This window comes from Myripristis murdjan, chromosome 24, assembly GCF_902150065.1.
Source record: "Myripristis murdjan chromosome 24, fMyrMur1.1, whole genome shotgun sequence".
Lineage (NCBI taxonomy): Eukaryota > Metazoa > Chordata > Actinopteri > Holocentriformes > Holocentridae > Myripristis > Myripristis murdjan.
Window position 1 is genome coordinate 1,166,153 of NC_044003.1, and position 121,352 is coordinate 1,287,504.

The 121,352-nt window shown below is 44.2% G+C and overlaps 2 protein-coding genes across 2 annotated transcripts; both read right to left on the reverse strand.

Moving 5' to 3' along the window:
* Positions 1–12,733: 12,733 nt before the first annotated feature.
* Positions 12,734–101,512, reverse strand: LOC115356448 (NACHT, LRR and PYD domains-containing protein 12-like; the record flags this gene model as incomplete). The annotated part of the gene is made up of 8 exons (XM_030047618.1): positions 12,734–13,215; positions 14,001–14,047; positions 42,076–42,249; positions 44,907–45,080; positions 62,833–63,006; positions 81,493–81,666; positions 81,769–83,539; positions 101,455–101,512. Coding segments are annotated over 8 exons (3,054 nt in total), but the record flags the coding sequence as incomplete, so codon positions are not given.
* On the reverse strand, positions 38,653–39,765 carry LOC115356460 (neoverrucotoxin subunit alpha-like; the record flags this gene model as incomplete). Its single annotated transcript, XM_030047634.1, has 1 exon — positions 38,653–39,765. A coding segment is annotated over one exon (426 nt), but the record flags the coding sequence as incomplete, so codon positions are not given.
* Positions 101,513–121,352: the final 19,840 nt, after the last annotated feature.

Sequence of the window (121,352 nt, forward strand, 5' to 3'; positions counted from 1 at the left end):
CTACATCGGTGCACTCGGTGCGGGGGGTGACGGCTGAAGTCTCAGTTCTTATGGATGCACTCGAAATGAATTATTGATTTAAGAATATTTGAAGCTAAAACTAAGTGAGCATTGTTGAGGAGAAAGAGTGGTGGAGGAGCTTATGAGGGGGACACAGGTCCCGGGTGAAACCTACACGTGCAGGTTCTGCCAGCAAATTCTGTAAAAGTGTGTTTACTGTGTTATTGTGTTTATGTATTTGTGAGAAGCACGGAAGGTGCTCTGGAACGGCTTGAGCAACATAGGTGTGACAATTCCGTTTTGGCTGATTGGGCATATCTGGCAGTGTGACTGGCCAGTCATCGTGCTTGGACAGGCTGTTGAGTGAAAAAAGGGGACGAATTGGGTCCCAGTGCATGTTAGAAAAGTTAAGCTGTCCAACCACAGAACAGAGCCGGAGATGCTCGAGCTGTGTGCTGTGGAAATAAGAGTTTTGTGAAGCGCTGTATTTATTGTGAAAGCTGGCGCCAGGGCCCCCTGGTTTGGGTGCGTACGATAACCGCAGGCTGAGGTCTACTATACGGGAGTGCACCGTGTGCCGCGCTGTAAATCGGTTGCCATGGTGAAGTCTTTTGGGCGGCATTACTCTTAAATGGGGAACCCCAACCCGACTGTACTCACTTAAATGATAAAATAATACGTGGAGGAGGGTCACACCTCATCCACTAGAATAATTAGTGAACCGAACCTATTGGAGGTTCGCAGTGGCCTCGTGCAAAAGCACTTGAGCTGCGACCTATAGGTTCCAAGTTCATCCGAATCAGTCAGATCCTCAGCCCTAGTTGGGGCGACCTTTACGGAACATAATTTAGAACAATATCTGTGTATAACTCATAGCTAAGAGTGAATCCAGACCTCTCTAAATTTCACAATTTCCAACTTTCAAAAGTTCAGGAGAGAAAATTTGAGGTCACAATTGGGAAAATTGGTGTGGCCAGCCAGTTTCTCCAATCACCAGTAAATGATTTAGTTAAAGATAAGATTAAGCTCCATAAAATCTCCTGAACAACTACGTGGGTCTAGGAAACCCCTGAGAATAAGGACCTAAAATAAAAAACAAAGAACAAATGCTGATATGATATTTTCTCCCTGGCTAAGGATAACTAACCAGACTGACTTGGACTGACAGTATGTGTGTGTGAATGAAGAGAAGTGAGTGCGTGTGGGAGAAAGGAAAAGTGTGAGTGGAGTGTGAGGGAGTGAAGCGCTGTATGAGAGTATTAAATTGTATGCTGCACAAAGTTTGATGGGTCCCGTTGATTCTTCACCAATTTAAGCAAAGTTGTCTGTGCGGACATACCGTGTCGTCACATATACTGTTGCAACTTTAAATTCTGAATATATTCCGTATAAACAAAACAACTGCTTGGGCCCATCTGATAAACCTGTGGTGTTTTTGCTTTGAGTAATAGAATCAAAATTGCCTCATCCCATGAATGTAAAGTTTTGTAATGCAAACCGTTTTGCTTGGTAAATTTGTAGTGTGTGATTATTCTGAAGAATGTGTAAGTATGTAAGAATGAGGGTGTGAGAGAAGCGTTGTATGGTTGAGAAGTGACAGTCTGAGGTAGACAAATAGGGTGTGGCTGCGACGCTAGGTTGTGGCGCAGATAGAAAATTGTTGTTGTGTAGGTAAAATTGCAAGTCGGATTTGAAAGGGTTAAAGTTGAGTGTGAGTAACTGAAAGAGGACCGCCTCTGGGCTCCTCCCGGTCAAGTGTGATTGGTGGGACTGACCAGTGGGAGTGAGAGAGGCGTGTTTGGATGTTGTAGTCCACTTAAACAATAGCTTTGGCAAGTCGCCTTTAAAGCACACAGACACAGCCCCCCCTCCCTTGTGCTCATTCTGAGCTCTGCACAGAGAAGTTGAATTTTTTTTTTTTTTACACCAGCTAAGTTTAAAGGTGCCCATAGTAAAGATGAGTATCGTGCCAACAGCCTTGATTGGGACTAGGCACCCAGAACTTTTAAAACAAAATTCTAAAATTTCTGAAAAATGGAAGAAGTGGACACGGGGAATGGCCTCTGCGTGGCCAAAAGATGGCACATTTGACGTGTCAGTGTGTGAGGATATGGAGAGGCGAATCAGAGATCACAAAATAAAAGACAAAAGCAAGAAAAGACAAGATAAAAGAGATTTGGAGCTAAATATTCTGAACATGTTTAAAGAAGAAGGGGAAAAATACAGGAAATTCCTGAAGGAAGGTCTAACTGAACTGAAAGAGAAGCAAAATAAATGCTACAAAAATGGTTAATTTCTCAAGTGATTTTGAATTAATATCACAAGCAGTGCTTGGTCAGGATGACCCAAGTGATAACTCAAGAAACTCAAGGAATCGTGATAATGCTCAGAGGAGTGCTAATAATGCTGCAAGCCCAGGCTCAGGGCCTGGCCTAAGTAACAACTCTAGAAATCAAGTAGACCCTCGGATGAGAAATGATAATATTAATGATAATGCAGAAAACCAAGAAAATTCTCAAACCAACAGAAATTATTCAGCAGGACTAAGCAAAACAGTGGGCCAAGCCCAGAATCAAACACCACCGGGAGAAAGGCCCGCAAAATACTGTAGCACTATAAGAAAACAACCAGGAGTGCTAGATTGTTATGCAAAACATAATGAGTGGTCGTCATACTGGTTGGAGCTAGACAATACAGGAATAGACTTACAAAGAGAAATAAATCGTACAGTTATTCAAGAACTAGAGGAAGAAATAGAAAGCCTGCAGAATAAGAGAAGTAGTCTAGAGGATGCACAGGCTGCCAGCAAGGTGATCAAATCCACCAGAAAACCAACAGAGGGACGACATGGGGGTCAAATATATGACTTCAGGCTAAAACCAAATTTAAATAAACCTGATCGATACACAGATGGGCAATATCCAATATTAATTAAAGGGGCTGAGGGGCATCAAGAGCCGTAGCAAACGCTCGACCTTGCTGGGCTGGTTAGCCGGTTGCCTGACATCCATGAGGGTGCAAACAAATGGATCAGAGCTTTTGAGGAGGAAACTGTGGGCAAATTGCTGGCCCTGGGGGACATTAAAGCCATATGGGCACAGTGTTGTGGGGTCCCTGCTATGGAAAACATACTAAAAGCAAACAACTATGAGTGGATGTCGAGCCCCAGAGCAGATGGAGTTCAATGCATATCGACCCACACTCTGGAGGGCACTGCGTGATGAAGACCCAACAAGATTAGATCCAAAAGTGTTACAGGGGGGCCACTTGCAGAGACTGAAAATGCCGCAGCCTACATAACACGTCAATTGAGAAGGTGGAAGCAAGAGACGCAGGAGGAAATGGACAAGAGTCCGGTGCTGACCACATTCTTTCGCAATACCATAGGGGAAGCACTGCCAGCTTGTGGTCGCTCAGGGGGGTGTTGGAATTATGGTGACCGTGGACATTTTGCTGATCGGTGCCCGCGACCTAGAGCCAATGGGGATGTTCAATACGGCCGCAGCTGGTCCCAGCGGGGTGGAGCGAGGGGCCCGGTAAACCCATGGGCAGAGCACAATTTTGGCTACTAGGACTGTCCAGAGAATCCTAGCGGGGACATAATCAATCAATTTATTAGGAAGAGATGAGTTGTGTGGAGTAAAAATAAAAACCTGGTGCTCTCCTTGGAAGTTTATATCGGTAAGGATGGCCTGGATTATCAGATGATGATGAGAAATCAAGCAGAAAAAGCCAAGGTATATTGGCTGGGGGACATCTCTACACCAGTACCGTAGGTGTTAGAGGAATGGGGAAATACATCCAGGCCCAGATCCCAAAAGCCTCTAAGTCATTGTTTGACTACCATTGTACAGTGTTCGATGATAAAACAAAAAGTGAGAAATTTGAAGAAGAATTTGACAAACTGACCAAAGGAATCAGGTGGCGCCTGTGACACTAGTGACCGTTCTGATCTCCGAAGTGCACAGTGTAGATCACTGTGCCAGGGGGGAGGTGTTAAAGAAAATAAAATAACAGGGATACTGGTCACCATACATACAAGCAATGGTAGACAAAGGGCCCTATCGTGTGCCACCCGCTATCCGCTGCCACGACCCGCTACCCGCAAATTGCGGATTTAGGAACTTCCGCTATCCCTAAACGGTATCTTGTGCCACCCGCTACCCGCTATCCGTTATGCCGACTGCATCATTTGCGCCTGGAGGTGCGTCGTGGGCGTGTTTCATGCGCTATCCCTAAAGTTGCTATCTTGCGCACACACTCTGGTGTGTGTCTGGTGTCACACACTGGTCAGGACCACCCGCTATCCGCTATCCCTTAAGTTTGGGCTGTTAGAAGAGCGCGTCCAGGCGGCTTCAATGCGCGCCCCGACGGAGCCTCGCCACACACACGGTCGGACTGATACCGGGACGCCGCCGGAATGGACTGAGTATATTACTCATATAGACTGTTTAGAGGAAAGACTGTTTTAATTGGACACTTACGCCAGCACGTTTTATTGTTTTATCATAAGCCAGCAGCTGTGCTATATTTTTATTTTTAATATTTTATTTGCCCAATCTACCTTGTCAATAAATTAGTTTACACATAGTTCCACCTCTGCCTCTTGTGTGTGTGTGGTGTGACCCGGGGATTTTACTCAATCAGTAACCTAATCAGAAATCAGTAACCTTGTGACATGTCCGCTTGGACACATGTGGCTCCACCTCCCGAATTAACTCGCCTATAATATAATATATAATATGTATATAAAGCCACCTTGCTTTAGCCTCAGTAGAACCGCTGAGAAAACCTCCCTCTCTCCATCACGGGTTTAGGATTTAGGATTTAGGATAGCGCAGCCTGCCCTTAAAGGCAATGGCACCTGGCACACTGATTGGTTTAACTGGAATAACACCCAAAACACGCCTATGCATAATGTAACGGGTAGCGCAAGTGTTTTACGGATAATGGGAGGTGCGAAAGATAGCAACTTTTGCGGGCGAACGCCTCTTGCGCAATGCTAAATCCCTAAATAACGGGTTTAGGGACTTCGTCTTGTATCAAACAAGATCACAAAGCAGGCTGCAAAATAATCATACCAGGCAGGGAAGAGGAGGAGGACAAGTTGCCCCCTGCTGGCCAGAAGAGAAATATTCATGTGTAAAAAGTGTCAGAGGCTGATATAATCTAATTTAAAGGTTTACGGTGTTCAGCAGAGCTCAATTTGGCTGTTTAGGTGAAAAACTGAATTAAAAAAAAATCTCAGAGTTTAGGAGATCCGGGCATCGAGTGCAAAGCCAATTAGAGAGAAAAAATGAAGCAAGATTAATAACAGATTAAAGCTGAGATTTTTTTTCTCTGGGCACTTCTTGTCCCTCATTGTTAGTTCCTCAATCAATAGAAAGAGGAGACAAAAAGCAGAACTTAAACTTCACAGATTCTGAGGAGTGCCAGGTTATGGAAAGTTCCAGATTATCCTTGATAGTGATTTAGCTCATAACTGCTGGTGGAAAAACGAGTCCTGACTGTGTGCAGCCAAATGTGAAAGGCAGCATTTTTCATGTGAACTTTGTGTTAAGCTTTTTACACAAATATTACAAATCAACACTTTAACCAGGTTATCTGTGGGGATTGTGCTCATTTCCCTTCCAATCTGGAATGATGAGGTCTCGTTTTAGAAATGTCTGTATTTACAGCAGAGGGTAGAAATACAAACATTTCCATTTTCCCATCATTCCTCCTTTCCATCCTGTTAAAGGAGTTGAAAGCCTCTTACTGCTCTGCAGACGCTCAGCCAGCTCCTCCTGCTTCATTCTCCTCAGGAAGTGCAGTGTGATCTGCAGAAAAGCCTCTCTGTTGCTCCACCTCTGCTCTTCCTCCTCACCGTCCAACACCTCCTCATCCTCCCTCTGCCTCTCTAAGCATTCTGGGTAATCTGGACTCAGAGACCTCTGGAGGTTTTTCAGCTCCTTCTTCACAAAGGTGACCATGTTCTCCTCCAGCAGCTGCAACAGAAACATAAAAGAATCAGACTTCCACATTAAAATCTGGACACAAAACACCAAATCAAATCCAGGTCAAAGAGGCTGAAAGATGTAAAGAGAGCAGCACGGAGACGATTCTGAGCAGAATGGTTGTTTTTCAGTTGGTATGTTGTTGGACATTTACACACCATAAATATGGAGGCCAGGTCTGTTTGATGCTGCTGGGCAGACTGAGCACTGGGAACCTCTGAGCTCTGCTGGTGGACTCTGTGGAGGACACACAAACACACACACACACACACACACACAGAAAACTCAGTCAACAAAGTCTGAAGGTTGGAATCAATTCTGTATCTCATGACTGTGAATCTGAAAACAGAAAAAAACATCTGTTTTATCATCAGTTTGAAATAATTACCCATAATCCACCGGGTGCTGTTTGTCTTCAAAGACAATAAGATGACGCATAGACCGTTCACTCTTCATGGACACACAGCTGGGCTCAGGGGAGTCTGCTCTCTGCTGCTGGATCCTGATAGAAACATCAGGAACACAGTGAAGGGATCTGAGTCCTCATTAAAAAATAACTGTAACTTTAATTTCTCAGTAAAGTTGAAATGCTAAGACAATAATGTCTTACTTATTTTTAGAGGCATATTTGTCTAAAACGTGTACAGAAAGTAAAGAGATTTTCCCAGAGATGAAAGATATAAAACTGTGAATTTTAATAACAGAAAAAACATCTGTTGTATCATCAGTTTGAAATAATTACCCATAATCCACAGAGTGCTGACTGTGTTTGAAGACAATAAGATGACGCATAGACCGATCACTCTTCATGGACACACAGCTGGGCTCAGGTTCAGGTTCAGGTTCAGGTTCAGGTTCAGGCCTTCAACACAACACACACAGAGCTTTTCCTATGAATAATGCTGCTGTGCTGATTTGCCTGCTGAGCTCTGAGATGGAGAACAGTCATGGACAGTCAGAGATCCTCGTCTTACCTCTGAGCTTTGGTCTGGCTGTCATGTTCTCCAGACAGAGTGGTTCTAGAGGCGGGGAACCTCCTCTTCCTCTTCCCAGCCGGTTCCATAGCAGAGCCAACACCTTGACACAAACACAGCGGCTGATTGATGACAACAAGCTTTCCATGACAGGATATATGATATTGATATTTAGATTCCTGGGTTTGCATTTGTGATAATTCTTTTGTCTGGGTGTAATTTAGGAATTATTTTTTAAATATATATTCTTTTAACTGCTTACTAATTTCGTGCTGCATTTCTCATCACCTTTTTTGTGTTTTTTAAAATCCTAATCCATTTGTTCAGGTTCCAAAGGGTTAAAACTGAAATAGCTCTTGGTGAATCAACTGCATATAAAAACAACTCCAGTCATGTTGATCCGAGCTGTCAGACTGGTTCTGTAACTCTGTGCATATTTCATGGATGAAGAGTTGAGATTACATTCTACCTGACTCTGACTTCTGTCACCAAGAAAAAACACATTTAAAACATTTGAGACAAAACTGATTTTCTCATCAATGTCAGACATCAGTGTTATGACACAATGAATATTTACACGTGGAAACACAGAAATCAGGTTTGGAAAGACTTCCCAGCTCCTTGTGGTCCCAGTCTGCTCTCCAGTCCTCCAGCTCTGAAACACAATGTAGGAGCCTGTTCATCAAACATCTCTAATGATCCCTGGTCGGCTCTTTACCTGCTGAGTCACATCCACATCAAATCCAAGAGACTTTCAGCTTCACCTGGAGAGGAAACCCAGAGAGAGAAGACGCTGCTGACTCTCCTGAGACAGTCGTGAGTGTGTGTGTGTGTGTGTGTGTGTGTGTGTGTGTGTGTGTGTGTGTGTGTGTCTGATCTGAGGGTGCAGTCACTTCCTCATACTGAGGCATCTGTCTGCAGCCTGCAGGCAGTTCAACACACACACCCCCAGCAGAAAAAGGAGACGCCCACCCCACTCAGGTAGGCAAGGTGATCTGAGGGTGCGGTGACTTCCTCATAAATTCATCAGGTGATATTAAACCAGTCTTGAGGCCACACACACACTAGTGTGGCACAGTTCCACCTGGTTCACGAGGCGAGTTCATTTAAAGCTTTGATTAAAAACAAAAAACATACAAATTGTTATGACCCCATCTCGGGGTAACCGGGGACACAACACCTTCCTCCACTCCCAAGCCGGGTAACACTAAATAGGATACAGTTGGCAAGTGAATCACACGTGTTTATTTTACAGTTGTGAGGTGAACTATGTACAGTTCCAGGAAATAAGGAGGATAGCTTTGGGGCGGACCTCGGCCAAAATAACAAACAAAACAACACTAACTCAGAGACGGGAGATAACCTACAAAAGAAAGAGAAAAGAACAGAGAACGTAACTAATCTCCCTGACTTCACAAAACCAGCACAGAAGGAAACCACAAAGAAAAATGGCAGCCCATCCCTAGTGTTACTTATCTCACGGTATGTTGAACAAGAACAATATCTAAAGCTCCCACACACACACACACACACACACACATACCACACAGTTGGCAGTCGGCAGTCGGGTTGGGAGTGGAGGAAGTGTTCCTCATTCCTCCTCCACTGGTTCCCTTTTATAATGCCGCCCGCTGGCTGGTCCAATCACAGCCATCACACAAATCACGACACCAACACACATACATTAGTCACAGCAATAGGACCATAGGAATCAAACACTGCCCTATCATGTTTAAATCCAAAGAAAAGGGTCAGTAAACAGAAACAATCAAATCAACACAGGAGAGCACATCTGCCAACACATTATCAACTCCCTTTTTGTGGCAGATTTGCAAGTTAAACCAGGGGATTGTGCTCAGTAAAAACCTGAACTGGCTGGGCACTAGAGCCTAGATGCACTTCAGAATGGTCGACCAGGAGCAGAAGAGCAAGGGCTTCCTTTTCAATGGTGCTGTAATTTTGTTTGTCAATTTTTTTGTGAGAAATAACAAACAGGATGATCTACGCCCTCTGCATCCTCCTGAAGCAGGACAGCACTGGCACCACAGCCACGAGCATCCACTTCCAACTTGAAAGGTCGCTGGAAATTTGGGGCAGACAACACTGGAGCGCTGCACAGCAAAGCTTTAGCAGCGTTAAAAGCACACTGACAAACTGGAGACCACACAAATTCTACTGTGGGGCTAGAAAGACTCGTGAGAGTAACCACCACATCTGAGAAATTTCAGCAAAATGCCCTGTAGTATCCACACATGCCTAAAAAACGGCGCAGTGCCCTTTTGGTACAAAGAACAGGCAAATCAATCACTGCCTGCACTTTTGCGCCTGTAGGACACACCTGACCTTGTCCGACCTGCTCGCCTAAATATGTAACAGTAGCTTTACCAAATTCACATTTTGCCAAGTTTAGCACGAGCAAAGCATCACTAAGATGCCTAAAAAAAAGAAAGTGTTTCCAAATGATCAGACCAAGTATCAGAGGAAGCCACAACATCTTCTAAAAAAGCCTCACAACTTTTTTTTTTTTACACCAAAAAGGACCTGGTGCTTTTAATGCTGAAATGTAGCAGGGGCGTTTCTTAAGCCAAAGGGCATCACAGTGTATTGCAAAAAGTGGTCCGGCGTAACAAAGGCAGAAATTTCTGATGCCCGCTTGATTAAGGGGACCTGCCAAATACCCTTTCAGTAAATCCAACGTTGTGACAAATTTTGCTGCACCCCCCCTGTCAACACAATCTTCCATTCTGGGAAGGGGAAATGAGTTGGGTTTATTGACAGAGCTGATTTTTCTGTAATCATTTCAAAAAGATGATGTGCTGTTTGGGAACGAGCAGGCAGGGGGAGCTCCAAGCACTCAAACTAGGCACAGCTAAGCCAAGCTCTAGGAGGAAGGAGACTTCCTAGTGCATCAGAGCTCTTCTGGCAGGAGTTACTCCATATGCATGCTGTTTAATTGGGGCGTGACCCTCGACATCTATGTCATGGTACAAAACAGATGTTTGACGAGGGTGATCTGAAAACAGCAACAGATGGTCAATCAGCTTAATAATATCATGGCTAGCAGGTTCAGAGAAGTGAGACAAGAAAGACTCTAAATCACTCAACATTTCATTTCTCAGACGAGCGGTTGGAGTGACACTACTTTTCTAAATGAGGCCATCCACCGCTAACTGATAGGGAGGCGGGGCCACAAACAGTGGCAACAGGTGCAGCAGGGACAGGTGGAGCGACATCTCCAGAGAGATAGTGTTTTAGCATGTTAATGTGACAAACACGTGATTTTCGTTTTCTGTTCTGTTGCACCACACAGTCAGTCTCAGAAAGCTCGCGTTCTACTACTTAGCTACCAGAAAAATGGGCTTGCAACCCAGAACCAGGAATTGGCAACAGAACCAAAGCCTTGTCACCTGGCTCAAACACTCTGTCAAACTGCCCCTTCATTGAGGACTGACTAGTGGCAAGAGGTCATGAAAAGAGCTTACATAATCTAGCACATTGTGTTAAACACGCTCAGCGTCTGATAGCCATTTATTTTTTAACAAGCATAAACGTAAAGGTCCGTGCACCGTATGACCAAAGACGACATCCACCAGGCTGAAACCAAGGGACTCCTGGGTTGATTCCCTCACGGCAAGCAGCAAGAGTGAGAGACCCTCATCCCACTCTTTGTCTGATTGGAGGCAGAACTTTGGGAGTATGGATTTTAGTGTTTGGTGGAATCGCACCTTGTGACTCTGGATGGTATGAACTGGATTACTGATGCTTTACTCTGAGCTCTGACATGACCTGCGCAAAACATTTTTAACATGAAGTTAGACCCCTGATCGGTCTGGACACATGTTGGCAGTCCGCAAGTAGAGAAAATTTTGACCAGAGCCTTCACAACAACTTTGGATTTAATGTGGCACGGCCTGTGGATAGTGCCTAGCAGCACACATTATTGTCACGATCATTTTCAAGACAAAATAGCTTAAGACTACTGATTTTGTAATTTTTTTTTAAATTTTCATTTAAAATCAAAATATATTTGTTGTTCCACAGGTGTAACACAGGTGTTAATACATGGTTATACACATGCAGGTCACACTAACATAGCAACTTAGAAAAGAGTCTTAATTGTTTGCCTTCCCTTGGGATATCTGCAGTAACTTGTAACTTTTAACTTGTACCTTACATTGCACTGCCAGCCAGAGTTTTCTCCAGTTTCAGAGCAGCGGGTTTGAAGTGGTCAGAAATGGCTCAGGGTTTCTCAGGGTAAGGTCAGGGCAAGGGGGCTGGGCCTGTTGGAAATGATCCGCCTGCTTCAGAGACATTTTCAGCTCTGCTTTAAACTGCTGCCTCTCCACCTGCAGCTCCATCTATCTCACAAAATGGAATGACAAGGAAACAGCGCCCTCCACTGGCTGAAAAGTGGCACTGTAACAAAAACACACTAACAGTTCACCAGACTGCTCAGACACATCGAGCTGCAGGCCTGGAGAAGCACTGCAGCTTCAGACCAGCAGTTTCAGACAGAGCTGGAAATGATTTACAGCTGGTCCAGATCCTTAACCCGACCTTCACCCCCCAGAAACATGCCGAGACTGAACCGTCTCTAAACAGTTTAAGAGCGTTGGTCGAGAGCTGTTGGTGTAAACCTGCACATGCTGAGACTGTGGGACTGAAACTGTTGGCCTCCACAGCATCGAGCAGCAGGTCTGGAGAAGCCCTGCACTTCTAGACCATTTCACACACACATGAATGCAGTTTACAGGGAGGCAAAGGGCGCATGTTCACCCTCATTTTTGCAAATGACTGTTATATCCTAAACACACACACACACACACACACACAGAAACAAGGCTTAATGCAGCGGGAGTGTGAAGGAGAAGGCACACAGAAATCGTAAAGAAAATCCCAAACACCGTCTCAAACTTGCAGCTTGAACTTTATTAAACAAGACGACGTTACAGTCTGCTCAGGATCTTCCTCAGGTATGAACAGCAGGTGACTGATATGTTCTTATACAGGGCACAGTCAGCTGCCAAAGAAATGCATTACATGTAGAAATATACAAAATCTACATCTCAAAATATTTCTCATGATCAAATTATAAACCCTCATGGAACAGAACCTGTGAAGTCGTCAAATATAAGCATCAAGAAAAAGAGGAAAATCACAGCTATTCTGGAGCCTGCAGGGCTGGCTGCTCGCTCCGTAGCACTGAGCGTTTGTTTGGAAGTTCATGACAGCTCAGAGAGCAACAATGATCATAAACAAGACAATCAGAAAATCCATGATGACTCCATGTAGTTAAAAGTACTTAGAAAGTTTGTTAGAAACACCCATTCACACAAGTCTTTAAGGTGTGTATCCAGTACGCTTCACCTCTTTTTAGAGGCAGTTCATGATTTTGGCCTCTAGGTGGCAGACTGACCTGTTCTATGTCAATGAAACCTAGACTAGAAATATGACTGGAGTCACTGAGGTGGACAGCTACTGGATCTTCCTGTCATTCCTACAGACGCTACTTTTGTGTTCACTGCTTCACTGTTTGAACTTTGTAGATGTTTCAGCGACATGTACCAGGCCACAAGGAGCAGCAGATAAATCACATGGTGGAGGCTCAGGTGATGCTGCTGCCAACAGGACATGATTTCCCTGCATGTGGGGTGTGTGTGTGTGTGTGTGTGTGTGTGTGTGTGTGTGTTTCTCCACACAGGAAGCGACTCTCACCCCTCAAAACTCACACAGAGACACTGAGGAATCAAACCAAACCCCAAACCCCGGGTACAGAGGCTCAGTGAAGGTGCTGTTGAACGTGTGGAGGTGGATCAGTGTGTCAGAGGAGACGCTGTAGAAGGACAGAGAGCCAGCAGGCCAGTCCAGATACACTGCCACTCTGTTAGAGGAGGAGGGGGCAGGAATGTCTTTCTGTCTGTTATTGTGTCTGGCAGTGAAACCACCATCATGGCAGGTCAGACTCCAGGACTTGTCATTCCTGCCAAGCCCACACTCATCACTGTTTCCTTTCCTGCTGATTCCTCTGTAAGTCACTCCCACATAAATCCATCCCTCCCACTCGATCTCCCAGTAACAGCGACCAGTCAGACCATCACTACACAGGATCTGATACCAGAGGTCAAACCTCTCTGGGTGATCAGGATATGGCTGCTCCTCTCTCACTCCTGTCACCTTCCTGTTGTCCTCAGACAGGAAGAGGTGTCTGTTTGTTGTGTTTGTGTCCACTTTGAGTTCACAGGAATCTGATGGAGAGAACAAGACACAACAGACCTGCTGTGGTTATTATCTGCTGATTTATTAGCAGGATCTGAATGAATGGACGTCACAAACTGCTGTGGAAATTCACTTTACACCTATTAGAGCCATCTACACTGAACTAAACTACATCTATACTTCATGTATTTCTATACAGTTACAGTCATGGATATGAAAGACATCAAATTAGAGAGAGAATTATTTTTCTATTAGTCTCATTTTGAAGTTACCTTGATTGTAACCTTTACTCATAAAATGTGTCGTGCATAATCTTAATTGCCTTAAATGAATGTTCTTCACTCATCGGTTCAAATTACAGCAAAAATTGTGATTGTCTGTCAGGTTTTTCTAATTTAGTGGAGAGAAGAAGCTGTTAAAGAGGGAAAACACCAGCTGCTGTGGTGATTCATTGTTACTGTTGTCATCAATGACTTTTCATTATCAAGCCTTTTATCTAATTCTTAGACCCGTTGTAAAAGGTTCTGAAAGTTTGCACAATTATAAAACTTTAGATTGTTTGGCGAACTTTTCCAAGAGTTTGGATCTCAGTTTGGACAGTTTTCTGGGTTGTGTTTTGAAAATACTACAGATGGGTTAATGATCAAGGGTTTAGGTGAGTGTGTTAACTGTTTATGGGTGTATTGGATCTTAGTTTACCTGATTCAACAGGTAAAAGCAGCTGAGAACAAGCAGCAGGAACTGCAGCTGCAGCATCTAAACAGCTGAATGTTTGCTGCTTTGTGTTCAGGAGTCAAACTAAATCCACACTTACACTTCCTCAGACCTGGTTTCAACCACTGCTCTCCACCATGGTCCACCCTGGAGGAAGAAACAGAGTCAGAGCAGCAGATTCTCTTTGAGGATGGAAACATGGGCAGTAAATAACCTTCCCTATGAAGGATTTAGCAGACCACGTCACTCATATCCACCATTAAACATGAAACAATATTCCTCAGGCCTCTATAAGACATTGGGCTCTAGTTTCGCAGTCTGGGCGAGGCGGGGGCCCAGCGCAGCAGTGCTTCACCAACTGGGTGTGGCTAGGTGGATTTTGCAAGTTTGGCACGCCGTGCACGGTGGCGCAAGTACTCTGCCGTCCCTCCTACTGGCGCAAGGGAGGAGAGAAGGCATGGAGTGGGTTTGACACACCGATTCACTTTAAACCAATCAAATGAGCTCCTGTCCTCGCCTTTAAAATGCGCTGCGCGAAGGTGTAATGAAAGTTTACACATTTGACATGGAGGTCTACTGCCGCAGGCGGAGCGTAGCCAGTGTAGTGGAAGTTTGACTGACAGGCGCGCAGTGCGGACACGTCACCAAAACCTCACAGGCAGGTTTCCGGAATGTCAGGCACATGAACAATGTAATAAATACCCACAAAAACCACTATTCAATGCTACTATCATAATCAGCACATACATTTATCTCCATATCAACTGTCTCGTCACAACTGATCGTTTGTGGTGATTGTGAGGTTAAGAGGTACCAGCTAGACATAGTCGGGCTCACCTCCACGCACAGCTTGGGCTCTGGAACCCAGCGCCTCGAGAGGGGCTGGACCCTCCACTACACTGGAGTTGCCCTCGGTGAGAGGCGGCGGGCAGGTGTGGGCTTACTCATAGCGCCTCAGCTTAGCCGCCATGTGTTGGGGTTCACCCCGGTGAACGAGAGGGTCGCCTCTCTGCGCCTTCGGGTTGGGGAGAGGACTCTCACTGTTGTTTGTGCTTACGGGCCAAATGGCAGTGTAGAGTACCCAGCCTTCTTGGAGTCCCTGGGAGGGGTACTGGACAGCGCTCCGACTGGGGACTCCATTGTTCTACTGGGGGACTTCAACGCCCACATGGGCAGTGACAGTGACACCTGGAGAGGGGTGATTAGGAGGAACGGCCTCCCCAATCTGAACCCGGGCTGAGCTGTCAACTGATCACCACCTAGTGGTGAGTTGGATCCGCTGGCGGAGGGGGAAGCTTGACAGGCCTGGCAGGCCCAAACGTACTGTGAGGGTCTGTTGGGAACGTCTGGCCGAACCCTCTGTTGGGGAGGTCTTCAACTCCCACGTCCGGGAGAGCTTCTCCCGGCTCCAAAGGGAGGCTGGGGACATTGAGTCTGAATGGACCGTGTTCTCGGCCTCCATTGTCGACGCAGTTGTTCGGAGCTGTGGCTGAAAGGTCTCTGGTGCCTGTCGTGGCGGCAATCCCAGAACCCGGTGGTGGACACCGGAAGTAAGGGATGCCGTCAAGCTGAAGAAGGAGTCCTACAGCTCCATGTTGGCCTGTGGGACTCCTGAGGCAGCTGACGGGTACCGGCAGGCCAGGCGTGCCACGGCTCGGGCAGTTGCAGAGGCAAAAACTCTGGGAAAAAAGCTGGGAGGAGTTCGGTGAGGCCATGGAGGACTATCGGTCGGCCTCGAAGAAATTCTGGCAAACTGTCGGGCACCTCAGGAGGAGGAAGCAGTACAATGCCGACACTGTTTACAGTGCTGATGGGGGGCTGTTGACCGCGACTGGGAATATTTTCGGGCGGTGGAAGGAATACTTTGAGGATCTCCTCAATCCCACCGTCACGTCTTCCGTTGAGGAAGCAGAGGCGGAGGACCCAGAGGTGGAATCGTCCATCACCCAAGCCGAGGTCACTAGGGTGGTTCGTAAGCTCCTCAGTGGCAGGGCAGCAGGGGTGGATGAGATCCACCCTGAGTATCTCATGTCTCTTGATGTTGTGGGGCTGTCTTGGCTGACACGCCTCTGCAACATCACGTGGCGGTTGGGGACAGTACTTCTGGAGTGGCAGTCCCTCTTTTTAAAAAGGGGGACTGGAGGGTGTGTTCCAACTACAGGGGGATCACACTTCTCAGCCTACCTGGGAAGGTCTACGCCAGGGTGCTGGAGAGGAGGATTCGGCCGATAGTCGAACCTCGGATTCAGGAGGAACAATGCGGTTTTCGTCCCGGCCGTGGAACACTGGACCAGCTCTATACCCTCCGGAGGGTGCTCGAGGGTTCATGGGAGTTTGCCCAACCAGTCCACATGTGTTTTGTGGATCTGGAGAAGGCATTCGACCATGTCCCCCGTGGTACCCTGTGGGGAGTGCTCGGGAGTATGGGGTCCGAGGCCCTTTGCTAAGGGCTGTTTGGTCCCTGTACGACCGGAGCAGGAGCTTGGTTCGCATTGCCGGCAATAAGTCAGACCTGTTCCCAGTGCATGTTGGACTCCGGCAGGGCTGCCCTTTATCACCGGTTCTGTTCATAATCTTTATGGACAGAATTTCTAGACGCAGCCAGGGGCCAGAGGGAGTCCTGTTCGGGAGTCACAGGTTTTCATCGCTGCTTTTTGCGGATGATGTTGTCCTGTTGGCTCCTTCGAAGCAGGACCTTCAGCAGGCGCTGGGGCGGTTTGCAGCCGAGTGTGAAGCGGTCGGGATGAGAATCAGCACCTCCAAGTCCGAGGCCATGGTTCTCGACCGGAAAAGGGTGGCATGCCCTCTCCGGGTTGGTGGAGAAGTCCTGCCTCAAGTGGAGTTCAAGTATCTCGGGGTCTTGTTCACGAGTGAGGGAAGGATGGAGCGTGAGATTGACAGGCGGATTGGTGCAGCCTCCGCAGTGATGCGGTCGGTGTACCGATCCTTCGTGGTGAAGAAGGAGCTGAGCCGAAAGGTGAAGCTCTCGATTTACCAGTCGATCTACATTCCTACCCTCACCTATGGTCATTAGCTTTGGGTAATGACTGAAAGGACAAGAAAGCGAATACAAGCAGCCGAAATGAGTTTCCTTCGCAGGGTGGCCGGGCGCTCCCTTAGCGATAGGGTGAGGAGCTCGGTCACTCGGGAGGAGCTCGGAGTAAAGCCGCTGCTCCTCCGCATCGAGAGGAACCAGTTGAGGTGGCTCGGGCATCTGTTCCGGATGCCCCCTGGATGCCTCCCTGGGGAGGTGTTCCAGGCATGCCCCACCAGGAGGAGGCCCCGGGGAAGACCCAGGACACGCTGGAGGGACTATGTCTCTCGGCTGGCCTGGGAATGCCTTGGTGTCCCGAGGAGCTGGTGGAAGTGTCTGGGGAGAGGGAAGTCTGGGCATCTCTGCTCAGACTGCTGCCCCCGCGACCCGGCCCCAGATAAGCGGCAGACGACGAAGACGAAGACGAAGACGAAGTGAGGTTTCGGTGACGTGTGCGCACTGCGCCCCGGTCAGCCAAACTTCCACTGCGCCAGCTCCACTCCACCTTGTGCTGAAAGTAGACCTGGTTTCAGATCGCGAGCTTTGAGCACAACTCGGTGAAGCCTTTTGGTACGAAACTGTCACTACGCCAAGCTGAATCTGTCGACATCTCCCCCTGCTCCCATCTCAGCGCACCTCGGTCTGCAAAACTACCAAACTGAGCGCGCCTCGGGTGGCGCTGCTGGAAACTGGCTCTGCACGGGGTTCGCCTCACTGCGCCATCCTGTGCTGCGCCGGGAAATTAGAGCCTATTGTGTGTGTCTCTCCATAGCTGAGAGCCTCCAGTCTCCAGGTTGGATCCTCCAGTCCAGCAGAGAGCAGCTTCACTCCTGAGTCTCCTGGATGATTGTAGCTCAGGTCCAGCTCTCTCAGATGGGAGGGGTTGGAGCTCAGAGCTGAGGCCAGAGAAGCACAGCCTTCCTGTGTGAGCAGACAGCCTGACAGCCTGCACACCATCACAAACACAATCAGTCCACCACATCATCTGCTTTGTGTTTTCACAAAAACCTACACAGGTTAGGATTCTGATCAGTGACATGAAGCCACATGTAAAGTGAGATTTAAACACTTAAACAATATGATATATTTTCCTTGGTGGTACAAGTGATCATAACTCAGCAGTGGGGGTTCAAGTGCTGTTGATCAATAGCAGTGGCTGCTGAGATTTAATCTCTGAAAAAAGCCAATCTGATTTACCAGTTCATTTTTTTGAACACTGAACAGATGATCCTGATATGGATCTTACATGGCTACACTTTGCAGATTCAGGATCATTGAGCTGAGACAAACTGCTTTGAGTGAATGGACCTTAGTGTGAAATGTGACAAATCAGTCAATCACTGTAAATGGACATTACCTGAGAGTCTCCAGTCTGCAGTGTGGACTCTCCAGTCCAGCAGAAAGCAGCTTCACTCCTGAATCCTGCAGCTGGTTGTCACTCAGGTCCAGCTCTCTCACACTAGAGGACTGGGAGCTGAGAACTGAGGCCAGAGCTGCACAGCTTCTCTCTGACAGATTACAGCAACTCAGCCTGAAGAGGAAATAAAGATGAAAACAGTGACTTTAAAATTATGTTTTCCTTGTGTAGAAAACATGTTATGTGTTAAATATATCCAGTTATCTATGAACCTACACAGATTTCTTGGAGGCTTTGACCAGTGGCAGCAGCCCAGAAGAGCCTCCTCTGAAGCAGAGTATTTCTTCTGGTTAAACACCTCCAGATCTTCTTCTAATGACAGTAAGATGAAGACCAGAGCTGACCACTGAGCAGGGGACAGTTTGACTGTGGAGAGACGTCCTGATCTCAGATACTGTTGGACCTCCTCCATTAGAGAATGGTCATTCAGCTCATGCAGACAGTGGAACAGGTTGATGCTTCTCTCTGGAGAGGGATTGTCCCTGATCTTCTCCTTGATGAACTGGACTGTTTCCTGATTGGTCTGTGAGCTACTTCCTGTCTGTGTCAGCAGGCCTCGTAGGAGAGTCTGATTGGTCTGAAGTGAAAGACCCAGGAGGAAGCGCAGGAACAAGTCCAGGTGTCCATTTGGACTCTGTAAGGCCTTGTCCACAGCACTCTGGTAGAGGTGTTTTAGTTGGGAGGTTGATTGTCCTTCTGACAGCAGATTGACTCCAGAGTTGATGAATGTCACAAAGACATGAACAGCAGCCAGAAACTCCAGAACGCTCAGATGGACGAAGCAGAAAACCTTGTCCTGGTACAGCCCACCCTCCTCTTTAAAGATCTGTGTGAACACTCCTGAGTACACTGAGGCTGCTCTGATATCAATGCCACACTCTGCCAGGTCTGCCTCATAGAAGATCAGGTTGCCTTTCTCCAGCTGCTCAAAAGCCAGTTTTCCCAGAGACAGGATCATCTCCCTGGTCTCTGGAGTCCAGAGTGGATCTGTCTCAGCTCTCCCATGATACTTGACGTTCTGCACTTTGGACTGAACCACCAGGAACTGGATGTACATCTCAGTCAGGGTCTTGGGCAGGTGTCCTCCATCACTGGTTTTCAACACGTCCTCCAGAACTGTAGCAGTGATCCAGCAGAAGACTGGGATGTGGCACATGATGTGGAGGCTTCGTGACGTCTTGATGTGGGAGATGATTCTGCTGGCCTGCTCCTCATCTCTGAATCTCTTCTTGAAGTATTCCTCCTTCTGTGGGTCAGTGAAGCCTCTCACCTCTGTCACCATGCCAACACACTCAGGAGGGATCTGATTGGCTGCTGCGGGTCGTGTGGTTATCCAGAGGCGAGCAGAGGGAAGCAGGTTCCCGTTGATGAGATTTGTCAGCAGAACATCCACTGAGGTGGACTCTGTAACATCAGTCAGGATCTGGTTGTTCTTGAAGTCCAGAGGAAGTCGACACTCATCCAGACCGTCAAAGATCAACACAACCTGGAACTGCTCAAATCTGCTGATTCCTGCTTCTTTGGTCTCAGTGAAGAAGTGATGAAGAAGTTCCACCAAGCTCAACTTTTTCCCTTTCAGCAGATTCAGCTCTCTGAAAGTCAATGGAAATGTGAAGTGGACATGCTGGTTGGCTTTGTGTTCAGCCCAGTCCAGAGTGAACTTCTGTGTTAAGACTGTTTTCCCAATGCCAGCCACTCCCTTTGTCATCACTGTTCTGATTGGTTGATCTCTTCCAGGTAAATGTTTAAAGATGTTTTTGCATTTGATTGGTGTTTCTGGTCTGACTGGTTTCCTGGATGCTGTTTCAATCTGTCTGACCTCATGTTCCTCATTGAGCTCTCCACTCTCTCCCTCTGTGATGTACAGCTCTGTGTAGATCTGATTCAGATGTGTTGGGTTTCCTGCTTTAGCAATCCCCTCAAACAAACACTCAAACTTCTTCTTCAGGTTAGATCTGAGTTCATGTTGGCACCCTGCGAGAGTTTCTGGATGAACAAACAAGAAACAACAACAGATGGATATTTTATTAAATGTGAAACATGTAAATGTTCCTTGGAAATGTATTTGTTGGCCCCTTTCAGCTGTCAGCCAAACAGTAGTATTCAAAAACAAAGAGCTGCACATCCTGATTAGGATCTGGGGAGAATAAAGTTCACAGTTTAACAAACAAACCAGCGCTGCCTCAGCCGGAGAGCTGCTGCTGCTGTCCTGGAGAATTCAGTGGGACGTGACGATAAAACAGGAGGAACTTTTCACCAGGCAAGCAGGAAGTGGAAAAGCCGCCCACTGAGAAAAATGCTACTGTGTAAAAAGTGTCAGAGGCTGATATAACTGAAGTGATGATTTATGATATTCAGCAGATCTTGACATGAAAAAGTGAATTGCAAGGCCAAACAGAGTGGAAAAATGCAACAAGACCACAAAAAGAGAATTCTTTGATTTTAAAAAGGTTTGCAGTGGCATTAATGGCATTGTGTTCATCAAAAATAATAATTCTCATTGTTTTGTTTTTCACTGCTAGATTTTGCGAGTGCAACTGAAGGTGGACATCAGGGTACAAACATTTAGCATTTTAGAACTGATGAATATGTCAGATAGAAAGCAGATATTCAGGAGGGGTTTATTCTAATCATTAAAACAGCTACTTACTAAAAATAAAAAGCTTATTTACTGCCTCGTGAAATTATGTATTAATTTAGACACAGATATGAAAGCCTACTTAGGATCACCGTAAGGATGATTTAACATAAAATCAACAATTGTTTTACAGATGTCTGTATTTACAGCAGAGGGTAGAAATGCAAACATTTCCATTTTCCCATCATTCCTCCTTTCCATCCTGTTAAAGGAGTTCAAAGCCTCTTACTGCTCTGCAGACGCTCAGCCAGCTCCTCCTGCTTCATTCTCCTCAGGAAGTGCAGTGTGATCTGCAGAAAAGCCTCTCTGCTGCTCCACCTCTGCTCTTCCTCCTCACCGTCCAACACCTCCTCATCCTCCCTCTGCCTCTCTAAGCATTCTGGGTAATCTGGCCTCAGAGACCTCTGGAGGTTTTTCAGCTCCTTCTTCACAAAGGTGACCATGTTCTCCTCCAGCAGCTGCAACAGAAAAATCAAAGAATCAGACTTCCACATTAAAATCTTGACAAAAAACACCAAATCAAATCCAGGTCAAAGAGGCTGAAAGATGTAAAGAGAGCAGCACGGAGACGATTCTGAGCAGAATGGTTGTTTTTCAGTTGGTATGTTGTTGTACATTTACACACCATAAATATGGAGGCCAGGTCTGTTAGATGCTGCTGGGCAGACTGAGCACTGGGAACCTCTGAGCTCTGCTGATGGACTCTGTAGAGGACACACACACACACGCACGCACGCACGCACGCACGAACGCGCGCACGCGTATCTCATGACTGTGAATCTGATAACAGAAAAACACCTGTTTTATCATTAGATTGAAATAATTACCCATAATCCACAGAGTGCTGTCCATCTTTGAAGTCAACAGATCGAGGCATAGACCAGTCACTCTTGATGGACACACAGCTGGGCTCAGGTTCAGGTCCAGGTCCAGGTTCAGGTTCAGGTTCAGGTTCAGTCCTTCAACACAACACACACAGAGCTTTTCCTGTGAATAATGCTGCTGTGCTGATTTGCCTGCTGAGCTCTGAGATGGAGAACAGTCATGGACAGTCAGAGATCCTCGTCTTACCTCTGAGCTTTGGTCTGGCTGTCATGTTCTCCAGACAGAGTGGTTCTAGAGGCGGGGAACCTCCTCTCTCTCTTCCCAGCCGGTTCCATAGCAGAGCCAACACCTTGACACAAACACAGCGGCTGATTGATGACAACAAGCTTTCCATGACAGGATGTGTGCTGTCTTCCTGTCAGCACCATGTCACATATACAGAGTGGACGTAACACTCAGAGCAGCCGCCCTTTACATCAAACCCACTGAGCAGCTTCATCTACAGAGGACTTTGAATCCTCTGGGACTCTTCACACATGGACTGACAACAACTGACATTAAGAAAAGTTTTATTTCATCATCTAAACAAAATTCACTTTGTTTTATTATTACTTTGCTAGGAGTAAATTGTCGTTTTCTTGTCATTTAATTTTACATGTGCATCCAATATCTATCTATCTATCTATCTATATATATTTATCTATATCTATATATATCTATATCGATATCTATATATATATCTATATATCTATATCTATCTATCTATATCTATCTATCTATTTATATATCTATATCTATCTATCTATCTATCTATCTATCTATATATATATATATATATCTGCTATATTCTGCTTATATATATATATATATATATATAGATAGATAGATAGATAGATAGATAGATAGATAGATATAGATAGATAGATAGATAGATAGATAGATCTATAGATATATAGATATAGATATAGATAGATAGATAGATAGATATATTGGTGTCTTATCATTTTTACTGATTTCCTGGCAATTATTTTTGTATATTTTTGTGTAATTTTTTTCAAATTAATTGTCAAAAATATGTTATATGTAATTGATTATGAATGAACTTTTTCTGCTTTTTTAAGATGCAAATGTTCAGGTCTCAGAGGGTTAGTATAGAAATGGTGATTGATAGTCGAGTAAAAAAAAAATAATAGAACAGATGAAACAACATTTGATCATGTTTTTCTCTGCTGGTGTAAATTTTTCCTGATGAAATGAGTTCAGATCACAACGTACCTGACTCTGACTTTGCTCACCACTAAAAAATACATTTTAAACATTTCAGATAAAGTTGATTTTGTCTTCAGTGTCAGACATCAATGTCGAAAATTATGACACAATGAATATTAAATTCTGGAAACACGGACATTATGCTTTGCTTCACTGCGTCAGTCCAGTGTGTGTGTGTGTGTGTGTGTGTGTGTGTGTGTGTAGGCTATACGGGTGATCTGAGGGTCACTTTGTCATGACTTCAGTCTCAAAGGATCAGGATTTAGAAGGAAAGCTGGATACATCACGCCCATTTGACCTGCGTGCCTCGGGCTAAGCTCGGCTAGTGAGGGCTGAGTCCTGACTCCTAACCTGCAGGTGTACAGGCTGCTTACAGGTTTGTGCTCGTTGCTCAATTTCCCTCTAATTTTCAAGCATTTTTTTTTGTAAACACGGCAGACATCTACACAAGTTTTTTGTGCTGTCAGATCAAAGGAAAATCATTTTTGTTTGTAAATTTGTAAAGTAGCCTACATCTTTTCCAGGAGTGGGAAACTTCCTCAGTCCTGCCCCAGCAGCAGAGGTGCCAGCACACTGTGCAGCGTGTGGCTGTACAAACCAGAGGAACACTGAAACCAGACAACTAGGAATCACCTTTCATAGATAAGAATAGTTTTTGGTTTTCTATTAAGTATTATCATAATTTAATTATATTGAGAGCTGCTGTTACTAGTTGGTTACTAGCTAAACAACGCTAGCCAGCTGCTAGGCTACCAAAGATCAGATCTGTAGTAGTAGGATCAGTGGTGGTAGTAGTATCAGTAGTAGTAGTAGTATCAGTAGTAGTAGTATTATCAGTGGTAGCAGTAGTAGTATTATCAGTGGTAGTAGTATTAGTTGCCTAGAAGTAAAGCCTAAATCATATAAATCCAGATTTCCATCTACGTTTTTATCCAAACTGATTTTATGACAAGCTTCTCTATTCCTCCAAGTGACTGACACTGTTAATTAAATTAATAATGTGAAAATGTTTTTTTGAAATAAAATAGCTGATTGCTTCCACCACTGTGTGTGCATTTATATATACAGAATGTAAGTAAATTATATATTTAAATGCTGTAAACTAATTTTATTTTTTAATATTTAGATAGATAGATAGATAGATAGATAGATAGATAGATAGATAGATAGATAGATAGATAGATAGATATCTGGGTAATAAGATTTTAGTTTGAAAGATTTGATTGTTAATATAATTAAGTATCAAGTATATTTTACTCTTATCTGGGTAAAAAGTAGCCTATTTTGTATAGATTTTTTGATTTTTTTACTTAATCAAAAATTCTGTATTATAACAACATGTCATGACGTTGATAACAAAAAAAAAAAAAACCTTGAAAAAAATGGTTGAGAAATAAGCGAGTTATTATTTATTTAAATTGTACAGGCATTGCCCACAATGGCAGGGATGCCCCCTTTGCAATGGCCGCCGCGTCAGCACGTCGCTCAGCGTGCTAAAACAGCGCGGTGACGCATCCAGCTTTCTTTCTATAGCCTATCTGTGGGGGAGATGGTAACCCTAGATTTGTGAAACTCTCACACATGCGCACTTGATTCAGCACAGCAACTCTTTACTCTGCTGTAATTTAAACGTTGATACTGACGGCATCGCGAGAGTTTGATGAGCAGTGGAAGTTTCGCAAATCCAGGGTTACCGTCTAAACAGGGGAGAGAGAGTGGGGGGCGCAGTGAGAGAGAGATGGTCGAGCGAGGTAGACAGTGAACAGAGAGAACGAAAGTACACAAAACAAGGCTCTGCTTTCACTTTCCATTCTGTTTACGGAGCAGGAGCGCCACCAAGTGGACATGAAGGGAACTTCTCTCAGTCCAGACAATATAAACCTGAACACCACGCCTCTCACCTGAGAGAAACAGATGGATTTCAAATCCATAGTTTGAAGATGCTTTCATGCCAGCGCCAATATTGTTTACAGTTTAAAAATATTTCTCATGACAAGAATCCCAGTCCGTTTGAATCTTAACGAGCAAGCTCCTAAATATGCTGCCCTCTCCCCATTTGCTGTTAACATATTCGACCCCCTTATAAATAGGCTATATTTGGTTGTTGTGAATATAAATACATGGAAGAAACAAAATTGAAAATTCTCAAACAAATGACCTGAAATATTTTTTAAGGAAGTGAAACGATAGGCCTACATATTTACAGTCTCTACATCTGTAAATAAAATTCAAACCATTCATTTTTTTTTTACCTTATATATGAGACAGTTTACAAAAATCAGACTCACAGATCATCATGTCGACCCTCTTCTGTTACCTGACTTAACTGCGTTTTTTTTTTATTTGCCGGCCTCCCAAGGTGCAAACAGTGATATTTACAAAAAGGTGGGGGAAAAAAAACAAGCAGAAGGGGGGAAAAAATATTTCTTACAAAATTCAGAAATGACACAAAAAGAGTTCTTCAATAACTCAACGACTTTTTCCCAAAGACACAAATTCCAGCACACAGTCTGGAAGGCTGACCAGATGTTACCCTCTCTGTAACCAAGACAAGACTGACTGACCCATCCAGGGCCGAAGCAGCCCCCTTTAAACCAGTTGCCCCTCCCACTAGGCTCGGTATACACATAAAAAACCCATAATCAGCATATTTTTAACCACAAACACATGTATAGCTTCCAAAACTCCAAATATAAATAGCACAAAAATATTGTGTATTTTCATAAGTGTTCCCCCTTTAACCATCACAAATTATTCACAACAAAACTAACTTTACAAATGGAAAACATAATAATGCAGGTCACATGATCATGAAACCGCGGGACAACAGACTATTTAACGGAGCAGTAGGTTACGCCTCTGTCTGGCCAACCAAACTCAGACAGCGGGAGACAGCCGGATGAATGCGCAACGCACTTCCACATGGTAAGTGATACTTGACGGTGTGAATGTATGCTTAAACAAAGGTAGAACTACCAAGTGTGCACCCTTGGCCGCGCTACAGAAACGGAGAAGGAAAGGGGGATGGCTATCGGATATTTTAATTACTTATCATCGGGGAAGATGTTGAAAGTGAGCACGGCTATGAATGGGAGTGTGTGTGTGCGTATGTGTGTGCGTATGTGTGCGCGCACTGCCCACAGTCAGTGACGGAGCCGCTCCGTCACAATCATATTACTCCTTTTGTTCTTTGTTCTTTTTTTAATAACAGTTATAATAATATTAATAACAATGTTTACAGACTCAAATGACGGTGCTGTTCTTTGAATCCTCTGGCGCTACGTGTTTTCACTGTCATCCAATAAAGAGACATTGCAAATCAATTTATTTAGGGATGCAATATATTGGTTGGAGAGCTTGCCGACTTCAGGTTTGATGTAAAATACCGGCCAGGAAAAACAAATGTGGACGCCGACACACTGTCCAGGTTGCCCTTAGACATCCACAGATATGATAGATCATGCACAGAGGAGTTGCCCAAAGATGCTGTTCAGGCAGCCTGGGGAGGCTGCAAAGATAGATAGATAGATAGATAGATAGATCCATCCATCCATCCATCTTCTACCGCTTATCCGGGACCGGGTCGCGGGGGCAGCAGTCTAAGCAGGGACGCCCAGACTTCCCTCTCCCCAGACACTTCCGCCAGCTCCTCGGGGGGAACCCCAAGGCGTTCCCAGGCCAGCCGAGAGACATAGTCCCTCCAGCGTGTCCTGGGTCTTCCCCGGGGCCTCCTCCCGGTGGGGCATGCCCGGAACACCTCCCCAGGGAGGCGTCCAGGGGGCATCCGAAACAGATGCCCGAGCCACCTCAACTGGTTCCTCTCGATGCGGAGGAGCAGCGGCTCTACTCCGAGCTCCTCCCGAGTGACTGAGCTCCTCACCCTATCTCTAAGGGAGCGCCCGGCCACCCTGCGAAGGAAACTCATTTCAGCCGCTTGTATCCGCGATCTTGTCCTTTCGGTCATTACCCAAAGCTCATGACCATAGGTGAGGGTAGGAACGTAGATTGACTGGTAAATTGAGAGCTTCGCCTTTCGGCTCAGCTCCTTCTTCACCACGACGGACCGGTACACCGACCGCATCACTGCGGAGGCTGCACCGATCCGCCTGTCAATCTCACGCTCCATCCTTCCCTCACTCGTGAACAAGACCCCGAGATACTTGAACTCCTCCACTTGAGGCAGGACTTCTCCACCAACCTGGAGAGGGCATGCCACCTTTTTCCGGTCGAGAACCATGGCCTCGGATTTAGAGGTGCTGATTCTCATCCCCGCCGCTTCACACTCGGCTGCGAACCGCCCCAGTGCCTGCTGAAGGTCCTGCATCGATGGGGCCAACAGGACAACATCATCTGCAAAAAGCAGCGATGAAATCCTGTGGCTCCCAAACAGGACTCCCTCCGGCCCCCGGCTGTGCCTAGAAATTCTGTCCATAAAGATTATGAACAGAACCGGTGATAAAGGACAGCCCTGCCGGAGTCCAACATGCACTGGGAACAGGTCCGACTTATCGCCGGCAATGCGAACCAAGCTCCTGCTCCGGTCGTACAGGGACCGAACAGCCCTTAGCAAAGGGCCTCGGACCCCATACTCCCGGAGCACCCCCCACAGGGCACCACGAGGGACACGGTCGAATGCCTTCTCCAGATCCACAAAACACATGTAGACTGGTTGGGCAAACTCCCACGAACCCTCGAGCACCCTCTGGAGGGTATAGAGCTGGTCCAGTGTTCCGCGGCCGGGACGAAAACCGCATTGTTCCTCCTGAATCCGAGGTTCGACTATCGGCCGAATCCTCCTCTCCAGCACCCTGGAGTAGACTTTCCCAGGTAGGCTGAGGAGTGTGATCCCCCTGTAGTTGGAACACACCCTCCGGTCCCCCTTCTTATAAAGAGGGACCACCACCCCGGTCTGCCACTCCAGAGGTACTGTCCCCAACCGCCACGCGATGTTGCAGAGGCGTGTCAGCCAAGACAGCCCCACAACATCCAGAGACTTGAGATACTCAGGGCGGATCTCATCCACCCCCGCCGCCCTGCCACTGAGGAGCTTACAAACCACCTCAGTGACCTCAGCTTGGGTGATGGACGAGTCTACCTCTGGGTCCTCAGCCTCTGCCTCCTTAACGGAGGACGTGACGATGGGATTGAGGAGGCCCTCGAAGTATTCCTTCCACCGCCCGACAATATCCCCAGTCGACGTCAGCAGGTCCCCACCTGCACTGTAAACAGTTTCGGCAGAGTACTGCTTCCCCCTCCTGAGGCGCCGGACGGTTTGCCAGAATTTCTTCGAGGCCGACCGATAATCCTCCTCCATGGCCTCCCCGAACTCCTCCCAGCTCCGAGTTTTTGCCTCTGCCACTGCCCGAGCTGCAGCACGCCTGGCCTGCCGGTACCCGTCAGCTGCCTCGGGAGTCCCACAGGCCAACATGGACCGGTAGGACCCCTTCTTCAGCTTGACGGCATCCCTTACTTCCGGTGTCCACCACCGGGTTCTGGGATTGCCGCCACGACAGGCACCAGAGACCTTGCGGCCACAGCTTCGAACAGCTGCATTGACAATGGAGGACGAGAACATGGTCCATTCGGACTCAATGTCCCCCGCCTCCCTCGGGAGCTGGGAGAAGCTCTCCCGGAGGTGGGAGTTGAAGACCCCTCTAACAGAGGGTTCAGCCAGGCGCTCCCAACAGACCCTCACAGTACGTTTGGGCCTGCCAGGTCTGTCCAGCTTCCCCCTCCGCCAGCGGATCCAACTCACCACCAGGTGGTGATCGGTTGACAGCTCAGCCCCTCTCTTCACCCGAGTGTCCAAGACATACGGCCGGAGATCAGATGAGACGACAACAAAGTCGATCATCGACCTCCGGCCTAGGGTGTCCTGGTGCCACGTGCACTTATGGACACCCCTATGCTCGAACATGGTGTTTGTTATGGACAAACTGTGACTAGCACAGAAGTCCAATAACAAAACACCACTCGGGTTCAGATCGGGGAGGCCGTTCCTCCCAATCACCCCACTCCAGGTATCACTGTCGTTGCCCACGTGAGCGTTGAAGTCCCCCAGTAGAACGATGGAGTCCCCAGTCGGAGCACTATCCAGTACCCCTCCCAGGGACCCCAAGAAGGCCGGATACTCTGCACTGCCATTCGGCCCGTAGGCACAGACAACAGTGAGAGCCCTCTCTCCAACCCGAAGGCGCAGAGAGGCGACCCTCTCGTTCACCGGGGTGAACCCCAACACATGGCGGCTGAGCTGGGGGGCTATAAGCAAGCCCACACCTGCCCGCCGCCTCTCACCGTGGGCGACTCCAGCGTAGTGGAGGGTCCAGCCCCTCTCGAGGAGCTGGGTTCCAGAGCCCGAGCTGTGCGTGGAGGTGAGCCCGACTATTTCTAGCCGGTACCTCTCAACCTCCTGCACAAGCTCAGGCAGATAGATAGATATAGTACTTTATTGATCCCAACCAGGGAAATTCTGGTGTTCCAGCAGCAACAGTAGAAACATACAATAAAGTTAACTAAAAAAGAATAAAGGCTAAAAATATACAATAGAGACTACAAAGACTAAAGACTCAAAAAATACAATAAGGGCTAACCTAAGGAAAGGAGATACGAGATGTGAAAATATACATATGGAGTGAGTATGACAATATACAGATGGCGCTGAAGTATATGCATGATTGTATAGATTGTATAGATAAGGAGAGTTAGTATGAAACCAGGAGACTAAGAACCAAGTGGCAGAACCTGAAACGCCCGGGACTGGGACAAGGAACTAACCGCCTTGATTCAGCCTCTTAAGGAATCCACTTCCCCTCCAGTCTGAAAAACAGTGTGAGTGTATATTAACTTAGGCTGTAATATACAGATAATAAATAATAAATAAACAGTTAAGGTGCTGAGTGATGGATAATAAATACACAGTTAAGGTGCTGGGTGATGTACAATAAGTACAAAAACAGTTAAGGTGCTGGTAATGCAGTGTTAAGAACAGAACTATACAGCAGACAGTTGCAAGTCTCTGTCTGACAGATGTGAGTTATTGTACAGTGTGATGGCTTGTGGCAGGAATGATTTCCTGTATCTGTCCCTTGGACAGCGGAGCTCTAACAGTCTGATGGAGAAGGAGCTCCGCTGTCTGTCCAGTGTGTGTGGTGGAGAGGGTGGTCAGGGTTATCCATGATGGTTAACAGTTTGTTCAGTGTCCTCCTCTCCACCACAGCCTCCAAAGTGTCCAGTTTGCAGCCGATCACGGAGCCAGCCCTCCTGATCAGTTTATTGAGTCTGTTGGTGTCGCTGGCTCCGATGCTGCTCCCCCAACAAACCACGGCGAAGAGGATTACGCTGGCCACAACAGACTGATAGAAGATCTCCAACATCTTGCTGCACACATTGAAGGATCTCAGCTTCCTCAGGAAGTAGAGTCTGCTCATCCCCTTCTTGTACGGTGTTGGATTTCCAGTCCAGTCTGTTGTTGATGTTGACGCCCAGGTACTTGTAGTCCTCCACCTCCTCCACATCCTCTCCCAGAATACACAGTGACTGTGAAGCCGTCCTCTTCTTCCTGAAGTCAATCACCATCTCTCTGGTCTTGTTGACATTCAGCCTCAGGTGATTGCGTCCAGCCCACTCCACAAAGTTATCCACCACTGCTCTGTACTCCCCTTCCCTTCCCTCACTTATACACCCAACAACAGCCGAGTCATCAGAAAATTTCTGCAGGTAGCATGACTCGGAGTTGTACTGAAAGTCTGTGGTGTATAAGGTGAAAAGGAAAGGGGGCAGTACAGTCCCCTGTGGAGCTCCTGTATCACTGACCACCGCGTCAGACAGAACACTGCCCAGACGAACAAACTGTGGCCTGCCTGTCAGGTAGTCAGTAATCCAGGAGACAATGGAGATGTCGACACCCATCACCCGCAGCTTCTCACTCAGCAGCAGTGGCTGGATGGTGTTGAAAGCACTGGAGAAATCAAAGAATGTGATTCTCACAGTGCTGCCACCACCATCCAGATGCATATGAGCTCGTTGCAGCAGGTAGATGACAGCGTCATCAACTCCCAAATGGGGCTGGTAGGCAAACTGTAGAGGGTCTAGCAGCTCCTTCACCTGCGGCCTCAGGTGGGCCAAGACCAGCCTCTCCAGCACCTTCATCAGATGAGATGTGAGGGCAACTGGTCGGTAGTCATTGAGGTCCGATGGAGTCGACTTTTTTGGGACAGGAACCAGGCAGGACGTCTTCCACAGCACCGGGACTCTCTCCTGACTCAGGCTCAGGTTGTAGAGGTGTTGGATGACAGAAGACAGCTGGTTGGCACAGGTCCTCAGGATCCTGGGGCTGATACCATCAGGTCCTGCGGCTTTCCTCTGGTGGAGTCTCTCCAGCTGTCTCCTAACCTGGCCCGTAGTCACAGTCATGCGGGTTAGGGTGCTGGTGTCTTCAGTGGAGGAGGAGGGGGGAGGTGTTGCACAGGAGTGCTCACCACAGGGGGGAGAGGGGGGAGGGGTGGATGCGGTGGGGGTGTGTGGGGGTCTGGATGTGTGAGGGAGACAGACGGCTGTGAGCTGAACCTGTTGAAGAAGACGTTCAGCTCGTTGGCTCTCTCCAGGCTGCCTGATGGTTGCCTTTGTCTCCCTTTACATCCGGTGATCTGTTTCATCCCAGTCCACACATCCCTCACATTGTTCTGCTGGAGTTTGGCCTCCAGCTTCCTCCTGTAGCTATCTTTGCACCCCCTCAATTTCTCCCTGAGTTCGTGCTGCACTCTCCTCAGTTCCTCTCTGTCACCAGACCTGAAAGCCCTCTTCTTCTTGTTGAGGAGTGCTTTCAGGTCGCTGGTGATCCATGGCTTGTTGTTGGGGTAGCAGCGTACAGTCCGGGTTGGTATGGTGGTGTTTTCACACAACCTGATGTATTCTGTGATGCAGTCTGTCATGTCATTGATGTCCTCCCCGTGTGGCTCACAGAGTACATCTCAGTCCATTATCTCAAAGCTGCTAAGGAAAGAGATGTGGCCGATGTTGCAGCATTGGACCTGTCAGTAAATAGTCCAGTTCCACCGCCACCAGAACTTCTCCCGACCATAAGCTGTGATGAGCTCATGAAAGCTCAGCGAGATGACCCCACAATCAGTCATGTCATCAGACTGAAAGAGACTACCAACATGCTGACTGATAATATGAGAAAAGGAGTCAGTGGTCTTACAAAGAAACTTTTGTACCAGTGGGGAAAGCTTCACTTCAAAGATGGCCTGCTGTACCGTAAAACCAGCCGGAACAGTCAACTTGTCCTCCCATACCAGTACCAAACCCTCGTGTTAAGACACCTTCACGATGACATACAAGGATACAAGGATACAAGGACGTTTATTTGTCATTATACAACAGGTTGAATAATGAAATTAAAGTGTGGTGCCCTCTTGATTGATTAAATGATTGTATAGAAAATAAAATTATTAAACATGGAGGAGTGCAGATGGTGCATTTAGTAGTCTCACAGCCTGAGGGAAGAAGCTGCTCTGTAGTCTGGTTGTACGGCAGCGAATACTTCTGTATCTTTTGCCTGATGGCAGCAGGGTGAACAGGCTGTGGCTGGGGTGGGTGTTGTCTTTTAGGATCCTTTTGGCTCTGCGCAGGCACCTCACCTCCCCGATATCACTGATGCTTGGTAGATGGGTGCCAATGATGTTTTGGGCAGTTTTAATCACTCGTTGCAGAGTCTTCCTGTCCTGGGCCGTGCACATCCCATGCCAGTTTGTGATGTTTCCAGTCAGGATGCTTTCAATCGCTCCTTTGTAGAAGCTGACAAGAACTTGGCGTGGGAATTTTGCTTTCTTAAGTTTCCTTAAGAAATACAGCCGTTTCTGGGCTTTTTTAACCAGGGCAGAGATATGTGAAGTCCATGTTAGGTTCTCTGTTATGTTGATTCCCAGGAACTTAAAACTGCTCACTTGCTCCACCTCAGCTCCATTAATGTAGACAGGGTTGTGTGTCTTTGCCTCTTTTTTTCTAAAATCAACTATCAGCTCTTTGGTTTTGCTGACGTTGAGCAGTAGGTTGTTTTCTGTGCACCATTCTGCAATGGTGCACGATATGAGAACTCATCATTGTTGGAAATCCGGCCGATGATGGTGGTGTCATCCGAGAACTTCACAATAGAGTTCTCTCCATGTCGGGGGTTGCAGTCGTGGGTGTACAGCGTGAACAGGAGGGGGCTGAGCACACAGCCCTGGGGGGCTCCGGTGTTGAGCACTAGAGTGGAGGAGGAGAGACTGCCAATCCGTGCTGCTTTTCTCCAGGTGAGTGAAGACTGAATGGAGAGCAGTGGATATGGCATCCTCTGTGGATCTGTTGGTTCTGAATGCAAACTGCTGAGGGTCCAGACTGGCAGGGATGTTGTTCTTTATGTGCTGGGGAACCAGTTTCTCAAAGCACGTCATCAGGATGGGGGTGAGTGCCACAGGGCGGTAGTCATTTAGATTAGACACTGCAGACTTTTTAGGCACAGGGATAATGGTGGCTGTCTTGAAGCAGGTGGGAACACTCTCCTGTGACAGTGATATGTTGAAGATGTCAGTAATGACATCTACTAGCTGGTTGGCACATGTTTTTAGTAAACGGCCAGGGATGTTGTCAGGCCCAGCAGCTTTACTCATATTCACTTTCAGCAGGACTTTCCTCACATCCACTGTGGATACTGACAGTGGCCGGTCCTCTGGAGGCGGAGTAGACTTTACAGCTGATTCCTTGTTGAGGAGGTCAAAGCGAGCATAGAATGTGTTTAGCTCGTCTGGTAACGTGGCCTCACACATGATGGGAGCGCTCCTGGTTTTGTAGCCTGTCACATTTTTGACCGCCTGCCACAAGTCTTTGCTGTTGTTGGTGTTGAGGTCTCTCTCCAGTCTCTGCTGATGCCTTCGCTTTGCCTCCTTGATGCCAGCTTTCAGTTTTGCTCTGGCAGTGTTGTAGGCCTCTTTGTCACCTGACTTGAAGGCAGCTTTTTTGGCTCTACATAGAGCTCTCACCTCTCCATTCATCCAGGCTTTCTCATTAGGGAATGATTTAACTGTCCTTGTTTTTACCACATCATCAGCACATTTGCTGATGTATGATGTCACTGATGATGCATATTCTTCAAGGTCAATATGGTTCTCATGGGTCATATGGGGACTGAAAGGGTCCTGGGCCTGGCGAGGGACCGTTTTTATTGGCCATATATGAAGCATGATGTTGAGGCTTATGTCACAAAGAAATGTCGCTGCATCAAGCAGAAAAAACCTAACTCACACATAAGGGCACCCATGGGAAGCATTACTACCAGCTCACCCCTAGAGCTTGTGTCAATCGATTACCTCCATTTAGAGGCCAGCAAAGGAGGCTTTGAGTATGTTCTTGTGGTGGTAGACCATTTTACTAGGTTTGCACAAGCCTATGCTACCAAAAACAAGTCCGGAAAGACTGCTGCAGAGAAACTTTTTGATGACTTCATTCCACGATTTGGCTTCCCATGGAAATTACATCACGACCAGGGGAGGGAATTTGAGAATGAGCTTTTCAGAACCTTACAACAGCTGAGTGGAGTGGGTCACTCCCGTACCACACCTTACCACCCCCAGGGAAATCCTGCAGAAAGGTTTAATCGAACCTTGCTTCAGATGCTGAGAACCCTGGAGGAGAAAGAAAAGGAAAGGTGGAGGGAACACCCCCCACAAGTCCTCCACGCCTATAACTGTACCAGGCACGAGGCGACGGGGTTTTCACCTTTTTATTTGATGTATGGCCGGCACCCACGTCTGCCTGTGGACATGATATTTGGTTTAAATGTTGATGGAGAAGCCACTTCTCCACGAGGCTATGCAGAAAAATGGGCCTCCAGAATGAAAGAAGCTTACAGACTTGCCTCTGAGAATAGTCAACAGTCAAGTTCTCGAGGAAAAAAAGTACGATGATCGCCACATGAAAGGTGTTGTTCTTGAACCAGGTGACCGTGTCTTGGTTCGTAACCTGGGTGAGAGAGGGGGCCCAGGCAAGTTGAAATCATACTGGGAAAACACAGTTCATATAGTGAAGGAGAGAATTGCTGATGGACCCGTGTATAAAGTGGCCCCAGAGGCAGGAGCGAACAGAGTCCGAACATTGCACCGTAATTTACTTCACTTGGTAAATGACTTACCAGTAGACTTGACCCAGCAGTCACAGATCTCGGAAGCTGGAAAGAAAAGAGACTTACACAGACACTTTCCTGATCCACCAATTGAACCAAAACTCAGACAAAGAACAAGGAGCAGACAGCCAAATACAAACAAACAAAGTGAATGGAGGCCGAGCAGTGATTCCTCAGAGGATGATGAACCACGGTACTGGCTTAGAATACCAGTCAGAAGGGTCCTTGAAGGCACAGACACACAGCCTCAAAGAAACTCTAATCGTGTGACAATGACTGAAAGGTATGAACAAACCCAACTCGGGACACCTGAAAGAGAAACCAGACAAAGTATACATGTGAGTGATCAAATGGGGAACATGCCCATTCTAGAGGATACAGAAAGACAATACAGAGCACATGAGGAGGAATGGCCAGAGGAAGAGCTGTTACCTGATAATCCGACTGCGGAAAGGGAGGAGGAACATGTGATGCAGCAGGAGAATAGACCAGTGGGACTGCAGATGCCCAGTTGGCAGCCTGATAATGAACAGGCCACTCAGCCACAAACTCGGAGGTCTACTCGTGAAAGAAGGCCTGCTCAAAAGCTCACATATGATTCTTTGGGCCAACCCTCATATCAACCCCAGGCCACCTGTGACACAGTGGTGGCCTCTACAAGACCGTCGATGCCATTCTGGGGAATGACAACTTACCCCATGCCCTGTCACCCACCTTTCACAACACCACCATACCAACTCCTACTTTACCCCACAACCATGTCATACACACCACTACCGTTGCTCTGTTAAAATTCACATACATCCACACACATAATTACCTTGGGTTCGTCTTTAAGTTTTGAGAAGACTTTGTAAGATTTAAAAGGTTAGAGGTATAGTGGATTTTTGGAAATGTCTGGAGCCATTTTTATTTTGTCAGGGAGCGTGTGACACACAAAATGTATGGTCACATTTGATGTTATTTAATGAATGCTTTTATTTTGGTAATTTTTGTAAGAAGTATTTGAATTTGAACCAAAGCAGTCATTTATTGTCTCTCTGTAAAAGTACAGTGTAAGTTTGTTTTGTATAATGCACTTTGAAACCTACAGCACCTCAGTGCTGCCAGCAGGGGGCAGTGCGTTCGTTGTTTTCCCTTTGGACTCTTATTCGCGGACTTGCGCTACTTCCTCATTCTGATGAGAGAAGCTGAACTGACAGAACGCAACGTTGCCTGTCCTCATTATTTCTCCCATTTACAGGTTTGTAAAGTTGCAAAACCAGTATAAATGCACATACATGTTGTTTAACATTCATATTATATGTTAGATTGATGCTGTGAGAGTAAATTCCGCATTTACATGTTATATGGGAAAGTGGAGAAACTATCGTTTCTGTAGTGTTGCGGTCGCCTAAAATGGCTACCTCTGTAACACTGAAGTCGCACCGCGACCAAGTTGAGACCAGTCTTATGTTTTTATTAGTGGCTCAAGGCTCCAGTACATTTCAGATTTTGTTTTAATATTGTTGTTTTGTGCAACAGCTTATTCCAAATATAGCCTCTGTTCCTGGTGTTTACAGTTGAATGCACGTGAACATTTCTTGTATTTTATTGGAGAAAAAGAGAAAAGCACTTTGCCAGTCTTCAGCTTATATTCTTACTAGACCAATGCCAGTTAATGCCACTTTTTGTTTTGTACTGTAAGTCATATGAAAACAAGGGGAAACATAAATGTCCAGTATTTTTACATTTCAGATGAATGCTTAACTTGTATTTTTGATAGTTGTGAATTACACTAAAACAATTCAGTTTGTGGACTGAGGGAGGATTTATTGGTACAATAGTGCTGTGAATTCAGTATAATTTTTATGGTGAATGGAAAATGTATGCTTTATGTCAAGGTGGAAAAAGACTGAAATGTGTAGGCATATTGTTTTATTTTTGTTATTTGTGGATCTTTAGGACAAAGAAAAGGACATTTAAATAAGAAACACAAAGAGAAAAGAAAGATATTTGGTTTAATGGGAAATAAATTCTGATGAGAGAAGCTGAACTGACAGAACGCAACGTTGCCTGTCCTCATTATTTCTCCCATTTACAGAAACTTTTATCTGCCTACGGGATCCAATGCCTGGACCTGTAACACTTACATGAATACATATTTACATGTAGATGTGTAGGCTACAGAGCAGCAATGTGTTTGTTCACTGTGATTGTATGTCTGTCAAATTCCTTGTATGTGCATTCATACATACTTGGTGAATAAAGCTGATTCTGATTCTGAACTGAATAAACAATAACCAGGATCCCCTGGTGCAGCCTGCGTTTCCCACATCCAGCTCACTCTTCCTCCTTCTCTCCCCCTATCCCCCCGGTCTTCTCCTGGTCTCTCTCTCTTTTTTTTAAATATTTTTTTTTCTTCTCTCATGTCCCTCCCTCCCCATGTCTGTCCCGTCCTGTGTGTATATGTATTCTACTTGCTGCCTTCTTGGCCAGGCCTTGCTCGTAAAAGAGATTTTTTATCTCAAGCAATTTTTGCCTGGTAAAATAAAGGTCTAAAAAAAATAATAATAATAACAACAACAATAACAACACTTATTTGTTAGCATATTACATGGACGCAGATTTGGATGTTGACGGTCTCTACCAATGTCAAGGAACTGATAAATATTCCCTGCCCACATATTTTATATTTCAGTCATCAGATCTGGTTGTTTCAGGGCTGTGAGCGGCTGCTGGGAACTCTAAGCAGACTGAGTTGCCAGGTTTGTGTGTTTTGTGCAAAAAGTGCGCTGTTCTTTAAAGAGACGGAGAGGGGAAGCGCAACAGAAGGGGGATAGCCGACATGATACCTGGCAACCGTCAGCCTGCGCTACGCAGCTGTTGCCTAGCAGCAGCGCTGACGTCAGCTTCTGTTCTGCAAGACGACGCGAGCGGCAGGAGATTTGAATTTAACGATTTAACAATATGGAGGCAGTAAAACTAGGAGTCTTTTACTTTAAATTCAGACCACTTGCTTTATTTAGGATTTGCAGAAGCCAACAGCTATAAGCTATAAGAATAGATAAAACTTTATTAATACAAAAACCCAAATTATTATTTTAGTAATCAACTATTCTGTCCCCCTCCACCCGATCCTCCTGGTCTTATTCATGACTTGTCTTAGGTTCGCTGAGAGCATTTACCTTATTTTGATACCAGACATTATCAGTTTTTGATAAGTCTTGCAGTTTGTTCTGGACATGAGCAGAGATTAACTATTTGTTTAGGGCGGCCCAAGACTTCTCTATTAACTACACAGAATAATGATTCATACTTAAACTTTTAACACCAAATCTGTATTTACATTCTTACTTATACACTCAGTGTCCACTTTCTCCAATCTAATGCAGTTCAGTGAAACAGCTCTGCCATAATTTTTGCCTTTTATAATGTTCAGTTTATGTTGACAGTGTGGAGGATGTCTACAATTAATTATTACTGAGGTTGTAGTTTGCAGAGATCTTGTACTGGACAACTTTATATTCAGAGGTGTTTCTCATTTTCTGTCCTCCGTATCAGTGCCTATGTTGGCGTCCTAGACTAAATTACTCCCTTGCGCCCTTCCATGCTCTTGGTGAGTTTCCTCCTGGGGCGTTGTCTCCCAGGCTGGACTTGGTGTTCTCTGGGTGTTTTCCTCTGTGGGCTTGTTTCTCCTGCTGGAGGTGATAACTCGGGAACTGGTGACATGTTGGTGTCGTATTCGATGAGCAGTTCTGGTTTTCCACTGCTTTCTGGATCCTCAGTGGTCGAATGGGGTTGTGGGGATTCTGTGTTTTCCTCGATGTTCTTGTGCTTTGGACTTTGAGGAACTCTCTCTGTCTTGTCTGGGCTGTAATGTGGCCTTCTCCAGTGCTGAGGCCTGTGTGTGTACTGGGGTCTATGTGTGCATTGTGGCCTGTGTGGCTGTCTCACTTCCTTTTTGGCTGCTTTTGTGGCCTCCTGAGTCTGTCACTCAGTCTATCATCGATGTCTGTTATTTCAGGTTTTTTGACCGTGTGGAGAGCTATCATTTCAAAGCAGATGTCTTTGATAAGCAGTGTGAGTGTTTCTCCACACAGGAGGCGACTTTCACTCCTCAAATGTCACACAGAGACACTGTGGAGCCATATTCCCAAATCCTGAACCCCGGGTACACAGGCTCAGTGAAGGTGGTGTTGAAGGTGTGGAGGTGGATCAGTGTGTCAGAGGAGATGCTGTAGAAGGACAGAGAGCCAGCAGGCCAGTCCAGATACACTGCCACTCTGTTGGAGGAGGGGGGGGCAGGTATGGCTGTATATTTGTTATTGTGCCACGCATAGAAACCACCATCATAGCAGGTCAGAGTCCACGACTTGTCATTGAATCCAAGAACAGAGTCATAATTGTCGCCTTTCCTGCCGACTCCTCTGTAAGTCACTCCCATATAAACCTTTCCCTCCCACTCAAACTCCCAGTAGCAGCGACCAGTCAGACCATCTCTACACAGGATCTGTTTCCAGGAGTCAAACCTCTCTGGGTGATCAGGATATGGCTGCTCCTCTCTCACTGCTGTCACCTTCCTGTTGTCATCAGACAGGACGAGGTTTCTGTTTGCTGTGATTATGTCCAGTTTGAGTTCACAGGAATCTGATGGAGAGAACAAGACACAACAGACCTGCTGTGGTTACTATCTGCTGATTTATTAACAGTTTGATTATTGATCTGTTAACACTTTGATGCTGACACATTGAGGGAAAATACCAGCTGCTGCAGTGCGTCATTGTTTTGTTTGTTTGACATGATAAAATAATTTTCTTCTCATTTGGTTTAGTACATTTCTCCAAACTGACATTTATGTTGTCAAACCATGAAGACAGCCGCTGAAGAAAATGTTTGAGTGTTACTGCTGTAATCAGTGAGTTTTTCCTAATCAAGACGTTTATTTCTGTCAGCCAGCTATTGTTAGATTATTTGTTAAAGTTTCTGTTAGTTTTGTAAAATTGTAAAAGTTTACACAATTATGTGAACTGTTCTGAGACAGAGGAGCTCAGTTGGGACAGTTGGGACAGAGATTTTTTCAGCAGTTTTATTGTGTTGAAACAATGATAATGTACAGATTATGTGTGTTCACTGTTTCAACAGTTTGGGACACTAGTTTGGAGAAATGTGTAACAAAGAGTTGGGAAAATGTGTAAATATTAAAAGAACAAAGACTGTTTTTGTGATGGAGCATCAAATATAATTTTGTTTGGTTCAACAGGTAAAAGCAGCGGAGAACAAGCAGCAGAAACCGCAGCAGCAGAATGCGAATATTATTGTTACTTGTTATTTCTTCCAGATCGTGATAGCATTTCATTGCTAATGTTGGCTAGCTGGTTGGAGTGCGAATACAAGCTAACATTAGCTAAGTTGTCAGGCAGTGATTCTGAAGTGGATTCCATCCACCAGCAGCTCCTGGCACCTGCCTCCCATACTTCACATGCACCTCAGCCTTTGGACTCCATCCATGTTGCATGTTCCCCCAGCACCATCACGAGTCCTTCACCCCTGTGGATGCTCCAGTGGTCACTGAGTTGGCCACCAAGGCCAAGTTATCCACCTGCTCTCTGGACCTCATGCCCACCGGACTTGTGAAGGCCTGCCTACCCACCCTCTGCCCGGTCATCATGAGCATTATCAACTCCTCACTCCTAACTGACACTGTACCTTGCAGTCTCAAAATCGCCTCAGTCACCCCTATCCTAAAAAAAACCTGGTTTGGACCCTGAGGACCTTGGCAACTACTGGACAATTTCTAACCTCTCCTTCCTAAGTAAGATCTTGGAAACCGTTGCAGTTGCCGCCCAAATTCAACAACACATGTCCAACTATAAGCTTTTTGAATCATTCCAGTCAGCTTATAGACCTCACCACAGCACGGAGACCGCTCTGTTGAAAATCACCAATGACCTCATTGCTGTTGAATCTGGCCACATCGGTATTGTTGTTCTCCTGGACCTCTCCGCTGTGTTTGACATGGTTTCTCACACTATCCGCCTGGACTGCCTCTCCACCTACATTGGACTCACTGACAGAGCCCTCTCCTGGTTTCAATCATATCTCTCCAACAGGCAACAGTTTGTCACCATCAGTGGTTCCACATCCTGCACAGCCCAGTTAACCACGGTGTGCCACAAGGTTCCATGCTTGGTCCATTACTTTTCACCATATGCATGCTTCCCCTTGGTCAGATCATCCGCCACCATGGTCTCAGCTTTCATTCCTATGTTGATGACACTCAGTTGTATCTCAGCACCACACCACCCAATCAGTTCCCTCCTCAGTCCCTAGTCAACTGCCTCAGAGAAATGAAGACCTGGATGACATCTAATCTCCTCAAACTTAACAGTTCAAAGACAGAGCTCTTGGTTGTGGCTCCCAAGGCGCAAGTCTGCAACCTGGGCATTATTCTGGACTTGACCCTCTCCTACAAATCACACATCAAATCAATCACTAAATCTGCCTTTTATGACCTCAACAATATCTCCAGACTCCGCCCCTCACTCTCTGATTCTTTGGCATGAACAGAAATATTTATTAATGTGCACTGTCCCTGTTAAATACAATGAAATAAAATCAACTAAATTGACACTTACACTTCCTCAGACCTGGTTTCAACCACTGCTCTGCACCATGGTCCACCCTGGAGGAAGAAACAGAGTCAGAGCAGCAGATTCTCTTTGAGGATGGAAACATGGGCAGTACATAACCTTCCCTATGAAGGATTTAGCAGACCACGTCACTCATATCCACCATTAAACATGAAACAATAGTCCTCAGGCCTCTGTAAGACATTGTGTGTGTCTCTCCATACCTGAGAGCCTCCAGTCTCCAGGTTGGATCCTGCAGTCCAGCAGAGAGCAGCTTCACTCCTGAGTCTCCTGGATGATTGTAGCTCAGGTCCAGCTCTCTCAGATGGGAGGGGTTGGAGCTCAGAGCTGAGGCCAGAGAAGCACAGCCTTCCTGTGTGAGCAGACAGCCTGACAGCCTGCACACCATCACAAACACAATCAGTCCACCACATCATCTGCTTTGTGTTTTCACAAAAACCTACACAGGTTACGAATCTGATCAGTGACATGAAGCTGCATGTAATGTGAGATTTAAACATTTAAACAATATGTAATATTTTCCTTGGTGGTCCAAATGATAATAACTCAGCAGTGGGGGTTCAAGTGCTGTTGATCAATAGCAGTGTCTGCTGAGATTTCAGCTCTGAAAATAGCCAATCTGATTTAACACTTCATTTTGTTTTGGAGAATTAGAGCAGACACCTTGGGAAAGATTTTCCTGTTTTCACCCAAACTAGGACATTTTTATTCTATTGGCAACATGAATGTTGTCACCACGTTTCATCAAGACGATCTAGCTGCAGACCTCCAGCGTCAGGCATCTTCCGGTGCAGGCTCCCGTCTCAGGCCAACCTCCAGCGTGAGGCCGGTTGGGACCGGAAGCGCGCACAATAAATTCCAAAATAAAGCCACCTCCAGTGTGAAGTCGTTTGGGACAGAAAATGCGCACAACAAACTTCAAAATAAAACCAAGTTATCGATTTTGTAAGATATTTTTATATATTTAATTAGTAAACTTTGATACGTGAAAGACATCAGTTTCTTAAATATATAGCACTTTTGATGTTGTCTACTTTTTATTCGTGGCATTTACCACAATTACACCAGTAACATCAAATTTTAGTCCTACAATGGGATAAACTCCAGGTGCACGTACAAGAAATTTCAAATAAACCTTTAAGTCCTTCTGAAGAGTAGTTACATGAAAACATCAGTCTATGCACATTTGTTCAGACTTAACAGCTCTTGTATAACATTTATTTAAGGTAGTTGCCTTATTTTTCAAATTTCTATTGTATTAAATGTCTTCAATGATATATTGTACACCTGAAGATCTTAAGAATATTGGCACCAATCAGATTTTCAATTATGCTTAAATATAAAATTGTCAGCATTTAGGGAGAGGAAAAGATAAAACTGCAGTCATTTTCTTGAAATACACTAACTCACCTGTGATCTTCACGGCATAATTAAAGTAAATAAATAAATATCTAATAACTATATATTTTATATACAAAATGAAAATATAATACAATTAAAGCAATAAGGAAAACAGATAAAAGGACACCAAATCACTCGCTTTTATTCAGCCTTTTATTAAACATTGTTAGCCTTAAATCCAATATGACAACCCATCCTTATTAGCCTACTCCTTCGTTTCACATTCAGTGTAGGTCATGTATCCTCTTTTGTCAGCAATCTCCTCACAAAAGACCCACATACGTTAATTTTTATGGAATTAAAATTTGAAATGGTCAAGGATTGCTTCTGTCTCCTGGTCATCGAGATGGCAACGTTCTTTTTCATCCCAAAGCCTTCTGTACTGCCTCACAACCTCTTCCAGTTCTTCCTCTCCCACACTGAGGACACAGGGAAACCTTGGCCAGGGAAACCTTTTTGCAGTGATGAAGTCCCTGGCCCCCACTTAGTCCTATGAAAAAGACAGAAAAAAAGTGTTAAATAAAAACTTGGGGGGGTGATTTGTGTTTGTTTTAAGAGCAGTTAACAGACCGGTTGAATTTGACCGGGAGCACTAAAGTAACGGGCAAGAGGTGAACACGACAGAGGGTTGAACAGCTTTGGGCTAATTGTGATATTAGATACTGCATGTGATGTTAACTCTGGAGAGTGAAAAGTGTTGTCTCAGTAACACCGCGGCACAAACACACCTCGTAAAACGTAGGCCATTACCTCGTTTGGACAGATAACACTACACAAATACAAACATCGTAACACTTATAGGATAATCCATCGACCCACTATTTGATTTATCAATGGCTAGATATAATGTACGACCAGGAGGGGGGTCCGCAAAACAGCGGAGAACTGACCCGGGACTTGTAGATGCTAAATGCAATTTAGCCTTCAAGTCAATAAAAGTCGTGTTTTGATCAACGTTAGGCTATGTCTCAAAAAAAAAAAAAAATTATTTCAAACAAATTGTCGCTACCGCCCAACTTCCGACCCTAAGTTAACATAGTTCACATATTTAATTGTAAACATGCAATAAACTATATGTAATGTATTGGGTAGTTTGAGTGCAGATGACCGCTAGTTCAACTGCAAACATAACTCGACTATTGTCATTTTTTGGACTTTCACTTACTGTCACAACTGTCGGTCGTACACGTAAATGTCGGAGTCTCCTTCTTCTTGGTGTTTGGCCAAAATGCCGGAGTCCCTCAGCAGGTGTGAAAAAAGTTTGTTATTTCCGGTTATTTGTGGTCTCACGCTGGAGGTTGGCCTGAGACGAGAGCCTGCACCGGAAGACGCCTCACGCTGGAGGTCTGCAGCTAGACCCCTCTCCGTTTCATGGTGATCCACCACAAAGCTTTGGAGATTTGCTGGTCTGTACCTAACTGCTGAGCGACCGACACGGTGACGTACAGGCCTCTGTTTCACAGCAGGGCAAGAAGGGATGAAGACAAAAACACTGAACAGATGATCCTGATATGGATCTTACATGGTTACACTTTGCAGATTCAGCATCACTGAGCTGAGACAAACTGCTTTGAGTGAATGGACCTTAGTGTGAAATGTGATGAATCAGTCAATCACTGTAAATGGACATTACCTGAGAGTCTCCAGTCTGCAGTGTGGACTCTCCAGTCCAGCAGAGAGCAGCTTCACTCCTGAATCCTGCAGCTGGTTGTCACTCAGGTCCAGGTCTCTCAGACTAGAGGACTGGGAGCTGAGAACTGAGGCCAGAGCTGCACAACTTCTCTCTGACAGATTACACACACTCAACCTGAGAAGGAAGTAAAGATAAAAACAATAATATTACACCTAGTTTTCTCTTTTTGAGATAATAATATGTTATGTGGTAAATATGTCCAGTTATTTATAAACTTACACAGATTTCTTGGAGGCTTTGACCAGTGGCAACAGCCTCAGAAGAGCCTCCTCTGAAGCAGAGTATTTCCTCAGGTCAAACACCTCCAGATCTTCATCTGATGACAGTAAGATGAAGACCAGAGCTGACCACTGAGCAGGGGACAGTTTGGCAGTGGAGAGACGTCCTGAACTCAGGTGCTGTTGGATCTCCTCCACTAGAGAATGGTCATTCAGCTCATTCAGACAGTGGAACAGGTTGATGCTTCTCTCTGGAGAGGGACTGTCCCTGATCTTCTCCTTGATGTACTGGACTGTTTCCTGATTGGTCTGTGAGCCACTTCCTGTCTGTGTCAGCAGGCCTCGTAGGAGAGTCTGATTGGTCGGCAGTGAAAGACCCAGGAGGAAGCGCAGGAACAAGTCCAGGTGTCCATTTGGACTCTGTAAGGCCTTGTCCACAGCACTCTGGTAGAGGTGTTTTAGTTGGGAGGTTGATTGTCCTTCTGACAGCAGATTGACTCCAGAGTTGATGAATGTCACAAAGACATGAACAGCAGCCAGAAACTCCTGAACGCTCAGATGGACGAAGCAGAAAACCTTGTCCTGGTACAGCCCACGCTCCTCTTTAAAGATCTGTGTGAAGACTCCTGAGTACACTGAGGCTGCTCTGATATCAATGCCACACTCTGCCAGGTCTGCTTCATAGAAGATCAGGTTGCCTTTCTCCAGCTGCTCAAAAGCCAGTTTTCCCAGAGACAGGATCATCTCCCTGGTCTCTGGAGTCCAGAGTGAATCTGTCTCAGCTCTCCCATGATACTTGACATTCTGCACTTTGGACTGAACCACCAGGAAGTGGATGTACATCTCAGTCAGGGTCTTGGGCAGGTCTCCTCCCTCACTGGTTTTCAACATGTCCTCCAGAACTGTAGCAGTGATCCAGCAGAAGACTGGGATGTGGCACATGATGTGGAGGCTTCGTGATGTCTTGATGTGGGAGATGATTCTGCTGGCCTGCTCCTCATCTCTGAATCTCTTCCTGAAGTATTCCTCCTTCTGTGGGTCAGTGAAGCCTCTCACCTCTGTCACCATGCCAACGCACTCAGGAAGGATCTGATTGGCTGCTGCGGGTCGTGTGGTTATCCAGAGGCGAGCAGAGGGAAGCAGGTTCCCCTTGATGAGGTTTGTCAGCAGAACGTCCAATGAGGTGGACTCTGTAACATCAGTCAGGATCTGGTTGTTGTTGAAGTCCAGAGGAAGTCGACACTCATCCAGACCGTCAAAGATCAACACAACCTGGAACTGCTCAAACCTGCTGATTCCTGCTTCTTTGGTCTCAGTGAAGAAGTGATGAAGAAGTTCCACCAAGCTCAACTTTTTCCCTCTCAGCAGATTCAGCTCTCTGAAAGTGAATGGAAATGTGAAGTGGACATGCTGGTTGGCTTTGTGTTCAGCCCAGTCCAGAGTGAACTTCTGTGTTAAGACTGTTTTCCCAATGCCAGCCACTCCCTTTGTCATCACTGTTCTGATTGGTTGATCTCTTCCAGGTAAAGGTTTAAAGATGTCTTCACATTTGATTGGTGTTTCTGGTCTGGCTGGTTTCCTGGATGCTGTTTCAATCCATCTGACCTCATGTTCCTCATTGAGCTCTCCACTCTCTCCCTCTGTGATGTACAGCTCTGTGTAGATCTGATTCAGAGGTGTTGGGTTTCCTGCTTTAATCCCTTCAAACAAACACTCAAACTTCTTCTTCAGGTTAGATCTGAGTTCACGTTGGCACCCTGCGAGAGTTTCTGAGTGGAAAAAAACAACAATGAAAACATAAACAAATGGATATTGTATTAAATGTAATGTGAGAATTTCCTGGTAAAAGTATCTATTGACATTTTTCAACTCTAAGAGTTTAGCAAAGGCTATTTCATTTTATCTGCAATCATTTCCATGACAACAGTTCAATGACATGGTTAAAGGATAACACTGGTATTTTTCAGTCTGGGCCCTATTTGCCCTATTTGTCGTCTGTATCAGATGCTGAAGGGACATGACAGAGCATCAGTATGAATGAGACTGGGGTGTGGGAAGAGGAGGAGGAAAATCTGCCCCCTGTTGGCTGGGAGAGAAATACTCATGTGTAAAAAGTGTCAGAGGCTGATATAATCTAATTGAAGGTTTATGGTGTTCAGCGGAGCTCAACTCGGCTGGTCCAAGTGAGAAAGTGAATTTAAAAAAATCTCAGCCTCTTACTGCTCTGCAGACGCTCAGCCAGCTCCTCCTGCTTCATTCTCCTCAGGAAGTGCAGTGTGATCTGCAGAAAAGCCTCTCTGCTGCTCCACCTCTGCTCTTCCTCCTCACCGTCCAACACCTCCTCATCCTCCCTCTGCCTCTCGAAGCATTCTGGGTAATCTGGACTCAGAGACCTGTGGAGGTTTTTCAGCTCCTTCTTCACAAAGGTGACCATGTTCTCCTCCAGCAGCTGCAACAGAAAAATAAAAGAATTAGACTTCCACATGAAAATCTGGACACAAAACACCAAATCAAATCCAGGTCAAAGAGGCTGAAAGATGTAAAGAGAGCAGCACGGAGACGATTCTGAGCAGAATGGTTGTTTTTCAGTTGGTATGTTGTTGGACATTTACACACCATAAATATGGAGGCCAGGTCTGTTTGATGCTGCTGGGCAGACTGAGCACTGGGAACCTCTGAGCTCTGCTGGTGGACTCTGTGGAGGACACACACACACACACACACACACACAGAGAGAGAGAGAGAGAAAAAAAACTCAGTCCACAGAGTCTGAAGGTTGGAACCAATTTTGTATCTCATGACTGTGAATCTGAAAACAGAAGAAAACATCAGTTTTATCATCAGTTTGAAATAATTACCCATAATCCACAGGGTGCTGTTCATCTTTGAAGTCAATAAGTTCATGTTTAGACCGTTCACTCCTCATGGACACACAGCTGGGCTCAGGGGAGTCTGCTCTCTGCTGCTGGATCCTGATAGAAACATCAGGAACACAGTGAAGGGATCTTCAGCGAGCGAGTCCTCATTAAAAAATAACTGTAATTTTACTTTCTCATTAAAGTTAAAATGCTAAGACAATAATGTCTTACTTATTTTCAGAGGCATATTTGTCTAAAACGTGTACAGAAAGTAAAGTGAAGAGATTTTACCAGAGATTAAAGGTTATAAAACTGTGAATTTTAATAACAGAAAAAACATCTGTTGTATTATCAGTTTGAAATAATTACCCATAATCCACAGAGTGCTGACTGTGTTTGAAGTCTTCACGACGATACATAGACCAGTCACTCTTCATGGACACACAGCTGGGCTTAGGTTCAGGTCCAGGTTCAGGTTCAGGTTCAGGTCCAGGTTCAGGCCTTCAACACAACACACACAGAGCTTTTCCTGTGAATAATGCTGCTGTGCTGATTTGCCTGCTGAGCTCTGAGATGGAGAACAGTCATGGACAGTCAGAGATCCTCGTCTTACCTCTGAGCTTTGGTCTGGCTGTCATGTTCTCCAGACAGAGTGGTTCTAGAGGCGGGGAACCTCCTCTTCCTCTTCCCAGCCGGTTCCATAGCAGAGCCAACACCTTGACACAAACACAGCGGCTGATTGATGACAACAAGCTTTCCATGACAGGATATACGATATTGATATTTAGATTCCTGGGTTTGCATTTGTGATAATTCTTTTGTCTGGGTGTAATTTAGGAATTATTTTTTAAATATATATTCTTTTAACTGCTTACTAATTTGGTGCTGTATTTCTCATCACCTTTTTTGTGTTTTTTAAAATCCTAATCCATTTGTTCAGGTTCCAAAGGGTTAAAACTGAAATAGCTCTTGGTGAATCAACTGCATATAAAACCAACTCCAGTAAAGTTGATCCGAGCTGTCAGACTGGTTCTGTAACTCTGTGCATATTTCATCGATTAAGAGTTGAGATTACAATCTACCTGACTCTGACTTCTGTCACCAAGAAAAAACACATTTAAAACATCTGAGACAAAACTGATTTTCTCATCAATGTCAGACATCAGTGTTATGACACAATGAATATTTACATCTGCTAACACAGAAATCAGGTTTGGAAAGACTTCCCAGCTCCTTGTGGTCCCAGTCTGCTCTCAGTCGTCCAGCTCTGAAACACAATGTAGGAGCCTGTTCATCAAACATCTCTAATGATCCCTGGTCGGCTCTTTACCTGCTGAGTCACATCCACATCAAATCCAAGAGACTTTCAGCTTCACCTGGAGAGGAAACCCAGAGAGAGAAGACGCTGCTGACTCTCCTGAGACAGTCCTGAGTCTGTGTGTGTGTGTGTGTGTGTGTGTGTGTGTGTGTGTGTCTGATCTGAGGGTGCAGTCACTTCCTCATACTGAGGCGTCTGTCTGCAGCCTGCAGGCAGTTCAACACACACACCCCCAGCAGAAAAAGGAGACGCCCACCCCACTCAGGTAGGCAAGGTGATCTGAGGATGCGGTGACTTCCTCATAAATTCATCAGGTGATATTAAACCAGTCTCGAGGCCACACACACACTAGTGTGGCACAGTTCCACCTGGTTCACGAGGCGAGTTCATTTAAAGCTTTGATTAAAAACAAAAAACATACAAATTGTTATGACCCCATCTCGGGGTAACTGGGGACACAACACCTTCCTCCACTCCCAAGCCAGGTAACACTAAATAGGATACAGTTGGCAAGTGAATCACACGTGTTTATTTTACAGTTGTGAGGTGAACTATGTACAGTTCCAGGAAATAAGGAGGATAGCTTTGGGGCGGACCTCGGCCAAAATAACAAACAAAACAACACTAACTCAGAGACGGGAGATAACCTACAAAAGAAAGAGAAAAGAACAGAGAACGTAACTAATCTCCCTGACTTCACAAAACCAGCACAGAAGGAAACCACAAAGAAAAATGGCAGCCCATCCCTACTGTTACTTATCTCACGGTATGTTGAACAAGAACAATATCTAAAGCTCCCACACACACACACACACACACACACATACCACACAGTCGGCAGTCGGCAGTCGGGTTGGGAGTGGAGGAAGTGTTCCTCATTCCTCCTCCACTGGTCCCCTTTTATAATGTCCGCCCGCTGGTCCAATCACAGCCATCACACAAATCACGACACCAACACACATACATTAGTCACAGCAATAGGACCATAGGAATCAAACACTGCCCTATCATGTTTAAATCCAAAGAAAAGGGTCAGTAAACAGAAACACTCCAAATCAACACAGGAGAGCACATCTGCCAACACATGATCAACTCCCTTTTTGTGGCAGATTTGTCAGTAAAAACCTGAACTGGCTGGGCACTAGAGCCTAGATGCACTTCAAAATGGTCGACCACGAGCAGAAGAGCAAGGGCTTCCTTTTCAATGGTGCTGTAATTCTGTTTGTCAATTTCTTTTGTGAGAAATAACAAACAGGATGATCTACACCCTGTGCATCCTCCTGAAGCAGGACAGCACTGGCACCACAGCCACGAGCATCCACTTCCAACTTGAAAGGTTGCTGGAAATTTGGGGCAGACAACACTGGAGCGCTGCACAGCAAAGCTTTAGCAGCGTTAAAAGCACACTGACAAACTGGAGACCACACAAATTCCACTGTGGGGCTAGAAAGACTCGTGAGAGGAGCCACCACATCTGAGAAATTTCATCAAAATGCCCTGTAGTATCCACACATGCCTAAAAAACGGCGCAGTGCCCTTTTGGTACGAGGAACAGGCAAATCAATCACTGCCTGCACTTTTGCGCCTGTAGGACACACCTGACCTTGTCCGACCTGCTCGCATAAATATGTGACAGAAGCTTTACCAAATTCACATTTTGTCAAGTTTAGCACGAGCAAAGCATCACTAAGATGCCTAAAAATCAGAAACAGTGTTTCTAAATGATCAGACCAAGTATCAGAGGAAGCCACAACATCTTCTAAAAAAGCCTCACAACTTTTTTTTTTAAACCAAAAAGGACCTGGTGCTTTTAATGCTGAAATGTAGCAGGGGCGTTTCTTAAGCCAAAGGGCATCACAGTGAATTGCAAAAAGTGGTCAGGCGTAACAAAGGCAGAAATTTCTGATGCCCGCTTGGTTAAGGGGACCTGCCAATACCCTTTCAGTAAATCCAACTTCGTGACAAATTTTGCTGCACCCACCCTGTCAACACAATCTTCCATTCTGGGAAGGGGAAATGAGTTGGGTTTATTGACAGAGCTGATTTTTCTGTAATCATTTCAAAAAGATGATGTTCTGTTTGAGAACAAGCAGGCAGGGGGAGCTCCAAGCACTCAAACTAGGCACAACTAAGCCAAGCTCTAGGAGGAAGGAGACTTCCTGCTGCGTCAGAGCTCTTCTGGCAGGAGTTACTCCATATGTGTGCTGTTTAATTGGGGCGTGACCCTCCACATCTATGTCATGGTACAAAACAGATGTTTGACGAGGGTGATCTGAAAACAGCAACAGATGGTCAATCAGCTTAATAATATCATGGCTAGCAGGTTCAGAGAAGTGAGACAAGAAAGACTCTAAATCACTCAACATTTCCGAATTTCTCAGATGAGCGGTTGGAGTGACATTGCTTTTCTAAATGAGGCCATCCACCGCTAACTGATAGGGAGGCGGGGCCACAAACAGTGGCAACAGGTGCAGCAGGGACAGGTGGAGCAACATCTCTGGAGAGATAATGTTTTAGCATGTTAATGTGACAAACACGTCATTTTTGGTTTCTGTTGGGAGTTTGCACCACACAGTCTGTCTCAGAAAGCTCGCGTTCTACTACTTAGCTACCAGAAAAATGGGCTTGTAACCCAGAACCAGGAATTGGCAACAGAACCAAAGCCTTGTCACCTGGCTCAAACACTCTGTCAAACTGCCACTTCATTGAGGACTGACTAGTGGCAAGAGGTCATGAAAAGAGCTTACATAATCTAGCACATTGTGTTAAACACACTCAGCGTCTGATAGCCATTTATTTTTTAACAAGCATAAATGTAAAGGTCTGTGCACCGTATGACCAAAGACGACATCCACCAGGCTGAAACCAAGGGACTCCTGGGTTGATTCCCTCACGGCAAACAGCAAGAGTGAGAGACCCTCATCCCACTCTTTGTCTGATTGGAGGCAGAACTTTGGGAGTATGGATTTTAGTGTTTGGTGGAATCGCTCTAAAGCACCTTGTGACTCTGGATGGTATGAACTGGATTTCTGATGCTTTACCCTGAGCTCTGACATGACCTGCAAAAACATTTTCGACATGAGGTTAGACCCCTGATCTGTCTGGACAAATTTTGGCAGTCCGGAAGTGGAGAACATTTTGACCAGAGCCTTCACAGCAACTTTGGATTTAATGTGGCACGGCCTGTGGATAGCACCTAGCAGCACACATTATTGTCAAGATCATTTTCAAGACAAAATAGCTTATTTCTTATTTCTTATTTATTTCTTATTTATTTATTTAGAAGTCAGGACAATGCACATTAATGAACATGTACCAATGTACATGTAAATATGCCAGATCGTAGCCCAAGGGCTAATTTCCATCTGCAGTCCTGTTGATGTTACACTACAACAAAACGTAAAAACATAGAGCGATACATTTCAAAAAAGAGTTAAAACAGCATAGACATATACATTACAAAATACACTGCTCACAAAAAGTTAGGGATATTCGGCTTTCGGGTGAAATTTCAGGATGAACCTAAAATGCATTATAACCTTTACAGGTGAACTTAATGTGACCTTCGGTAAACTTTTGAATGCACATGTCCAACTGTTCAGTGTTTCAGTACTTTTTGCACAAGTTGCTGTTCTCTAACAAGGAGCTTAACGGCAAAATTCACAACAGGTGTTTGATCCATGAATCGACCAATAAATTTCCTGGTTCAATTAGAATTGGTATTTAAACAGTCCTCCTCATCATGCTGTTCACATTTTGACATCATGAGACCAAGACGACACCTAACAATTGATCAGCAGCACCTCGCCATTGCGAGGCTTCAAACAGGATGTTCTCAGACGGAAGTGGCCACTGAGCTCAGAGTGTCACAGAGTGTCATCAGCAGGTTGCAACAGAGATACAGAGAGACTGGAAGAGTCACAGAAAGGCAGAGAAGTGGACGTCCTTTGGCCACATCCCACACTGATGACCGCTTCATTGTGAACAGTGCCCTGCGGAACCGGATGATGAATGCCACTCAACTCCAGGCACGTTTAAGGGAGGTGAGAGGCACCCAAGTGTCACGTCAGACCATTCGAAACCGTTTACATCAGCATGGTCTGCGTGCTAGACGACCTGCAAGGGTACCTGACCACACCACCAGGCACAGGTGTCATCGTCTTGCATGGGCCAGGGAGCATTTACGCTGGACGAGGGACCAGTGGGCCTCAGTGCTGTTCTCTGATGAAAGCCGATTCATGTTGAGCAGAAATGATGGCCGCCAACGATGTTGGAGACGTCAAGGAGAGCACTATGCATCAGCCACTGTTGTCACCAGATGAGCCTTTGGTGGTGGTGGTGTTACTGTGTGAGCAGGTGTGTCTGGTCAGTACAGAACTGCCCTACACTTTGTGACAAGCCCATGCTACCTGAATAACATCATTAATCCAGTCATTGTACCCCTGCATGAACAACACAGGCCTAATTTCATCTTCATGGACGACAATGCTCCAGCTCATCGAGGTCGCATCATTAGGGAATGGCTGCTGGAGACTGGGGTACCTCAGATGGAGTGGCCTGCACTTTCTCCAGACCTGAATCCCATAGAAAACCTATGGGATCAGCTGAGTCGCCGTGTAGAGGCTCGGAGCTCTGTACCCCAGAACCTCAATGTCCTGAGGGCCACCCTTCAAGAAGAGTGGGATGCCATGCCTCAGCAGACAATAACTCAACTTGTGAACAGCATGAGACGTCATTGTCAAGCTGTAATTGATGCTCAAGGGCACATGACAAGTTATTGAGACATTGACATTTTTTGTTGTGGTATATCCACCACTGTTGTTGGCTTTTTTTTCAAGAAATTGTTTGAGATGAGGAAATCACCAGTGCATGCTTCTACTTAAATGCCCTACTTTCATGATATAATATCACTGTAGCATGAACTTTTTACATTTTCCGTAAATTTCACCCGTAAGCCAAATATCCCTAACTTTTTGTGAGTAGTGTATGTGTTCAAACATAGAGCAGTACAGTAACAGCATGCGGTAGAAGTGTTAGAGGTGATTGCACATTTGGTTGGCTCTGAGCCACACCCTCAGGTAGCTCTTGAAGGTGGTCAGAGTGGGACACTCCTTTATGGATGAGGGTAATGTGTTCCAAATTGAAGTCCCTTTAGAAGACAGGGAATTCTGACTGAAAGAGGTTTTCCTGTAGGGAACCACACAGTCCCTGTTAGTAACTGCTCTGGTGGTCCTCGTCTGTCTAAATATAATAAACTCTTCAAGTGGAGGTGGCGCCAGGCCATGAAGCACTTTATATATTAAACATACAGAGGACAATTTGCAAAAATTAAGAAAACTCAGCAAATTATATTTCACTAAAATGTTGGAGTGATGATACAAAAAGGATTTTTTGTCTAGAATTTTGAGTGCTTTTTTGTACTAGAACCTGTCAAAGACCAGCTGATGATGCAGTAGCTTAGATCTGAATATATTATAGAGTGCAAAAACATCAGAGCAGCTGCTTCTGACAAGGAACCTCTGATTTGCTTAAAGTTACAAAGATGAAATTTAATTTTTTTAGACAACATTTTAACATGGTTTTTAAAGGAGAGGAGTCTATAATCACCCCTAGATATTTAAATTCATTAACAACTTCCAGCTCTGCTGCGCCCAAAAAAACACCTGAGCGAGAAAGCATGCTAGTGGCAGATTGCTTCGACAGGAATAAACAAACAGACTTTTTTGTATTCAAGATAAGACATGATCTAGTAAGCCATGTTTGTATGTGTTTAAGAGCTGTAGAGAGCACACATGCTGCCTCCTCAGGATTTTTTGCTTTAGTAAAGATGACCGCATCGTCAGCATAAAGCTGGACATCCACATTTAGGCAAAAATCAGGCAGATCATTAATATACAATGGAAATAATATGGGCCCCAAAATGGACCCTTGGGGGACCCCTACTGGACAACCCATAAAAGAGGAGCTGGTACCATCCACCACAGTGCATTGTTCTCTATGTGACAAGTATGAGTCAAACCATTTAATAGATTTGGAGGAAAAATTGAAACAAGACAGTTTAGATAAAAGTACCTTATGATTGACGGTGTTGAACGCTCTTTTTAGATCTAAAAAAAACAGCGCCAACACATCCATTAACATCTAGATAACACTTAATTTTCTCCATGAACATGGTCAATGCAGTCTCAGTGGAGTGATGCAGTGGTCGAAACCCAAACTGCATGGGATGTAAAGGAGTATGGCTGTTGCCAAGGAACTCATTGACTTGATTGGGACCCATTTTTCAATAATTTTGGAAGTAATAGATAAAATGCTGATAGGTCTATAATTAATCTATAATTATTCATGTCAGACTTGTCGCCAGCTTTAAATACTGGAGTGACTGAAGCCAATTTCCATGCCTTTGGAACAGTTGAATTTTTGATAGATAAATTTACCAAGTGCACGAGTGGGGGAGCTAAAGCCTCCTTATGTAATTTTAAGAAACTGGTGTCAAGCCCGTGGATATCCTTGGCTTTAGAGTTGTTCAGATTGCTAATGATCTCAATAACTTCTGATTTTGTAATTTCTTGAATATGAAATTTGGGCTCGATATTGTTAGATGAATTAGAGGCCTGCTGATCAAAACTTCGAAGGATGTGAACTGTTTCACCAAATCCTCTATTGATTTTATGAAAAAAGAATTAAATTCCTGAGCCAAGATACCAGGGTTTCTCACCAGCTGATTATCAATTTTTAATTCCAGACCTTTAGTTTCCTGTTTGGGTTGTTTCCCTGTTAATTTATTCATATTCTGCCATATTTTTTTGCTGTTACCTCTAGCGTTCTCAATAATTTGAATAAAAAAAATCAGCTTTGGCCTTACGTAATTCTGATGTCACTTTGTTTCTAGCTACTTTAAAGTTGAGTCTTTCTGTGTTAAGCCCAGACTTAATAGATTTTCTAAGCAGCTGATCCCCATGCTTCATCCTATATGCTTAAGACTACTGATTTTGTAACACTGCATGCTGTTACTGTACTGCTCTATGATTTTTATTTTCATTTGAAATCAAAATATATTTGTTGTTCCTCTTCCTAAGTCTTTAGTCGTGTGTGTTTTATGTGTGGGCTGGAGGTCTTACTGCTCTTACTGCCAATCTCCTTACTAAACTTAGTGAATTACTGACCCAGAACCTTGAACAAACCTCTTCTGCACAGAGCTGTGAGACTGTGAGTTGATATACTTTGAGAATCCCAGATTTTGACATTGCATGGTCAGGCACAGCTGAGATTGAGCCTAAGACCAGCAACACAGGTGTTAATACATGGTTATCCACATGCAGGTAACACTAACATAGCAACTTAGCAAAGAGTCTTAATTGTTTGCCTTCCCTTGGGGCATCTGCAGTAACTTGTAACTTTTAACTTGTACCTTACATTGCACTGCCAGCCAGAGTTTTCTCCAGTTTCAGAGCAGCGGGTTTGAAGTGGTCAGAAATGGCTCAGGGTTTCTCAGGGTAAGGTCAGGGCAAGGGGCCTGGGCCTGTTGGAAATGATCCGCCTGCTTCAGAGACATTTTCAGCTCTGCTTTAAACTGCTGCCTCTCCACCTGCAGCTCCATCTATCTCACAAAATGGAATGACAAGGAAACAGCGCCCTCCACTGGCTGAAAAGTGGCACTGTGACAAAAACACAGTAACAGTTCACCAGACTGCTCAGACACATTGAGCTGCAGGCCTGGAGAAGCACTGCAGCTTCAGACCAGCAGTTTCAGACAGAGCTGGAAATGATTTACAGCTGGTCCAGATCCTTAACCCGACCTTCACCCCCCAGAAACATGCCGAGACTGAACCGTCTCTAAACAGTTTAAGAGCGTTGGTCGAGAACTGTTGGTGTAAACCTGCAGATGCTGAGACTGTGGGACTGAAACTGTTGGCCTCCACAGCATCGAGCAGCAGGTCTGGAGAAGCCCTGCAATTCTAGACCATTTCACACACACATGAATGCAGTTTACAGGGGAGCAAAGGGGACATGTTCACCCTCATTTCTGCAAATGACTGTTAAATCCTAAACACACACGCACACACACACACATAAACAAGGCTGAATGCAGCGGGAGTGTCAAGGAGAAAGCACATAGAAATCGTAAAGAAAATCCCAAACACCGTCTCAAAGTTGCAGCTTGAACTTTATTAAACAAGACGACGTTACAGTCTGCTCAGGATCTACCTCAGGTGTGAACAACAGGTGACTGACATGTTCTTATACAGGGCACAGTCACCTGTCAAAGAAACAGATGACATGTAGAAAAACATAAAATCTACATTTCAGAATATTTCTCATGATTAAACTATAAACCCTCATAGAACAGAACCTGTCAAGTCGTCAGATATAAGCATCAAGAAAAACAGGAAAATCACGGCTATTCTGGAGCCTGCAGGGCTGGCTGCTCGCTCCATAGCACTGAGCGTTTGTTTGGAAGTTCATGACAGCTCAGAGAGCAACAATGATCATAAACAAGACAATCATGATGACTCCACGTAGTTAGAAGTAGTTAGAAAGATTGTTAGAAACACCATTCACACAAGTTTTTAAGGTGTGTATCCAGTACGCTTCACCTCTTTTTAGAGGCAGTTCATGACTTTGGCCTCTAGGTGGCAGACTGACCTGTTCTATGTCAATGAAACCTAGACTAGAAATATGACTGGAGTCACTGAGGTGGACAGCTACTGGATCTTCCTGTCATTCGTACAGACGCTACTTTTGTGTTCATTGCTTCACTGTTTGAACTTTGTAGATGTTTCAGCGACATGTACCAGGCCACAAGGAGCAGCAGATAAATCACATGGTGGAGGCTCAGGTGATGCTGCTGCCAGCAGGACACCATTTCCCTGCATGTGGTGTGTGTGTGTGTGTGTGTGTGTGTGTGTGTGTCTTTCTCCACACTGGACGTGACTCTCAGCCCTCAAATGTGACACAGAGACACTAAGGAGTCATATACCCAGAGCACAAACCCCAGGTACAGAGGCTCAGTGAAGGTGCTGCTGAAGGTGTGGAGGTGGATCAGTGTGTCAGAGGAGACGCTGTAGAAGGACAGAGAGCCAGCAGGCCAGTCCAGATACACTGCCATTCTTTTAGAGGAGGGGGGGACACGGATGTCTGTCTCTCTGTTATTGTGTCTGGCAGTGAAACCACCATCATAACAGGTTAAACTCCATGACTTGTCATTATATCCAAGAAAACAGTCATCTCTGTTTCCTCTCTTGCTGATTCCTCTGTAAGTCACTGCCATAGAAACACCTCCTTCCCACTCGACCTCCCAGTAGCAGCGACCAGTCAGACCATCTCTACACAGGATCTGTTTCCAGTAGTCAAATCTCTCCGGGTGATCAGGATATGGCTGCTCCTCTCTCACCCGTGTCACCTTCCTGTTGTCCTCAGACAGGACGAGTTCTCTGTGAGTTGTGTTTATGTCCAGTTTGAGTTCACAGGAATCTGATGGAGAGAACAAGACACAACAGACCTGCTGTGGTTAAGCATGAATATTAAAGGAATAAAAGTTGTTGTTGGTTGTTTTGTTTGGTTCAACAGGTAAAAGCAGCAGAAACTGCAGCTGCAGCATCTAAACAGCTGAATGTTTGCTGCTTTGTGTTCAGGAGTCAAACTAAATCCACACTTACACTTCCTCAGACCTGGTTTCAACCACTGCTCTCCACCATGGTCCACCCTGGAGGAAGAAACAGAGTCAGAGCAGCAGATTCTCTTTGATGATGGAAACATGGGCAGTAAATAACCTCGTTAGTGTGCATGTGCGACCGTACATGCAGCCTGTTGCACGTGCTCCTGCTCGTTTTCTAACTTTTTCCTATTTTTTAACTATCTTTTTAACTTACTTACTCGAGTACTTTGTTCCTACTACCCACTAAGCCGTTCCCTCTCTGAACATGCTGGTGGAGAGAGCTTTAGTCTTTTTACTGGCAGTGTGTATACTTTTTACACTCTGCCGGGCGCAGCAAACACGCGGCCACTTTTACACTAGAGAACAGCTGATCGCTATGAAGCCGGCCGGCATACCGACCAGATCGGCAGACATCCCCGAGGAGATCTGGAGAAGAACACACCGGGGTTGCAGAGGAAAGAAGAACCAGCGGAGAAGAGAAATGAGAAGGAGACAGCAGAGACTTATGGAGAATAAGAGGTACAAACCGAGTCTCCCCACTGTCACCATGGGCAACGTGAGATCGCTGGCTAACAAGATGGATGAGCTAACAGCACTAGCCAAGAGTCAGTTGGAGTACCGGGAGTGTAGTCTTATGTGCTTTACGGAGACATGGCTGCACCAGGACATCCCCGATGACAACGTCTCCATCAGTGGCTTCCAGACTGTCTGGGCAGACAGGGACTGCACCGGGAGCGGTAAGCGGAAAGGAGGTGGGCTTGCCGTTCTCGTAAACAACAAGTGGTGCAATCCTATGCACATCACTATTAAAGAGCGCATTTGTAGCCCGGATATTGAACTTCTTGCTGTTGGTCTCCGTCCATATTATCTGCCGCGGGAGTTTTCTCATGTTGTTATGGTGACTGTGTACATTCCTCCGTCCGCCAACCCGACCACGGCGTCATCCACTCCGCCATAGCCCGGTTACAGACTCAACACCCGAGTGCATTCATTGCCATCTCGGGTGACTTCAACCATGTCACCATGGACAAAACACTACATAGCTTCACACAGTTTGTGAACTGCCACACCAGGGAGGAGAAGACACTGGACCTGCTGTATCCCAATGTGAAGGATGCATACAGCTCCTCTCCCCTTCCCCCGCTGGGCAGGTCAGACCACAATCTAGTGCACCTCAGACCCTCTTATGTGCCTCTGGTGAAGAGCCAGCCTGCGACCACAAGGACAGTGAGGAGATGATCGGAGGAGGCTTATGAGACACTGCAGGGGTGTTTTGAGGTCACAGACTGGCAGGCACTCTGTGAGCCGAACGGAGAGGACATAGACGGGCTCACAGAGTGCATCACAGACTACATCAACTTTTGTGTTGACTCCGTTATCCCAGCAGAGACAATAAACTGTTACCCCAACAACAAGCCCTGGGTAACAAAGGACATCAAAGCCATCCTGAACGACAAGAAGAGGGCGTTCAGGGCTGGCAACAAAGAGGAGGTGAGAGACATCCAGAAACACCTGAAGTGCAAGATTAGAGAGGCTAAGGAGGAGTACAGGAGGAGGCTGGAGTGGAAACTCCAGCAGAATAACACCAGAGAGGTCTGGAGAGGGATGAGAACAATCACCGGCTTCAGGCCAGACGGAAATAAAGATACTGAAGGCAGCGTGGAATGGGCCAACAAACTCAATCTGTTCTTTAACAGATTTGATACAGCGATCCCTGCACCCCCCACGGACTCCACCATCAACACCTCCACCAGCACCTCTATTGTTTGGCCCCTGACGACAGCTACTCCTCTCTCTCCCCCTCCCCCTCCTGACTGCCTCTCATCTTCCTGTGAATGCCCTTCTCTCACCTCCACCCCCACCCATCCACCCCCATCTACAGTGTTCATCACAGCAGAGGATGTTAGAAGACAGCTGGGGAAACTTCACTCTGGCAAGGCTGCGGGCCCTGACGGTATCAGTCCCCGGGTGCTCAGAGCCTGCGCCCTCCAGCTCTGTGGAGTTCTCCAGCATATCTTCAACATGAGCCTGAGTCTACAGAGGGTCCCCGTGATGTGGAAGACGTCCTGCGTCATTCCCGTGCCGAAGACGCCGCGCCCCGGCAGCTCCAAAGACTACAGACCGGTGGTGCTGACCTCCCACATTATGAAGACCATGGAGAGACTCATCCTACAGCAGCTACGGCCTGTGGTCACACCACATCTGGAACCCCTCCAGTTTGCCTACCAGCCCCGACTAGGAGCTGAGGATGCCATCCTCTACCTGCTCAACCGCGTCTACACACACCTGGACAAGACGGGGGGCACTGTGAGAGTCATGTTTTTTGACTTCTCCAGTGCCTTCAACACCATCCGTCTGGCTGGTGGTGGACCTGAGGAGGACCAAGGTGCCAGTGACCCCTGTTTCCATCCAGGGGGTCAATGTGGCCATTGTTGAGGACTACAAGTACCTGGGGGTTCACATTGATAATAAACTGGACTGGAGGAAGAACACTGATGCCCTGTACAAGAAGGGCCAGAGCCGCCTCTTTTTTCTGAGGCGGCTGAGGTCCTTCAACATCTGTAGGACTATGCTCAGGATGTTTTATGAGTCTGTGGTAGCCAGTGCTATCCTCTATGCTGTGGTGTGCTGGGGCAGCAAGCTGAGGGTAGCGGACGCTAACAGACTCAACAGACTGATCCGCAAGGCCAGCGACATTGTGGGAGTGAAGATGAACTCTCTGACGGTGGTCTTAGAGAGGAGAATGCTTCACAAGGTGAAAGCCATCCTGGACAATGTGTCCAACCCGCTCCATGACGTGTTGGTCAGACACAGGAGTTCTTTCAGCACCAGACTGATCGCACCACGATGCACCACAGAGCGACACAGGAAATCATTCCTGCCTGTGGCCATCAAACTGTACAACTCCTCACTCTGAGTGTCAGACACTCTGAGTCAGTGGGCTGGCCCCATAAACGAACTCTTGTGCAAATTCCCTCTGTGCAATAATCCATATTCAATACCATACTTATGTGCAATAACCTGTGCAATAATCCATATTCAATACCATACTTGTGTGCAATAACCTGTGCAATAATCAATATTCTATACCATACTTATGTGCAATAACCTGTGCAATAACCCATATTCAATACCATACTTAGGTGCAATAACCTATAGTGCAATAACTCCTGTCCATGTTTGCACTTGTACATATATTTTTCTTTCTTTTTATTCTATATATATTTATATTTATAATTATATTTATATTTATATTTATATTCCTTTCTTTATTTTTCTTGACTAATTGCTCTTTTTACTTTACACTTTGAGTGGGAGTTGTTATTGCAACAAAAAGTAATTTCCCCCTGGGGATCAATAAAGTATTCTGATTCTGATTCTGATTCCCTATGAAGGATTTAGCAGACCACGTCACTCATATCCACCATTAAACATGAAACAATATTACTCAGCCCTCTGTAAGACATTGTGTGTGTCTCTCCATACGTGAGAGCCTCCAGTCTCCAGGTTGGATCCTCCAGTCCAGCAGAGAGCAGCTTCACTCCTGAGTCTCCTGGATGATTGTAGCTCAGGTCCAGCTCTCTCAGATGGGAGGGTTTGGAGCTCAGAGCTGAGGCCAGAGAAGCACAGCCTTCCTGTGTGAGCAGACAGTCTGACAGCCTGCACACCATCACAAACACAATCAGTCCACCACATCATCTGCTTTGGGTTTTCACAAAAACCTACAGAGCTTAGGAATCTGATCAGTGACATGAAGCTGCATGCAAATCAGGACTGAACTGGTCATGTGTTGAGCAGGTTGAGGAATCCTGACCTGAGAGCCTCCAGTCTGCAGTGTGGACTCTCCAGCCCAGCAGAGAGCAGCTTCACTCCTGAATCCTGCAGCTGGTTGTTACTCAGGTCCAGCTCTCTCAGACTAGAGGACTGGGAGCTGAGAACTGAGGCCAGAGCTGCACAGCTTCTCTCTGACAGATTACACACACTCAGCCTGAGGAAGACGTAAGGATGAACCCATTATTTACTAACTTATTCTTTTGTATACAAAACACCAGGTCATGTCTTAAATATATCCAGTTATGTATGAACCTACACAGATTTCTTGGAGGCTTTGACCAGTGGCAGCAGCCCCAGAAGAGCCTCCTCTGAATCAGAGTATTTCTTCAGGTCAAACACCTCCAGATCTTCTTCTGATGTCAGTAAGATGAAGACCAGAGCTGACCACTGAGCAGGGGACAGTTTGTCTGTGGAGAGACGTCCTGAACTCAGGTACTGTTGGATCTCCTCCACTAGAGAATGGTCATTCAGCTCATTCAAACAGTGGAACAGGTTGATGCTTCTCTCTGGAGAGGGATTGTCCCTGATCTTCTCCTTGATGAACTGGACTGTTTCCTGATTGGTCTGTGAGCTACTTCCTGTCTGTGTCAGCAGGCCTTGTAGGAGAGTCTGATTGGTCTGCAGTGAAAGACCCAGGAGGAAGCGCAGGAACAAGTCCAGGTGTCCATTTGGACTCTGTAAGGCCTTGTCCACAGCATTCTGGTAGAGGTGTTGTAGTTGGGAGGTTGATTGTCCTTCTGACAACAGATTGACTCCAGAGTTGATGAATGTCACAAAGACATGAACAGCAGCCAGAAACTCCTGAAGGCTCAGATGGACGAAGCAGAAAACCTTGTCCTGGTACAGCCCACGCTCCTCTTTGAAGATCTGTGTGAACACTCCTGAGTACACTGAGGCTGCTCTGATATCAATGCCACACTCTGCCAGGTCTGCTTCATAGAAGATCAGGTTGCCTTTCTCCAGCTCCTCAAAAGCCAGTTTTCCCAGAGACAGGATCATCTCCCTGCTCTCTGGAGTCCAGTGTGGATCTGTCTCAGCTCTCCCATGATACTTGACGTTCTGTACTTTGGACTGAACCACCAGGAAGTGGATGTACATCTCAGTCAGGGTCTTGGGCAGGTCTCCTCCCTCACTGGTTTTCAACACGTCCTCCAGAACTGTAGCAGTGATCCAGCAGAAGACTGGGATGTGGCACATGATGTGGAGGCTTCGTGACGTCTTGATGTGGGAGATGATTCTGCTGGCCTGCTTCTTATATAGGAATCTCTTTGTGAAGTATTCCTCCTTCTGTGGGTCAGTGAAGCCTCTCACCTCTGTCACCATACCAACGCACTCAGGAGGGATCTGATTGGCTGCTGCGGGTCGTGAGGTTATCCAGAGGCGAGCAGAGGGAAGCAGTTTCCCCTTGATGAGGTTTGTCAGCAGAACGTCCACTGAGGTGGACTCTGTAACATCAGTCAGGATCTGGTTGTTGTTGAAGTCCAGAGGAAGTCGACACTCATCCAGACCGTCAAAGATCAACACAACCTGGAACTGCTCAAACCTGCTGATTCCTGCTTCTTTGGTCTCAGTGAAGAAGTGATGAAGAAGTTCCACCAAGCTCAAGTTTTTCCCTCTCAGCAGATTCAACTCTCTGAAAGTGAATGGAAATGTGAAGTGGACATGCTGGTTGGCTTTGTGTTCAGCCCAGTCCAGAGTGAACTTCTGTGTTAAGACTGTTTTCCCAATGCCAGCCACTCCCTTTGTCATCACTGTTCTGATTGGTTGATCTCTTCCAGGTAAAGGTTTAAAGATGTCTTCACATTTGATTAGTGTTTCTGGTCTGGCTGGTTTCCTGGATGCTGTTTCAATCTGTCTGACCTCATGTTCCTCATTGAGCTCTCCACTCTCTCCCTCTGTGATGTACAGCTCTGTGTAGATCTGATTCAGAGGTGTTGGGTTTCCGGCTTTAGCAATCCCCTCAAACAAACACTCAAATTTCTTCTTCAGGTTAGATCTGAGTTCACGTTGGCACCCTGCAAGAGTTTCTGAATGAACAAACAACAAATAACATCAACACATGGATGGTACATTAAATGTGAGACTAGGCCTGTAGTCAACCAAAGAAAATCTTGGTCGACTAAAGTCCTGAAATTTCAACCAAAAGTCGACTAATCGCGGGGCGGCGGGAATACAAAAAAAACAAAAACAAAAAAAAGTTACTATTTTTATATTAATTCACTGGGCAGTAGCCTACCTGGTAGCCTTGTCCGCCTTAAGGAATTGTAAATAAACATAAACAACTAGTATTATTAAGCAGTATATTAAATCGTTTTTGACCTAATTATTTTGCACTGAATGACACACTGGAGTCGGTCGGCCCCAACAGCGTTGCATTACATCCATCTATGCAATATCATAGCCTGTGATTTCCCAAAATAGTGCTATGTCAAGCTACCGGCGCCGTAGGTGTGTGTGCCTGCAGTTATAAAACGATTATTAGACTAAAACTTTGAAATATGCCAATTCTGATGTGTTTATACTCCAAACTAGCGGAGCAACCTAACGCAGACATGTTAGCTCACCGTTTTTAGGTGATATGCCATGTTGGTCGTTGAGCTGTGATACGCAAACTGTTGTTTGCAAAGTTTGCATTCGACTTTTTTCCATCTATTTTGGTAAAATGCTGCCACACTGGTAGAGGACTAAATGCTCATTAAACGTTCTTAATTAAGCAAATATTCGGAAAACCATGCCTCATTTTTTCTTCAATTCAGAACATTCAGGCCTACCTGTCTGTCTTCTGAAAACACCCCATTAGCACTTAGTGCTTTACTCCTGACAAAATTAACGCAGCAAATAATCGACCAGTCAGATTTTGGTCGACCAAGAACGCATCGACCAATAAATCAACCAGTTGACTAACAGACTACAGCCCTATGTGAGACATTAATATTTCCTGTGTCTATTGCCTCATTCTTTAAATTATTTTTTTGTCATCTCTTCTTTATTTGATGGTCACAGTAGGGAGATAAAGGAAAGGCAGGGGAGATGACATGCAGCAAAGGGCCTGGGCTTGGATTCAAACACAGGATGCTGTGACCAGGACTCAGTCCTAACAAGTTATACCTGCTCCTATCAGGTGAGCTTCCTGGGATCCCTGTATTAGCCCTCTTGGACTGTAAGAACTTAGCAAACTGTAACGTGCTCTGAAAGCTGTTTGCCAGATTCTTGAATTGTTCCACGACATGGTTCCAGGTAAAGGTCCTGGAACCTGATTTGGTTCCTGCTCAGGAGGTGATAGTAAAACCTGAGTTCCTGGACCTTTTAGCAGAAACAAGTAGGCCTGTCCATCTTGATTGGTCCAAGTGTTGCCTTAACAACACTTATGTAAACATGAGCTGTCAGAGGACGACAACACAAAGCCGCCTACGGCAAAAAACAGACTGCAGGAACAAACAAAGAGCTGTACGTCCTGATCAGGATTTGAGGAGAAAAGGTTGACAGTTTTATAAACAACACAACGCTGCTTCAGCTGGAGAGCCACCACCACAGTGGCAGAACTACAACAGACAATCATTCTGTTATTTAGAAAATGGCTGACTGAAAAGAGAGCTCAAAGTGAAACTGAAACCAACCAGACTTGGTGGATGCATGAGACTTGCATGGAATCTGAACTGTCACTTTAAAGGAGTTGAAAGCCTCTTACTGCTCTGCAGACGCTCAGCCAGCTCCTCCTGCTTCATTCTCCTCAGGAAGTGCAGTGTGATCTGCAGAAAAGCCTCTCTGCTGCTCCACCTCTGCTCTTCCTCCTCACCGTCCAACACCTCCTCATCCTCCCTCTGCCTCTCTAAGCATTCTGGGTAATCTGGACTCAGAGACCTCTGGAGGTTTTTCAGCTCCTTCTTCACAAAGGTGACCATGTTCTCCTCCAGCAGCTGCAACAGAAACATAAAAGAATCAGACTTCCACATTAAAATCTGGACACAAAACACCAAATCAAATCCAGGTCAAAGAGGCTGAAAGATGTAAAGAGAGCAGCACGGAGACGATTCTGAGCAGAATGGTTGTTTTTCAGTTGGTATGTTGTTGTACATTTACACTAGTGCTGCAAAGGGGTGGAAAGTTGCTGATAAATTTCCCGGAAAGTTTCTGAAAATTCCCGTGGGAATTTTCTCTCTGAAACAACGGAAATCTTTTTTTTTCCAATTTTTCTGAAAATTCACACGAAAATTTGGCTTGGGAATTTTGGGAATTTTCATTTTTTTTTCTTGTCATCAATTTGAATGAGGTTTTTAAAAAGTTTCCATGGAAATTTAAGCTTGGGAATTTTGGAAATTTCCGTTTTTGTTGCCGTTAACTTACGGTGAATGGGGCAAAAATAAACAATAATCAATAAAATGACTGTCAGCATCAATATCACCACTTTTTTTAGTTGCTGAGGGGGACATACAGTGCTATGAAAAAGTATCCTGATTTCTTTCTTTCTTTTTTTTTTTTGGCATATTTGTCATACTTAAATGTTTCAGGTCATCAAACAAATTCTGATATTAGACAAAGATAACCCAAGTAAATATAAACTACAGTTTTTAAATGATGATATCATTTATTAAGGGAAAAAGGCTATCAAAACCTACCTGGCCCTATGTGAAAAAGTAATTGCCCCCCCTTGTTAAATCATGACTTAACTGTGATTGACCACATGTTTTTAGAAAGCTGAGTTCAATTTCACTAGCCACGCCCAGGCCTGATTACTGCCAGACCTGTTGAATCAAGAAATCACTTAAATAGAACCTGTCTGACCAAGTTAAGTAGGAAAAAAGATCTGAAAAAGCAACACATCATGCTGCGATCTAAAGAAATGGAAGATCAGATGAGAAACAAAGTAATTGACATCTATCAGTCTGGAATGGGTTACAAAGCCACTTCTAAGGCTTTTTGACTCCAGTGAACCACAGGGGTGAGCCTTTCCAGGAGTGGCTGGCCTACCAAAAATACGCCAAGAGGTTACAAAAGAAGCCAGAACAACATCTAAAGAACTGCAGGCCTCACTTGCCTCAGTGTAGGTGAGTGTCCATGATTCAAAAATAAGAACGAGACTGGGCAAAAATGGCAATGGAGAGTTCCAAGGTGAAAACCACTGCTGACCAAAAAGAACACAAAGGCTCATCTCACATTTGCCAAAAAACATCTTGATGATCCCCAAGACTTTTGGGAAAATATTCTGTGGACTGACGAGACAAAGGTTGAACTTTTTGGAAAGTGTGTGTCCCGTTACATCTGACATAAAACTGACACAGCATTTCATAAAAATAACATCATACCAACAGTCAAACATGGTGGTGGTAGTGTGATGGTCTGGGGCTGCTTTGCTGCTTCAGGACCTGGACGACTTGCCATAATTGATGGAACCATGAATTCTGCTCTCTACCAGAAAATCCTGAAGGACAATGTCTGACCATCAGATCATGACCTCAAACTCAAGCGCACTCGGGTTATGCAGCAGGACAATGATCCAAAACACACCAGCAAGTCCACCTCTGAATGGCTTAAAAAACAAAAAACAAAATGAAGGTTTTGGAGTGGCCTAGTCAAAGTCCAGACTTAAATCCAATTGAGATGCTGTGGCATGACCTTAGACAGGCCTTTCATGCTCCAAAACCCTCCAGTTTGGCTGAATTAAAACATTTCTGTAAAGAGGAGTGGGCCAAAATTCCTCCACAGCGATGTAAAAGACTCATTGCCAGTTATGAAAATTCCCGAAAATTCCCTGGAAATTCATTATAGAGTGATTCTATAATTTAGGGTACATTCCATGTCCACTAATGTTAATTATGATTATTCTATAAAATATCTTCAAACCTAATACAATTTATAAATTAACTAACTTCATGGAATAACGTCATATAAACATTTTTTGCATTATATGCATTATTTTGCTTAAAATGTGTCTTAATCTCCCTAAATTCATAGATTTTGCCATGTCCGATTTCCAGCTGAGGAAGTCGATGTGTTGAAATTTTGGGTAAAAACCATTAAAATACATAAAAACTTCCTGTAATTCATTTCAGAACTCATAATACTAAAGGAAACTATTATTTTAAAAATTGATTTTATCATTTAAATATTTTAAATATGTTATTTTATTCATGTCCACAAAAAGTCTGTCAACTAAGTTATTTAGTATATTCCCCACTATAACTCAAAAATGGTTTGTCATAAAGCCATGTGACCAGCACAATGTGATGTCATTTTCCTCTATGGTGGCCATTTCGAACACACCACGGTGAATCTCCTCTCATTTTTAAAAAAAATTGATGTAAAACAGTATGCTACCCATGAGTATATTAATTAAGCGTCAACTATGTTCTGTACATTGCTGTAGTTCAGTGTTTTTGATCATAAAAATGAAAATATGCACAAATATACATTAAGCAGATTTAGAAAATGGTTAGAAAAGTGATTTTTTAGCCTGTGTCCGCCATTTCAGCTAGCAGAAGAAACAGACAAATTATCAACTAAGTGACCTGTCAACTAAGTTACACCAGTGCTCTATGTCATCAGACATGATCACCTATAATTGTCATAACAGTGATTCTATAATTTAGGGTACATTTCATGGTGACAAAAAAGTGCATGGACCTTATTCTTCCTCAAATAAACAAACAGTGCCCTGAAATAGTTTAATCTGTCAGTGACACATATCTGTTAGCTGCAAAGCTTAAACATGAATTGTTTTTTATATATTTTAACTTAAACTACACTTTTACCTCAGAGTCTGTCAACTATGTTATGGACAAACATGGTGCTATTCGTATAATTCAATTTAATCTTACACTTGGAGTAAAATTCTATTCTGATGTCTATTGCGTCCATTCTGCCAAATACACATTGATTTTTTAAAAATAAACTTTTGAAATAACTATTTCTTTCAGATAAGTAGCAGTGTGTTCGCTATTGTCTTTAAGGACGGGGAGATTTTTCATTATAAATCTATCACACAGTTGAGTTAATTGATTTTTCATGTTCAACATGTATGCATGTGCACAATATTTTAAATTACAATAAATACACAATTTGGGTTATTTTAACTTAAAAAGTTGAGCTGTATCTTAGTTGACATTGACAATTGACAGCGGACACACCATTTTATTCTAAGATTCAACATGCAAAGTGAGGTATAACAACAACAACACTCAACAGCAAAGTATCCATTTAGAATGATGCTGGCGAATCTGACACCGGCTGGTTCATTGACTCCCTTCTTTTATGTTGTTTGTTGTTTGTCAAGTAAGGATTTCAGTTTCTGTACTTCTCTGTGAAGTTTTGAGTTTTCTCTCCTGTTTTTTTTTTCCTTTCAGATTTCTTCTGTCTGAAAGGAATAAAGGATAATAAATAATAAAGGATATAATAATAATAATAATAATAATAATAATAATAATGATAATTTTTTGAAATGAAGACATTACTGACATTATTGCAAAAACCTGCTTCTGTCTTTCCAAATCTCGAACTTGTTTCCTGAGGCTGATGAACAACTGGACTGCCTGGACTGGAAGTTGGTGTTTCTATGTTTTCCAGTCTGCTCTTTCTCTCCCTGCTTCTCTGTTGTGCTTTCCTCCAATAGGACCTCTTCCTCCTCTTTTCTCTCTCATCTGTTCCACTGTTTTCACCTTTCCTTGTGACCTGAGCCTGTGCCAAGCCTCTCTCTGTTTCTCCAAACACGCTGCCCTTCTTGCAGGATCAGCATCTCGACGAGCCCTGTATCTCCGCTATTTCTCAGCGGCTGACACCTATTTTACCAGTAAAAATGTTTAAAAAAATGAAGAAATTCATAAATATCAGTTCAGTGAGAAGGGTAAACTATGTTTATAATGTGTGTTGAAAGATATGTAGACTGTTATATAACGTGTTTGCATGCATATCTGCTTATTACAAAACAAAATGTTTATTATGTATACATGTATATGACTGGGTGAATGCAGTGAATATAAATTCCCGAAAATTCCCGTTTATTCCCGTTAATTTCTGAAAATTTCCATGGAAATTTTCCAACTTTGAAAATTCCGGGAATTTTGCAACACTAATTTACACACCATAAATATGGAGGCCAGGTCTGTTTGATGCTGCTGGGCAGACTGAGCACTAGGAACCTCTGAGCTCTGCTGGTGGACTCTGTGGAGGACACACACACACACACACACACACACACACACACACACATCTCATGACTGTGAATCTGAAATCAGAAAAAAACATCTGTTTTTTTTATCAGTTTGATATACTTACCCATGATCCATGGAGTGCTGACTGTGTTTGAAGGTCTCAGGATGATACATAGACACGTCACTCTTCATGGACACACAGCTGGGCTCATGGGAGTCTGGTCTCTGCTGCTGGATCCTGATAGAAAACATCATGAACACAGTGAAGAAGATCTGAGTCCTGGTGAAGAAAAGTGTTGTACTTTCTTAACAACTCTAACATACTCAAATAATAATGACTTGATTATTCCCAGAGAAAACATTTTGTGTAAAATATTTTGGTACAACCACAGAGCAGTCGGGGGGTCTGGTCTCTCCTGCTGGACAGGTCTTTAACACAACACACACAGAGCTTTTCCTGTGAATAATGCTGCTGTGCTGATTTGCCTGCTGAGCTCTGAGATGGAGAACAGTCTTGGACAGTCAGAGATCCTTGTCTTACCTCTGAGCTTTGGTCTGGCTGTCATGTTCTCCAGACAGAGTGGTTCTAGAGGTGGGGAACCTCCTCTTCCTCTTCCCAGCCGGTTCCATAGCAGAGCCAACACCTTGACACAAACACAGCGGCTGATTCATGATAACAAGCTTTCCATGACAGGATATACAATATTGATATTTAGTTTCCTGGGGTTACAGTTGTGATAATTCTTTTGTCTGGGTGTAATTTATGAATTATTTTTAAAATATACAGTACAGGCCAAAAGTTTGGACACACCTTCTCATTCAATGTGTTTTCTTTATTTTCACGACTATTTACATTGTAGATTCTAACTGAAGGCATCAAAACTATGAATGAACACATGTGGAGTTACGTACTTAACAAAAAAAAGGTGAAATAACTGAAAACATGTTTTATATTCTAGTTTCTTCAAAATAGCCACCCTTTGCTCTGATTACTGCTTTGCACACTCTTGGCATTCTCTCGATCAGCTTCAAGAGGTAGGCACCTGAAATGGTTTTCACTTCACAGGTGTGCCTTATCAGGGTTAATTAGTGGAATTTCTTGCTTTATCAATGGGGTTGGGACCATCAGTTGTGTTGTGCAGAAGTCAGGTTACTACACAGCCAACAGCCCTATTGGACAACTGTTAAAATTCATATTATGGCAAGAACCAATCAGCTAACTAAAGAAAAACGAGTGGCCATCATTACTTTAAGAAATGAAGGTCAGTCAGTCCGGAAAATTGCAAAAACTTTAAATGTGTTCCCAAGTGGAGTCGCAAAAACCATCAAGCGCTACAACGAAACTGGCACACATGAGGACCGACCCAGGAAAGGAAGACCAAGAGTCACCTCTGCTTCTGAGGACAAGTTCATCCGAGTCACCAGCCTCAGAAATCACAAGTTAACAGCAGCTCAGATCAGAGACCAGATAAATGCCACACAGAGTTCTAGCAGCAGACCCATCTCTAGAACAACTGTGAAGAGGAGACTGCGCAAATCAGGCCTTCATGGTCAAATAGCTGCTAGGAAACCACTGCTAAGGAGAGGCAACAAGCAGAAGAGATTTGTTTGGGCCAAGAAACACAAGGAATGGACATTAGACCAGTGGAAATCTGTGCTTTGGTCTGATGAGTCCAAATTTGAGATCTTTGGTTCCAACCGCCGTGTCTTTGTGAGACGCAGAAAAGGTGAACGGATGGATTCCACATGCCTGGTTCCCACTGTGAAGCATGGAGGAGGAGGTGTGATGGTGTGGGGGTGTTTTGCTGGTGACACTGTTGGGGATTTATTCAAAATTGAAGGCACACTGAACCAGCATGGCTACCACAGCATCCTGCAGAGACATGCCATCCCATCCGGTTTGCGTTTAGTTGGACGATCATTTATTTTTCAACAGGACAATGAGCCCAAACACACCTCCAGGCTGTGTAAGGGCTATTTGACCAAGAAGGAGAGTGATGGAGTGCTGCGGCAGATGACCTGGCCTCCACAGTCACCGGACCTGAACCCAATCCAGATGGTTTGGGGTGAGCTGGACCGCAGAGTGAAGGCAAAGGGGCCAACAAGTGCTAAACACCTCTGGGAACTCCTTCAAGACTGTTGGAAAACCATTTCAGGTGACTACCTCTTGAAGCTCATCGAGAGAATGCCAAGAGTGTGCAAAGCAGTAATCAGAGCAAAGGGTGGCTATTTTGAAGAAACTAGAATATAAAACATGTTTTCAGTTATTTCACCTTTTTTTGTTAAGTACATAACTCCACATGTTCATTCATAGTTTTGATTCCTTCAGTTAGAATCTACAATGTAAATAGTCATGAAAATAAAGAAAACGCATTGAATGAGAAGGTGTGTCCAAACCTTTGGCCTGTACTGTATATTATTTTAACAGCTTACTAATTTCGTGCTGCATTTCTCATCACCTTTTTGTGTTTTTTAAAATCCTAATCCATTTCTTCATGTTCCAAAGGGTTAAAACTGAAATAGCTCTTGGTGAATCAACTGCATATAAACAACTCCAGTCATGTTGATCCAAGGTGTCAGACTGGTTCTGCATATTCAGCATATTTCATTGATGAAGAATTGAGATTACATTCTACCTGACTCTGACTTCTGTCACCAAGAAAAAACACATTTAAAACATTTGAGACAAAACTGATTTTCTCATCAATGTCAGACATCAGTGTTATGACACAATGAATATTTACATCTGTTAACACAGAAATCAGGTTTGTAAAGACTTCCCAGCTCCTTGTGGTCCCAGTCTGCTCTCAGTCCTCCAGCTCTGAAACACAATGTAGGAGCCTGTTCATCAAACATCTCTAATGATCCCTGGTCGGCTCTTTACCTGCTGAGTCACATCCACATCAAATCCAAGAGACTTTCAGCTTCACCTGGAGAGGAAACCCAGAGAGAGAAGACGCTGCTGACTCTCCTGAGACAGTCCTGAGTGTGTGTGTGTGTGTGTGTGTGTGTGTGTGTGTGTGTGTGTGTACTTGTGATCTGAAGGTGCGGTGACTTCCTCATAAATTCATCAGGTGATATTAAACCAGTCTTGAGGCCACACAAACACTAGTGTGGCACAGTTCCACCTGGTTCACCCAATCAGAGGCGAGTTCATTTAAAGCTTTGATTAAAAAAAAACAAAAAACATACAAATTGTTATGACCCCATCTCGGGGTAACCGGGGACACAACACCTTCCTCCACTCCCAAGCCAGGTAACACTAAATAGATACAGTTGGCAAGTGAATCACACATGTTTATTTTACAGTTGTGAGGTGAACTATGTACAGTTCCAGGAAATAAGGAGGATAGCTTTGGGGCGGACCTCTGCCCAAATAACAAACACAACAACACTCACTCAGAGACGGGAGATAACCTACAAAAGAAAGAGAAAAGAACAGAGAACGTAACTAATCTCCCTGACTTCACAAAACCAGCACAGAAGGAAAGCACAAACAAAAATGGCAGCCCATCCCTACTGTTACTTATCTCACGGTATGTTGAACAAGAACAATATCTAAAGCTCCCCCCCCCCCCCCCCCCCCCCCACACACACACACACACACACACACACACACACACACACACACACACACACACACATACATGCCACGCATGGCAGACAGTCGGCAGTCGGGTTGGGAGTGGAGGAAAGTTCCTCATTCCTCCTCCACTGGTCCCCTTTTATAATGCCGCCCGCTGGCTGGTCCAATCACAGCCATCACACAAATCACGACACAAACACACATACATTAGACACAGCAATAGGACCATAGGAATCAAACACTGCCCTATCATGTTTAAATCCAAAGAAAAGGGTCAGTAAACAGAAACAATAAAATCAACACAGGAGAGCACATCTGCCAACACATGATCATCTCCCTTTTTGTGGCAGATTTGCAAGTTAAACCAGGGGATTGTGGTCAGTAAAAACCTGAACTGGCTGGGCACTAGAGCCTAGATGCACTTCAAAATGATCGACTACGAGCAGAAGAGCAAGGGCTTCCTTTTCAATGGTGCTGTAATTCTGTTTGTCAATTTTTTTGTGAGAAATAACAAACAGGATGATCTATGCCCTGTGCATCCTCCTGAAGCAGGACAGCACCGACACCACAGCCACGAGCATCCACTTCCAACTTGAAAGGTCGCTGGAAATTTGGGGCAGACAACACCGGAGCGCTGCACAGCAAAGCTTTAGCAGCGTTAAAAGCACACTGACAAACTGGAGACCACACAAATTCTACTGTGGGGCTAGAAAGACTCGTGAGAGGAGCCACCACATCTGAGAAATTTCATCAAAATGCCCTGTAGTATCCACACATGCCTAAAAAACGGCGCAGTGCCCTTTTGGTACAAAGAACAGGCAAATCAATCACTGCCTGCACTTTTGCGCCTGTAGGACACACCTGACCTTGTCCGACCTGCTTGCCTAAATATGTGACAGAAGCTTTATCAAATTAACATTTTGTCAAGTTTAGCACGAGCAAAGCATCACTAAGATGCCTAAAAATCAGAAATAGTGTTTCTAAATGATCAGACCAAGTATCAGAGGAAGCCACAACATCATCTAAAAAAGCAAAATGGAATGGCAAGGAAACAGCGCCCTCCACTGGCTGAAAAGTGGCACTGTAACAAAAACACAGTAACAGTTCACCAGACTGCTCAGACACATCGAGCTGCAGGCCTGGAGAAGCACTGCAGCTTCAGAGCAGCAGCTTCAGACAGAACAGTAAATGATTTAAAACTGGTCCAGATCCTTAACCCAACCTTCACCCCCCAGAAACATGCCGAGACTGAACCGTCTCTAAACAGTTTAAGAGCGTTGGTCCAGAACTGTTGGTGTAAACCTGCACATGCTGAGACTGTGGGACTGAAACTGTTGACCAATTTTTATACACCAAAAAGGACCTGGTGCTTTTAATGCTGAAATGTAGCAGGGGCGTTTCTTAAGCCAAAGGGCATCACAGTGTATTGCAAAAAGTGGTCCGGCGTAACAAAGGCAGAAATTTCTGATGCCCGCTTGATTAAGGGGACCTGCCAATACCCTTTCAGTAAATCCAACTTTGTGACAAATTTTGCTGCACCCCCCCTGTCAACACAATCTTCCATTCTGGGAAGGGGAAATGAGTTGGGTTTATTGACAGAGCTGATTTTTCTGTAATCATTTCAAAAAGATGATGTGCTGTTTGGGAACGAGCAGGCAGGGGGAGCTCCAAGCACTCAAACTAGGCACAGCTAAGCCAAGCTCTAGGAGGAAGGAGACTTCCTAGTGCATCAGAGCTCTTCTGGCAGGAGTTACTCCATATGCATGCTGTTTAATTGGGGCGTGACCCTCGACATCTATGTCATGGTACAAAACAGATGTTTGACGAGGGTGATCTGAAAACAGCAACAGATGGTCAATCAGCTTAATAATATCATGGCTAGCAGGTTCAGAGAAGTGAGACAAGAAAGACTCTAAATCACTCAACATTTCAGAATTTCTCAGACGAGCGGTTGGAGTGACACTACTTTTCTAAATGAGGCCATCCACCGCTAACTGATAGGGAGGCGGGGCCACAAACAGTGGCAACAGGTGCAGCAGGGACAGGTGGAGCGACATCTCCAGAGAGATAGTGTTTTAGCATGTTAATGTGACAAACACGTGATTTTCGTTTTCTGTTCTGTTGCACCACACAGTCAGTCTCAGAAAGCTCGCGTTCTACTACTTAGCTACCAGAAAAATGGGCTTGCAACCCAGAACCAGGAATTGGCAACAGAACCAAAGCCTTGTCACCTGGCTCAAACACTGTCAAACTGCCGCTTCATTGAGGACTGACTAGTGGCAAGAGGTCATGAAAAGAGCTTACATAATCTAGCACATTGTGTTAAACACGCTCAGCGTCTGATAGCCATTTATTTTTTAACAAGCATAAACGTAAAGGTCCGTGCACCGTATGACCAAAGACGAGATCCACCAGGCTGAAACCAAGGGACTCCTGGGTTGATTCCCTCACGGCAAGCAGCAAGAGTGAGAGACCCTCATCCCACTCTTTGTCTGATTGGAGGCAGAACTTTGGGAGTATGGATTTTAGTGTTTGGTGGAATCGCACCTTGTGACTCTGGATGGTATGAACTGGATTACTGATGCTTTACTCTGAGCTCTGACATGACCTGCGCAAAACATTTTCGACATGAAGTTAGACCCCTGATCTGTCTGGACACATGTTGGCAGTCCGCAAGTAGAGAAAATTTTGACCAGAGCCTTCACAACAACTTTGGATTTAATGTGGCACGGCCTGTGGATAGTGCCTAGCAGCACACATTATTGTCAAGATCATTTTCAAGACAAAATAGCTTAAGACTATTGATTTTGTAATTTTTTTTTTTAATTTTCATTTGAAATCAAAATATATTTGTTGTTCCACAGGTGTAACACAGGTGTTAATACATGGTTATACACATGCAGGTAACACTAACATAGCAACTTAGCAAAGAGTCTTAATTGTTTGCTTTCCCTTGGGGCATCTGCAATAACTTGTAACTTGTACCTTACATTGTCCTGCCAGCCAGAGTTTTCTCCAGTGTCAGAGCAGCAGGTTTGAAGCGGTCAGAGATGGCTCAGGGTTTCTCAGGGTAAGGTCAGGGCAAGGGGCCTGGGCCTGTTGGAAATGATCCGCCTGCTTCAGAGACATTTTCAGCTCTGCTTTAAACTGCTGCCTCTCCACCTGCAGCTCCATCTATCTCACAAAATGGAATGACAAGGAAACAGCGCCCTCCACCTCCTCCTCCTGGCTGAAAAGTGGCACTGTAACAAAAACACAGTAACAGTTCACCAGACTGCTCAGACACATGGAGCTGCAGGCCTGGAGAAGCACTGCAGCTTCAGACCAGCAGTTTCAGACAGAGCTGGAAATGATTTACAGCTGGTCCAGATCCTTAAACCCGACCTTCACCCCCCAGAAACATACCGAGACTGAACCGTCTCTAAACAGTTTAAGAGCGTTGGTCCAGAGCTGTTGGTGTAAACCTGCACATGCTGAGACTGTGGGACTGAAACTGTTGGCCTCCACAGCATCGAGCAGCAGGTCTGGAGAAGCCCTGCACTTCTAGACCATTTCACACACACATGAATGGAGTTTACAGGGGAGCAAAGGGGACATGTTCACCCTCATTTTTGCAAATGACTGTTATATCCTAAACACACACACACACATACACACATAAACAAGGCTTAATGCAGCGGAAGTGTCAAGGAGAAGGCACATAGAAATCGTAAAGAAAATCCCAAACACCGTCTCAAAGTTGCAGCTTGAACTTTATTAAACAAGACGACGTTACAGTCTGCTCAGGATCTTCCTCAGGTGTGAACAGCAGGTGACTGACTTGTTCTTATACAGGGCACAGTCACATGTCAAAGAAAAAGATGACATGTCGAAAAATATAAAATCTACATTTAAGAATATTTCTCATGACCAAACTATAAACCCTCATGGAACAGAACCTGTGAAGTCATCAAATTGTCATCAAAAGCATCAAGAAAAACAGGAAAATCACAGCTATTCTGGAGCTGCTCGCTCCGTAGCACTGAGCGTTTGTTTGGAAGTTCATGACAGCTCCAAGAGCAACAATGATCATAAACAAGACAATCAAAAAATACATGATGACTCCATGTAGTTTGAAGTAGTTAGAAAGATTGTTAGACACACCATTCACACCTCTTTTTAGAGGCAGTTCATGATTTTGGCCTCTAGGTGGCAGACTAACCTGTTCTATGCCAATGAAACCTAGACTAGAAATATGACTGGAGTCACTGAGGTGGACAGCTACTGGATCTTCCTGTCATTCGTACAGACGCTACTTTTGTGTTCACTGCTTCACTGTTTGAACTTTGTAGATGTTTCAGCGACATGTACCAGGCCACAAGGAGCAGCAGATAAATCACATGGTGGAGGCTCAGGTGATGCTGCTGCCAACAAGACACGATTTACCTGCATGTGGCCATGAAAACATGACGTGATGTGATGTGTGTGTGTGTGTGTGTATTTCTCCACACAGGAGGCGACGCTCCCTCCTCAAATGTCACACAGTGACACTGAGGAGTCAACCCAAACCCCAAACCCCGGGTACAGAGGCTCAGTGAAGGTGCTGTTGAAGGTGTGGAGGTGGATCAGTGTGTCAGAGGAGACGCTGTAGAAGGACAGAGAGCCAGCAGGCCAGTCCAGATACACTGCCACTCTGTTAGAGGGGGGGGCAGGAATGGCTATTCCTCTGTTATTGTGTCTGACAGTGAAAACACCCTCATGGCAGGCCAGACTCCAGGACTTGTCATTCCTGCCAAGTGCACAGCCATCACTGTTTCCTTTCCTGCCGATTCCTCTGTAAGTCACTGATATATAAATCCATCCTGTCCACTCGACCTCCCAGTAACAGCGACCAGTCAGACCATCTCTACACAGCATCTGCCACCAGGAGTCAAACCTCTCTGGGTGATCAGGATATGGCTGCTCCTCTCTCACTGCTGTCGCCTTCCTGTTGTCCTCAGACAGGACGAGGTTTCTGTGAGCTGTGTTTGAGTCCAGTTTGAGTTCACAGGAATCTGATGGAGAGAACAAGACACAACAGACCTGCTGTGGTTATTATCTGCTGATATATTAACAGTTTGATTATTGATTTGTTAACTCTTTGATGATGACACATTGTGTCAGCCTCTTCATTCACAGCAGGAACTGAATGAATGGACGTCACAAACTGCTGTGGAAATTCACTTTACACCTATTAGAGTCATCTACACAGAACTAAACTACATCTATACTTCGTGTATTTCTTTACAGTTACAGTCATGGATACGAAAGACATCAAATAAGAGAGACACAATTATTATTCTATTAGTCTCATTTTGAAGTTAGATCCACTAGATTGTAACCTTTACGCATAAAATGTGTCATGCACAATCTTAATTGCCTTAAATTAATGTTCTTCACTCATTGGTTCAAATTACAGCAAAAACTGTGATTGGCTATCAGGTTTTTCTAATTTAATGGAGAGAGGAAGCTGTTAAAGAGGGAAAACACCAGCTGCTGTAGTGATTCATTGTTACTGTTGTCATCAATGTCTTTTCATCATCAAGTCTTTTATCTAATTCTTAGACTCTTTGTTAAAGGTTCTGATAGTTTTGCAAAATTATTGAAGTTTTGATTGTTTGGTGAACTTTTCCAAGAGCTTGGATCTCAGTTTGGACAGTTTTCTGTGTTGTGTTTTGAAAATACTACAGATGGTTTAATAATCAAGGGTTTAGGTGAGTGAGTTAACTGTTTATGGGTGTATTGGACCTTAGTTTACCTGGTTCAACAGGCAAAAGCAGCTGAGAACAAGCAGCAGAAACTGCAGCTGCAGCATCTAAACAGCTGAATGTTTGCTGCTTTGTGTTCAGGAGTCAAACTAAATCCACACTTACACTTCCTCAGACCTGGTTTCAACCACTGCTCTCCACCATGGTCCACCCTGGAGGAAGAAACAGAGTCAGAGCAGCAGATTCTCTTTGATGATGGAAACATGGGCAGTAAATAACCTTCACTATGAAGGATTTAGCAGACCACATCACTCATATCCACCATTAAACATGAAACAATATTCCTCAGCCCTCTGTAAGACATAAGTGTGTCTCTCCATACCTGAGAGCCTCCAGTCTCCAGGTTGGATCCTCCAGTCCAGCAGAGAGCAGCTTCACTCCTGAGTCTCCTGGATGATTGTAGCTCAGGTCCAGCTCTCTCAGATGGGAGGGGTTGGAGCTCAGAGCTGAGGCCAGAGAAGCACAGCCTTCCTGTGTGAGCAGACAGCCTGACAGCCTGCACACCATCACAAACACAATCAGTCCACCACATCATCTGCTTGGTGTTTTCACAAAAACCTACACAGGTTAGGAATCTGATCAGTGACATGAAGCTGCATGTAAACTGAGATTTAAACATTTAAACAATATGTAATATTTTCCTTGGTGGTCCAAATGATCATAACTAAGCAGTGGGGGTTCAAGTGCAGTTGATCAATAGCAGCAGCTGCTGAGATTTCAGCTCTGAAAACAGCCAATCTGATTTAGCACTTTATTTTGTTTTGGATAATTAGAGCATACACCTGGGGAAGGATTTTCCTGCTTTCATCCAAACTAGGACATTTTTATTCTATTGGCAACATGAATGTTGTCACCAAGTTTCATGGTGATCCACCACAAAGCTTTGGAGATTTGCTGCTCTGGACCTAACTGCTGAGCGACTGACACGGTGATGTACAGGCCTCTGTTTCACAGCAGGTCAAGAAGGGATGAAGACAAAAACACTGAACAGATGATCCTGATATGGATCTTACATGGTTACACGTTGCAGATTCAGGATCACTGAGCTGAGACAAACTGCTTTGAGTGAATGTACCTTAGTGTGAAATGTGACAAACCAGTAAATCACTGTAAATGGACATTACCTGAGAGTCTCCAGTCTACAGTGTGGACTCTCCAGTCCAGCAGAGAGCAGCTTCACTCCTGAATCCTGCAGCTGGTTGTCACTCAGGTCCAGCTCTCTCAGACTAGAGGACTGGGAGCTGAGAACTGAGGCCAGAGCTGCACAGCTTCTCTCTGACAGATTACACACACTCAGCCTGAGAAAGAAGTAGAGATGAAACCATAATTTACTTACTTATTCTTTTGTATACAAAACATCAGGTTGTGTGTTAAATATGTCCAGTTATCGATGAACCTACACAGATTTCTTGGAGGCTTTGACCAGTGGCAGCAGCCCAAGAAGAGCCTCCTCTGAAGCAGAGTATTTCTTCAGGTCAAACACCTCCAGATCTTCTTCTGATGACAGTAAGATGAAGACCAGAGCTGACCACTGAGCAGGGGACAGTTTGTCTGTGGAGAGACGTCCTGAACTCAGGTACTGTTGGATCTCCTCCACTAGAGAATGGTCATTCAACTCATTCAGACAGTGGAACAGGTTGATGCTTCTCTCTGGAGAGGGACTGTCCCTGATCTTCTCCTTGATGAACTGGACTGTTTCCTGATTGGTCTGTGAGCTACTTCCTGTCTGTGTCAGCAGGCCTCGTAGGAGAGTCTGATTGGTCGGCAGTGAAAGACCCAGGAGGAAGCGCAGGAACAAGTCCAGGTGTCCATTTGGACTCTGTAAGGCCTTGTCCACAGCACTCTGGTGGAGGTGTTTTAGTTGGGAGGTTGATTGTTCTTCTGACAGCAGATTGACTCCAGAGTTGATGAATGTCACAAAGACATGAACAGCAGCCAGAAACTCCTGAACGCTCAGATGGACAAAGCAGAAAACCTTGTCCTGGTACAGCCCACGCTCCTCTTTAAAGATCTGTGTGAACACTCCTGAGTACACTGAGGCTGCTCTGATATCAATGCCACACTCTGCCAGGTCTGCTTCATAGAAGATCAGGTTGCCTTTCTCCAGCTGCTCAAAAGCCAGTTTTCCCAGAGACAGGATCATCTCCCTGGTCTCTGGGGTCCAGTGTGGATCTGTCTCAGCTCTCCCATGATACTTGATGTTCTGCACTTTGGACTGAACCACCAGGAAGTGGATGTACATCTCAGTCAGGGTCTTGGGCAGGTCTCCTCCATCACTGGTTTTCAACACGTCCTCCAGAACTGTAGCAGTGATCCAGCAGAAGACTGGGATGTGGCACATGATGTGGAGGCTTTGTGACGTCTTGATGTGGGAGATGATTCTGCTGGCCTGCTCCTCATCTCTGAATCTCTTCCTGAAGTATTCCTCCTTCTGTGGGTCAGTGAAGCCTCTCACCTCCGTCACTATGCCAACGCACTCAGGAGGGATCTGATTGGCTGCTGCGGGTCGTGTGGTTATCCAGAGGTGAGCAGAGGGAAGCAGGTTCCCCTTGATGAGGTTTGTCAGTAGAACGTCCACTGAGGTGGACTCTGTGACATCAGCCAGGATCTGGTTGTTCTTGAAGTCCAGAGGAAGTCGACACTCATCCAGACCGTCAAAGATCAACACAACCTGGAACTGCTCAAACCTGCTGATTCCTGCTTCTTTGGTCTCAGTGAAGAAGTGATGAACAAGTTCCACCAAGCTCAACTTTTTCCCTCTCAGCAGATTCAGCTCTCTGAAAGTGAAAGGAAATGTGAAGTGGACATGCTGGTTGGCTTTGTGTTCAGCCCAGTCCAGAGTGAACTTCTGTGTTAAGACTGTTTTCCCAATGCCAGCCACTCCCTTTGTCATCACTGTTCTGATTGGTTGATCTCTTCCAGGTAAAGGTTTGAAGATGTCGTCACATTTGATTGGTGTTTCTGGTCTGGCTGGTTTCCTGGATGCTGTTTCAATCTGTCTGACCTCATGTTCCTCATTGAGCTCTCCACTCTCTCCCTCTGTGATGTACAGCTCTGTGTAGATCTGATTCAGAGGTGTTGGGTTTCCTGCTTTAGCAATCCCCTCAAACACACACTCAAACTTCTTCTTCAGGTTAGATCTGAGTTCACGTTGGCACCCTGCGAGAGTTTCTGGATGAACAAACAACAAGAAACAACAACAAATGGATCTTTTATTAAATGTGAAACATGTAAATGTTCCTTGGAAATGTATTTGTTGGCCCCTTTCAGCTGTCAGCCAAACAACAGTCTCCAAAAACAAAAAGCTGCACATCCAGATCAGGATTTGGGGAGAATAAAGTTCATAGTTAAAAAACAACACAGCGTTGCCTCAGCCGGAGAGCTGCTGCTGCTGTCCTGGAGAATTCAGCGGGATGTGACGAGAAAACAGGAGGAACTTTTCACCAGGCAAGCAGGAGGTGGAAAAGCCGCCCACTAAGAAAAATGCTAATGTGTAAAAAGTGTCAGAGGCTGAAAAAACTGAATTGATGATTTATGATATTCAGCAGATCTTGACATGAAAAAGTGAATTGCAAGGCCAAACATCATTCTCCTCATTCTTTTGTTTTTCACTCCTAGATTTTGCGAGTGCAACTGAAGGTGGACATCAGGGTACAAACATTTAGCATTTTAGAACCAATGAATATGTCAGATAGAACGCACAGAAATGAAGGAGGGGTTTATTCTAATCATTAAAACAGTTCCTTACTAAAAATAAAAAAGCTTATTTACTGCCTATTGACATTATGTTTTAATTTAGACAGAGACACGAAAAAAGTTTTTCAATTTACCAGCAGCCTACTTAGGGTCACCGTTTGGTTGAGTTTAGGGCTGGGCGATATACCGAAAATTTACCGATACCAAAATTTATGACGATAACCGACGTCACTTTGCTCATGTCGGTAAGTTCGGTATTTTAAAAAAATGTTTTGGCTGTGTAGGTAGGAAGTAGATTCAGTCGAGGAGGACTTGCTTGTCATATTTTATTAGAGCCGCAGCTATCGAATATTTTAGTAATCGAGTATTTGACCAAAAATTCTGTCGAGTAGTCGAGTAATCGGATAAAATGCGTTTTTGCATATGTATATATATATATATATATATATATATATATATACACAGATATATATCTATATATCTATATCTATATCGATATATATATATTTATATCGATATATATATAGATATATAGATATAGATATATATAGATATACAGTAGGGTACATATGTATACACACGGTATTATAACATTACAAATGTATTACATTAAAGGACATAATACAGTAGGTTCATGGCTGTGCATTTATAAACTAAATGCAAGTGTGTCCATTGTGTGTGTGCGCATGTGTGTGTGCGCATGTGTGTGTGTGTGTGTGTGTGTGTGTGTCACGGACACGTCTTGGCATGGCTGTTTGGAGGCGCAGCGCGAGTCGCAAACTCGCTCGCTATACATGCAGCTATAACTAAACCAATAACTTTAAAATGAAGAGCACAACATCGCATTGGAAATGAATAAAACAGCAGTGGCCGTAATCGGATGTCTGTGGCAATGCGACAACTCTGTCTCCACGTGTTGCATGCCACGTGGTTTTTGGAATGAAATAGTTTGTTTTAATATTCTAACACATTTCTGTTCGTGTTAATTTCGTCAGCTATTTTTCAATTTAGTTTTAGTCTTAGTCTTGTGTCAAATGCCCTTATTAGTTTTAGTCATATTTAGTCAACTTGTATTCTTTTTTGTTTAGTCACATTTTAGTCGACGAAAAGTCTTGGCATTTTAGTCTAGTTTTAGTCGAAGAAAATCCAAAGTATTTTAGTCTAGTTTTAGTCAATAGTCTTTTTTTAGTCTTTGACCTGGATCATGTTGGCTTTTTTTTTTTTTTAAATTTAACAATATGTTTAATTATTATTATTTTAAAAATTTAAATTGCTTATCAAACAGACCTAACAATTCAGCTACCAATGAATGAGCAGTAGTATGCCTGTGATAACATAGATTGAAAAATAAGCCGAAGTGATACCTCTTCTCTGAATAGGAAGACGTATACGCTTCAGACAGCGCCGGTGGGTGTGTGCTCCTGTGCTCCTCAGTCACTCACACACACACACACACACACACACACACACACACAACTCGGCATGAGCACACAGCAGCGCAGGAGGAGAAAAACTAACGCGGTTGTGCCACATTAAAAATAGTTCGTGCGAAACACCGCAGATTTATATTTTTATTTATTTATCTATTAAGCGATTCTTCGAGGCAGGAAAAATTAGGCAAAAAAAGAATCGAGGTACTCGATTACTTCGAGTAATCGTTTCAGCTCTATATTTTATACTTTTAAACTTGGTTTGATTGTCAGTTGTTCAATAGATTTAACTAAAAGTATTTAATATGTATTATCTTGAGTTATTCTCAGACAGCACAGAGTTAGAGTCGCACTTCTCAGGATGCAAACTTGTCGCCTTTCGGCTACAATCGCCATTTTTTTGTTTTTTGGTTTTTTTTCGTCAGTCGGGTCATTCACGTGAATCGCGCAGTTTGGAAGAGACGCCTGGCTTCCGAGTCCAATGGAAAGTTTTAACGTTAGCTTGAAGGAACCACCTTACGTTAAATTAGACCTTGTGTAACGTTATGCCTTGAGCAAAATGGCTAACGTTAGTTAGCAAGACAAGCGGGCCATATGCTGGAATTTCTATTAGCAAGATAGAGCCAGCTAACGTTAGCTAGTTCTAATGTTAATTCCAGCATGGTCTGCTTGTGTTGCTAACCAACGTTAGCCATTTAGCTCTAAGCATATGCTTACTATGTAAGGGCCTTGTCTTCCAGCTGACTAGCAACTCCCGTCATAGGAGAGGGGGTACCCGCCCCAGAACCCCGTGACACTGTCACCTTTTTTCCTGTGAGGAGTTTGCATGTCTGACTTCTGTAAATACAGCAGTTATAGCAAGTAGGAGTCATACTGTCAATAAAACTGGCTGTGGAGCAAGAAATTATGCTGCCATTGCCCCATCCAGTGGCGAACCAGTGGTGATATTGATTTGAGGCCCAGCCCTAGTTGAGTTAAAATAAAATCTACAACAATTGTTTTAGAAATGTCTGTATTTACAGCAGAGGGTAGAAATGCAAACATTTCCATTTTCCCATCATTCCTCCTTTCCATCCTGTTAAAGGAGTTGAAAGCCTCTTACTGCTCTGCAGACGCTCAGCCAGCTCCTCCTGCTTCATTCTCCTCAGGAAGTGCAGTGTGATCTGCAGAAAAGCCTCTCTGCTGCTCCACCTCTGCTCTTCCTCCTCACCGTCCAACACCTCCTCATCCTCCCTCTGCCTCTCTAAGCATTCTGGGTAATCTGGACTCAGAGACCTCTGGAGGTTTTTCAGCTCCTTCTTCACAAAGGTGACCATGTTCTCCTCCAGCAGCTGCAACAGAAACATAAAAGAATCAGACTTCCACATTAAAATCTGGACACAAAACACCAAATCAAATCCAGGTCAAAGAGGCTGAAAGATGTAAAGAGAGCAGCACGAAGACGATTCTGAGCAGAATGGTTGTTTTTCAGTTGGTATGTTGTTGTACATTTACACACCATAAATATGGAGGCCAGGTCTGTTTGATGCTGCTGGGCAGACTGAGCACTGGGAACCTCTGAGCTCTGCTGGTGGACTCTGTGGAGGACACACACACACACACACACACACACACACACACACACACACACACACACACAGAAAACTCAGTCAACAGAGTCTGGAGGTTGGAACCAATTCTGTATCTCATGACTGTAAATCTGAAAACAGAAAAAAAAACGTGTTTTTTTGTCATCAGTTTCATATAATTACCCATGATCCACAGGGTGCTGTCCATCCTTGAAGCCAATAGGTCGAGCCATAGACCAGTCGCTCTTCATGGACACACAGCTGGGCTCAGGTTCAGGTTCAGGTTCAGGTTCAAGCCTTCAACACACACAGAGCTTTTCCTGTGAATAATGCTGCAGTGCTGATTTGCCTGCTGAGCTCTGAGATGGAGAACAGTCATGGACAGTCAGAGATCCTCGTCTTACCTCTGAGCTTTGGTCTGGCTGTCATGTTCTCCAGACAGAGTGGTTCTAGAGGAGGGGAACCTCCTCTCTCTCTTCCCAGCAGGTTCCATAGCAGAGCCAACACCTTGACACAAACACAGCGGCTGATTGATGACAACAAGCTTTCCATGACAGGATGTGTGCTGTCTTCCTGTCAGCACCATGTCACATATACAGAGTGGACGTAACACTCAGAGCAGCCGCCCTTTACATCAAACCAACTGAGCAGCTTCATCTACAGAGGACTTTGAATCCTCTGGGACTCTTCACACATGGACTGACAACAACTGACAGGCAGAAAAGTTTCATTGCATCGTCTCAACAAAATTCACTTTGTTTTATTTTTACTTTGCTGGATGTAAATTGTCACCAGCAGAAGGAAACGCCTCCTGAACACAATATAACGGCAGCTGTTGCTCCGTGTGCAAAATCCCTTGGCACGTGGCCAGGAACTATACAGACTACAGGAAGACAAAGAACAGCAGCGAAAAGCCTTCTGCACGAAACTAACTACATCCTCACAAACAGCATCAACATGGAGGAAAATACAACAAGGAAATATCGATTTACCTACTGCCGTCTCTATGTAATTATATTAGCAACACAGGCCGATATGTAATATCTAACATCTCAAACAACATTTCAGTTTTCACTGAACTAAGTAAATAAACAACAGGTTCTTACTTAGAGGTCAGGGACTCACAGCGAAGGGAAAATATGATGCACCGAATTCACCTTCACACAAACTCATTACTCTAGCGGGCCAAACTACTAATTATGTATTTAATTAAGGAAAACATTACATTATATTTTCTGAGCACTCTTTTGTACAGTAACAGTTTCGCAAATCTAGGGTTACCGTCTGGAGTGGGGGAGGGGTAGTGAGAGAGAGATGGTCGAGCGAGGTAGACAGTGAACAGAGAGAGCGAAAGTAGACGAAACAAACGTCTTGCAACCGGGAGAGGTTAACACACACACACACACACACACACACACACACACACACACACACACACCCCGAGCGGCCTGTCCTCACCTGCAGTGAGAGCGGGGAGTCCAGTGGAGTCCAGCTGCTTCACAGTCTCTGCTCTGCTCTCCTGTTCACTTTCTGACTGCTGAGCACTTTCACACAACTCCCATTAAAAAGAGTCAACTTCCTGTTTCCACACAGCGGCTGCTAACACAGGACACTTTGGAGTCAACTGGACAATCTGCACTTTGAGCACAGAGGGAGCGGCACGGCGGATTCAGAGCAGGACGAGGCTCTGATTTCACTTTCCATTCTGTTTACGGAGCAGGAGCGACACCAAGTGGACATGAAGAGAACTTCTCTCGATCCTTTCCATCAGTCCAGACAATATAAACCTGAACACCACGCCTCTCACCTGGGTACGACGGTGTCCTGGAGTCATTGTAAGGGGACAAAATGAAGCCGGTGGGGTGGGGGCTAATATTTATGAAATTGTGAAGCTAGAAAAACAAAAAAAAAATTGTAAGATTATAAAGTCACAAATTTACGAGAAAAGACATTTTTCTGTCCACAGTAGAATCAGCAGATTGTTTTCCTCTGAAAGGAGAAGAAAAGAGCTTTCACTAGTTTTTTTTTTTTTTTATCATAACTGTCTAACTTTATGATGTCTGAATTTCCATGTTTTTGTGTCATAAATCTGATTTTTTTTTTTTTTTTTTTTTTTTTTTATAAATTCAGTACTTACATCTCAGACAGCCTCCAAGATTTTTCTCTTAAATTTCTCCCTTGAATCTTGGAGATTCAAGAAGAAAGTTTAGATTCTGGTGAACGAGGCCCACAGCCAGAGGAGCAGCGGAGCCGCGCCCTCCACATGTAGGCCACCCAGTCCTGCAGAAAGTTTTGTGTGTGTGTGTTTTGGTGAACTACACACGTGCTAGTGTGTGCCAAAGCCAGGTAAATGTGTGTGTGTTGTGTCTCTCTGTGTTCCCAGTTCTCTGGCAACAGACAGTACTGACCCGGCTGGACGTCCTGTAAGCTGTGCCTGGGAGAGTTCCCCAGGTGGCTACCGTCAGGCTGTGGCAGTGGTCTATCAGGGCCGCTGTACAGAAAAAAAATACGTAGCCAAGGAAGGCAGGCGGGTAATATTCTGAGAAAAAAAACTTGGATATTCTGTGAGAGTAAAGTTGGAAATTTATTATGGAAAACCTTGCAAATTTATGAGAAAAAAAACCTCAAAAATTCTGAGATTTAAAAGTGAGAAATTTTGCAAGAAAAAAAAAAACAGTGAACCAGTTTGTTCTCCCCCTGTGGGATCCAGTCTGAAGGAAATCCTGCTAGTTTGAGTCCAGAACCCCAATCTCCTCCTCAGCATCTGGACTCTGAAGAGACGTTGCTGTGACTTGGGCCGATTCAGAAGAAAACACTCAGCAGCACTGAGCGGCGTCCTGACAGTTTGGGTCTGACGTCCCGATGCTGATGGGCAGTGAAAGTGGACGGTGCCTGGCAGCTGAGAGGCGTGGCGTCATCCGGGCGGGGTGTCCTGCTGGCAGAACTTCTTCAATGCCTCCATATTTGTTGTCTGTCTTCTGTGTATGGCTCTTTTCAAGTCAATCCACAGCATTTCTATTGGGTTTAGCTCCGGATTCTGACTTGGCCACTCCAAAAGTGGCTGACAAGATGGCGGCACATAGTGGTGCAGCGGCTTCTCGAGCGCCCGGGATTAAGCCTTGTTTACCGACCTTTGAGGCCACTTTTAGATACTTATATATCTTATTTTTTTAATATTTACACTTTTTTTTACCTTGCTTTATTTATTTATTTATTTATTTAGGCTTATACCGGGACCTGAGTCCTAATTTCGTACCACTAACATGTAAATGTGACCTGGTATGACAATAAAGTTCCTTGAATCCTTACTTTTTTTTTTTCAAGCTTTTCTTCAAGCTCTGTCTCTGAAACCATGATTGTTTTTCTGATTGCTTAGGCACTATCTGTGAAACTCAAGGCTATTTTTGCAAAACTCTACACACTAAACCACAAAACCACACACCAAACCTGCAAAACATAACACATCTCTTGCAGAAGCTGCTCATGTGTGCAATCATTTATTCCTGTAGAGTCCTAATGACAACAGTCCAGCAGTGCAGTACCCCTCGCACAGGAGTCCAACAACAAAGCACCACTCAGGTTAAGATCAGGCAGGCTGTTCCTTCAAGCTCTGGCTCCTTCCCCCCCAGAGAGGTGACATTCCACGTACCAAAAGCCAGTTTCTGCACTGTAAGTCCTGTCTGTCAGGGGCTTCACCCCAACCCACGTCCTCTCACAGGTGGTGACCCGTGGGAGGGCGCTCCCCTGGAGCGTCTTGGGGCTGAGCTTTGCCGGACTGCATGGCCAACCAGCATCCAGACGTGAGCGCATGGTGGTGCACATCCATCCATCGGCTATGCATGTTTTCAAACTGGCTGCCAAGAACTTAAGAGAAACAATCTCAAGTCTTCACGAATCATGTGACGATCAAGTGTTTTGAACTTCCGCTGACACGACTCTCTCTCTACATGGCTCTGCTCTGAACAAATGCTTCTCTGGACGAATGCTGGAAATAGACATACGGCTCAGAGGGAACGCAAGCAGAAAAATATTGTGAGGTAACACAAAACTATTACTAGAGGATGTAAAATTTAATGTGAGAGAACCCAAAACATATTGCGAGTCTGCACAGCGTCTGCCTTCAGGAGTCAAACCTCTCTGGGTGATCAGGATATGGCTGCTGCTCTCTCACTGCTGTCACCTTCCTGTTGTCCTCAGACAGGACGAGGTGTCTGTTTGCTGTGTTTGTGTCCAGTTTGAGTTTACTCACTTGGAAGTGCAGCTCACAGGGCACCTTCTGAGTTTTCCTCATCTGAAAGGTACTGAGGGAACCTCTGTAAATCCCACTGTAAGGGCTCCTGTCCTGTAGTACAACATCATATTTTCTCCACTGGAGGCTCATCCATTAAGAAACTTCACACACACAGAGGGACACCCTTTACACCCCCACCCCACCCCCCACCAAATGTTTCTCTGTTTGTTTGCTTGAATGTGATTGTGTGAATTATACTATTTTATTTCTGTTTGTATTGTAGAAAATATATTTTTTTTAAAAAGTACTTCTCCTCCTTGTACCATTATCCTAGCATTTCCGCTGATTGGTAGAGCTAGCGTCTCTTTCCACCCTTTTGATTCAAATATCTAGTCCCTCAGCTGATTTAACACATAAGACTCACATTCCATTCATGCATCCCATTCATACATTGCTAGCACACACAGTTTCTGGCCAGAGTCACCATCCTTAAAGGCCACTTAGTGACTGACCCTAGTTTGCCATCCCAGAGGTCCCTTAACAAACTTTTAGTTAAATTCTCTGTAGAGCCATAACTTTCCTTGTTCCCCAAAGCAGATAAAGCTCTCTTATCCTCAAAGAGACCTCTTATGATTCACTTCCTCTGCTACAAAAGAGCGGTAAACAACAACAACCACAACTCTACATACCTGAGAGGAATATGTCGGCACCAATCAGATAAATTCTTCAAAAAACACAATACATCAGATTTACCTTTTATTAACTTCTAGGTTCTCCGTAGGCTCTGGTATACAGTTTCTCATCTGGGGGCAGATACACTCAGTCTCCTGGATTCAACTGTCATGTGCAGATTTTAAAAGGCCCTGCTTACTTTATTACAGTGGCCACCGTTAGTTCAAGAGTCAGAGATAAAGTTCAAGCATTTGGCACCCCAACTCCTGGCTGGCTCGCCAACAAATGTGTTTGAAAATCCACCACTTAGGCAAGATGAGTGATGGTCCCCTTTACCCATTCAGTTCTTCAATAACTCTGTGAAATAACTCCAAGTGAACTCAAATCTGAAGCAGTGAAGTGGTTTATTATATCATTTTAATAAACTCTCACCCCTCAAATGTCACACAGAGACACTGAGGAATCGGGCCCAAACCTAATCCTAAACCCCAGGTACAGGGGCTCAGTGAAAGTGCTGTTGAAGGTGTGGAGGTGGATCAGTGTGTCAGAGGAGACGCTGTAGAAGGACAGAGAGCCAGCAGGCCAGTCCAGATACACTGCCACTCTGTTAGAGGAAGGACGAACAGGGATGACTTTTGTTCTGTTATTGTGTCTGACAGAGAAACCATCTTCAGAGCAGTAAAGACTCCATGACTTGTCATTATATCCAAGAACACAGTCATCTCTGTTTCCTTTCCTGCTGATTCCTCTGTAAGTCACTGCCATAGAAACCCCTCCTTCCCTCTCAACCTCCCAGTAGCAGCGACCAGTCAGACCATCACTACACAGGATCTGCCTCCAGGAGTCAAACCTCTCTGGGTGATCAGGATATGGCTGCTCCTCTGTCACTGCTGTCACCTTCCTGTTGTCCTCAGACAGGACGAGTTCTCTGTGAGTTGTGTTTGTGTCCAGTTTGAGTTCACAGGAATCTGATGGAGAGAACAAGACACAACAGACCTGCTGTGGTTATGCATAAATATTAAAGGAATAAAAGATTGTTGTTGTCGGTCATTTTGTTTGGTTCAACAGGTAAAAGCAGCTGAGAAGAAACAGCATAAACTGCAGCTGCAGCATCTAAACAGCTGAATGTTTGCTGCTTTGTGTTCAGGAGTCAAACTAAATCCACACTTACACTTCCTCAGACCTGGTTTCAACCACTGCTCTCCACCATGGTCCACCCTGGAAGAAGAAACAGAGTCAGAGCAGCAGATTCTCTTTGAGGATGGAAACATGGGCAGTAAATAACCTTCCCTATGGAGGATTAACCAGACCCCATGACTCATATCCACCATTAAACATGAAGCAATATTCCTCAGCCTTCTGTAATGGCCCTTTTCCACGAGTACCTACTCGGCTCGACTCGGCTCGACTCTACTCGGTTTGAGAGCTTTTCTATCAGTTGGTAGTACCTGGTAGCAGGTCCCATTTTAGTACCTACTCGGCCGGGGTTCCAAGCGAGCTGAGTCGAGCCGAAATGTGAAATAAACCTCGTGCAGGCAACTGATTGGACAGGGAGTGACGACACATGAGAGCGACTTCTGCATGAAAACCAAACCTGACATTTAAAAAAATAAAAACAAAACAAAAAAAAAAAAAACGCTAACTCTAACCCTAACCGTGCGCATTGATCATCACTGAAGTTGGCAAAGTTGGAAAATGGCAAGCAAACCGGTACCGTGGTCAAATGAAGAGGTGGAGACTTTTCTGTGCTTGGTGGCGGCCCAAAGAATCCAGAGGGAGCTGGACGGTGCGCCGCCTTTCTATGACGACTCCACCCATGGCGAGGTAGTACTCAATTACAATGGAAAACCACCGAAACCGTGTCGAGGCAAGTAGAGTCGAGCTGAGTAGGTACTAGTCAAAAAGAGCCAATAAGACATTGTGTGTCTCTCCATACCTGAGAGCCTCCAGTCTCCAGGTTGGATCCTCCAGTCCAGCAGAGAGAAGCTTCACTCCTGAGTCTCCTGGATGATTGTAGCTCAGGTCCAGCTCTCTCAGATGGGAGGGGTTGGAGCTCAGAGCTGAGGCCAGAGAAGCACAGCCTTCCTGTGTGAGCAGACAGCCTGACAGCCTGCACACCATCACAAACACAATCAGTCCACCACATCATCTGCTTTGTGTTTTCACAAAAACCTACACAGGTTAGGAATCTGATCAGTGACATGAAGCTGCATGTAAAGCGAGATTTAAACATTTAACCCTCATGTTATGTTCACATTTTTGAACATCTTTTATGTTTGGGGTCAATTTGACCCCTGCAGTTTAAATTTCCACAAAATTATTATAACTAAAATTGTTACCAAAGTTTATGTGTCAGGTACTTTATTTTTCTTTGTTGACGACCTAAATAGCCCTGTAAATAAAACATAACTCCACCCCACCCCCACTTAAACATCAAGTATTCCTATTACGCGAATACGGAAGAATATGCAAATCACCATAAAATCTCACTGATTGATCTAAAATTGGAAAGAAATATTAATTTTTGGTGTTTTGATGGCTTTATATTATTTCTATGTACAGATTTTTGTTATTTATAACCGATGTGTTACAAAGTGTGTACAGGACATTGAAAACATATCATCATGTCAATTTCATCTTTACCCAGTAGTGCCCATTACATTAGGAAAAGTCATTAAATATGAAACAAAAAAAAAAAAAAAAGATGTTAATCATTTATTTAGAGACGGTAAACATTGGCTGGGGTCAAATTGACAGCAAACATAATAAGACGGTTAAGTAATATGTATTATTTTCCTTGGTGGTGCAAATGATCGTAACTCAGTAGTGGGGGCTCAAGTGCAGTTGATCAATAGCAGCGGCTGCTGAGATTTCAGCTCTGAAAACAGCCAATCTGATTTAGCACTTTATTTTGTTTTGGAGAATTAGAACAGACACTTTTGGAAACATTTTCCTGCTATCACCAAAACTAGGACATTTTTATTTTATTGACAACATGAATGTTGTCACCAAGTTCCATGGTGATCCACCTTAAAGCTTTGAAGATTTGCTGCTCTGGACCTAAGTGCTGAGCGACCGACACGGTGATGTACAGGCCTCTGTTTCACAGCAGGGCAAGAAGGGATGAAGAAAAAAAACACTAAACAGATGATCCTGATAAGGATCTTACATGGTTACACTTTGCAGATTCAGGATTACTGAGCTGAAAGAAACTGCTTTGAGTGAATGGACCTTAGTGTGAAATGTGACAAACCAGTCAATCACTGTAAATGGACATTACCTGAGAGTCTCCAGTCTGCAGTGTGGACTCTCCAGTCCAGCAGAGAGCAGCTTCACTCCTGAATCCTGCAGCTGGTTGTCACTCAGGTCCAGCTCTCTCAGACTAGAGGACTGGGAGCTGAGAACTGAGGCCAGAGCTGCACAGCTTCTCTCTGACAGATTACACACACTCAGCCTGAAAAAGAGGTAGAGATGAACACATTGTCTACTTACTTATTCTTATGTATACAAAACACCAGGTTATGTCTTAAATATGTCCAGTTCTCTGTGAACCTACACAGATTTCTTGGAGGCTTTGACCAGTGGCAGCAGCCCCAGAAGAGCCTCCTCTGAAGCAGAGTATTTCTTCAGGTCAAACACCTCCAGATCTTCTTCTGATGTCAATAAGATGAAGACCAGAGCTGACCACTGAGCAGGGGACAGTTTGTCTGTGGAGAGACGTCCTGAACTCAGGTACTGTTGGATCTCCTCCACCAGAGAATGGTCATTCAGCTCATTCAGACAGTGGAACAGGTTGATGCTTCTCTGTGGAGAGGGACTGTCCCTGATCTTCTCCTTGATGAACTGGACTGTTTCCTGATTGGTCTGTGAGCCACGTCCTGTCTGTGTCAGCAGGCCTCGTAGGAGAGTCTGATTGGTTGGCAGTGAAAGACCTAAGAGGAAGCGCAGGAACAAGTCCAGGTGTCCATTTGGACTCTGTAAGGCCTTGTCCACAGCACTCTGGTAGAGGTGTTGTAGTTGGGAGGTTGATTGTTCTTCTGACAGCAGATTGACTCCAGAGTTGATGAATGTCACAAAGACATGAACAGCAGCCAGAAACTCCTGAACGCTCAGATGGACGAAGCAGAAAACCTTCTCCTGGTACAGCCCACGCTCCTCTTTAAAGATCTGTGTGAACACTCCTGAGTACACTGAGGCTGCTCTGATATCAATGCCAAACTCTGCCAGGTCTGCTTCATAGAAGATCAGGTTGCCTTTCTCCAGCTGCTCAAAAGCCAGTTTTCCCAGAGACAGGATCATCTCCCTGGTCTCTGGAGTCCAGTGTGGATCTGTCTCAGCTCTCCCATGATACTTGATGTTCTGCAATTTGGACTGAACCAACAGGAAGTGGATGTACATCTCAGTCAGGGTCTTGGGCAGGTCTCCTCCCTCACTGGTTTTCAACACGTCCTCCAGAACTGTAGCAGTGATCCAGCAGAAGACTGGGATGTGGCACATGATGTGGAGGCTTCGTGACGTCTTGATGTGGGAGATGATTCTGCTGACCTGCTTCTTATCTCTGAATCTCTTCCTGAAGTATTCCTCCTTCTGTGGGTCAGTGAAGCCTCTCACCTCTGTCACCATGTCAACACACTCAGGAGGGATCTGATTGGCCGTTGCGGGTCGTGAGGTTATCCAGAGGCGAGCAGAGGGAAGCAGGTTCCCCTTGATGAGGTTTGTCAGCAGAACGTCCACTGAGGTGGACTCTGTAACATCAGTCAGGATCTGGTTGTTCTTGAAGTCCAGAGGAAGTCGACACTCATCCAGACCGTCAAAGATCAACACAACCTGGAACTGCTCAAACCTGCTGATTCCTGCTTCTTTGGTCTCAGTGAAGAAGTGATGAACAAGTTCCACCAAGCTCAACTTTCTCCCTCTCAGCAGATTCAGCTCTCTGAAAGTGAATGGAAATGTGAAGTGGACATGCTGGTTGGCTTTGTGTTCAGCCCAGTCCAGAGTGAACTTCTGTGTTAAGACTGTTTTCCCAATGCCAGCCACTCCCTTTGTCATCACTGTTCTGATTGGTCGATCTCTTCCAGGTAAACGTTTAAAGATGTCTTCACATTTGATTGGTGTTTCTGGTCTGGCTGGTTTCCTGGATGCTCTTTCAATCTGTCTGACCTCATGTTCCTCATTGAGCTCTCCACTCTCTCCCTCTGTGATGTACAGCTCTGTGTAGATCTGATTCAGAGGTGTTGGGTTTCCTGCTTTAGCAATCCCCTCAAATACACACTCAAACTTCTTCTTCAGGTTAGATCTGAGTTCACGTTGGCACCCTGCGAGAGTTCCTGAAAAAAAAAAATGAGACAAATCATGAACAAAATGGATTCTCTACTAAATGTGAGAAATGTGAATATTTCATGGTAAATGTGTATATATACCATTTTCAATTGTTGGCAAAGGCTATTTTAATTGTTCTGCATTAACTTCCATACCAACAATTCAATGACATGGTTACAGATTAATTCTGGTATTTTTAAACGTGGGCTCTATTTTCCAGCTTTTGTGGTCCCAGTGGCAAATGGAGGATAATTTTTTTGGAATTGAGGAGACACTATTTAGCAATGAGTCGGAGGGTTGCGCTCCCCAGTAGCTCCTGTAAATTTTCATTACATTTGGCATTAATTTAACATTTTGCCAATTCCCAGTACATGTCAGGCCACGATATATCATAGGGAACAGCCCAGACATCATTTATGCACACTAGGCCAGGATGAAGGCAAGTTTGAGGATGCATTCCTCAAAGGACAAGAAGCTGAGAGAAAGGGACCCTGCCGCCCTGGACTCTCCTGAAGATAGCTATGAAACAGCTGATGCCACTATTCTAGAGGCCATCACTGCACTACCTGCTGATCTGCAAACCACCAAGATCAAGATTTGACATAAATTTGATACTCTCCATGATTAGAGGAGAACTGTCTGCTCTTAAGACTGAAACTCAGAGCCCCATCCAGGCCTTGTAAACATCCAGTGACCAACACGGCTTCACCATTACAGAGCTGGAACGTGCAGCCATGCACTTTTCAAATACAATAACCAAGCTGCAATCAGAGGGGAAACATTTATGCACAGAGTTGACTCAACTCACAGACAAGAGTACGGCTCTTGAAAGGCAGTCTAGAGTACAAAATGTGCACATTACAATGCTGCAGAAAAGGACTGAGAAAGGTCCTTAGACAAATATATTTGTGTCACAGCTCCTCAAAGATGTGCTGTCACTCCTGAGGTCACAAAATGCAGAGCAGCATTTAACAGAGCACAGGGATGCCTCAGGACAAGCCAGGAGTTTGGTATCTTGTATGCAGTGAAGCTGAGAGTGACATTCAAAGGCATTGAGACTGTGATTACTGACCGAAGGAAAGCCTGCAAGTTCCCCAAGCTTCATTGTGGCACAGGCAAAGAGGATACAGAAGATCCTTTGATGACAATGCTGCAAATGCTGGGATTAGAATTTGGTGGTAAAATAGTGCAAGGTACTCTGGATAATGCCATAGCATTTAGTCACTTAATGTGTATATATTTTTTATTTATTTATTGTTTAACCGTCTAACATAACATGTCTTGTTAATGGAGAGACTAATGACGATGTCTTGTAGACAGCCAATGGTAGACCTATAGCTCATTGTTTTTTCATTCTTAGAGGGGTAGCACATAGGGGTCGGCAGAGGGAGATAGTAGGGCAAATGTTCTCTTTGCCCATGGATTTGCCCTTATTTTACAAACATGTTCTAGTTCAGATTCCTGACATTTCACAGACCAGTTTAATAAGAAAAGAAATCTTGTTGAAGACCCACATCTGGACCATTCGTCATCTTGTAGAGCACCAACCTCCAACTCTAGCATTTTCATGAGGGAATACTTTAAAAACATTCCAATTTTGTTGAAATCTTGAGGATTTTCCACCCACAAGAAAAGCCTAATGTGTACACTCGAATTGACTACTCCTTGATGGATGCCAAATTGTTGCCATAGACTGGTAACATAAAATATTACAATATAGTAATTTCAGACCTTCTTTAAATTTAGATAATTTGACTTAGCCTGAAAAAACATGGAGACTTGATCCACAACTGCTAAAGGAGCCAGAGTTCAATATGTACATTAAAGAACAAATCTCATTTTTCTTGGAAATGAAGAACCTTTCTGAAACATCTCCCTCAATATTATGGGAAGTTCTGATCTGATTATTTGAGAGGATGCATTGTATCTTTCCATGCTGTGAGGAAGAAAAGAAAACAGTTGTGGATGATACATTAAACACTTCAACTAATTAAAGCTAGGGATGTGGTGTTCAGGTCTGGGGACACCAATGCCTACAGCACAGCCAGGTCTGCCCTGAGGAAAGGCATCAAATCTGCCAAGGACAGCTACAGGAGCTGCACTGAAGCCAAATTTATTGACTCTACAAACCCCAGGCAGGTGTGGGAGGGCATCAAGGCAGTCACAGAATATAAGAGAACTACATCTCCCTCAGAAACCTGCTGTGCCACCTTGGCTGAGGAGCTAAATCTCTTCTATGCCCGTTTTGACACGGATAACACAGATCCAGTCCCAGCCAGCTGAAAACAGCTACAATAACAACAATACAAGACACCTTTTCAATAAAATTTACTCAGAACAAGAGGACAAATGATCAGCCTGTCCTCTCTCTAGACACAGAGAATGCTTTCAAGCAATTGGAATGGCCTTATCTCTTTGCAGCCCCGAGAAGATATGATGATGGCGAACAATTTGAAAATTGGCTAAAAATGCTCCATCATGAGCCTTGTGCTAGAGTTGTCAGTAATATAAGATTCTTTCTCAATCATTTCAACTTCACAGATGCATGAGAATAAGGCTGTTCCTTATCTCCTTATCAATGATTTTTGCTTTGGCCCTTGAGCCTCTTGCTCAAGTCATCAGTTCCAATCCCCACGTACATGGATACAGTACAAAAGATATAATAAGAAAAATCTCACTACATGCAGATGACATCCTGCTGTACATAGGAAGTTTATTGTCATTGTCATTTCTACAAGGAAATTGAGTTTGACACTAAAACTCATAAAAGCAGCAAGGCACAAGATTAAAAGACTAAAAGTATGAACAACAAAAGACAATTAGGTCTATAGGATGGTGTCATTATCAGAGAGATGTAGTCTGACAAGCCAAGGTATGCCCAAATGGCAAACCAATAGGGGGTGCCACTGACATAACATGTTAGAACTACAAAACCTATGGCGCAGGACACCTCTGTGTGTTGCAACTCTGCACAAATTGTAGTTCTGGTACCCCTCTTCTGGGTTAGGCTAAAAGTTTTGAAATTAGGTTTAGAAAACATACATACGGTAGTTTTTCAACAGCAAAAGCATAACCTTAACCTATGTAGCCTATGTTTATATAACGAGTAAAGATGTGTTATGAAAAAAAAAAATATATAAATCTTTAGTGCTATTTTTGACATGTTTCCACGGTTTTTCCACCCGCTCTGTTTCGCTGACTGAAAGGGTTGTATTCAATGGTGTAACATATCAGCATATTATCAACTTTCATGCACTTTATTAGATTTTATTGACTTTATTGATGAAAGTTGTGAAATCAGACACGTCGCTGATAAACACTAGGATTATGGGTAATTTAGTGCTTCTCAGTGATATGATATCACAAATAAAACGTGTTATCTTAAAATAAAGTTGATATTATACGGGACTTGTGGACTCGGTTGAAGCACATGCCATCATTACACAACCTCATAGCTCGTGGTAAGTCTGCCTTGGATGGTTACAACGTTATGGCTAATAATCAGATCTTTTTTTCAGAATATCGATTAAATTTGCACTTCCGGGATCTATGAACCACCACCCACGGTATGACTTCTTTGAGGCCGAGAACCCGGGAGTCATCAGGTTGCATGAAGCGCGTTGCCTTGGTAACGCCGGTGTTTTTCAGATTAAAATGAAATGTCATTCATTGATTTCAAAATGGCTTAAAATGTGATTTTTGTGAACTAGAAAAATATGAAAATGATGAAAATGCACTTTATTGATGAATTTTAACAATATAGCACCGCTTTATTCAATGTTGAAAACAAAAAAGCTGTTAAGACCTTTTAGTATTCAAACAAGATTTTGTCCATATAAAAAGTAGCCTATTTTTTTAAAAAAAAAGGTCTTGAAAAAGAGGGGTCATCTTAAAATCATCGATTTAGCTCATAACTGCTGGTGGAAAAACGAGTCCTGACTGTGTGCAGCCAAATGTGAGAAGCAACAGTTTTCATGTGAACTTTGTGTTCAGCTTTTTACACAAATATTACAAATCAATACTTTAACCAGGTTGTCTGTGGGGATTGAGCTCATTTCCCTTCTTGTTTTAGAAATGTCTGTATTTACAGCAGAGGGTAGAAATACAAACATTTCCATTTTCCCATCATTCCTCCTTTCCATCCTGTTAAAGGAGTTGAAAGCCTCTTACTGCTCTGCAGACGCTCAGCCAGCTCCTCCTGCTTCATTCTCCTCAGGAAGTGCAGTGTGATCTGCAGAAAAGCCTCTCTGCTGCTCCACCTCTGCTCTTCCTCCTCACCGTCCAACACCTCCTCATCCTCCCTCTGCCTCTCTGAGCATTCTGGGTAATCTGGCCTCAGAGACCTCTGGAGGTTTTTCAGCTCCTTCTTCACAAAGGTGACCATGTTCTCCTCCAGCAGCTGCAACAGAAAAATCAAAGAATCAGACTTCCACATTAAAATCTGGACACAAAACAAAAAATCAAATCCACGTCAAAGAGGCTGAAAGATGTAAAGAGAGCAGCACGGAGACGATTCTGAGCAGAATGGTTGTTTTTCAGTTGGTATGTTGTTGTACATTTACATACCATAAATATGGAGGCCAGGTCTGTTTGATGCTGCTGGGCAGACTGAGCACTGTGAACCTCTGAGCTCTGCTGGTGGACTCTATGGAGGACACACACACACACACACACACACACACACACACACACATGCGCGCAACACAGTGACGCTCGTGGGTTTATAAAGAACATTTTACTCTCTTAGTGATGGTGACATGCTGAGATGATAATGACTTACGTTTTCTCAGAAGCATCTTTACTTGTAAATTTTATATGGCGATCCAAAGACCAGTCACTTGTCATGGACACACAGCTGGGCTCAGGTCCAGGTTCAGGTCCAGGTCCAGGTTCAGGTTCAGGTTCAGTCCTTCAACACAACACACACAGAGCTTTTCCTGTGAATAATGCTGCTGTGCTGATTTGCCTGCTGAGCTCTGAGATGGAGAACAGTCATGGACAGTCAGAGATCCTCGTCTTACCTCTGAGCTTTGGTCTGGCTGTCATGTTCTCCAAACAGAGTGGTTCTAGAGGCAGGGAACCTCCTCTCTCTCTTCCCAGCCGGTTCCATAGCAGAGCCAACACCTTGACACAAACACAGCGGCTGATTGATGACAACAAGCTTTCCATGACAGGATGTGTGCTGTCTTCCTGTCAGCACCATGTCACATATACAGAGTGGACGTAACACTCAGAGCAGCCGCCCTTTACATCAAACCCACTGAGCAGCTTCATCTACAGAGGACTTTGAATCCTCTGGGACTCTTCACACATGGACTGACAACAACTGACAGGCAGAAAAGTTTCATTTCATCAACTAAAAAAAATTCCCTGTCATTTTCTTGTCGTTTGATTTTACATGTGCATCTATAATAAATATAAATTGTTGTCTTGTACCTTTTGCTAATAATTCCCTGATGATTGTTCTTTTCATTTTCTGATTTCTTTGTGTACAACATTTTAAACCAGTTTTCAAAGATGTTTCATTTAACTGAGTACTGATTTTTTTCTAATCAACCTTTTTATCCCTTGTTATTATTATTATTTTTTTTTAAGATGCAGATGCTCAGGTTACAAACAGTTAGTACTGAAACAGTAGGTGATCGTTGGGTAAAAAATAATATATCAGGTGAAACAACAGGTCATAATATTTCCTCTCTTGGAGTGTCGACAGCAGAAAAAAGGAACTTCAGCCAAGTTGATGCAAGCTGTCAGACCGGCCGTTTGCTGCATTTTTCATCAGTGAAATGAGTTCAGATCACAATCTGCCTGACTGTGACTCTGTTCACCACTAAAACATGACAACTACAACAGTTTAGACAAAGCTGATTTTGTTCTCAGTGTCAGAGATCAGAGGTGAAGTGAGCCAGATGCAGCATCATTCTCTTCCATTTTTCTGTTCACAGGCAAAAATAAGAGAAGTCGCCTCCAGATTCACCAAACCTTCTCAGCCAGAATGATGAAGCCCAGCAGGATGTAAAGTGGAGGTGTGTGCCTGAGCCTGTCAGCAGCAGAAGGAAACGCCTCCTGAACACAATTTAACGGCAGCTGTTGCTCCGTGTGCAAAACCCCCTGGCACATGGCCAGGAACTACAGACTGCAGGAACTCAGAGCCAGGTCACATTTCACATTTAGGGATGTTATGACGAGACACTTTTCACATTCTAACGTGATAAATCATATATTGTTATAACAAGAAAAGTGTCTCGCTAAAACATGAAAATATCTTGTTATAACGCGACAAACATCAATAAACTTTTCATATAATAACGTGGTACTAATACGTTTTTCTTTTTCTGGCGTGGCAGCAATACGCTTCTGTAATAAATCACTAGATCACTGACAAAAAATTAAAACTGTAGATAGGAAAAGAAAACTAGGAAGAAATGTGTTGGTATGTCGCTTCCTGTATCAGGTTCAGTTAGCGGGGCTATTTTAAATGTTTCCACGTTTCCTCTGTACATAGAAATCCGGTTTTGACAGATCTTGTGGTCCCAGTCTGCTCTCAGTCGTCCAGCTCTGAAACACAATGTAGGAGCCTGTTCATCAAACATCTCTAATGATCCCTGGTCGGCTCTTTACCTGCTGAGTCACATCCACATCAAATCCAAGAGACTTTCAGCTTCACCTGGAGAGGAAACACAGAGAGAGAAGACGCTGCTGACTCTGCTGAGACAGTCCTGAGTGTGTGTGTGTGTGTGTGTGTGTGTGTGTGTGTGTGTGCATACTTCTGATCTATGACATCACTTCCTCATAACTTCAGCCTCAAACCTTCACACATGCGTACTTGATTCAGCACAGTAGCGCTTGCTGTGCTCTGATGGTAACCTTGGTACGGTGAGCAGAGACAGTTAGTATGGTGGCTGGCTCAGGTGTGACCAGGTGAGTCTCTGTGGTGTCGCTCAGGACGCAGGACGCAGCTCTTTTTCTTTCCCTTTACTCAACAAACTTGTGCATCCTTGGCAGGTGTGGTCTATGGAACAAATAAGGATATATGTTTGTCTTCAAATCTCTATAATAACAAGGCCATTTAAATTACAGGCCATATTTGCATAATACTAACAGTACAACAGTAAGATAATAAAAAATGTTACTGTTGGATTGAGTTCATTATGTCTTCTCTTACTGAGATCTTTTATATGATTTCTTTTTTCACAGACATATATGGTTTATTTACCTGACATGTTTTGACTTCCGCCTTCATCAGAGTGTCACTGGGTGTTGGTGTGACGCATCTTTATCAGCTGTTGTTTTCTGCTGACCGTTCGCCCCCTGCAGGATGCCGCTCCAGGTGTGGGAGAGCATATATGCTCCCTCGTCCCTGTTGATGGTCCTCGGGCCTCGCTTCCTGATCTCAGTGGCCTCCCTGATCCAATGGGAATGTTACTACTTATTCTGATGACAAAATATAAAGGATATAAATTGTCTACACTCAGAATAACAACCCCACTGGTCAACAGGCAGGAATAACAGGCAGTGCAGTGCACCTCAAAGCTTATAGGCATAAACAGGCAGAATTATCAAGGTCACAGTGCCCCCTTGTGGCGACACACGTAATATAAATTCCACTCCAACTTAGCAAACAGGAAGGTGTAAATCAGGGGTCCCCAAACTTTTTTAGGTGGGGGGCACATCAGCTTTCCTTTCTGTGATGGGGGGGCGGGGTCAGTCTATAACAGGAAATGATACGGGCCAGGCTGACAACCAGTATTATTGTGGAGATTATAATGATCATTTGTTGCAGCTGCCCTTCATTTGGCTTTGGCGCCACCTGTTGATTTGCAAAAAAAAGTTAAAAAAAAAAAAAAAAAAAAAGTCTTCACATGTATATATTTGAAGTACCACAGATACCCCATTTATTTTATAGAAAATAACAACACAAACTGATGGTATGATATAAAATCCCATAACTAATAACATTAGTCCAGAATAACTGTATTATTATTATTGATAATTGTAATTCTTTGAGGATGCGGATCCTGACTCCAGGTTGGGAGCGGTCAACCACAATCTCTCCTACTTATTTCAGGGTGATCCTGGAAGCATGCAGGCCCTTCAGGGATGGCAGATAAAAACAAGCAGCCCATCAGCAGATGACATACTGCAGTGTAATTTTGTCTGTGACATCACTATTCAAGGAACATGCTGCCTATAAAAAAAAAAAAACATTACTATAATGACATTTTTTAATATTCATTGCAATTGAAATCAGCAGGCTTACCATATCAGTGTGAGCTGTGGGCTTGCTTCTGACTGGTGAGAAGATGGATGTCAGGTTCCATTCCAGTGACATCCAGTCTCAGAGACTGATGCAGGTGTTGATCTGTGAGCTTTGATCTCAGTGGGTTTTTTATCAGCTTCATGTGTGAAAAAGTTTGCTCACAGATATATGTGCTCCCAAAAACTGTGGACATCTTCATTGCGTGCTTTCTTATGTTGGGGTAGGTCTCATTTGGGAGGGCAGCATAGTACTCAATGAGACAGTTGGGGCTGAATCCGTCTTTCAGCAGATCACAGGTCTGCAACTCTGCCAGTTCAAATTGAAGAGAAAGCAGGGTGTCATTAATGTCGGCAGTAAAAGGGTTCTGGAATATTCTTATTTTAGTCATTTTATTAAAAAACCTAGGACAAATTGCAAGAGAAAAAACTCAACTGATTTTGTATCCTCAGTTTGTCCTGAGTGAGGGAAAAAAAGTCCCAGGAAATCCTATTGGTGGAAAGTTTTGAAAATCACCTATTTATGACCACATATTACCAAAAAACACTGTTTTTAACACACAGGGGAAAGGGGTTCAAAATTTTACTTTCAGATATCACTATAAAAATTCACAAGTTGATTACACACACAAAGACAAGAAAAAAAGTCAGTTACAAGTTCTTTGAATTCTTCTGTTTACACATGCATATCACACATTATCTGATATTTAAACAGTGAATTAAATGGTCACTATATATATAGTAACCTTTTAATTCACTGTTATATAGTAACCTATTAATTCAAGGTTCCTATATATATAGTAACCTTTTAATTCACTGTTTAAATGTCTCTTCTATCATTTATTCCTTATATTCCTTCTTTCCCTTTGTCAGGAGAAAGGCATTGGTTTCGGGTAGCAGGTCACAAAAACGCTTCGGACTTCGGTGTGGTAAAGCATGTCTCCGTGGGCTGTCTGTAGCTCAGAGAGAAAGGCTTGGAACTGCCTGTGTTTCAGTCCGTTTGCTCTGATGAAGTTAACTGAGGACACAACCACCTTCATGACAGATTCCCACCTCAGAACTTTGCAGCACAGTGCTTGCTGGTGAATCAGGCAGTGGACTTGTAGTGGGAGGGCGTCCGTTGTGATGCTAGCCAGCTTAGACCAGTCTAGACCCAACTCTTCCATTGTTTGGCGTACTTTACCAAAAATATCCTCCCATTGTAGTATCTGTGAGACTGTGGAGAGCCGCCAACTTCTCGGACACTTCAAAGTTTGAACTAACTCCCTCAATAAAAATCAGCAGTTGTGATGTGTCCTGCACGTCATTGCTCTCATGCCAATGAAAAAAAAAAAAAAAAACACAAAATCTTTAGCTTTCTCCTTCAGCTGGGCATGTACATTATCCTCCTTTTCTTCTATTGGAGGAATACTGCACTCAATACTGCAGGAGAACATTTACACACCATAAATATGAAGGCCAGGTCTGTTTGATGCTGCTGGGCAGACTGAGCACTGGGAACCTCTGAGCTCTGCTGGTGGACTCTGTGGAGGACACACACACACACACACACACACACATTAAAAGTCAACAGAGTCTGAAGGTTGGAACCAATTCTGTATGTCATGACTGTGAATCTGTTTTATCATCAGTTTGATATAATTACCCATGATCCACAGAGTGCCATCCATCTTTGAAGTCAATAGGTGGAGTCATAGACCGTTGAGTCTTCATGGACACACAGTTGGGCTGAGATCCAGGTTCAGGTTCAGGTCCAGGTTCAGGTCCAGGTTCAGGTTCAGGTTCAGGTTCAGGCCTTCAACACAACACACACAGAGCTTTTCCTGTGAGTAATGCTGCTGTGCTGATTTGCCTGCTGAGCTCTGAGATGGAGAACAGTCATGGACAGTCAGAGATCCTCGTCTTACCTCTGAGCTTTGGTCTGGCTGTCATGTTCTCCAGACAGAGTGGTTCTAGAGGCGGGGAACCTCCTCTCTCTCTTCCCAGCCGGTTCCATAGCAGAGCCAACACCTTGACACAAACACAGCGGCTGATTGATGACAACAAGCTTTCCATGACAGGATGTGTGCTGTCTTCCTGTCAGCACCATGTCACATATACAGAGTGGACGTAACACTCAGAGCAGCCGCCCTTTACATCAAAGCCACTGAGCAGCTTCATCTACAGAGGACTTTGAATCCTCTGGGACTCTTCACACATGGACTGACAACAACTGACAGGCAGAAAAGTTTTATTTCATCAACTAAAAAAAATTCCCTGTCATTTTCTTGTCGTTTGATTTTACATGTGCATCTATAATAAATATAAATTGTTGTCTAGTACCTTTTTTTTTTTTAAATAATTCTCTGATGATTGTTCTGCTCATTTTCTGATTTCTTTCTGTCCAACATTTTAAACCAGTTTTCAAAGATATGTTTCATGTAACTGAGAACTGATTTCTTGATAGTTTTCTAATCAACCTTTTGTTTGTTTTTTAAGATCCAGATGCTCAGGTTACAAACAGTTAGTACTGAAACAGTAGCTGATAGTTGGGTAAAAAATAATATATCACGTGAAACAACAATAATATTTCCTGTCTTGGTGTGTCGACAGCAGAAAAAAGGAACTTCAGCCACGTTGATGCAAGCTGTCAGACCACATTTCCCATTTTGGGAATTCATAACGCGAAACTTTTCATTTTCTTACGTGATAAATCATATATTGTTATAACGCGAAAAACATTAATATACTTTTCATGTAATAACGTGATACTAATACATTTTTCTTTTTCTGGCGTGGCAGTGATACACTTCTGTAAAAAATCACTGGATCACTGGCAAAAAATTTAAATTGTAGATAGGAAAACAAAACTAGGAAGAAATGTGTTTGTATGTCGCTTCCTGTATCAGGTTCAGTTAGCGGGGCTTTAAGATGTGGAAACACGGAAATCCGTTTTTTTCAGTTTCATCTGGAGAGGAAACACAGAGAGAGAAGACGCTGCTGACTCTCCTGCGACAGTCCTGTGTGTGTGTGTGTGTGTGTGTGTGTGTGCGTGTGTGTGTGAGTGTGTACTTCTGATCTGTGACATTACTTCCTCATAAGTTCAGCCTCAAACCTTCACACATGCGTACTTGATTCAGCACACTAGCGCTTACTGTGCTCTGCCAGTAACCTTCGTACGGTGAGCAGTAGGGCTGTCGAGCGTGCTGTGAATTCAGATCTAGAAGGGAGACGTCCTGTGATGGATCTTTAGAGTTCATTACGATCTGAATAAGACCAGAGTGTGGAACCTGTGTCCGGCGGGACGGTAAGACTCTGAGTGAAGGACTCAAGAGCAAATAGTGGGCGTGCATTGGGTGTATTATTAAGGGGGATGTCTTATACACTCATCAAAAAACAGACCCAACCAACCAAATTCAAGATGGTTCAGAGCCAGGGACAAGAGATCCTAGCTGAAATCTCTGACAGAGCCAGTTTTGAAATTAAACTTAAATGTTGTCTAAGAGCACTTTTTGGTGGCGGGGAGCTGCAGGGGTGATAAGGCCTATCACGCCCTGGGCCCTTGGTCGTATCGCTCAGGCAGCTATACAAATGTTCTATAGTTTAACTATAATGACTGTGTATGCAGTGCTTTTAGATGCAATGTATTGAGCAGGAACAGGAGCCTGTTTTTATTTCATGTTACTGTATTTTATTATCACTATCTTTCTCAATTTCTATTTCCTATTTCTATTTCTGTAGTTTTATTGTTTTAAATTGTGTCTTGTTGCTTTCAATGTCTCTGTAAAGCACTTTGAATTACCTTGTGTTGAATTGTGCTATACAAATAAACTTGCCTTGCCTTGTAGTCTGTTAGTCAACTGGACGATTTATTGGTCGATATGTTCTTGGTCGACCAAAATCTGATTGGTCGATTATTTGCCGTGTTAATTTTATCAGGAGTAAAGCACTAGGTGCTGATGGGGGTGTTTTCAGAACTTCCTGTTTCACAGGTAACAGTCTGTCTTCAGAACACCCCCCTTGTTTTCACAGTTTTGGATTAGCCCAACCCACTGGAGACAGACAGGTAGGCCTGGACAAAATTAGGCCTGGTTTTCCGAATATTTGCTTAATTAAGAACGTTTAATGAACATTTAGTCCTCTACCATGTCAAAAACGTCGTCAGTGTGGCAGCATTTTACCAAAATAGATGGAAAAAAAAGTTGAATGTAAACTTTGCAAACAACAGTTTGCCTATCACAGCTCAACGACCAACATGGCATATCACATAAAAACGGTAAGCTAACATGTCTGCGTTAGGTTGCTCCGTCAGTTTGGAGTATAAACATATCAGAATTGGCACATTTCAAAGTTTTAATCTACTAATCGTTTTATAACTGCAGGCGCACACACCTGCAACAACAGCAGCTTCCCCCAGTCTGTTCACGTCTCAGATGTTCAGCCTCTGTGCGAGGACACGCACCGTGCAGGCTGGAATAATAGTGGAAGGTCCTGTCAATTATTATAACACATGACAAAAACAATTGTCTAAATTATGTTGCATATACCTCAACAGTTCTTGTGCTGATGTTACTAGTTGACATAGTACTATTTTTGGAAATCATAGGTTATGATATTGCGTAGGTGCACATGATGCAGCGCTGTCAGAGCCGACCGACTCGAGTGTCATTCAGTGCAAAATAATTAGGTCAAAAACAATTTAATATACAGCAAATACTAATTGTTTATGTTTATTTAGAATTCATTTAGGCGGACAAGGTAGGCTACCACCCAGTTAATTAATCTAAAAATAGTAACTTTTTTTTTTTTTTTGTATTCCCGCCGGCCCCTGATTAGTCGACTTTTGGTCGAAATTTCAGGACCTTACTCGACCAAGATTTTCTTTGGTTGACTGAACTGTTTTTTCGCCCGTTTTGAGGCAAACACTTCTCAGACCCACTAACGCCACCAGCCGCTGGCTCCTGTGCACTCACTTTACAGGAACATGAAGTGAAATGTGCACTTGTTATGGTGAACCCAAGGAAGGCTGCTGGCCCCGATGGGGTACCTGGGAAGGTGCTCAAGGTATGTGCTGACCAGCTCTGCACTGTCTTCACAAACATCTTCAACCTGTCTCTAGCACAAGCCATTGTCCCACCCTGCCTAAAATCAGCAGTCATCATCCCTGTCCCAAAGAAACACACCATTGACAGTTTAAATAATTATAGGCCAGTTGCATTGACTCCCATTATCACAAAGTGCTTTGAGAGACTGGTACTGAAACACTACCTAACCAGTCTCCCCCCAGCCTTCGACCAGCATCAGTTTGCCTACAGGCAGGGCAGATCAACAGAGGATGCTATTGCCATAGCTCTCCACTCAGCGCTTGACCATCTAGAACATAGTGGGAGCTATGTGAGAATGCTATTCGTTGATTATAGCTCTGCATTCAATACAGTCATCGCTAATATACTGATCAGCAAACTATCTGACCTCGGCCTGCCCACCCACACCTGCACCTGGATTAAAGACTTCTTAACAAACCGCACACAGACTGTCAAGCTTGGACCCCATCTCTCCTCCACCATCACACTCAGCATCACACTCAGCACTGGCCCAACTCTGTACTCACTATACACCCATGACTGCACACCTGCACACTCCACAAACACTATCATAAAATTTGCAGATGACACGACAGTAGTAGGGCTCATATCAGGAGAAGACGAGTCTGCATATGCTAGGCTTAGTGCGTAGGCTAGTGAGGTGGTGCTCAGCCAATAACCTAACACTAAACACAAAAAAACTAAAGAACTCATAACTGATTTCAGGAAGCGCAGCAGGGAGCATCTTCCACTATTCATAGAGGATAAATGTGTGGAAAGGGTTCAAAACTTCAAATTTCTTGGCATCCACATCTCCAATAACCTCACCTGGTCTGTCAATACCACGGCTGCGGTGAAAAAGGGCTCAACAACGTCTGCACTTCCTGAGGTTCCTGAGAAGGGATGGTCTGAACACTCAGCTGCTGGTGGTATTCTACCCTTCTGCCATTGAGAGCATACTGGTATACTGCATCACAGTTTGGCATGCTGGCTGCTCTGTGATGGACAGGAAGCCTCTGCAGAGGGTAATAAAAACTGCCCAAAAAATCATTGGCTGCTCTCTTCCCTCCCTTGATGAAATTGCCAGTAGCTGCTATCTCAGCAGAGCCTCAACCATCATCACAGACTGTACGCATCCTGGTCACCATCTGTTCCACCTGCTGCCCTCTGAGAGGCGCTACAGATCACTAAAAACTCAGACTACCAGGTTCAATCACACAGTAATGTTGTGCTGTGTTACCCGTAGCACCTAACAGAGCAGCACTTTTAATTTCATTGTATTGTTCACAATATAATGACAATAAAGGCACTTTGACTTTGACTTTTGACACACACACACACACACACACACACACACACACACACACACCGAGCGGCCTGTCCTCACCTGCAGTGAGAGCGGGGAGTCCAGTGGAGTCCAGCTGCTTCACAGTCTCTGCTCTGCTCTCCTGTTCACTTTCTGACTGCTGAGCACTTTCACACAACTCCCATTAAAAAGAGTCAACTTCCTGTTTCCACACAGCGGCTGCTAACACAGGACACTTTGGAGTCAACTGGACAATCTGCACTTTGAGCACCGAGGGAGCGGCATGGTGGATTCAGAGCAGCACGAGGCTCTGCTTTCACTTCCCCATTCTTAGAGGCGATTCTAGAGTCTGTTTGGGGCCCTATGCAAAAATTCCCAGGGGGCCCTTCCAACCAGTGTACTTCGGTAAAAACAGCCGTCGAGTCCCAAGTCTAAAAATAAATAATATAATATAAACCTGAACACCACGCCTCCCACCTGTGAGACACAGATGGATTTCAAATCTACTTTCCCTCTAAATGGTGTATTATTTTGGAGTATTATAACTTTGTACTAATGAACGTGCAGTCACTCCTGGCGCCAAGTTCCTGTATGAGTCAGTGGTGTGAAATTATCAGCTTGTTCATGCTGTGCATTGTTTCCTCTTCTGTAATTTAATGTGACTTTTTCTCATAATTTCCTCGAGTCGTCCACGGCTCCTTGTTACACTGCAGGTGTTTTCATGCTGTGTTGTGTGTGTTGAGGTGTAACACATTCACAAAAAATATTGGTTTTATCCTCTTCTCTTCTATCAACCTGATTGTGATTTTACCCAAAAACACAGAAATGATATTATTAAAAGAGGAGGAGGAATCCATATTTTCAATCTAAACAAAGTTAATTTTGTTTAATTTAAAAATAATTCTGTTTGCTCTGCTCTCTTGATCCCTCTTCTTTTACCTCTCATTTATTTTATATATTTTATTTATTTTGCTGATTTTTTTTTAAAAAATCACATCACTTGTTTTGTTCCTTGTTCTTTTTTATAAAGTTGTAGCTGATACAGACTCAAATGACTGTGCTGTTCTTAGTTTCCTTTGCCACTTCGTGTTTTCACTGTCATCCAATAAAGAGACATTACACTCGAAATCTAATTCTTTCAGCGATGCAATATATTTTTGGCCACAGGGTGGCGGCCTGTACACTGGTGGCGCTAGTCCGACTGCTCCTCTGCACTGGTCATGCTGGGGAAATATGTTTTTTTTTTTTTTTTTTTTTTTTTCTAGGATGAGGAAGGCATAACCTCACTGACTTTAATTTCTTCTCTTCAGCGTTTCTCCAATCTTACTCATAACAAACTTCCATCAAACCGTCACCTTAACAAAACAAAATATTGGAATATCTGAAATTCCCTCTAACAACTGGACATTTTCAGTTGATCACTACCCTCCAAATTATCAGCCTGTAGTCCACCTGAGATGGTTTACTTGTGGTTTAATGTCACAACAGGGTTAGGGTCAGGACAAGCACTTTGGTTCCCTGGCTGTCTCCAGCAGGATGACCAACAAAGTAATAAAGTGATAAATATAAAACAGAGACGAGGATCTCGCTGGGCGCTCTGGGACAGTCCAAGCAGGAGGGGTGGGGCTCCTGAGGTCTTGCAGAGTTAAAATTCAAGGGCAGCTGTCGGGCATTAGAACTCACTTTTAATTGAGAATGATGCCATGGGCCAAATTTAAAACTAAACTAAAAAAAAAAAAAAAAAAATAGAGAAAAGAAATATATAACAACTGTATATAACAACTGTCTTGTAAAAAGGGCACTTATCTAGTAAGAGCCAGAAGGGCCGGTGCTTGGACACCACCTGGGTCTACCTGTGTACGTGTCTGATTTGTCCATGTTACACAACAGAGTCTCCTCCCTGTTGTGTCTCTGCTGAAGCTCCATCACTCTGATGCTGAGGGAAATATTCAAAGCAAAGATGCCGTTGGTTTGTAGAATCATATCACATAGAAAATATATACATGTCCTGTGCATCATTTTAGACACATTCCCCTGGATTTCATGTTTGGGATCTTGGGAAACCTCAGGATCTCCATTAGAACTTAAAATAAACTTTTGTGGGTGTGTGTCCCAAAGCTGGGACACACAGCGTTGATGAACCCACTGATGACAGGTCAGACCGTAAACAGCTTAAAAACATGGCCGCCTGGTTCTGAGTGTCAGGGATTTGTATGTGCAGCCTGGGGAGGGGGGCGTGTCATGGCTGAGCAGGGTGTGTGTGCAGTCCAAGGCCAGCAGGGATCCTTCACTCCTGGTTGGTTTCCTGTAGATGCTCCTGGTGGCTCCTGGTCCTGTCCAGTGATTTTGCAGCTGATCCTGTGTGAACGTTGCTCCCTGCTCCAAACCAGGCTGTCATGTTCACAGTGATGGTGGATTCAGTGAGGGACCAGTAGGAAGCTGGTGGAGCGGACTGGCTGACCTGGAGTGTTACGGTTTTCTGAGGAAGTCCAGGTGCTGTGGACATTTGGCAAGGATAGCTTCACTGTGGGGCTTAAAGGTGAGTTTGTGGTCGATAATGACACTGAGACCGGCTGTTGACTTTCAGTGCAGGGATGGTGGTTTGTTCCCAGGGGACGTCAACAACCACCTCCAGGGTCTTGGAGTTATCAAGGACAAGCGAGCACCCCCTATTACTTTGTTGCACACCCACTCAAATAAACTAAAGACCCAAGGGCAAAGTCAACAAACAACTTTGAGACTGAAGTTATGAGGAAGGAACACACCCTCAGGTGACATCACCATCACCCAAACACACACACACCAAATGTGCTAAGGTGCTTAGAAGGTCAGTGTTGAGACTTGGCTGGGGGGAGCAGCACCATTTCCTCCAAAACAAACAAACAAACAAACACACACACACACACACTCAGGACTGTCTCAGGAGAGACGCGGGAAGTAGGGGTGCTGAGGGTGCTTTGATTTTTGATTTTTGAAATTTGAATTTTTTTTTTTTTTTTCATAAATTCACCACTTACATCTAAGACAGCATCCAAGATTTTTCTCTTAAATTCCTCACTTTAATTTAAGAAGAAAGTTTAGATTCTGGTGAACGAGGCCCCCAGCCAGAGGAGCAGCAGAGCTGCACGCCCTCCACATGTAGGCCACCCAGTCCTGCAGAAAGTTTTGTGTGTGTCTGTGTGTGTGTGTGTTTTGGTGAACTACACACATACAAGTGTGTGCTAAGGTCAGGTAAATATGTGTGTGTTGTGTCTCTCTGTGTTCCCAGCTCTGTGGCAGCAGACAGTACCGGCCCGGCTGGGACGTCCTGTAAGCTGTGCCTGGGAGAGTTCCCCAGGCTGTGTTCTACAACAGCCTATCAGGGCCGCCGTACAGAAAAAAAATACGGGGCCAAGGAAGGCAGGCAGGTAATATTCTGAGAAAAGGAACTTAGATATTCTGTCAGATTAAAGTCATAAATTTATGAGGGAAAACCTCACAAATGTATGAGAAAAAAGCTCAAAAATTCTGAGATTAGAAAGTGAGAAATTTTGCAAGAAAAAAAAAAAAAACAGTGGAAACTGTTTGTCCTCCTCCTGTGGGATCCAGTCTGAAGGAAATCCTGCTGGTTTGAGTCCAGAACCCCAACCTCCTCCTCAGCATCTGGACTCTGAAGAGACGTTGCTGTGACTTGGGCCGATTCAGAAGAAAACAATCTGCTGATTCTGGGCTCAGATCAGCAGGATCTCCTTGTTCCTGAATCCCATGTCAGAGTAGAATCTGCTGAGGGGATCAGCTGCAGGCCTGAGACACGGCCAGCAGGGGGCAGCACAGGTGGAGCCTCGGACAGGAAATTGATCTTTTCTTCTGGAAAAATTGATCGTCACTCTGGGAAACTGGGATTTGAAACATTGAAACCTCTGTTGTTTCAGTCATGTACATGGTGTGTGTGTGTGTGTGTGTGTGTGTGTTTCCTGTAGGTCGTGGGGATCTTGACCAGCTTCAGCCTCGCTCCTCCTCCTCCGCGCCACAGCCCGCTGCCCAGCTGGCTGCCGTAACCCATGGCAACAGCGTCTCGAGACATTAAATCAGTTAATTAAATAATAGACTCATTAATAACTGATAACATTATCGCATTAATAACAAGAACAAAGTTATAGCCGCACATCTCTGTGGAAAATCTTACAGGTACTGTCCGTGGTGCTGAATCTGCTGAGGCAGGTACTGTCCGTGGTGCTGACTCCTGAGGCATCTCATTCTCCTTATTATAGAAATTAAAGCTCCATAAAATTCACAGAGATCTTGTTCAGCTCTTCTTTCCTTACATGTGAGAAATCAGCTGTTTGCCCGGTGTTTGTCACGTAGTCTTGTAGACATTTGACGGCCCAAGATGTTGACCGGGCCGTACCGGCTTCATTTCCTGACTCTCCAGCTGATCCAGCTCTTCACTCGTCACTCTCGCGTATCTCTCCTTTTTCTCTTCTGTCTTGTCTTCCTCGTTCAGCCGTTTATCCAAACTTAGGTCACCAAAGAAATCAAAATTGACAAACCGGTCCATTACACAGACTAACAAAGTTAACAGCGGCTTTTCAGTGATTGATTCAGTATATTTTTTTTTATTTGCGCACGGCTAGCCGTGCTGTCATGCTCATTTGAGCACATTCTAAACATCTGATTGATCAATCAGATTGCTTGGTCAGATCTACGTATTGTATAATTTTTAAAAATCTCACGTACCCCCTGGAGTTCCTCCACGTACCTCCAGGGGTACGTGTACCCCCATTTGAGAAACTGTGAAAGAGAACCTTTTTTCCCACCTAAGGATCCCTCCACTAAATAAAATGGTTGTTTAGAAGTTGATGGTTCTTCATGGAACCGTCAAACAGCCATGAGTTCTCTCAGGATTCTGCACAGAAGACAGAAGAGAAAAGGTTCATGAAAACAGCAGCTAATTCTCGTTTCTTAAAGGAGAGAGGGCCGCTCGGCCACTCTGCCTGCACTGTGACGAGGGTAGCAAAGTATTAAAAAAAAAACACCTGTGGGATTAGATAATCCAACAATAACCAAACTGTTACCAGAATTTTCTTGAATCAAGTGTTTTCTTGGTTCTTCTCGTTCTGCCTCGTCTCAACAGTGACTCCTGAAGCTCTGTCTCTGAAACCTTTAACAGTTTTAGCCGCTACATTTAACAAGAGAGTCACACACACTTTAATGCACACACACAAACCAAACTGTAAACACCACAGGGAAACATCTGGAATGAAGAACGGAGGCCAGAGGACAGAGGAAGAGGAGAGAGAGGGATAGAGGAGGAAGATGAAGTGGCCAGACCCACAAAAAAAGATTTTGCCTAATTTTTATTTTTTCTCTTCTTTTTTCTTGTACAAATGTTCTTCTGTGTGTGTGTTGATGCAAAAACACAAGTTTTTAAAAAGGGTTTGCAGAGTTCTTCAGGAGGTGCTTGTTTTGGCAGATATATCATGTGTAGCTGGTTTGCTGTGAGGTTTTGTGTTTTCCTGTAAAAATAGCAGCCAGATTCAGAAATAGCGCCTGAGAAAAAAGAAACAAATGTACTACTCACTCTTCATCCACCTCATTCCTCCTCCTCCTCCTCCTCCTCCTCTTGTCTCCTCCACTCTTCCCAGCATTCATTATTTCATTGTCAGTGAATCTTGAAGCTCTGTCTCTGAAACCATGATTGTTTTTCTGATTGCTTAGGCACTATCTGTGAAATTCAAGGCTATTTTTGCAAAACTCTACACACTAAACCACAAAACTACACACTAAACCTGCAAAACATAACACATCTCTTGTAGAAGCTGCTCATGTGTGCAATCATTTATTCCTATAGAATCCTAATGACAACAGTCCAGCAGTGCAGTGCCCCTCACACAGGAGTCCAACAACAAAGCACCACTCAGGTTCAGATCAGGCAGGCTGTTCCTCCCAATCACCCCCCTCCAACTTTCCCCAACATTGCCAGCATGAGCATTGAAGTCGCCCAGTCCCATGATGGTGCCTTCACAGGACACTTCCCAGCGCTTATAGGAAAGCTGCGCTCTGAACTGCCCATCCAGGAGTTTGGTTCCAGAGCCAAGGCTGTGTGCAGAAGTGAGCCTGACTATATCTAGTCAGTAAGGCTCCACCTCCCGCACAAGCTCCGGCTCCTTCCCCCCCAGAGAGGTGACATTCCACGTACCAAAAGTCAGTTTCTGCACCGTAGGTCCGGTCTGTCAGGGGCTCCACCCCAACCCATGTCCTCTCACAGGTGGTGACCCGTGGGAGGACGCTCCCCCAGAATGTCTTGGGGCTGAGCCCCGCCGGACTGTGGAGCTCAGCCCCAAGACATTCCAAAGACATTCAAATATCTAGTCCCTCAGCTGATTTAACACATAAGACTCACATTCCATTCATGCATCCCATTCATACATTGCTAGCACACACAGTTTCTGGCCAGAGTCACCATCCTTAAAGGCCACTTAGCGACTGACCCTAGTTTGCCATCCCAGAGGCCCCTTAGCAAACTTTTAGTAAAATTCTCAGTCGAGCCATAACTTTCCTTGTTCCCTAAAGCAGATAAAGCTCTCTTATCCTCAAAGAGACCTCTTATGATTCACTTCCTCTGCTACAAAAGAGCGGCAAACAACAATAACCACAACTCTACATACCTGAGGGGAATATGGCGGCACCAATCAGATCAATTCTTCAAAAAACACAATACATCGGATTTACCTTTTATTAACTTCTAGGTTCTCCGTAGGCTGAGGTATACAGTTTCTCATCTGTGGGCGGATACACTCAGTCTCCTGGATTCAGCTGTCATGTGCAGAGTTTGAAAGGCCCTGCTTACTTTATAATGGAGGCCACCATTAGTTCAAGAGTTAGAGGTAAAGTTCAAGCATTTGGCACCACCTCCTGGCTGGCTCGCCAACAAATGTGGCTGAAAATCCACCACTTGATGAAGATAAGTGATGGCCCCCTTTTACCCATTTAGTTCTTCAATAACTCTGTGAAATAACTCTGAATGAACTTAAATCTGAAGCAGTGAAGTGGTTTATTATATCATTTTAGTTATTCAGCTGATTCAAATCTGCGTTACACATGCTGTCACACCTTTCATTCACTCTCCAATTGTGGGACCAAGATCAATTTTTATTTTTACAGTCAATATGAGTTTTTACATCATTAAAAGGTCTGAATCAACATTGGAGTTATATAAGACATTTGATTTACATAATGGTGTCTACGGATTGAACCCCCTACTAAAAAAATAAGAATGTATATTTAACAACATGAATAAATCGTCAGGTTACATATCATGAGTACTATGTGAATAATTCCATACTTCAGTGGAACTGTTTTCCACAATATGGGGACTGACAAAAAAGGTAAGGCTTAATATATTACTGTAGCACCAAAAGACAACCAGTAATGTAAGAAAAACCATTAATGAAATAACTGCCAGTAACATAATAACTTTTCTATTCTTACAGTAGTAAAAGGCAGTAAAGTGTTAAATGGTCAATAATGTCATAATATTTCTGAGCCAATTATGTTAACATGTTTTGTGTATATTTTAATAAGGTATTAGCCTACATCACTGGGTGGTTATTACATTATTAGCTGGGTCAAAAAAAAAATCTAAAAAATGTTAAATGTGGAGCCAATAATGTAATAATGTACTTATGTCACTTTTTATTTACAGTGTTTCTCCACCCAGGAGGCGACTCTCACCTCTCAAATGTCACACAGAGACACTGTGGAGCCATATACCCAAACCCAAAACCCGGGGTACACAGGCTCAGTGAAGGTGTTGTTGAAGGTGTGGAGGTGGATCAGTGTGTCAGAGGAGACGCTGAAGAAGGACAGAGAGCCAGCAGGCCAGTCCAGATACACTGCCACTCTCTTAGAAGAGGAGGGGGCTCGGATGACCTTTGTTGTGTTATTGTGACTAGCATAGAAACCACCATCAGAGCAGGTCAGACTCCAGGACTTATCATTATATCCAAGAACACAGTCATCTCTGTTTCCTTTCCTGCTGATTCCTCTGTAAGTCGCTGCTATATAAAGCCTTCCATCCCACTCGACCTCCCAGTAACAGCGACCAGTCAGACCATCTCTACACAGGATCTGTTCCCAGCAGTCAAACCTCTCTGGGTGATCAGGATATGGCTGCTCTTCTCTCACTCGTGTCACCTTCCTGCTGTCCTCAGACAGGATGAGGCTCCTGTTCGCTGTGTTTATGTCCAGTTTGAGTTCACAGGAATCTGATGGAGAGAACAAGACACAACAGACCTGCTGTGGTTATTATCTGCTGATTTATTAACAGTTTGATTATTGATTTGTTAACTCTTTGATGATGACATATTGTGTCAGCCGTCCTCTTCATTCACAGCAGGATCTGAATGAATGGATGACACACACTTGTGGGCCGCAGCATGAAGACAGACATCATTTTATTTGTGTTGAATTGTGCTATACAAATAAACTTGCCTTGCCTTGCCTTGCCTTTATTTGAATAAATGAATAACTTCAGTTAAAATCTAGGGGAGGAGTACAAAAAGCAAAGCAGAAAAGAAAGTGTGGTGAGAATGCAGCCAGCCTTCAGGAGACTTTCTGCCTCTTAGCCACCCCTTCTCAGGTGTGGACAGTTAATCCAGTTTAGCCCATGCACCACTCCAATGAATAATGAATAATAAAAAGATCAAAAAATAGAGATGTAATTATTTTTCTCTTGGTATTATTTATTAGTTCTCTTCACTTGGCATAACCTTTATTCTCAAAATGCTTTATGCAAAATCTCAATTGCCTGACATTAATGTTCTTCAATTATTAGAATACAGCAAAGAACTGTGATTGGCTGTCAGGTTTGTTTAATTTAGTGGAGAGAGGAAGCTGTTAAAGAGGGAAAACACCAGCTGCTGTACTGCTTCATTGTTTTGTTTTTCTGATATAATAAAATATTTTTTTCTCATTTGATTTATTTCTCCAAACTAATATTTATGTTGTCAAAACCATGAACAAAGCAACTGAGGAAAATGTTCACCAATGTTACTGCTGTAATCAGTGAGTTTTTCCTCATAAAGACATTTATTTCACACAGTCCAGAGGATTTATGGCTTTACTGTTTTTATCATTTGTGTGAGAATAATAATAATAAGAAAATGAAATAATAATAATAATAATAATAACAATTAGAAAATTTGTTAAAGGTCCAAAAATATAGAAGCTTGGATCTAGCTTGGTCAAGTTATACAAAAGATTTCTTTATTTTATTGTGTTAAACAATGAAAATGTACAGATGGCTGAATAAAATGATCAAGGCCTCAGGTGAGTGTGTTCAATGTTTCAACAGTTGGAAAAATGTGTAAATATTAAAGGAATAAAGATTATCTTCGTGGTAGAGCGTCAAATGTGATTTTGTTTGGTTCAACAGGTAAAAGCAGCTAAGAACAAGCAGCAGA